Source organism: Spermophilus citellus (genome assembly GCF_964194105.1).
Source record: "Spermophilus citellus genome assembly, chromosome: 4".
Classification (NCBI taxonomy): Eukaryota; Metazoa; Chordata; class Mammalia; order Rodentia; family Sciuridae; genus Spermophilus; species Spermophilus citellus.
In genome coordinates this window covers 166,517,639-166,647,912 of record NC_138185.1, presented here as the reverse complement: position 1 = coordinate 166,647,912, position 130,274 = coordinate 166,517,639, and the positions used below count along the sequence as shown (strand labels likewise).

The following is a 130,274-nucleotide window of genomic DNA, read 5'->3' as shown; positions in this document are numbered from 1 at the left end:
TTAGAAGAAATATTAATGAAATGTGTTGCTTAAGTGCTGGCTTCTTCCCCATCAGTCTTGCCCATTTGGTTTACTCTCCTAACCTCAAGTCACTCAGTCTCCATCATACAGACACTTCTTACTTAAGGCTGACACTGATCTATATAAATTAAGGAAGCTTCTTTAAAGGCTTGGCAGGTCATGGAAGAGAAATGTCTCACAGAATAGGAAATATTTTAAAACTGGATAACAGACATCGCTTTGTCCAAAGACCACTAGACAAAAGCTGTCAGAGAGTATTCCTTAATGGCTGTCTTTCCTTAGGTTTTATTCTGCTTCCAAGTTCCTGGATTCTACCCTGTTGGGTTAGAGTGGCTTTTTCCATTTCCTCTTCCCTTGAGGCTCCAAACTAATCAGGAGGTAAAAGTCCTTTAAAATAAAAACAAACAACCCCCATGCCCAATTCCATCTGCACAAAGATGAAACACATTACTGTACAGAATAATTTAGCTTCACAGTCTCTCTATTACCCTTCTGGAACTGGGCTGGGTTTTCCTTTTGCATAATCAGGGGGTTCCATTAAAGCATTTTAACAAAAAAGGAGGGAAAAGAAGAAAAAATTAGTTTTCTCTGAGAGCAGTTTTCTAGTGTCCTTCATGTAGGAATGGCTAGAGTTCTAGAAATTATCTTTCTAGCCATTTTGCTCCTTGCTCCCTCTCTTTCAGTCTGAAAAAGGTGATTCTTTGTCCTTAAGGATCCGAGCAAAATATCCTGAGCATGGCTGACCTCTGAAGCTCTTTCCATCTCAGCCCTCCTAGGCCAGCATCACCCCTCAGCACAACATACCTGCTGTCTCCTGCTATGTCCTTACTGCAAGGGACTGAGGGATCATCCTGAATGAATGCAAAAGGAGGAGGTGGGTGTCACGAGTACTCCCTGGGCTATGTGTGGATTATGTTGCGCATAGCTGCCTAATGAGGGGATAAGTCTGGCATTGGGAACCTCCCCCGTGGCACCCCCACAGGGATTGACCACCTGCTGCAGGTGAACTTCCCTCTCAAGCTCTGCCAGAGATCCCACAGAGCACCAGAGATGGGTGTGACCTGCCAAGATGTCAATCAACCTGCTGACTAAAAGACACCAGGAAGCAAGACTCTGCCCTTGAAACCTTATCCCTGCCTTTGATGTTTCCTGATATAATAAAGCAAGCTGGAGGGCTCCGTTTTGCCAGAGTATAGAAGCTCTATTTATCTGATCAGCTTGCCTGTCTTCCCCTCGCTTTTGAAACTACTTTCTGTGGTTTTTTTCATTGTTCTATTTTTTTTTTAGCTTTTATTTCTCAGCCAGCCTATTCCACTGAGGGGAACCCCATTTCCAGAGTCTGTGCAGGACGTGGGTGAAAGGTGGGAGCCGTCTTGGCCATGGCAGAGGCTCTCACATGGCTGCCTGGGTGCCATTTTGTGCATTTCTGAGCTGGCTGCTGAAACTGGGATGATATGAGCTTCCTTCTGTCTCCTTCCCAGGTGGCTCTTCTGTCCCAGAGGGTGGAGCCTGTTTATTTCAACAAATTCTCTTCATGTCTTGACCACAATTGAGTTTCACAGTCCAGCCTCCTGAATGTCAAATTTTTTAGACACTGTCCAATGGTTAAAAGTTTCGGTAGTGTTAGAAATTCGGTCAGAGCATTTTAGGAAGTTTGAGCAGGATTTCTTAATGTGAAGTTGTAAGAAATCATATTGGAGATTATTACCCTGATTAGCAATAACCTGGACATTGAAGAGTGGGAAGTTTGGGCTGGGGATGTGGCTCAAGCGGTAGCACGCTCGCCTGGCATGCGTGTGGCCCGGGTTTGATCCTCAGTACCACATACCAACAAAGATGTTGTGTCCGCCGAGAACTAAAAAATAAATATTAAAAATTCTCTCTCTCTCTCTCTCTCTCTCCTCTCTTACTCTCTCTTAAAAAAAAAGAAGAGTGGGATGTTTGATTAATGGGGGAAATGAAAATGAGATGGAGCTAAGTGTGGCTTCAGAGTCATGGGGTAAATTGCAGCTGTTGGAAGCTTTCAGATATGGATTCTGTATTCCTGGTGGGAAGTGGTCGGCACAGAAAGGAAAAAGAGAGGGTGCCAATGTTAGAGTCTGTAAACAAGTCAGGATGGCGCCTAGCATTTTGCCAGAGGGAGTGGTTTGCGAAGTAACGCCAGCGAGCCATTAAGTGTGGAGATTCCTTATTGGTTGACTGCTGTATCTAGTTTATGTTAATTAAGATAAGCTGTGTGGAATGTATAAATACCCCTCCTGTCCTACAATAAACGGCTCCCACTCCTGCTGTATCAATGTACACAAGTTGCTCGTCACCCCCTGGATATTTTGCTGCAGCCGGACTGTGGCATGCCAAGGAGACACCTTGCTTGTTTTGGGATTTCCTGAGGCTGCCCTTGTTCTCCATCATCCAGATCATTAGGTAGAAATAAAACCCTAGAGAGGAGAGCTTCCTTACAGTGTCTCTGTGATCCTCCACAGGGCCAATGCCAGCTTGCAAGGAGACTGGGTCTCTATCAGAATTTCTCCAGATTCTGGATGGAGATCATTTAAATCTATTTTAATGGGCACATGGGAAGAGGGGCTACTTCCTTCTACTCTAGACCACTGTGTGATCCCAGTTGCTAATGTTTCCTTCATGTTATACCTGCTACCTCTATGAGTAGATTGAGCCTACAGGGCTTGGTCCATGCCTAGATTATAGATATGTGCATGGATAGTTGTAGCTGGTTTGTTCATATGTCCATGGAACAGCGTATAGGCACCAGGGGTGCATGTAACAATATTGAAGAAGACTTGGTCTCTGCTATATTAACATAAAGCACTGTTAAAACTTGAAACTTCTTTAAATCTATTTTTGAGGATTCACAAAACACACAGAATTTTAAAATTGGGAGTTTTCATTTGTTATTCCAAATCCCAAGTGCAACAGCTTTTCAGAGAGTAAAAGAGTTGTGTGGCTTACTGAGATCATGCATGGATTAGCATTTCTCTGCTATTTGGAAAGTAGAAAAGAATGCTTAAGAGTGAAGGACTCCAGAACTGACAAGTGGAGGTTCAAATCCCAGCTCTGTCATTTACCCACTTTATGAACTTGGGCAAATATATTTCCTTCATTTAAAAATGGAATATAACAATGCCAACCTCAATCTTGCCGCAGTCTGGCTGGGCCAAATAACCGGGGGGGGGGGGGGGGGGGAGGGCGAGTGACAAGGAACTTGTGAAGGTTGACACACAAGTGGGAGCCGCTTTATTGTAGGACAGCAAGGGTATATATACATAACTGAATTCACAGTTTGTTTCAATTAACATCCAGATTCATCAATCAGTCATCAAGGAATCCTCATCATCTTAATTACACACAACTTAACTCAATCAACATAAACTAGATATAGCAGTCAGTCATTAAGGAATCTCCATTATCTTTATGGCTCGCTGGTGTTACTTCACAAACCACTCCCTCTGGCAAAGTGCCAGGTGCCATCTTGACTTGTTTACGGACCCTAACACAATCTCATGATGGTGTTGCATAGATTAAATGAATTAATAAATATGAAGCACTTAAAATAGTGCCTGGCATACTATGAGCCCTAAGTTAATGGTAGCAATTATTATTACCTGACCTAGGAAGCATTGGTAAGAATGAGAATCAAGGAATATAGATCTTTTAGAGTTTTAAAAGCCAAAACCCTTTGGAAACCATTTATTTCCATCTACATCCTCACTGCAGACACATGGCAATGTACATTTAGTCAATACTGACCATTCTCCAATGCAAAGATAAACAAGGGCTTAACCAAGCAGAATCCCAGTGAGGTACTGGATTAGATGGTTAACATATTTTCTAACATAATCCTCACAAACATCGTATGGTGTAGGTATTGTTATCTCCAATTTAGTTTTAGAAACTAATGCTGGGAAGGTTAATTAACTTATTTAAGCTCATATCTTCTAAGTGGTTGACTTGGACCAGGAACTAGGTTTCTGTAACCCCAGAGTCTATGTTGACACAGATTTTCAGATCAGTAATACTCAAGAATAAAATTTATTTTGTTTTGTTTTTGTTTTACCAGTTGTGTGGTATTTATGCCATGAGAAAATATTCCTAGCTCTGAGTCAAGTAGTTTAGAGGCTGCGATATCTTGTATTTATTGCTTGGAAAAGATGTATCCAGTAAGTTGGCTGCGGCCCCAGTTTCTGCTGAGTTTTGGAAGTGCCATTTTTGAGCTAGATCATTCCTGAGCATTTGGCATTCGGAGACATAAAGTCAATACAGAAGAGAATTTTTCTTCTCACTGTTTATTCTCTGCTGAGATTGTAAATGATTCTTTGCTTTCTCTTATTTCTAAAACACTTTATTTTGAGGAAAAAAAAGAAAAATAAATGAGAACATATCCCAGAAATCAAAGGCACAGACTTAAGCAGCATTCATTCATTCAAACTCTACAAAGATGTAACCTGTCTTTTCTTTATATAAGACCCACCTTGGGCTTCCTGCTACACTTGGGATTAATCCAAATTCTTCACCATGGTGTGGGGAAACCTTGCCCGTTTTGCTGTCCAGCATCGACCCTTTTCTGGAACAGCACTCAAGACTGGATCAGTGGCTGAGATTCAGAAGTTCTGATGTGCCCCCTTTCCTCCTCCCGCAGCCAAGAGGTAGACACTGGACCCAGGCAAAATCAGTCACGTTCTTCTGACATTAAATCTTGAGCAAAGAGACTGAAAGATGAGAAAGAGCAGGAGCTTTGTGCTCCTTTGGGAGCTCCGATAAGACCAGAGGTCCTTCAGTCTCTGCTTCTACCATCCCCAGAGCTGTCCTGGGAGAGCTGCTTCCTTTCTTTTCTTTTCTTTTTCTTTCTTTCTCTTTTTTTTATTAGTTGCTCAAGACAATACAATGATCTTGACATATCATACATTTGATTCGAATAGGGTATGAATTCTCATTTTTCCACGTGTACAGATTGCAGGATCACATTGGTTATACAGCCATGTGTATACACACAGCAATCCTAGTGTCAGTTGTGGCAGGGATAGGGAGGGCAGCAGAATAGAGCTGCTTCCTTTCTGAGCCACCCCTCACCTCCTCAAACCTCTCCCCTGTGTTTTTAGGTCGCCCTACACTGGTCTGCCTGGCCTGCGGAGCCCCTCAGTCCCGCCCACGCCCTTTAACCTCACCTGGCACCGCCTTCCCTGTCACTTCTGGTCAGCCTCCCGGACTTTTCTGTAGCTCCAGGGACTTCTTCCATCCTCAAGGGCTCTAACCACGCCCCACCCCTTTTCCCTTCTGCTCCAGTATCACTTCCTCAGAGAGGCAATTGCTGATCACTTCATAACTTTCTGCCTCATTAGCTTGTTTGATTTGCATGTAGTATTTATTACTATGTAAAATTTGTTTTAATTTTAATTTATCTCCATTTTTGTTTAGCCATTTGCCATTTGCACTGTATTTTATTGGAATATCAGCTCTAAAAAGATAGAAACTTCATCTACTTTATTTACTGCCATCTCCAGTAGTTACAACAGCGTTTAGTACCTAGTACATGATTATAAAACATTTATTGACTGTCTTGTATGTAGTACACACTGTGTGCAAAAAAAAGAAAAAAACAACAATAAAACACACACACACACAATCACACACACAAACATAAACAACAAACAAAAAACCCTTCGTATAACCTAGTGATTAAAGCATGGGCCCTAGAGTTAGACTGTTTGGATTTAAATCCTGGCTTTTATATTTGCCTGCTGTGTGACCTTAGGCAAGATACTTAACCTCTTTGTGCTTCAGTTAATAATAATAAAATTCAGCTAATGATAATAAAAATATGGAGGCTGGGTATGTGTCTCAGTGGTTGTGCACTAGCCCAGTATGTGTGAGGCCCTGGGTTCAATCACCAGCAATGCCAAGGGGGTGGGAGGGGTGGGGTTGGGGGTACAGAAAGCCTAAGTAAGATGATTCAGTAAAGCCCTTAGTACATTGCCTGGAAAACAGAAATCAATATGTGTCAACTTGTTAGGGTATTCCTAAATTGTAAGAGGATTTTGTTAGAGATTGTAAGATTCACTACTGACTTAATATTAGCTTTTTTTTCTTTCTTTTTTTTTTTTTTTTTAGAAAACCAAAATCAAGTACAATATGAAATGAATGAAACTTTAAGAATCCTAACTAAGAGCTTGGATGTATCCCCCCACCCCCCCAAAAATATGAAGTACATTTTTCTTTAGGCTAACAAACATGTCAGGGGTCTGAAATGTCCATTGAGTGTGGCCTCTGGCAGTTGTATGTAATGACATAATGTGCATGTCCAGTGCACATGATCAGGACAAATAGTGCTTCTATAATGCTGCTTAATAAAGTATCCTGTTGGATTTTTTGTGTATTTCTCTTCCTTTTGGCTATTTTGTTTGTATTATTGCTGTTAATTGAACTATAAAAAAACTGGAAGTAATGCACTTTTCTGGAAAGTAGCTGGAAGCTTTTGACAGATTTGGACATCTGAATGATAGTCTTCGGAGAATCAGTTGGTGTCAACAAATTTTTCTGGATTTGAAAAATTTGTGATCTGTTCTCAACATGGTGGCAATTTTTACTGCCTTCAATTATATTTTCCAGTGTATGTTTATTCTTACATATATGATACCTTTTCTATGCTGCATTTTAATAGAATCTTAGAAAGACCTTTTACATGATAATTTTGAGGTGAATTTAAGTTTACCAGCTATCAATGCAAATGACTCAACAGTGAAAGACTGATGAAATGGTACCCCCATTTTATTATTTTTGCAAATATATAGGCAATAACAACTGTTTCTGAGTGTATGCACCACTCATTCCTTATATCTGGGCTTTCAACCCCAGATGCACTTTAGAATTACCTAGGGAACTTACAAAAATGCGGATTCTCGGCTGCATCCCAGACCAATTAAACTATTGGTCTGCATCAGTATTTTTCCTTTTCCTTTCTCTCTCTCTCTCTCTCTCTCTCTCTCTCTCTCTCTCTCTCTCTTTTGGTATTGGGAATTGAACCAGGGTGCTCAAATACTGAGCCACATTCCCATCCATTTTTGTATTTTATTCAGAGATAGGGTCTCACTGAGTTGTTTAGGGTCTTGCTAAATTTCTGAGGCTGGCTTTGAACTTGCCATCCTTCTGCCTCAGCCTCCGGAGCAGCTGGGATTACAGGCGTGTGCCACCATGCCCTGCTACATCAGTAATTTTCAAGTCCCCTAGTATGCTGCAGAAATTGAGAACTACCATGTTTCCAGTGCCTGGAGAGTTCCTTCTGACGTATGTTGTAAGATGTGTATTGCCTGGAGAGAAGTTAAATGTGAAAAAAAAGATTAAAAAAAATAAGAAGTTGTTATTACTCTAGTCCCAGAGGAATTCAGACCATGAAAAATGTCATATTGAGTTAGACAAGTTTTGTGGAAGAACTGATGTTCCTTAATTGTTCTCCTTTATAGTGTTTTTGAGAGTTTATTCTAGGAAAGTGCCCCAGGAATTATTTCATTCCTTTAGTTACTATCAGAGACCTAAAGATTTCCAAATTGGGGAAGAAAAAGAAAATTAAAAAGCTTGGGGTGAAATGCACAAGGATATGCTCCTTATTGAGTGCACTCCTATATCCTGTACCTTGTGTTCCCTGTGGTCCCTGTGGGCCCCTGATTTGGCATCTCAATTCCTCCTGAACTGGCTCTCATTTTCATTCACACAATCCATTAGGACTCTTCCTTTTTCCCATCCCAAGACATGGAAAGCAGATGCTTGAGTTCAGGGAGGAGTGTCCCCTCAGCTGGGTGATGGACAGCTCATTTCCCTGCAGTGAATGTGTTACAAGTGGAAACTACGTGGGTTTCAATTTGTGGTCAGAGTTGAAATCTAGAAGATGTGGAATTTGATTGTGGCATGGAGTTTCAGTTGGACCTCAGGAGTGTTTCAGACTGGTTTCTTTGTGATGAAGACATTTGTGGTCTTTCTGCTGTTATATCAGGTGCATAGCTATAACCTAGTTAAAGTGTATATTCTGCAAAGCCCACCATTTCTGCCAAAATGCTAACAATGAAACCAACCTCTTGAGAAGTTGCAATTAACTTTCAACTACTCTTCATTTTAACCCTGCCTAACAAGTAAAGCTGGAAATTTATTTTACATATGACAGCCCTGCTGCCCACCAGGCAATTGGGAAGATGTATTGAGATCAATATGAAGATCAGCATTGCAGTAGGAACAATCAGGGTCCTCATTTGCTGCAGACGACTTGCTCATTATGAAATCATTAGCTACTAGGTTGAAAACAGTCTAGAAACAGAATGGAAAATAATTCATATTTAATGCCTTTGTCTTTCCTTTGAATGAGTTTGTTAAATAGTGGCATAATGATGAATCAATAAATTCAATAAATCATCAGTTCCAGAAATGGGATTTAGACTGCCTGAAGATGGTACAGTTAATTAAAAAGAAAACAGATGACTATGCTATATGGAGAGGAGTAGAGAGATTGGAGAGGAGTTTGAGAAAATTGAGGAGACTATTGCATAAAGTATTTCACAGTGACTCAGCCTACTTGAGAAAGATCAGATAAATATTTGCACTCTCTTGTCGTTATTAAAGTTTTAAATATTTTATGTTTGATACTGTAGTGTCACCCCCTTCCTCCACAGAAAAGTCTTAACAGGGCTTCTCCCGAAATCTTCACCATGGCTGATTTTGGGATTGTCAACAAAAGAGTCTCTACAAAGAGTCCAATGTAGATAAACTTCCTATTTTCGTGTCGCCCCGTTTTACTTTGCCACTAGCCAGGAATAAATCAGCACTCTAGGTGCTGGACACCCCCTTTACTAGTTTTTCACAAACTTGTATCCAGTATAGTAGTTTGTAGAAATGTGCAAACAAGGCCTCTGGCCTTGAGCTGGGCTTCACAGGTAGACAGAGATGTCTACCTTCCTAAGAGAAGAGAAGATACCAATTGGGCTCCATGGTAACAGCTGGCAGGGGGAGGAAAGAAAGGGGGAGAAGAAGCTCTCCCCCTCTCAGGTGTTGTCCTTGAAGGGTTAACTTGCCCAAAATAGTGAAAGAAAAGCTGCTTTATTGTAAACTTCTGCAGACTGTGAACTTCTGAGCCGCTCCCCTTACATGCTGGGTATTGATTACAGCAGAAACTGTGCCCTCTGAACCTGGCTGCAGCCAAATAAAACTGTTTCCTGCTATCTTTGGTGCCTTGCCTCGTCTGACCCTACAACAATACCTTAATATCTGGAATATGATATGGTTAGGAACATAGTTTTGTTTCACAGTTAACCATCTTTTGGATAATATTTTCACCATTTTGAAATAATTTTCTGTCAGGTACAGCTGTGCACTGGAGCTAAGCACCCGCCCCCCAGGCCTTGAGTAATGAGGGTATTGAACTGGCATCGCATGCTGTGTGAAGCAAGTGGACCTTACCTTCATTCGGCAAGGAAGTGCCTCTGTTCTAGGTTTGGGCATCACTCAATGGGACTGGGCTAACCCCTGTTTCTTGTAACACTACCCTTTGCCTTATTTGGGTGGAATATTCTATCTAATTCTTTTCCCTGATAAATAGAGAGGTTTTAGGTGCACTCTTTCTCTTGCTCTTTGCTATCCAGTGTGGAGCTGACCCTTAGGGTCACAGAGCAGTCCCACTCTCAAAACTCATGTTTGTGTATTGTGTGGCTTCTTTGCTGTTTTCTTAGATTGTTGTTGCAGCCAGCTCCTTTGAACCCAGCTCATTTCGTCAGCCCCGCCAGCTGGTGGAAATTTTCATTTCCTCCTTTGTGATTCTCAGTAAGCTTGAAAATCTTAATTTTTTTTTGTTTTAATATAATGTCTTGGGTTAAGACACTGACATTGTTTACTGATAGGATTAGATTGGGGAAAAGAGAAAGCTGTTGGAATTGTTCCAAAATGCTGACTTAAGGAACTGTGTGGACAAAAGCATCATGTACCAAGATAGGAAAAATTGGAAAAGGAACACATTTTCAAATATACAACATCAAATATCTTAATTTTTGAGTTATCCTGCAGTTTTTCTTAGTATTACTATATCATTTCAATTACTGTTGTTTTGAAATTGTTCTCATGTGTCATACAGGTCAAGTTACTACTTTTTTTCAGACTTTCCTTGCCTACATTTTCCATTAATTTTTGCAAAATAATTTTATCAATTTGATATTCTTTGGAATACCCAATTCCAAAGAAAGACATGGTCACCCAAGAATATGATAGGAGGAATCAGTAAATGAAATTGAGTTGGGATCTTGGTAATCATTTACAGATCACACATAGATTAGTAATACCTAATACTTCATAGAACTTGTTATGTGCCGGGTACTGTTTTGAGTGTTTCATATTATATCACTTCATTCAATTCTTTAGAAGTATGGAAACTATGGATGAGTTTTCATTACTTGCTGCAGGTCACAAAGCTGGCACACCCTTAACTAGACAGTCACTGTTGGATGCTGTGCTCTATCACTGTACTTCACTACCCTTAGGGGTGTTCAAGTGTGCAGAGTGTAAAAATCTAGTGCCATCCTTCTCTGTCCAACCCTGGATCTGAATCATTCCTTTGTCCAGTGTATCCACACTGTATATGCTACTTCCATATCAGTTACTTAGTAGCCATTCTGGTTATCAGCCCACTGCCTTGAGGTATTGCAGTTCTTGCATGGAAATAACCTTTTTTTTTTTTTTTTTTTTAAAAAACAATAGCCCCAAAGTGCAGGAGTAATGATACTGGAGATTTAAATATACTAAAGAGAAGCCATAATGTGCTTTACCCTCTGAAAAAGTGAAAATTCTGCAATTAATAAGGAAAAAAAATCTGATGCAGAGGTTGCCAAGATCTACATACAGAAAGAACAAGTCTTCAATCCATGAAATTGTGAAGGAGAAATCTGTGCTAGTTTTTCTGCTGCTCTTTAAACTGCAAAATCTATGACTATGCTAGGTGCAGTAGCACATGCCGCAGTCTTGGCTGGGCACAGAATCACGAGCCACCACACAGCTTTGTAGATTCAAACAGCAATTCTTTTTTCCCGAACTCACACCGGCCTCCACACACGTTCTGGGGCAATCCCAGTTCTTCTGCCACCCAATTCACCTACTCCACGAGGCTTTTTTCCAAAAATGCTCTCTGAATCTCACGAGAACTCAACGGGAGCTCAGGCAGCAGGAACGCCCTAATTCCAGTAGCAATAATCCTCAACATCGAACTTCCCTAAAATCCAAGGTCTTAAACTGGGAACGCCCTTAACCCAAGGACCGGGATACTTCCTCAAACCTGATCAGCTCTAAACCCGGATCCGCCTTCCTTGAGCAAGGTCACCTTACATGCAATGTCAACAGCGAAATTCCAAGGCAAGTCATTTAACATGGGGTACGCTGGCAAGGAAATTTCGAATGCGTCATTCCTACTTGGTAATGGCCCTCAGCAAGCATACGCTTGTAATCCTGGCTGCTTGGGAGGCTGAAGCAGGAAGATCTTGAGTTCAAAGCAAGCCTCAGCAAAAACAAGATGCTAAGCAACTCAATGAGACCCTGCCTCTAAATAAAATACAAAATAGGGCAGGGGATGTGGCTCAGTGGCTGAGTGTCCCTGAGTTCAATCCCTGGTATTCCCCACCATCACCACCACCACCAAAAAAAAAAAAAAAAAAAAAAAAAAAAAAAAAAAAAATCTATGACTATAATGCACGCTAAGTTCTTAGTTAAGATAGAAAAGGAATTAAATTATGGGGTTTGGTATTATCTGTGGTTTCAGGCATACACTGGGGGCCTTGAAATGTGTCATTGGCTACATATAAATACATATTGAATACATTGTTCTTATGAGAGAGTTTCAGGCAGGATTGAGAGACATTAGTTTATAACTTATGTCTTCATGACTCTTTCTCTTATCAAATTGGTTTCTTTAGCTTTAGGGTTTTCTTTTTCATACAAATTTAAAACCATAGCAATAGATTAAAAGATATTAATTTGTGAGTTGTTAACAATTAGTTAAAATATACCATTTTCCATGCATCTTCAGGAAATTATAATCTACTATCTTCATCAGTTATTAGAGAATTTTTTAAAAAAGATGTTAGGTAAAAAAGGCAATAAAACTGTTTTAGTCAGTTTTGTGTTACTGTGATCAAAAGACCTGATGAGAACAACTTAGAGGAGGAAAAGTTTATTTTGGCTCACGGTTTTAGAGGTTCAGTCTATGGTGGGCAACTCCATTGAGCTGGGCCAAAGGTGAATCAGAACATCATGGTGGAAGGACATGTCAGGGTAAAGCAGCTCAGGACATGGCAACCATGAAGCAGAGAGAGTTTCACTCACCAGGGACAAAATATAAACCCCATATGCACACTCTCAGTGACGTTTTTCCTCCAGCCACACCCTGCCAGCCACCATTTACCACCTGGTTAATCCATTCAAGTGGATTAACCCACCAATTAGATTATAGCTCTCACAATCTAATCATTTCACCTTTGAACATTCTTGTATTATCTTATACATGAACTTATGGGGGACACATCATACCCAAATCATAAGTAAACACTAACCAAACTATTAACTCTTAAATTTCATGGAACGTGCTTATTTTTACTTGCTGGGAGTAAGAAAAAGATATGAGCAAGTTTTATGACTACTAAGGATGTGTGAGACCTAGTTATCTTGTTTTCTTAATATGGCCAATTCCCTATTCTCTCCACTATTGTGGTGTTAAAGGAATGGAACAGATTAAATATCCTTTTAAGAAGGCTGAAAACTAAATGTGGAGGTAATCTACACTAGATAGGAATAGGAAGTAAATGAGAGCATTTCTGGGGTTTAGTGGATTTGTAACCCCTGAATCATGCAAGAGTTTAAACCCCAAAGTCTTATGTTCATGGTATTAGGAGGGTGGAAATTTAATTTGTGGTGTTTGGAGTTGGGGCCTTTGGGAAGTGATTAGGTTAGATCTATTGGGGTGGAACCTCCATGTTGAATCCTGGTGACTTTATAAGGAGAGGGAAAGAGACCACATAGACACAGAGATATGCATGCACTCCTGCCATGATGTGATGTAGCCATGGGGTGCCCTCCCCCAAATCTGCATCATGCTCTTTGGACTTTCTGTCTCTAGAACAGTGAGATAAATGTTTATTCTCTCTATTCTCTCTATAAAATAGTCTGCCTCAGTATTTCATTATAGCAATGAAAAACTGACTAATAACCTAAGGGAATAGAGGAAGGGGAAAGGAAGGATAAGGTTGGGAGGTCAGGTCTAGGTCTAGGTCCTTGATACCTTTTCTCTGTTTTGGTTTTTGTCTCAAGGAGAGAAGCTACGGGAACATCTAGACAGATTGGGGAAACAGAAACAAACTATAAAGAGAGCACTTGTAAGACAAAGGGGCTTGCCCAACTTGGCCATGTAGTGCCAGGGGCCACCCTGTGCATGAGCTAAGCACGCCCCCTTAGCCTTTTTGTGGGTATTGAACTGGCATCACACAACACACACTATGTGAAGCAAGTGGGCCTTACCTTTGCTTGGCAAGGAAGTACTTCAGCTATGGACTTGAGTGTTACCCCCTTCTGAAATTTTATCCTCTGCCTTATTTGGGTGGAATATTCTATTGAATGTCTTTTCCCTAATAAATAGAGGGGTTCTGGGTGTACTTGCTCTCTTGCCCTCTTGCATTCCAGTGTGGAAGAAGACCCCTGAGGTTTCAGAGCCATCCCGACCCCCACTCAGTGAATAAAGTACTTCTGTGTCAGTGTGGTCTTTTCATCGTCCGCCTAAACCACACAGAGTGATCCTGATTCCATGGCCCATGGAGGATGTGGATGATAATGTAGTAGTGACCAGGTCATAGCACACCCTTGGTGGAAGGAGGCTGTAGGGTCTGATGGGCCTAAGAAGGGCCTCAGTGCCCTCATGTACTTTTTTTCTTGCTCAGGAGAACCTTTGAGTGTTGTGATGTTTGTTTGTTTGTTTTCATGTTGACTGAGATATAATTCACATGTCATATATTCACCTCTGAAAGTATCTGTTCCAATGCTTATACAAACCATTGCCAATAGCTAATTGTATTAAGTTTTGGCCCCTTTTCTCCCACATATATGGTTATGCAGTGTTTGTTAGCACAGCTATGGCAGGGTGAGTGGGGCAGTAAGAAGTTGAAAGGTCCTCACTGATGTTTCTATTTAATTGGGTGCTTTTGTTGTTCATTCACATTTAGTACTCCCAATTCCATGTTTATCTAAAAATCTGGTTCTTTAAATAAATATAGGATTTAGGTAGCCTTAGTTGTGTGTGATGTATTATGTCAGATTCATGGCTCCCTAAACACCAGGGTTGGTGGAAGTAACTAGCACATATATTTGAGAATATGTGCATGAATGTGTCTTTAGCATGTTCCTATAAATTGTGAGGTATCGTGATCTGAGAACATCTTTAATTATTATAGTTCCCGTGATTCTAACAGGAAGTCTTGATTCAATAGCAAGCCCTTCTTTCTTATCTGTGAGTCAAATTGATAGGCAAAAGATGAATGCACACTTTAGAGGCAGAAAAAATAGGAGGTCAGTTCCATAAAATTGGATTTTTCTTTTTTTTGCAAATCACTCTTTAATCATTCCTATAAGGAAATGCTGAGGGTCAGAATGTTCATTAATATTAGGACCATGATAAAACAAAAAATGGCTGATGGGTTCCATTAGGTAGTGAATGGAGGAGAAGAAAACTGGGAGGAGAGAGGACAAATAGAGGAAGAAGAAAAATCTCTTCCAGTTGGGTGTAAGGAGAGAGGGATATGCAGAAACTGGGATGGACAGAGAGTACTGTTACCAATGTGTCCTGTCTGCTGAGATTATAGTCCAGATGATGTACTTTTTTTTTAGAGAGAGAGAGAGAGAGAGAGAAAGAGAATTTTTTAATATTTATTTTTTAGTTTTCAGCGGACACAACATCTTTGTTTGTATGTGGTGCTGAGGATTGAACCCGGACCACACGCATGCCAGGCGAGCGCACTACCACTTGAGCCACATCCCCAGCCCCAGATGATGTACTTTTAAGTCATGTTTTCTTTTAATAAGAAACAGTTTATCAAAGAGGGAGACTAACAATGTAAGATAGATTGAAAAGTTATTATTTAAAAACAATTGCACCATCATTTAAAAACAATTAGCTCTTCTAGAAAATGCTCCAGGAATCAGATTTGACCAAGTTAGTAACTTGATGTTTTGCAGCACAAGCCTGTGGCTCTTTTAGAAGCACGTTTGTTAAAATAGGTCCCCAGTGCTGGGAGGCAGACCCCCAACACAGCTGAACTGTGGACCTGTCACATCCAACTAAGGTTCAGGAATGAGTGAGCCTGGGGGTGATGCAGGCTCATGAGGGAAGACAGTGGAGAGCATGTGCTTTCAAGAGCTTTGGATTTTCCAGTTACACTTTACTGAAGAAATATTGTCCCAACAAAGGTGAATTATAACCCAAATAAATAAAAACTAAGAAATTCTACAGAGACATTTTGTGCTTTCATAAAAATCATTTATTGGCACAGGAAATGATTTTTTTCTAGTACAGTAGCCATATGCATCTATCATTGCAATTCAGTGTAAACTACGTGTTATGAGCCACTAGAAATCTAATTAGCAGGATGAATTTAATAAAGAATGAGAACAACTATGAGTCTACAGCGGCCCAGCCATCGAGTCTCATTGGAGCACAAATCAAATATCAAACCAGTGTTGTCCTGCAACAGTGTTTGTGTAGCCATGGAAAACCAAGACCGATAGATAGGATAGCACCCGTTCAATAAATTAGCTTCCAATTAGAAAAACATTATAACTGATAGAAATAATCTAAGTAAAAGAAGCACAAAAGTAAATAATAGTAAAGTAGCTATTTACATATATTACCTTTTGCCAAGACTTTATTAGCTTTCCCTTCTTACCTTTTCCCCTTCTGTTTGTTATTCCTGTTTTTTTATTTTTTCATGGTGATATTCTTGGCTCGCTGGAAAATATTTAGACAACCAACTAGACCTTTTTCCTCCAGGTCCTACATTTTCTACAACTTCATGTCAAACTAAAGAATCTGAAGGGTAAGTGTCTCCCTCTATAGAAGTAATAAGCCTTATTATTCTGCCGTCAGTCCTAGTAACAACTAGTAGCAAAAATCTTATCCAAACATTATTTGAACTACCCCAGAAAGTCGGGCTGTGGATGGCAGCAGAGTGGGTGGAGTTTTCGTTTGTAATAGGCACAGGTAGCACACAGGTAGATGTTTATCCTGAGAGTGTGAATGCTGTGGACCGCAACTTAAGATCCCCCATTACCGAGCATGGGCCTTCTGCCCTCTGCTCACCATTTATTTCTTAACCGCTTTTAAGGCTTGGTATCTAAGAATGACGACGTCATTTCTACCAAAGAAGGGCTCTGTGATGAGTAGCAGCAGGACATAATTAAAAGAGGGCAGTTGAAAAGGCATTGAGTTGGTACATTTCTGGTGTGATGGCCAGAATGTGTGGGTTTTTAGCATCATCTAGGGAGCCTGAAAGACCTTCCTGATAAGGCTCTTTGACCTTTGTCTACTTCCTTTCTGGTACTTAAAACAATTTGTAATTATTTAATTTTTGCTTTGTTCTCCAACTAGAATATAAGCTCCAACGGGGCAGAGGCTATGCCTGTCTGTTCATCCCATGTTTCCACAGTGTCTAGAACATAGGGTTCTAGTGTCTGGAACAGTGCCTGGTCCATAGTAGTTTCTCAATTAAAAACTTGCATTAAATAAATGAATCAAATCATGAAATCCCCTGGTCTGCCTCTGTCTAGAGACTTTCCAGGTTCGTATAGTGGCCAGGGTTGCTGGCCTGTCCTACTGATTGGGCTATCCTAATGATCCTACCCTGGTGTGAACCTGTGTAGTTGATATTTTTGTGCTTCAATGGGTAGTAAAACTTCTCCATGATAGACTCACTCTGCCCACCTCTCAAAGGTTAGCTATGCAGACCTAGCACTGCATGAGAGGTATGAGGGCAAGAACATTCTAGGAGGTAAACTTCAAAGTTCTAAATTCAGCTCATTCTTCTCTACCTCCTTCTACAACCTCATTGTTTGACTGAAAGCTTAAGAAAAAGGTGATTAGGAGAATTTTTTTCTCGGCAGTACCAGTTCTGTAAGTCACCAATATCATGTTCAGAAAAGAAATGGAGTGAACTCACCTATATAAAAATACTAAGTTAAATAAAAGCAAAACCTGGGAGCAGAAAGGAAGTGAGGGTGGGCTGTCTAGGTCCTTTGTTGGTTAGATTGCTAGACGTGGAAGCGCACACAGGCATGGCGAGGGTGGAGAGGCTGGAGGGAAAGGGGCAGAGCTCTAGAGGACCAGCTGTTCTTTCCTCCTTCTCCCTCTTCTGCCAACTCTGAACTTGGCCGCGGCTGGCGGAGCTCCTTGCTGACTTGCTCTCTCTCTCTCTCTCTCAGGCAGAGGAAACAGGCAGCTGGTGCCTCCACAGCACATCCTTAGGCTATGGATGCTCTGCTGGAGTAGAAGTCAGGGACCGGGAGCCCAGTGTGAAGTGTGACCTGGTGGGAACGAGACTGTGAGTTCTGCAATACACTGCGGTTAACCCCTTCCCCCCCAACACAGTGCACAGTGGGTGTGCTATTAATTTAAAAAGGGGTCTATCTGTTTCTCTCCAGTCGATTCCAGTAGACAGTTAGGAGGATTCTAGCAGAATTCTAGCTGTGGCAACAGCCTGGCTATCTTGGGGGGCTCTCAAATTCTGACGATATTTAATAATCTGGTTCTCAGCCACCTTCTTCGTTTATTCTGAGAGACTGTATACCTTATGATAAAAGATACTGATTTGCAGGTAGTAAACCCACTGGCTTCTCCTCAGTGAGCACCATTGAATCCATGGATAGAGGACAGATCAGCAGAGACGACTCCTCCCTTACTGCTAGCCTACTAGTTATTCCAGGTGGGGATAAACCTCTCTGGGATTGCATGGACAATTGTTTGCCAGTTATGAAGAAACATGGCCGTAGTTTCTGTTCAGCCTCAAACCTCCATGGGCAAGACTAGAACTATTTCATGCAGTACTATCTTTTCCTCCTTTTTGTCCTTGGCTTCCCCACCCAGGAGTCTTTAATCTAAGGATACTCAGAACATCCTGGAAACCCCTGTAGAGCATGTAGTATGATCTTCTTTGGAAGGAAAATGGCTGAAAATTTGAAAACGTTGAGTGTTTTTTTTTTTCTTCTGAGATTTACTTATAGGGAAATTTGTAGTTTTCTTTCTTTCTATGTAGAAGATAAACTCTGAAAGATTAGATGATAGCCTCCCAGAAAACTCCATCTACTTGCATAAAGAAAAGAAGGGCAGGAGTCACTGGGCTCCAATCAGTTTTATTGCTCATATTGATAGACAACACTGATTTTTAAAAATATCTCAAGATAGGATTCTCAAGTCCTATCTTAAGGAGCTATTTGCTGACGGAGGTTCACGGTTGTTAATGAGAGCCCCAGCTCAGGAGGACCGTGAGATCACAAGTCCTGACAGTGGCTGGCAGTGCACAGCCTCCACCCCTGCATGGCTCTGATCCTCCTCTCCTGCTGCCTGCTGCCCCAACCCACCAGGTTCTTTGCCCTTCCCTGTCCATTTGGGCTCTTCATGCCATAGAGATTTTGCAAAGGCTGTTTCTTCTCCATGGAACTCTCCACATAGCTCACTCCACCCCTGTAAGGGTCATTTCATCTGTTATTGCAATAGGGCCAGCCTACACTGGCCATCCTCATTAAGACTGTAAACCCCTCTGCTCCCCTCCCGCCAAGTCCCAGTACTCTGTATTCCCTTTTCTCCATCACACTTTTTACTTTCTAACCACCATATAATTAATGTCATTGTGCTTATGGTTTATTGTTTGTTTTCTATAACTGGAACAGAGCTTTAGGAGGTTAAGGTTATTATCTGCTCTTTTCCCCCACTGATGTATACCAGATATGTATAATAGTGCCTGGAATGTTAAAAGCACTCCATATATTTTTACTGAATGACTGAATGAGAAGAACCTGTTGTTTTATGTCTACAATAAATCTTAAGTAACTGAGTTCCAGGCAGCCTCGATGTTTCTATTCCTACAGCACCTAGCAGAGCTGGAGTGCAGAGAAAGTGCTTGTATTTTCTGCTAAGTGTAGGAATACTTCAATCATACATCTTCACTTCTTCTCAGGCATTCATGGAGCTCTGTGTAAGTCATCTCATCTGGTTTTGTGTTAGTTGTTAAAGGCTTTCACTTCTACTTAGAGATGAAACTAGAGCAAACCATGTGTAGAACAAAACAGATTTCAGTTTCCCACACATTGTTAACTAAATTGAAAATATAAGGAAAGGATTACACTGGTATGAAATTCCACCACTAGTGGTGCTGATCCCTTCTCTCCCCCTTTCCTCCATGCCTGTGCTCTGTGCTCTAGGGGTTTGACTTGAGCCCAGGGACAGCCTTTGAAACCAGAGGGGCTTGGGGCTTACCTGCACATTCCTGTTTAGGCTGACAGCAGGGAAGAAAAGGCCCTCCACATTCTCAAATGCTATGGGACCCTGCTGTTCATTGTTGATAAAAAATGTCAAGGTCTTTCTATTTAAGTCGAGGAGGACACCAATGGTGGCCCCTTTTGTGATTCCTCCCTCCGTTCTGTGGGAAAAGAAAGAAATGGGGTTTTACTTGCTTGTTATCATTCTAAAAGCTCCCCTTTTTGTATGGTTAAGCCAATCTGTTGCCACCTGTTTATAGGTTTTGCCTCCCTCCCTCCCAGCTTTTTAAAGCAAGTTTTCCTGTAAGCACCTCCTTTCACATAAAATTTAAATATCACAGATATACTGTATACCTATCATTGTACAGTACATATATCCGTGCTGTATAAGGGGTAAGATCTTTTTGTCTCCCACCAACGTCCACTCCCTTGGGGGAGGAATCAGCTCCTGATGGGAGTATGTGAGTTGGTCTGCATTGCTGAGAGTGAACTTGTTCATCAGGGTCTCTACCATGAGCTGCAGCAGTAGAAAATAAAACACTAAGGTCTGGGAAACAATAGTCTTTCGGCTGCCGGAGCTCAGATTCTGGCTATGTTGCACACTTTGCATAAATAGTGGAAATTAAACATCATTAAATACAAAATGACTTAATGAAAGTCTAAATAAAGACGCAGTTAGGTTGAACCTAAAACATATGCATGGGAAATTGAATTTGGGGCCTTCTGCTTCCCATTAAATAGTAAAACTCTTTCCAGAAAGATGATCATTTTTTGGCAGGCTGAATTTGAATTAAGAAGTTATAGGGTCTCTGAAAAATGACAACATCTAAGAATATTCTTCCATGCAAAGTGAGGTAATTACAATACAGGAAATGCAGTGATTTTATGGAACCTGCATATCAATGTCATTTTTTACAAAGAATTGTCTTCGCTTCAATTGATGGTTTCACCAAACGCCATTAAACAGGGGTGATCAGATTTGTCTTCCCTTCCTTTTTGAAACCTAGCAATACTGAACTTCATCCTCATCTCAGCAGAGCACAGAAATTTAAAAACACAATTCATTTCCTCTTGCATGCAGAATACAGACTTACACAGCCATTAAAAGACAGGTTTACAAGCTGCATCTTGTTATTCACAGGTTTAACACAGACAGCACAAGTGACATGCAGTTTGCATGCAGGCACATGTGTTCAGAATGTGTTTCTCTGCATAGTGTGTTGGTTGTGTTTTTATTCAGTCCTTCACTTCAAAAAAAAAAAAAAAAGATGCTAATCATGGTACAGAAGTAACAGCATCAGGAATCTAGTGTTAGAGTTCCCTTAAAGGTAAACCACTGAAGACAACTGCGTACATCCGTAGGATTTGATATCAAGTTGAAATGGTATATGTGCTCACTTCAAGTGATAGTGAAAGATACACACCCAAATGGAGATATATTGAAAATATCCCAGGGAACAGGAGGCCCTAGGAAGCTACTGTCTACAATACAAGGGCCAGGGATGCACATATAGGAAAAAGCTAAAATGGTAGAGACTGGTCATCCCACCACTGCCTGACCTGGTTTTCCTTTGGTCTGACTAAATGCAACTGGATTTTTTTTTTCAGAGACACCAATGCAAATGTATCTTGAGGAATCTTTAAGACTAAGGTGAACCAGTGTTCATGAAAGACACTTCTCGCCTCAGAAATTTTTGATAAACTATATTTGAAGAGAACACAAACAAATGAAAAAAGAAACTCAGGGGTTTCTGGGTTTCTAGTTATCTATATTTTGGTAATAGAGGAAAACCTTAAGGAGCTCACTAACTTCTCCTTCTTTAGCAACTGGGTGCTCTGAATTCATACAATAATAAGAAAGTCTTAGAACAAAGCTCCCCAAATTGGCATCAAGAAGATTTTGTACAATGCATTGCTTCTATTTGGAGTAGTATTGATAATAATAAGAACAATGGCTTTTATTTTCTGGTGCCTCCATCGTTAGGCAATTTTTTATGTCTCATTTAATCTTCAGATTAAATACTCCTATATGGATTTTTTTTTTTACTAACTTGGAGCCTATGCAAACCCACATAGGGAAAAACAAATATTACTTTGTCTGGAAGCACTTTTCTGGTAAGTCATAGGCCTGGGTTTTAGAATCCTGCATTGTTTTTCTACAGTGGATCTCCCTAGGGACTCTAGTTCCTAGTCCTGGGTGTAACATAGCAATAAAGGGCTAAGAAAACTGCACATGTCTATTATTATTATTATGCAAAAAAGGTCCACCTGCAAGATGGACACAACTTAGAGTAATGGATCTCTTCTGTGACTTAATGAAAACTACCGTCCCTTTCTTAATGTCACCTATGTAACAGGTCTTTGGACCAGGGTTCTCATCAGTGACCAGAAGCCAACGTGAAGAAGGCTTGGTTTGGGGCTGCAGGGTACCTGTTGGTGTGCGAGTTGTTGTGCATGAACCAGCTCCGGTTATTGTCCACATACATTGCCCAAGCTTTGTCGTCCTTTCCTAACATCACATCCTTCATCACATCCATGCGAGCTACGCCAAAGGCAGGATCTGGGTGGTTGTCATAGCGATCTATCGTTAGCTCCCAATAGTGAACTCCCTTGGAGAAGCCAGTCTTCCCCAGGACCACCCGGTCATCATAGCTACTACAGGTCACTGTCAGGTTGTCATTGGAGAAGATGATGTCCGAGTGCGCAGAGCCAGGGTCGAAAGCAAACCAGGCCACTGAGAACAACAGGAAGGAATTGGGTTATTAAGGCAGATCCAACAGTCTGAAACACACCCCTGGGTGGGTGAGGAGCATCGTGTCAAGTTTTCATGCTGCCATGCAGGAAGGAGGTGTCCGGGGCCAGAGGGGCCATAAGTGAGCAGACAGGGGCACATCCTGGGAGTTGGTACTCTGCACCAGAAGCAGATAGAGGACACACGACCGATTCAGCAGGGGTTACCTGGCGCAGACTGCACTCCCAACTGGGTGATCCGGGAGTGAAGTAGCATCGAGTTTGGAAGGTGCAAGTCCCTTCCTCTGGTGACTGGCAGAACAGTGCACCAGAGACATAAAGGGAGAGGGGATGCACTAAGGTGCCTGTGTAACCCCTGAGGCGGGGAGGCTAGATCTAGAGTCCTGGATGGAGGAGGGATAAAACACACTAAATGAAATCAGGAAATAGCCCTTAGGCAGAAGTGCTAATGTCTAGTTGTTTTGAAAATTTTCTTGGTTTTCCTGCCCGCTCAGAAGCTGTGAGGCTATAAGCAACATAAACTAATTTCCACAGATGATTGTGACTTGAATATAGGACAGGTTTCTTCCTTCCTAACTAGAAAATGTACTACTCCTAAAACTAATATGTACTCTGTTCTGCTGGAGCAGTAGGCAGTTTGGGCATTAAGCACAGATAGAAGGACGTCTTTGTATACATTGCGTACCCCAAATTCTAAATGCTGCCTACAAATAACACACTACAGCGAGATGAAATTGCTGACTTATTGAACCTGTGAGCCACCTCACATGCATTTCAGTCTTTGCTACTGGTAATAGAACAAGGTTATTCCATACCTGCCAACAGCTTTTTAATGTCAACTGTTGTCATTCCAATGAAAGGCATGGGGGAGAGAAATAGGAAGCAAAATTGACATTGATAAGAAAACATGTCTCTTTTGATAGACTAATACCACAAAGGGATCCACTGAAAATGTTACAAATACTACAAACAGCTGGTCTGACTTGTAGCAGTACCCACATTTAATGCTCATAAAGAGTGCTTTGCACTGATGCATAAGAGAACTGGGGGGAAAGTAAGCTTTGAGATATCACATTAAAAATACAGATTTTTTTTCCATTTTGCTAAGAATTTGAAAAACTCATAAAGGGGTGAGAAGACAATTAGACAATTTTATTGACATAAAATAAGCTGCTGCCATTTATTTTGTGAAGGAATCTGAGCATACCAGTCACATAAGTCAAAGATAACAATTACAATAGGTATACTTGCCTAATTGAGAGTAAGGTGCAGACTGTGTCTCAAAATTGCATCCTATAAAGAGATACTACACATCAAAGCTATGAAACAACAGCCAGGTTGATAAAAAATATTTGTACACATTTAAAAAGCACCGACTGCATGGAGTCACCAGAGGCCTGATTCATGAAAAAACAAAGCCCTTTTTGTGTTTATTGTCTTTGCTGGGTAAAAATTGCTTCTCTGCTCTTTCAAATGAAAAGTACATCTTTTTACTCTTTAATAAAGTCTTCTCCAATTGATTCTAAATTCTGGAGCTTAAATTTTCATCATCTTTCAAGTTCAATCTTGTCCACTGAATTTTCATACTAAGAAGGTTGACTGAGAAAAATATGAGAAAAATATGCCCAATCAAAATGGAGAAATTATTGGATTTTTTTTATTATTTTATTGTTGGTTGTTCAAAACATTACATAGTTCTTAATATACCATATTTCACAGATTGATTCAAGTGGGTTCTTATCGAAGCTGTGTTCTCTTAGCATTATTGTGTGCATTTCTAACTCTGGATATGCCCCAAAGTCTTTCTTTTGACTTAGGCCCAAGTTCAATGATATGTCTATAACTAAATGTGTCATGTAATCCATATGTTAATGCATCTGATAAGTAATAATGGTGTGAACTGAATGTTTTAAAAACAAAAATCTGAAAATGTTACATACACTACAAACAGCTGGTCTGACTGGTAGCAATACCCACATTTAATGCTCTTTTTGTAGATTGTTTTGTTACATCGGTAGTTGTCCCTGAGGGAGAGGAGCAGGGAGGAAGGGAGTGGGAGTGATCTCAGACAGTGGAGTCACCTGGGGACTTTTTTCAACTGTCCCCTTCCCAAAGGTTTGCAAACCCCCACTACATGAGGAGTTGTGTGGAGACGGAGGAAGGCTGTTTAGTCTTAAAGTGTTCAAAGGTGTGTGACTTATAATTTCCAGTGGTGTTAGGGACTAATTTAGAAAATGTAGTCTTGATGAGCACTAAGGATCATGTAATTTTATTTTTCCAATTAGTAAGCTCCTTACATGCCACTTTTTAAAACAACTAAAGGATAATTCACTGACTTACAAGAATTTACAACAATTAGAAAAGCAACTTACTGAAGAAAAGGACTGAATTAAAAAACAAAATGTAAAGATTATGACCCCACTTTGGGTTAGCTAACTTCACTCAGCCTGGTTTTTATGTTTGGTTTCTACTGACTATCACTTCGATTCCTACTCCTGGGTTAGAGCACAGTGAGTGTGGAACATTCAGAGTTTTAAAATTGAATTTTATTTCCAGCTTTGGAAATAAATTTGTAGAATCTGACCAGGGCTTTACCGATTTTTAAATGAATCATGCCTTTTGCAAGTCATTTTTTGAAACGAACATTCTGAAATCTTTTTACACTACTTTAAACACATACATTCAAGATTCCACAATACAACTAGAACAATGCTGTTAAATACACCTGTCAAATATCCCCAAACCCACATTTCATTTTATTCTTGAGACAATATACATTACAAAGACTATAACAATATTTCATTACATTAGACACAAGTGAAGAGAGTTCCATAACAAAGCATGTCGGAAAGCCAGTAGTGCACAGAGAAACAATAAGAAACGCAAAAGCACAAAGAAAAACATCATTTTCAAGAGAGCTTGAAGTCCCTGCATCCTTTTTGCACTGTCATGCTGTGGCCTTCTTCATTCCAGGATGTGGGATGAGCCAAAAGAATAAAAATAAAAGCCAAAAGAAACCTTTGGAAATGTGAAATGTGCATCATGTGTATCCATGATTACAATATAGTCCTGAAGAGATCAAATAGGTCTGCATTTGTAGATATTTTAAGATTCTATTTGCTAGACGTAGCTCATTGCAAAGTAACACAAGTCTAGCTTCCCTGAAATCAACCATAAGCCCTGTGTCACAACCAGGGAAACTCCCCAGAGGCTGAACTTTTGACTTGCTTTGGGTCTTTGGGCATCGAGCATTAGGCGTTAAGGATTTCTAATTCAGCCAGTGGTGGTCCCTGCCCTTTGCTAGGAAAACAGCCATGAGCCCGCTGTCTGGCCAGTGAATACAGGCTTTTGCAGAAAAATACTTTCACTCTCTGCTCTCTGGTTTGCCTGCTTTGTACGATGCATTCTGCTGTGGGCATGTTTTCACTTTTTATTTGATTTTGTCAATAAAGATCTCTTGAGTCTATGTTTAATCAGACCACTCCAGGCTGGATGCACTGATCCAGTCTCCCAGACACAGCTGGTTTCCTGGATACAGAAGGGTTGCAAACCTCTCAGCTACTACTGCGGCCTCCACTCAGCCAGCGCCTGTGCCGTGCTATGCCACTGCATGTGATGACAGCAAGTTATCCATGGTGCTACCAGCTTGTGCAAAAAAAACAACTTCACTCATCACTTTCCAATGCCATCACACACGGATCACAGCTCCATGGTTGGTCCTTTCGCCACACAAACAAGAACGCCACAAAGCTCCATCATCCAAATGATCCTCACACTGGAAGCAGGCCACAGACACAGAGACTAGCTCATCCCCCTCACCACGCACATGAATGGCAAGAACAAAACAGGTATTTCAGAGATGCCTTCAAGGCACAGAGATCAAGAGGAAAGGTCTGACAGCTCAGCTCACCCGATGTATTGAGAGACTGTAAAGAAGAATGCAAACTCAGCTGGTGGGGTGAGGATCGGAAATCAAAGTAGGATCTCCCGGGGAAGCTGGGTTGTAGATTAAGGGTGGAGGAGAAAGGACTCATTCTACGGAGCGGCAATCTTTCCGAAGGCACTGGAAAAGGGAGGGTCTGTTCTTCTGAGTCTGTGTCTAAATGTAAGATCAATGCAAACTAGAGATCAGAAATCTGCTACCTGTGGTTCCCCAAGACCTGTCTTAACAATGCATTAATACAAGCCTCATCTGTCCTGCAGGGTGCCACATGCAGACATTAACAAAGCTGAGGTATCTGCTGGCTGGCAGGAAATTCTCAGCAGGTCAGGACCCAAGACCTAGACTCAAGGCCCTCTCACATCACTAACAATTTTTTCATTTCCCCCAATTTTTGGTGGTAGAAAAAGTCTTTTGGGAGGTTTCCTTTAAATTAAATATTTTTAGAGTTGAATTCAGAAACTTCAGAGGTCAATTTTACCCACTGTTGACCAAGAGGAGATTATTACTTTATCAGCTTCAGCTACCCCAACAAATTACTGGGTATTCAATAAAAATCTCTTAAAGTGTTTCTAACTTAGGAGACAATAAGTTTTACAAACTGTTTCGTATTTCCTCCTTTCTCTGCTAATGTGTCTTTTTCCATTTCTGGATGGATGAGATGATTTCTATAATAGCACACTGAAGGCCTGATCTTTGAATAGGAGAGGAAATGTGGGGTGACCTAAGAGAGGGCCCAACAAGTAACCTGGGAGGAGTCTTACCTTTGCTTTGGAATTCTATTCAGACCCTAGGAACATCATTGGCCTTCTCTGGTTCTCTAATTATAAATAGCCCATGGGCAGTGGGGAGGTGCATTGGTGTAAAGTGTCTCTGTTTCTTTTCAAATAGTCCTGTCTGGTGTTGAAGATCATTATACCAGAGTAAGAACTTAATCAATTGCTTGGTCTGACTTTAGAGTTGTGAGTTAGCTTCTCTACTAAGTAAAACGACTTCTTTCACTTGTCAAACAATAGCTATCTATGCAGTGATATGGTTTTGTCAGAAATGAATCATTCACCAATTGGAGCCTTCTTAACACTCAGTTTAACAGAAAAAATTCAGGACATGAAAGTTACACACTGTGTCCAAAATCCCAAGGGAAATTTCATCTTTTGAAAAAATAATTTTGTTTTGGTGGCCAGCAGGTGTTACTTTTCTGGCTTGAGTCTGTTAGCAGCCCCTCTTTGGGCACGCCCTTTTCCTGTCAAAATGCTACTCTGTGCATGTTTAGGCAAAAATAACTGCAGTGTGTGTGGGACCAACGTGATCCTATTTGAGGAGCTCAGAACAAGGGTGTTGGCAAGTTCTAATACTGCCAAGAAGCAGTTTCATTTTCATTTCTGAACTCACAATATTAAAGTTAGCTTTCTACACTTTAGAATTATCCTTAGGGCAAGTTTTTTTTTTTTTCTAAGTATAAACCAGATCTCAGAGAAAAGGAATTGCTATTTATGGAGTTAAGGCTTTATGTTTCCAAAACTTCTACCTAGACTTCATATGATTCGGATGAATTGGCATATAAAATCCTTTCTTTGTTCAGATATGATACATCAAAAATTATTATCTATAAAAATCAATTATGTTATAATCAACTTAAGGGGGAAATTACCTTCTAAGTTTAATGGGAAAGATTTGAACTATAATATAGCACCACCAATAGACATGGGCTTTTAATGAGATAGGGCCTTTTCAGCTATAATTTTATCAGTAAAAGATATATATATATATATATATATATATATATATATATATATATATATATATAGTGGATTAACTTTATTTTTATTTTATTTACTTGTATGCATTGGTGATAATCCAACCCATTGCCTTACCCATGCTAGGTAAGCTCTCTACACTGAGCCACAACCCCAGCATGTAAAAGATTTTGTATTAAAAAGAATTTCCTTGAAATGACTCTCAATTCATTATATTGAAAATACTTCTTGCTTCAAAATTAAGGGAAAATGCATACGTGGTAAGATGAATTTTGGAGCATTTTGAATCCTCAAGCAATTATCTGTAAACCCATGACGAGATGGGTACAGAATCCAGAACTGGGGAAGCATATGACCATCCTGAGTCATACTCACCTTTTCTACTTTCAGCACCAGGAAGGAGAACTTAAGGATTGGCAAGGGCACCACTTTGCGGGGTGGGGGCTGACGGTAGCTATGGCTACTCCTGGGATTAACAACTTGACACTCAAATGATTATTGTCTTATCCTTTTTTGTGGATCCATTGTTTATCAATGACCCAATTTTCCTTGACTCCTCTTACTTTTGGACTCTGCCCTCTGCTCAGGAAAACATTTAATATCCATGTTACCTAAACATTCCATTTTTATTTTTTGAGGTTTTAAAATTCTCCCCAACTAGGGCCTCCCATTCCTGACATCTTCATTCTTACCCATTTCTTCTAAGTTGCTTCTATATCACCACCACCACCACCACCACCACCATCATCATCATTCTGCCTTGCCAGGAGAACTTTCCAAATGAATTAGGAGAACACTGTCCACCTGATTCCAGCCAGACTAGACAGGCACTTCTCCCTTCACACTGCTCCTCATGGACATGGGCACATGTGCAAGTGTTTGATCAGTTGTCTTCAGGTCACCTATGCCACTTCATGTTATCTTAGATTGCAAGTCTCAGAAGGAAGACCCTTATCTCAACATTTGAGAAGGAACCATCATGCTTCCCTTGAAGTGCCCTCGGATAAGAAATGTCACCTACAGCCAGCTTTCTCTAATCTGTAGTTAGTGCTTGTATTGCGTGGATGTATTCCTTGGGAAACTCTGCCCCCCCCACAATTGTAGCACTACCATCTGGGGCCTTATGGAACAGATTAATAGTTCTTCAAGTATTTGAGGCAAGCTACCACTCCTCTTTAAATTTTTCCTTTTCTGAGCTAAAGCGTGGTCTATTTCCAACTGTTCTTCTATGTATGGATTTCAGATCCTTCACGCTCCTGGTCATACCTCTCTGAGCATGTGGAAAGGCATGAATCAAAGACAATATGATAATATTGAGAATGGTATTGCCACAACCTGGCTTAGCCAAATCACAGATAAGTCATATTTAACATATGCAGAACTACTCTGGTGTGTATTCTGTTATCTCCATGGGATGCAAGAAGAAAGTATATCTCACGTTCTCACTTCCCCTTCAAAATACAACTAGTGAGATATGGAAAAAGTTTCTTAGTCATTAATATTTTATTAGTCAAGACAAAGAAGAATGAGGTTATTTTTTGTAGAATATGAAGCTATGTTTCCGGTCACAGCTATTATCCAGGATGATGATGATGATTTTTTGGCTTATAGGATCTCCAGAGAAAGACAAGTAACTCCCTAATAGATTGCTAATATCTTATCATTACATGCAGTGATCCTGCCAGGCTGAAGAGCTACGCTGAGTGAAAGCAGTTTAGTGGGAAAGTAGAGTGGAAAACAGTATGCCAGTGACTGAATGTAGAGACTCTCAGATGGGGACTGAAAATGTGTCAAGATGTGCTTTCCTCTACTCTGACAATGACCATCATTTTTCTCTTGCTGTTCTCTGGACTTCTTTCCCTTCTCACCTGGGGTTGTCTGGATTCTGGAGCAGAGACCTAGCTAATGGCAGAGACTTCTGCTTAAAAGAAGCATTCGAGAATTATGAAAATAAAGATCAGCTGGGGGACCACGTGTACTCTTTACTGGCTTTGGTTCAAGGAGAAAAAAGAATATCTAGGTGGTGTACTCTGCTTGGCTCACTGTGTAGTTAGTTCTCCTGTTTACTTATTGGTTGATTGATTGTACTGGGAGTTGAACCCAGTGATGTTTTACCACGGAGCTGCATCCCTAGCACTTTCTATTTTTTATTTTGAGACAGGATCTTACTAAGTCACATAAGGCCTCACTAAATTGTTGAAGTTGGCCTTGAATTTGTGATTCTCTTATTTCAGCCTCCCAAATCACTGGGATTACAGTCATGTGCCACTGTGCCTGGCTTGTATAGTTCTTTGAATTGTTCATTAGCTGACACTTATTGAACACATATCATGTGCTAGACATTGTATTAGAATTGAGCAATTGGTGTACATGAAGCTGGCAGAAGAGCTGATTATAAGAATAATAATATAGAGAATCTGTGTTATTTATTATTGATTAGTTTTTATACTTCTAGGGGTGGCATTTCTAGACCAACACGTACAGAGTATGAAAGATTTCTACAGGTGTAGAATAATATAAAAATGTAAAGTACAGTCTTTAAGGTATTATTTTTGGGACTCAAAGAGGAAAAGCACACTGACAGAGGTTTCTTATGACAGTGTATGCTAATTCAGGTTTCTTTGTGTTCTAGTGGAATCCCCAAGGTGTCCTGTCTGATAGTGAACAGCTTCATAACCAAGCAGTCCTTGGGCCCTGGTTCAACATGGTGGTTGTATTTTAGAGCACAGTAAAGCAAGACATGTCACTAAGAATTGTACAAATGGTGTTAAAGATGAGTTTCAGTTCAGTTATAAGCCAGCTGTAAAATAATTTCCTTTTGTTGGGAAGATTCTAAGAGACAAAAGAAATGAATGAAGAAGGAGGTTGAGTTTTCTTCAATGACCTAATAAGCAACCAAAGTCACAATTTATGTCCAAGTGGTACATAATTTATAACAAAAGGTGGTATTTTAAGCTTTCTTAAGTGTGGCATTAATTGCAGTTGAGAAGTGAAAAACAAATCTGTTTTGAAAGCCTCCTTTTAAAAGAATAAAACAGCCTTTGCTATGCCTAGGATGGTTGTGTGCCTCATCACTCTAATTTAGAATGCCATGGCATTATTTATCAGGAACTATCATTAGGAGAACTGAAAATTCCTATATTTCAATTAGATATCCAAGATTCCAAAGGACTCAGCTGTTCCTCAGAATGTTGACTGTCAAGCATATGCCCTAGAACCAAATATAGAGTCTGGATCCAATATAGTCCTGTGGAAAAATTTCAGGAAATTTCTTGGGATATCATGTATGTTGTCAAAACTAAAAGGAACAAAGTCTCTCTCTGTGTGTGAAACCTATCATTATGACTTTCATTTTGCAAAATTTACCCAAATTTGGTCAGGTATGATTGATCTACCTTTAGGCTTTTGTTCTAGAAATTAATGTTCTTTTAACTTAATATTTTTAATATTTTGTTTTAGTTGTAGTTGGACGCCATACCTTTATTTTATTTTTATGTGATGCTGAGGATCAAACCCAGCACCTTCCACGTGCTAGGCAAGCGCTGTACCGCTGAGCCACAACCCCGTCCCTTAACTTAATTATTTTTGGAGAGGCCCAGATGCTCAGTGAGCCATTTACTTTTCCTTATATGATCCTTTATTCACTATCTGCTATAGTGTTGAACTTCTGGTGTCATAGGTAGAACTGTAAGACCCACAAAGACCCTTGGAAGTATCTAATATCTCTTCATAGTATTCTCTGGAATAGTTAACAGCTTTCCACAGCAATTTTAAAGAGACGAGCCACAAAGGTACTAATTGCAAAGAATTTAGAGGTCATCTGTTCCATGTTCCTAGTTTTACAGATGAGAAAATTGATGTCCAGAGAGGCCAAGGGAATATCCAGGTCACATTGGTAGTTGTGGTGGGATGGAATTTAGACTATAGCAGGATCGATTTATGGTAGATAAAATTTGGGTTGAAAAAACCCTGTTGTTGCTTTTCTGTGACTTGGAAGTTCACAAAAGGTAAAGTTTATGCCACAGACCATAGGGTACATTTCAGTGGTCTCAAGGTAACCAAGGTTTGTGTAGATTATCTGATAGCAGCTACACACCTGAATATATTAAGGATGAATCTTTTTTTTCTCTAAAAAGTGTTCAGTGGACCAGTGTGGTTAGGGACAAAGGACAAATGCAGCACCACCCCCCTTTAAACAAATGCATCACCCCTTCCCTTTAGAATTCTGGCCACAGGAGTAAGTGGGCTGAGGTGTTCCTTGTTGTTGATCTTCTGAGAGGCTCTTCTTCCCTTACAAGATTACAACTTCTTGGGGGAGAGGAGGCCTCAGTACATTAGGGTTTAAACGTGTGGTACTTACGTTGGATTAAAATCACTATAAAATTATACCTGCAAAGAGATACTGGTCAGATGAAGCCATTAGGCATTCCAAAAAAAAAAAAAAAAAATGGAAGCAGCAATCTATATTCTGCCTATATCATTAAGCATTTTCTGACTGGTTTCCTTTGATGGGAGAGTCTAATCAAGGAAAAAGACATTTAAAACAATCCTGGAAAATATTGGGTGATGGCTACTGTGGACATTTGACTAAGGATGCTTGGGGGCACTCTTCAGTGTCCTAGGCATGTATTTGCTGGTTAATGCTAGAGTTTATAGCCTTAGCTAAAGCATGATTCTCACTGATTTCCTTCTATCTGTTTTTCTTCCCAGTTGAGATCTGAGGGTCAGAAGCCTTCTGTGAATAAATAGCTCTGTGTTTTCAACCCGAGCAGGGCTCCAAGCCCCAGATCTCATCTGGTTGTAGCTTTCAAAGGCCTCAAAGATGTGCCTCTGACATTACCTTTAAAATAGTGACTCATCACTGCTAGCCAGGAACATCCATGGTACCACTTGGGGAGAAGAGCCTCTCTAAGGTGAACTGTTCACCTGGAGTAGAAGGGGGCTGGAGAAAGAACAGAGACATGGAAACAGGCACAGGGGCTCAGGAGGAGTCCAGATGTTATGCTGAGAATAATGGCCCCTTCCATTGTCTTTGTCTTAAATCAGGAAATGTTATTCTTTTGACAAAAGCCTAACATAACTTTTTGAAAATATTCAAGACCTATTTCTGGCTTCCTGGTTAAGTACACAAGGCAGCTACTCAGGGTGGCTTTGCTTTGACAGGATGTTTTTAGATACCTAACAGAGTTAGGGTAGTTTCCACCCCCCCTCTTTTTTTTTTTCCTTTTGGTTAAATGAAAATAGCATGTTTCTAATGTCAGCACCACAGCATGCTGAGCCAGGCATTGGAGGCTAAAAGAAGTGGGTTTGAAATGTTACCTAACCTTACCAAAGCTCAGTTTGCCCATATGGAGAGTAGGATAATAATAATCATGATACCTCCTTCATAGGGTATAGCAGACTGAATAATGGCCCACCCCAAAATGTCCACATCCTAGTCCCCAGAAACCTCTGAAAGTATTATCTTTCATAGCAAAAAATTTTTTCAGGTGTGCCTGAATTAAAGATCTTGAGATAAGGGGAGTATGCTGGGTTATCCAGGTGGGCCCAAGGAATCACAAGTTTCCTTCTATAAAGAAACCAGGTGGGTCAGAGTAAGGGAGCGACTGGAAGATGTTATGATGCTGGTTCTTAAGACAGGGAAAGGGACAAGAGCCAAGAAAGGCAATGGCTTCTAGAAGCTGCAAAAGGCAAGAAAACAAAGGCTCCCCTAGAACTTCCTGAGGAACACCATCTGGCTCACACCTCACTTTTGGCCCCATAGGAATCTGACTTCCAGATAATAAATTTGTGTTGTTTTAAAGCCATTAAGTTTGGGGGTAATTTGTTATAGCAGAAGACAATACATAGGGTAGATCTGGAATGTTGTAGTAACAGAGCAGGAGAGAGGTTCAGACATTAGCAATGCGTGTGGAAGTGTAGTCTGTAGTCTATTTAACTGCATTATGGTGGATGAAAAAAATCCCCCCCACACACACTTTTTTCTGTTGGATCTTATAGTGAAACATGGAATGAATAGTTTTTATATAGTCATTCCATTGAGTTTCAGCAAACTAAAAATATTTTCTGACTCTTACATAGCTATCATTCTTCATTGAATCTTCAGATGAACAATGAAGAAATTCTCAGCAGCTTGATGCAAAATGAAGAAGGGTTTAAGGTAATAGTTTTTTTCAGCTTATTTCATGTTGTAATTCCATAAGACCTTCTGTGATACGCCTATATCCACTACTGAGGGTTCCAGAGAACATACTAGCTTTAAAATGTTTTAGATATAAATATTTCTGACTTTCTTAATCAGAACATTTGGCACAGAATGCTCTCTTTTGATTTTTTGGGGGGTCTTTTCTAAGTTTTTTTCCAGTCACTTTCCTTGATCAATGCTGCCAAAATACTAAATTAACTTCTATAACAACTCCCTGTCTCTGTTCCAATGTGAGGCTTTTAGTTTGCTGTGGTCTTATCAAATCGGCAAATGAGCTCAGTGGAATTGTGCATAAACTAAGAATAAATAAACCTGAACTTTGTGTCCTTTTTTCTTTTCTTCCCCAATTTTGGAGACATTGTTTTTACTGTTTGATTGCAGGATAGCAACTAAATTGTAGGGTGAAGATCTTAGTTCTAAGCAAGGTGAATGGTATGGTAGTTCTGAGAACTTCCATGGAAAGAGTCTATGAAAAATTACAGGGATGTGAAAGCCCCAGATATTTTAGGGAGACTGAGATACAGTAGTGGAATTATATAAAAACTATTAATTACACGTTTCACTATCAGGTCCAACAGAAAACAACAACAACAACAACAACAACAACCACAACAACAGTGATTTCTTTTTTCTATCTACCCTAAGGCAGTTCAGTAATATGCCTACACCTCTGTGTCCATGGTTAATATCTGAATCCCTCCCCTGATCTGAGTAAGGTAAGGTGTCACAGAATTTGGAGGAGCAATAAGGCTCCTGAATTCTAAGGCACATGCCCTGCTTCATGCTTTCCTGTGATCCTGGGGCCCAGCTTATTTACCTGACATAACAGAGGTGCTCTATTAAAGTTCTAAATGACCAAATATCATCTTGTGTCAGTGCAAGGCAGATTTTTGAAGCTTTGCTTTGCATACTGGTATCCCCTCTACCTGGATATCTCTTTCTCTCTCCCTCTATCTCTACCCCACCTGCTTTCTTCCCAACTCATTCTCTGGGAACTCTCTTTCCCTTTAGATCACATTAATTTGCCCTGCAGTATGTTGTGGCTTATTTCATGTAGCTATTAGATGTCAAACAATCAGAATAGTACTTCTATGAAAATATATAGTAAAAACACTTTTGGAAACATCTTTTTTTTTATTTTTAGAGGACTTTGTTAATTGAAATTAAACCCCAATTAGTAGAATTAAGGTGATATACTAAAATGGAATGTTTCACACATTCCTAGAGTAAAACTATTTGGAAAGCAATTTGGAAATACAGATCAAGGGTTTCAAAAATGTTCAGACTCTCTGATCTAGTAATTCCACTTTCAAAGAATCTGTCCAAGGAAAATCTCTACAGAGAGGTCAGTGTTGAAGTACACATATTGCAATCCTCCATGTTTTACTTTCCTTAAAGGACTGGGGAGGGTAAATTCTTTAATTCTGGAGAGGAGGCTTCCAGAAGCAATTCCCCGGTTTTGAGGGGCTGAGTGGAGTGAAATCTCAGGGACTTAATTTTTTTTTCAGCCAGTTAATAGGCTCAGTGAGTTATTTGAGTCCCATGAATATTACCATCCCTTTATTTCTTGTCTCCAGATTAAAACAAGAAAAAGGTTCAGTCAGTCTGTTTAGATGGGCAGAAGGCAATTAGAGAAAAATAAACAGAAAGTGTCCTATTCTGCACTCAGCCTTGCCTGCTTATTTTTGGTAGGAGTGTAGTCTGTCACACCGAATGACCTCAGAACACTGTGTATCAAGAAGGCCTCGGTACACAAGGTTTTTAGCAGGCACTCTTTTGCAGATGGTTTCAAGGACTGTGACATAGCCATGATGGTATCAAATGAATTACTGTAAAATTCTACACAACCAAGTTTGTGGGCCTTATTTTAAAATTGCTTTAAAATTCTAAATTGCTTACAGTTATATTTCTTCTTAAGTCAGGGTGATTTGGTTTAGATCTGGGACTGGCCATATTTTAATGGCTGTCTTAGAAACTTCCCCAGGAATTTGCTTTCAGGAACCAGCCAAACTTGAACTCACACAAATAACACATTTTCCTTTCCTTTTATCTTATAATAGCACATTTCATTTCTACTGAATTACATTGGTTTTTGGCCAGTATAAAAATAAAAAATAAAAAAATCATGCCTTCCTTTTCTTTTTTACAATGCTCATCAAAATTTGTAAGCTTGTGACCTATTTGTGTGTTTATTTCCTTAAGGCCTGTCTCTCTTACTAGTGTGTAAGCTCCACAGAGCAGGAGTACCATCTGCTAAAGACTCTATACCACAGTGTAGCACAGAGTGGGCACTTAACAATCATGCCCAACACAGAGAGATAGAGAAATAGACAGATAGATAGGTAAATTTTCTTTTGAGGAAAAAAAAATGGCAAGAATACATAGTAATGTAGACATTTGATCTCCTCTGTGTAACGTTACCTTTAAGACAGCAGAAGGTTTTGTGACAGTTCAGGGTTTTAGAGACAAATGATTTAAACTTCAGACTAAATACATGTAATCTCAAATTATGCTTGCTATCACAAATGTAACTGTACTCTTTTCACATTCAAACTTTGTGTTTTGAACTTTGGAAAAGGGTTGATTCTTGCTAAGAAGAATGTGAAAGATTTTGTTATAGTAGAAAGCCAAAATGAACCATCACTCCCCCCCGCCCCATATAAGCAAACATGATGAATCTCTAAAGCAAACTTTCCAGGAAAAGTAGGAAATAACATAAATAAAGTACAAGTGCAATGAATGTATCAAAATTTGTTGATAGCATTTTTTCTCATTGTTTCTAGAAACAAAAATGACATAATTAACTCTATAGGGCTTTATCTATTGTAACAGATTGAACAAATTTTTTTTAAATTTAAATATCCACTATATTTTTCTTGCTTTCTAAGTCTTTTTGAATGAATTACAGAGAGGGAGAAACAAATAGAACAAACCAAAGTTATGGAGAAAGTATGTGTGTGAACTTTATTTCATCATGAGAAAGTCACTTCTGTGCAGTAACAGAGAACACTGATATCTACATGATGATAGCGTCTGCTTTGTATTCAGATACATACCTTATATTTGTATACAATATATAAAATTCATGGAGGAAATTAATTTCTACAGTACAGTTTCTTTGTTGGAAGAGAACTGGTTCCATTAGTTTCATTTAGAAATTGACCCCCGATTCTGTGACTGTGGTACCAAGGATCGAAGTTCCAAATCCTGTAATTTATTAAATTAGACACCATAATCTCATGAACATTAAAAGAAACTACGAAATTACATCCTTCTGCAGGATGAAAGAAGCACTCAGGCTGTTATGCTAATAACTGATTTTAGCAGAATAGTAGAATTCCCATGATGTATTATGAGTAGAAATAGTTTTCTTATAGGTCTGAGGACAAATACTAGCAAAACTACTACAATTTTCTCTCTGCTCTGCTGGCATGCACTTCACTGAATCTGCTGTGTGCATACATGAGAAACCAGGCCAGCACATCGAGGGCCCTTTGCATTGTACATAGGAAAAACTTTTGGAGGGTGTTAGCATTTATTATGGTATTTTGGGGGAAAAGGCAACTGCTCTCAGGTTGATAGGTTCATCCCAGAGAGGAGTTTCTAAAATGATAATCTTGGGGAAAGTTCTAGTTACCATGTCACTGTAATCCAAATAAAACAGGTCATGTGGACATTTTCCTGTCAACAAATCCTCTGTTTGAATAGCATCACTCAGACTTAAAACTGCTCCCCAAAGCACTGTTTTCATGGCTAGGGGTCGTCCACCCTTGCTATAGGATTCAAAGTTGTGCTTGTTTTTAACCATGTGAACCATTTTAGAGGGTGACTGGAACATGCTGTGATTTGTGGGAAGTGGGAAAAAAAAAAAAAAACCACCTCCACAGTTCTTTTAGTTAACATCTTGAACGTGAACAAAATCAACATAATTGGTTCTGTGAAGGGAAGTTATCGAGAATGCCAATGGGGTGGGAGGCGACTTCTATGATTAAAATGACACCCCAAGGTCTCAAAATACTTTGGCACTGGCTACAAACACCTCTAATAGGTTCAATTTCATGTGTTGCGATTGCTCTTAAAATGAAAATGTGAAAAGCCTCAGAGGTTATACCCGGTCATCACATTTAAGCCTGTCTTCTGAGGCTGATTATTTTGTCTTTGATGACCAAAATATTTACAGTATAGCCAAGAAGCAAAAGTTCTCTAGAGATTAACATTGTATAGTGGCCCTAGGCAGCTGGACCAAGACTAGAGGGACTGGCAAAGGTGAGAATGGCGAGGTAATGCAGAGAGGCTGGTCTCTTCCTATTTGGTGCCCACAGGAAGTCTCTGTCCTGGTGCCCACAGCCTGAGCTTTGAGTAGGAAATGGAAGTGATCAGAACTGGTTAAGCCAGGAGTGGCCAACAGGCCCTCTCTGGACGGCTTTAGCACCCCACGCCCATTGGAAACATGTGCAGTCATACAAATCCACAGCTGGAAAGAACCTAGGTCCCACCCTCAGGAACAAGCAAGCACTACACAGGAACTGAGAACCATCTGGGCATAACTGGCAACTGATGTGTATTGGAGGAGAATGGAGACCTGCTCTACAGCCTAGATACATTCGTCTTAGACACCAGGGGCACATTCAGGCCTTCATTTTCAGTTTCTTCAACTGCAGCTTATTTAGAGTGTTATCAAAGGAAGCCGACGGCCCAAGCCGTTGGAACTGCCGATGTGGAATCTTTGGTTTGATCACATCCACATACCATGGGCTCTCTAAAGGCAGGAGAGGAACAGCGGCTCTGTGCCAGAATGCAGAGCAAGTCATGGAAACACTTCAGGAATGTGGGCAGTGGTGGGGTTACCTCCGGGCGTGCCAGCCATTTTAGATGCCACGCAGTTCTCGCTCTGAGGGGTACTGCTGAAGGGCCTTACCCTCAGACGTCTGGAGGACCAGGGTCTTGCTGTATGGGCTGACTCCTGTTTTGTTGAAGGCCTTGACTCGGGCGTTATATGTGCTGTTGAAGTGAAGACCATCCACAGTGCACATCGTCTCTTTTCCGACATACACTTCCTGAGGGTCAACAAATAAGAGGACACCACTTAATGTGAACCCTGCCAGGAGCAAGGAAGACAAAATTGCTGAGTGGTTAGGAGTAAGAGCTCTTCTGAAAGCCTGATGTGAACTTGAATCCCCTGTGTGATATTGGGCAGTTTAATATACCCCTTTAAGCCTCAGTACTTAATCTGTGAAATGGGGTGCAAAATAATACACCCCTTCCAAAGTTGACTTGAGGACCATAGACGGTTTTATGTGCATATGGAGAACATGGATCCTTGTATTTATCATAGGCCCAGCAGCTTAATGAGTCATAGTTTTTAGCAACTAGTAGGGCTTAAGAAATTAAAATTGAATGCTTATACTTAGAACTATACTTATTAATATTAACTTGGCATTTATACAGTATATTACACCTGCGGAGCTCTTTGTTTAAAAGAAGGAGTCTTCTTTATTTATTTCTTAGAAGCATTTTTTTAAAGCATGTATGAAAACATGAGGGTGGTCTCTGTGCTGTGTTTATAACTCCACTGATAACTTTAGAAACTGTCACAAAGGCTCAAAGCTTCAGAAGTAAAGGTTTGTACCACAGTACAGAGGGAAGGGGGAGGAAGAATGACATTTCAAAGGCTTAAAATAAATCCTAGCATAATGCATCTTTAGCATAGGTTAGGCATTTGCTTCCCTCTTCAGCTATATACTTTGCAAAACTATGCGGTGTAATGAGTAAAAATAATTTGCATTCGAGGCACAGCCTTAAAATGACAGCTCTCAGGTGGGCTCCTAAGAAGATTGGGGCCTCGGATAGTCCTACAATTCATTCTACTGCAGCAGTAACACAAATTTGAATATTGTTCCTTCTCTTTCAGGCTCCTCAAATTTTATGTGCATAGGAATAACCTGTGAATCTGATTAAAATGCAGTTTCTGATCCAGCAGGTCTCTGGGGTGCGGCCTAAGATTTTTCATTTTTAACAAATGCCCAGGTGAAGCCAGTGCTGCCAGGCAAGAACTGTGTTTGAAGAGTAAGAAAGGAACAGCCTGCAGACTCGGCTGGAACCTTTGTGGAGCTTGACCAGGCCGCACCTTTTCAAGGTAGTCTGTGGAGTGAAAGGGAGGGACCCTGGTGGGAGAGCACTGGGCTGACTAGGAAGGATCTGGGGACTCAATGACTTCCTTAATGTTACTGGGTCTCAAGGAGGAAGGAGGAGCAGTTGGTGTTGAGATTCTGAATCTGATATATAAGAAGAAACAATGGGAATGAGAAAGGAACACAGCTGTTTTGAAAGAAAATTATGGGTTTGTTTTAAAGCATGCTGAGTTTAAGGGGGTTTTATGATACAGACATGGACATTTCGGCAAAAGGAGAAATCTGGGCCTGACTCTTGGAAGAGAAGTGTGAGTGAGAGATGGGTTCGGGAGGGATGAGATGAGGAAGCGGGATGAACATGAGACACTGGGACTGTAAGAGAAGGCGAGACCTGGCAGGATGCCTGAAACACTGCTGGTGGGTAGCAATTAGGTGGCAAGAGTCAGGATAAAATAAATATTTATGTAGAGAACAGGGAAAACCATGAGCATTAGTTTCTCAGTAAAAAAATAAAAGGGAAAAGAAAGGCCCTAGAAATGAAATGAGACCTGAAAGGCAAGGTCAGAGGTAAGAAACTGACCAATAGCAGGATTTTATAGACACACACACACACACACACACACACACACACACACACTCACACACATAAAGATATGGATTGGGATGCAACCCAAGACCCTTATTTTGGAAAGGTAGAAACTTGATTCTGCCATACCAGTAAACCAACACATATGTAAACAAAGGTTTTCTTATTAGAAGAGAAAGAGCCTTTGCCTTGAGGAGACATGGTTCCTGTTTGAAAGCATTCAAACCTAGGGAGGATCAAAGACATTCAGGAAAGGAGTCACTGGTAGACTTTGCTCTAGAATACTGGTGACCCAGGTTTGGCCATCAAAGGCCAGAAGAGTAGGAAAGTTTCCTCTTCAGGGACAAGGTGCCTTTTTGTCAGGGCAGGGATTGAACTCAGTACCCAGAAGGGCTGCTCCTTTAGGAGGTCCTAGGCATCAGAGCTCCCAAGAAAGAAAACTGAGTTGGAGTAGGAGGAAAGCAAGGTAGGAAAAGAGAATGAATGAGAATTAGCTTGTCTGTATATGACAGAGAAGCAGACATTTGCAGACTGGCAGTCACACATAGAATAACAACTTGTAGGCAATGTGGGTATGTCTTGCCAAAAGGCTAGCCTGTGCTACCTTCAGAGGGGACCATGAGCTTCCCACAGGTTAGAACTCCCTTGTGTTATGGTGATAATAATCTGCTGACATCAGTTCTATCTGGTGAAAGGCTCAGAAAAAACATGGAACCAGGGGAACTTTTGTTAGGAACGCTTTTGAATATAGGGAGGCCATACCTGGACAGCATGTCAAGTAAGAGGAATGCCAACCAATGACATTACAAGCTATGACTGCAGAAACACATCTTAGACAGTGGTTAATGATGTTACTAGCAATAAATAATAATGGTAATAACAATAGCTACTACTGCAGCCTCGCCATGTGCTGGGCAGCATGCTAAGACTCTTACACAATTATACAGTGAAGTCCTAGGAACAAGTCATGAGATACATGTTATTTTTATCCCCCTGGTTTACAGACAAGGACCTGAAAGTGCAGAGAGGTAAGAAACAGACCCAGTCACACAGGTCAGTGGAGGTGAGCAGATTATAACAGGTCATCTGATTCAGAGCTTGCAGCTCTGCTAGTACTGTCTTTCAGGAAGAGTAGGAAAATTCCAGAGATTTCTCTGTCTTTAATGGTATTAGGAGAAGGGAGGCCACAGCTGAAGGGCCAGTAGGCCCTGTCAGGGTGGTCCGCCTCCAGAAGAGTTGGGGAAGCCAGGCCAGAGACTCCATGGCAGGTTCTCTGAAGGAGTCACTGGTTTGAGATAAAAGTCGTAGGTTGTCTACTTACTCGGAACTGACCACCACTGCCATCATCCAGCTCCAGAATGTATCCCTCGGCGGGCACCGTGGACAGAGGTGGCTGTTTCCAGGACAGGGTAGCGCTGTTGTTGTGGGTGCAACACTCTTCCAGCTGTAGGATGGGTGTTGCTGGGACTGGAGAGGAAGCTAAACAAAAATCAGTGTACCTCTGGCTTCTGTTGAGTATCTTGGAATGATAAGCAACCCCCTGATAAACATGTGGTTAGAAGGAGCCAGCCTGGGGTGCATGGGAACCTGACCTGGATCTGCCCTGAGTCCCCAGGTGAGGCTAGTTCCTTAGCTATCTTGAGACCTTGTTCTAAGCATACGGCCTCACTTCCCACCTGCACTGTGGTGGATGGAGGGGTGGCAGTCCCAACCACTCTATAGTTCTAATATAAGATTCTCAGTATAAAATGTGGAGGAGGAGGTATTATGATTTGTTCTCATTTCTTGGGCAGGGAAGATTATCATCCTCAAGAGAAATGACTTAAAGGGGTGCAGACTTCCAGTCCAGCCCATTAAGACTTATTTAATTCATATCAGGGCTGAAGCCAATCATTTATCACAGCACTTATTGAGATTTAAACCTCAGTTTATCAGCTTCGAACTGCCTATTTCATTAAATGTCACTAAAACCTCTATGTTTCTATGTACATATATGTGATCCTGTTTTTTAAAAGTCAATGATTCTATTCCAGATCTTGTGCTCATAAATAGCTAAAGCAGTGGGCTTTTGAAACTTGGTAGCAAGTGATACAAATATAGATTTCTCAGTTTCAAAAATTCAGGGGAACCTGACATTATATCCTCAAGACAGCTGTATCTTGGAAATAGCATGAGGTCAAGTCCATTAGGAGTATTTGGGAGCAGATGGGGACATGATAGAAGGCACCAGGTATCCTCATGGCCTTGTAAGAACTATCTCAGTGTGATTAGCAATAATATCTCCTCCTCCACATTTTATACTGAGAATCTTATATTAGAACTATAGAGTGGTTGGGACTGTAGATGCACAGACTTAGAAATGTTAGTTAAGAAGTGGTCCAAGTTCCTAACAGATGAACTCAATGTATGTAGGCAGGATGGAGCAGTGTTTATGCCAAAAGCTTAATTTTTTTTAAGTATCAAAGTATTGATTTATTATTATTTTTTTCACACTTTAAAATGTGCTAAAAATTAGAAAGAACAGTTTGAATCACATTGAGTGACATTTAGATGAACAAATGTTAATTGTGGAACACCTGATATGCTGAACCAAAACTGGATTTTGTTTATCTTACACTGAATTAAATGTGCTCCCTATCAGTCACCCCAACCAAGGAGATGTTTGACTTAACAGCAGTTTAGGAAACAGGTTCCATGTTGGATAACCTAGAAAACAAAAGCAGTAACTATAACATATGAGATGTGAAGGTCAAACAGATCACTTTAGACTGTGATACATTATAATAAAATCATGTCTGAGCTACTAAATCAACAAAAGTAAATTAAATTTCATGACTCACTAATTGGAGGTGATCAGTTTAGGAAAGGAAATCATGTTTTGTGTTTCAATGATATAGGATGGAATCTTATCAGATAACTGTAGCTACTACAACCTCAGAACATGTGGATTTGGAGGAAGGGAGATAAATTCATTGTCTTGTTCAATAAATAAACTCCAGGACTAGATGGTAGGAGGAGGAGACAGAAAACATAACTCCGTCTAAGGATTCTAATGAGCATCCACATAGATATAGGCAACACCCAAGAGTTTTAACTGAGGACTGACTGTAGGTCATTGTAAGTGTTGGTGACTTACTTTTATTATTTAAAAATTGTTTCCTTTATAAGAGGAATACATTTTATCATATTTACCGTGGAAGTAAAATATGAGAAGTTTAAGCAGATCTTTCTCTAAAAGGCTTCTAGAAACATGACTGATTGTCCTTGTGATGTTTGTTCTGAAATGTTCTTATTAGTTAGACCCCACCATAAAATAATTCCCTGGACTCTATTATTTCATTAGCTCTATATTCTTCTTTTGTTTTCCCTTTGTTTATGTTTTGGACAAGTCTACCTTTCATCAATTTAAAAATCAAAGAATAAAATTACAAGGTGGTTTCAACTTGAATCCTGCAAATGCTTGCAATGTCTCTGATAAGGTACTCAAATTTCCCTGTCAGACATAGGTATAATTAGAAGATTAATTGAAATACATGATGCCATGTGTAATTAAGATGTTAGAACTTGATTTATAAGTCCTCAGTGGTTACACTTAAAAAGAATGAAAGGATAGAAATAAAACTAACCTCTTACTAATCTTCAAATCTTGATATGACTCCAGATTTAAACAAATAAGCAAATGGACAAAAATGCAAAGGGAGGGGAAAGAACTTACCCAGAGACATCTGCATGCATCTAAATTTATTTCCCCATGTGCTAAAAATTATTTTTTTCTTTTTCCTTATTTATCTATTCCTGATTTACTCCAAAATTATGGTATACATAAAAGGCAAGTGTGATAAAATCACAGCCTCATTAGCAAATACTCAGGCGGACATTTAGAAAAATAGACTTTATAGAAGATTTTTATGTTACCCTATTTCATTTTATTAGGTATAGAATAAATGGTCTATAAAAATCCAAGTATTTTCAAGTTAATCTATTTTTTATGGTTTGGAAATGCAGAACACTATAGTTCCTGGACTGATGTCTAAGAAAGAGTGTTTTGTTTTATTTAAACTCCTTGCACTGGAAATGTAGCTATCTTGATCTTTACACTTCTAAGCTCCTTTCATGCTTTTCTTTAACAACTAGTTTTTTCTTGACCTGATCAGACTTCTAGCATGTAAATTTTCTTTTAGCTTATAAAATCAAGCTTCAGGCTACAAATTTTCCTCTTGGATACCAGGGGAGCTACTCTTCCTGACTTCCTTAAGAGTCTGGAGGAGTTGTGGTTTAAAGTTATGTTCTGCAACAGGGGCTTCTTCTACCAATGTTTTAAAATGTCTTGGTGTCACATCTCACATTTTCCTTCCTTGTTTTCTTCTTAAATCCTTCAGATGTGAACAATGACAACTCTTCAGAATTCCTCTGTGAAACCAACAGGAGTGGTAAGACTGAGGGAGAAAGGAAGCTGACCTCCCACCCTCCACAAAGAACATGAATCATACATGATGCTTCCTGATCTCTCACTGACAGTCAGTGTACAGGAGGCTTATGTGTATTAACACTCCGAATTTTCACAACAACCCCACAAGGTAGGGCCTGTTATCATATCTGCTTTGCAGACTAAAAACTAAAACTAAGAACTAAAGCCCAGAGAGTTTTTCCAGCTGGGAAAGGGCAGGCTAGGATCTGAAGCCTAGGAGGCTGGCTCTGGGCTGTGTTTGGCTCAGCTGCTTCTCCAGGGAAGTGCACTAGAGCAGAGTCTCCATGCGTGATTCTGAAGGCTTCTTTCTGTTTCCTATGATGTGAATGACAAACATTCCTAAGAACTGCTGGTAGATATTAATGAGCTATTCCACCTGCAGAGCTATGATGGTTGTGAATGCCAATTTACTACATCTTCTCTGAAGGTTGGTATGTAGACTGTCATTTCTCTTTATGGTGGCTGACAAAAAAAAAAAAAAAAAATGGAGGAACTATAGGCCATTTCTAGAAAACTGTTGCTGGTACACTGTTAAGGATAAATGTGAATGCATATTCTGAGGACATGCGTTTCAGGTCCCCTTACCACTATACAGGTATAGATTACATGCACACATGGGTATGCTCACCCCCTTGCTGCCAACATGGCTGCTTCTTCTCTATGATTTGTAAGAGAGTCTGTTCAGATCACACTGTCCTTGCCCATGACCTTGGTGTGTACTCAGGGCTTTCACATTCAAGATGAATTAATGAAGATAAATATATCTTTAGAGGAGCAGAGGCACTTAAAGAAATTAACAGCCATTTGGTCTATGTGCTAAAAAGCATCAGTGGAGTTTAAGGTCATGGTTTCATCCTGGTTTATAATGAATACATTCACATTTCATTTCAGCATCATGACTTATGAATCTTGGCATATTCTGTGTACTTGCTCAATTCCAGATTAATATTTTTCTGCAGTGGAACCCTTGGCAGACTAGGAAAAGACTCTTAAAATTTCTTTGTCATATCCTAGAGAATAGTAGATGATAGCAACTTAGAATTAAGGGAAAAATGTTTTTTTTTACTATTCTCTAATAAAAGCATAAGAGAGCTTAATATATTGCTTTCAATTTTTAAAAAGTCTGAAATATCCAATACCACCCCTAATCATCTGTAAAGAGTGTAATATGATTTTCTAATCAAGATGCAACCAGAAAATATTTCAATTTAGGAATGTTTGAACAAAGAATATATCAGCTTTCTTCAGATGGATTTCAATTGCTTAGGGGTGATGTGTAATCAGAGAAAAAAGACCAGTTAAGTCTTTAGTTATTAAGAGAATAACTTCAGGCAGTGCATTATTGCTGAGCAGTAGCTGGCTGAGTAGAAATGTGTAGAAACTAACAGCAGAACTATCTTCTTTAGTATCAACAACAACAGCAAAGGCACTTGTGATGAGATTGTAAAACCAGAGAGATGGCTGCTCAAGTTTTCAGTCAAGAAGGAAACAGATATTTTCATTATCATAATTTTAAATGCATACTTTCAGTAATTTTGAAAAAAATTAACTTTCTACTTGTAATCTACTTAGTATGATTAGAAAACACATATTAAATCACATATATTGTTACTTTCACAATTATCAGATTACATTAACACTATTCCAAAAGTTATTTAATTTTTGGGCCATTTGTATATGCATTTTAGAGTATAGTTTCTTGCGATATTTTTATCAACAAGTTGCAAACAAGTTGTTCATTAAACTAAGTGTTTCTTTTAAAAACAAAGACTAGTACTATGTCAGGAACAGTTGTACATGTGCTAAGAGAAATTACGCAGTCCAGTAGGAGAATTTTTAACTACTCAATCAAGTTCTATCACATCATGACCTTTTTGGGTTTTCTTTCCATTGCAAGCATCTGACAGGTAAAAAAGTATTTAGATTCTAAAAAGGACTGGGTTTTCACTGAATTAATTAAATTAATGAGCACAAAACAAAGCATATAAAGTAACAAGGCAGAAGTAAATGAAGATGAAAAGTTAAAAGGTAAATGGAATACCTACCTCTCATACTAAATGCTGTATCATATTAACTTCATAAATGACTGTTCTGGATATTTTGTGGTCCAGATGAACTCTTGCTGCGAGGGTGTTCTACATTTTGGCCATTCTCTGCTGTGGGTACAGACTTGAACAGACTGTACATACAGCTGTGTTCACCCTTATTTCTGTGTGCAGTGCTAAGTGGCCAAGTGACAATGCTTTGGAAATGTGTTCTGTGATGTCAGGCACGTGGACCTGCAGTTCTCATAGCAGCTGAAAGGCCTGCTCAGTTCACACAATTGTTGCTATCCTGCCAACTGGCCTGGATTCCACCGTGGGCAGATGGACAGGACTCAGAAGGGCAGTGAATGGGCAAGGGGAGGGCTCTGACAACTGATTAAAACATTTCAAAGCCCTGAGGCTTCTACCCTCGAGACTCCCATCCTTTGCCCTCTCACCAAGGCTTAACTGGGTTGGCTCCTTTTTTTCCTCTTCCATCAAGCCTTTATTTCGGTCTTTGTGACATATTTTCTCTTCCAAGCTACTTGTGACATAACCTTTCAGTGATTTTTATCTCATTGAAAGAACTTGGGACAGAGAGAGGCTGATGGAAGATTTACCTCGGGTTCTATATTCATCTAGGGATAGGTTTATTTCACAGGCTACCATGTGGGTGTTAAAAGAAAAATGTTAGACAGCAAGAAAGAATTGCCGCATCACAAAAAGTTGGATTTATTAAGTGTAAGAAAGGAATACAGATATTCCATGAAGAAGCACAGAGGAACGTACCAACTTTTTAGCATAGATGGGAAGTTGTAAGAGCATTTTCTGGAGCCTTATTCCCTGGGTATGAATCCTGGCCCTGTCACTCACTAGCTGTATGACCCAGGCTTCTACTAGGGCCATGGGAATGAATGAGGTAATACATATAAAACACTTAGGAGAGTGTCTGGTTCAGTTAGCATTCAATATATACTAAATATTTTTGTTACTGTAACAAAGCATTTTGATTTATCAGGTATATACTATTTAAAAATTGATTAAGGTATCTTTCGAAAGCAATGCATATTAAGAAAAAAAAGGAGAGAACTGAATATAAAGCAAGCCTATAAAAAGATGAGAGAAATCTCAAGTACAAGGATGGGCTTAACTACAAGCCCTGATGCTTGCTTAGTTATGTGATTGATAAAAGCAAGCAGGTAGATTTTTCTTAAGAAAAAAAATTATTTTAAAGTGCCAAATTCCAAGAGTCATTTATTATGTGGAAACTTAAATCAGAAGTTGCAAAGAGAAAATCAATCTCTTCAGTTAAAAAAGAACAGGTCCAGAAAATGATAAAATGATAGAGATGGAGAATGTTCAACAGATGGGTGGTTGCCAGCGATGAGATGATGGAGAGGAGGTGACTACAAAGAGGCAACATCGTGGGGATGGAATAGTTCTGTTCATGGATCTCTGTGGTTATTATATAAGTTTACACATCATGAAATGGCATAGAACTACACATTATGCTGGGTCCTGCTTTTGGTATTATATTATAGCTATGCAAAAATGTAACCATTGAGGGCAACTAGATGAAGAATTTGAAGGACCTCTCCATACTGTGTTTGCACCTTCCTGAGAATGTATATATCTTTCAAAGCAAAAGAGTGAAAAATAAAACAGAAATATTCTTTAAATGGATATTATTTAATGTGCCATAAAGTGTTTTTGCATAGTTGGCTTGAATTGTTTATTTTTCTTTGAAAGTTCTTTTCCTTAAAATTAATTCTATATATTTGTACTTCCCTTCACACCCTACCCCAAATCTCAAAGAGAACTTGCTTTAGTAACATAAATTGATTTTAAAGTTTAGGTTGAATTTTCATTTTCCTTCTACATTTGTTATTTTCTTGCCAGTACTGTCAGGCTGACTATGATCTTCCCAAGTTCCCACTGGTCCAGGCTGAACTGTTTACTGGTTATCGCTATCCAGGTGGAAGCAGTCATTTAAATTCTGGGCTCCCTTGATTTATACCAATATTTCTGTAACAAGGCTTTAGTTATGTGCAGTGATGTTTTCTCTTTCTCCCTATCTCATTTTATGTCAGCTATTCTCTGATGCTGAGCATGTGAAATCTCTGTGACTCTCAAATAGTTTATCAGAATTTATCTGGTTTGCTCAGAGGTGAGTTACACAGCTAACAGGAGATGTTTTCATTACCCAATAAGATAGAAGACACTACAGATTTTTATAACATTCATCAGAGAGATATTGATCCTTCCCAAAGCACCAGCATCTGTTCCAGAGGTTGATCTCTGAGTCGGGAGACACAATCACGTACCTTTCACCTGCACGAAGTCGAGCTGGTGAATGGACTGCAGCAGAGGGCTGTTGTCCAGACTCAAGTCAAAGTCCGTGGTCATCCTGGGAGTGAGCGTGCCTTTTCCCCACTGATCCTCTGTCAGGTGCACTCTCCTTATGAGGGCGTCAGAAATCTAATCACATCAAAGACCACAGCCTAAGAAATACAATGCCACACTGCCCCTCGACTCCAAGAACATTACCACCAAACCGCCTTGGGACTCACACCTGTCCTGTCTCAGTGCATCTGGTGAGAAGGACCCTGTTATGACTACGATAACCTATGATTTATCAAGCAAACCTGAACATTTTGATGAATTGGAGGGAGGACACTAGAAGTAATTATCAGGTGTTAATTGATCTAATAGACATGCCTGGATATATGATCATTCTAAATTGGCCAAGAGTGAGAGAGGGAGAAGCCTGTTCCTTTCAGTTGCTGCCTCTCCCCCACAGACCCATGGGCATTTGTTCTGATTATTGCCAGTTGGGTGGGTGCTATGGGTATGGAGGGGCAAGGTGGAACTTGTGAGAGACAAGCAATACTCCATGAGACTCAAATCCAACGACTGTAAAGGATGAGATGATGTTGGTGATTAGTTAGTACTATTAGAACCAACAGATCTAAGTTTCTACTTTGAGGTGTGGGTAGTCTATAAAGACTTGGGAACTGGTTTAAAGAGGCTGCATATAGAATTTCTTATATTTTAGGCTCACCAACTTTGTGTAATTAATACCGTATTCTTAGAGAATTCTTTCATTCAGTCTCCTTTTTTTACTCTTGGCCAGTTCAGTAGAATATGAGTTGGAAACCATCAACACATCCCTTAACAAAGGGTTCCTTATCTTTGGAATCAAAACTTAAGTAAAAGTCAGATTTTATGGCAATTCACTAAAATAACACTGAAAAAATAGAAAAGGCTTTGCTATATTTGAGAAATCACTGACTTATGGCCAGTGACTGGGAGGTGGAAACCTTGCACACTCAGACATTTCCAGATAACAAAACAGTCCAAGAGACAGTAATAGAGAAGGCCCGATTCTTAGGCAAGGCAGTGACTCCACTTTGGGAGAACTTATAGGGAGTTGAGTTTTTATGATTAAATCTATAAACAAAAATAAACAAAAAATCCCAAACACTTTTCAGTCTTTTAATACATGGTGACAGAACTTCCAGTATATGTCAGTGAGTTTAGCAGGCACCCACACACTCACTGCAGTATGAAGGTAGGTTCTGTTATTGAGGGACCCATGCTCAGCTAGGGCTTCTGGACGCCCCACCTAGGCATCCTAGACTCAGCCCCATGGAATCTGATGTGGAATCTGAAGCAGAACTAGTTAACACTTACCTGCAAAAAGCCACTAGGATCATTTTCCTTAATCACCTCCAAGCAATACTCCATGAGACCTGTGGTCTGGCGTAATTTCACTGTACAGTGAGAGATCTGATCTCGAACCACCTAGAATTGATGAGAGACAGAATGGTCTAAAATGGCAGAGGAGAGAAGAGACATCAACTGGGACCTTGGAAGGTTTCTTCAGACCAGAATCCAAGAGCATCAATGGAATGAAACTAAATTTATGAGAATACTTTATGGCAACATCCACATGAACAATGACTCTGGAAGACAGGTTAGATAAGGCTCTTATAGGGAATTGGTAACCGGATCCATCAGAAAGGAACATAGGGGGCTGGGGATGTGGCTCAAGTGGTAGCGCACTCGCCTGGCATGCGTGTGGTCCGGGTTCGATCCTCAGCACCACATACAAACAAAGATGTTGTGTCCTCCGAAATCTAAAGAATAAATACTAAAAAAATTCTCTCTCTCTCTCTCTCTCTCTCTCTCTCTCTCTCTCTCCCTCTCTCTCTTAAAAAAAAAAAGAAAGAAAGGAACATAGAGGTTGGAACCCTGTGTATCTGGTGACCTTGACCATCAAATATACCTGTGAGCTACTGTGAGTATGAGGCCCTAGGAGTCTGAAGACAGCTACCCCTTCCTGATGGGTGGTTGCAGCTCTGCTTTGTGACACTGTTGCCCACTTTCCTTGCCTACTGCCTGCCTGTTCCAAAGAGCAGACATCACCATCTGAAGCCTGTGCCTTTCCCTTGCTGCCTTCCCCCACAGTCTTCTGTGCATTTGTTCTGATTATGGTCCCTTGGGTGGGTGGTAGGGGGCTGGGGGGGCCAAGGTGGAACTTATGAGAGACAATGAGATGGAGTCAACAAGTCAGTTGGAGAAAGGTGGATGTAGAATTAAGTTTTAAGAATAACCTACTTAGAATCATTGCATCAATTTGGAAAGCAGTTTTAAAGACTGCCCTATTTGCCAAGCTGTGAGTCTGCTTTAACCTAGATAGGCATCTCTCCATGCATGCCGTTTTTGCCTCTGGGAAGTTCTCTTTGCCCAGTGACAAATGCATGACAAGTTTCTTTCTTCCTTCGGAGATGTTCAACTTTGTATCCTCTGCTCAGTGACCTGAATCCTGAGTGGTATTTGAAGCAGAAAATTGAACAAGAATTTCCAGGAACCTTAATCACTCGCTTCCTTGATAGTTTCGTTATTGGCAAAAGCTTCAAAGATAGCCAGTATTTTTGATATTATAGATAACTAAAAAGGATTGTAATACTTATTTTAAGATGTTGATTTGTTACTTCTTTTTATTTTTAATTATAAATTCATTTTCCATTAAAGATTATTACATCTGTTTTCCAAAACAATTGGAAAATAAATGAAAACAAAGCAAATAATTTCACCGTCCAAATTAAAAAATTCTAAAGCACTTTGATATTTCTTTTTAGTTTTTTTTTCCCCTGGAACCAGAGTTATTTATACTTGCAATCAAATTATATGACAATCTTACCCCCCTCATATACTTAATACCCTATAGGCATTTTTCCATGTTGCCACCATTAATAAATATTGTTGGCTACATAAATATCCATTGAGTGGTAATAATAATTTATTTAATCATTCCAGTTCCCCTATTACTATACATTTAACTTCTTCCCAATTTTCAACAACTTATTCACTTATTATTTCTGTTTTTTGTTCTCACTTTTGAAATTATGATAAAATGTGCATAACATATAAATGTTTCTGGTTTAACCATTTTAAAGTATACAGTTCTGTAGCACTAACTCTATTCACACTGTTGTATAACTATCACCACCATCCGTCAAGAGAACTTTTTTTCCCTTCCCAAATTGAAATTCTATACCCATTAAATAATGACTCCACATTGCCCCCTCCTTTCAGCTCCAGGTAACCACCATTTTACCTTCTGTCTCTATGAATCTGACTATGCTAGGAACCCCATAGAAGTGGAATCATACTACAGCTTGCTCTTTCATGACAGGTTTATTTCACTTAGAATAATGTCTTCAAGGTTCATCAATGTTGAAGAATGTGTCAAAATTACTGTCTTTTGAAGACTGAATAATATTCTAATGCATAAATGTATATACTACATTTTGTTTATCCATTCAAACATCCATGGAGACTGGTCTTGTTCCCACCTTCTAACCTTGTGAATAAAAATGCTACCCAAAAAGGTGTTCAAATATGTGTTAGTCTTCCCTAAAGTGGAATTAGTGAATCATATGCTAATTCTGTGTTTAATTTTTTGAAGAATTATAATATTTTCCACAATAGCCATACCATTTTACATTCCCACCAGCAATGGAAAAGGGTTTAAATTTTTCCACAGCCTCATTAATACTTATTATTTACTGTTTTAAAAAATATCCTAATGGGTGAGAAGTATTATCATCATAATTTTGGTTTACATTTCTGTAATGACTAGGGACATTGAGCTTCTTTTCATGTGCTTATTAATTGATCTTCATTGGCGAGAAGTCTACTCAAGCCTTTCACCATTATTTTAGTTAGGGTTTTTTGTTGTTCTTGTTACAAATTTGTAAAAATATTTTATATATTCTGGATATCAATCCCTTATCAGATATATAATTTAAAAATATCTCCTCCTGTTCCTTTGATTCCTTTTATATTTTTAATTTTGATGAGGTCTAATTGACCTATTTTTCCTTTCATTATTTATGTTTTTGGCATCATATCTAAGAAGTCATTGCCAAATTTCTCTTTTGTTTCCTTCTAAGTCTTATAATTTTATTGATTCATTTTGAGAGATTTTTTTTTTTTGCACGTGGTATTAAGTAAGTGTCTAACTTTATTTTTTGGTACATGGACATTAGGTTTTCCCCACACCATTTGTTGAATAGACTGTCTTTTCTCCATTGAATGATCTAACCACATCTCTGGAAAATCACTTAATTATATATGCAAGAATTTATTTTTGGACTATTCTATCCCAGTGGTCTGTCTCTGTTAAGCCAGTCCCCACTGCTTTGAAATTGTAACTTTGAGGTTAGTTTTGAAATTCAGAAGTACCTGGATTTCAATTCCATTTGTCTTTTTCAAGATTGTTTTGTTTGGATCTCCTACTTTATGAATGATGATTTAATTTTTCTTTTTTTTTGTACCAGGGATTGAACTCAGGGATGCTTTACAACTGAGCCACATCCCCAGACCATTTATCTATCTTTCTATCTGTCTGTCAATGTATCTATCTATGTATCTATCTATCTATCTATTTATTTTTATTTTGAGACAAGTTCTCACTAAGTTTCTTAGCGCCTCACTAAGTTGCTGAGGCTGTCATTTTGCTTTTTAACTTAATAATAGTTGAAATAAAAAACAAAATATAGGTTTTAAAAATCTATCACAATTGGTGACATACAACAACTTTGATGTGAAGTTTTTTGGTGTGATTTTTTGGGGGGCTTATTTTCTTCCAACATTCAGTATGTTTCTAACAACTACTATGACACTATCTCTGTGTTGGTTGGGGCTCAAGGAATACAAATTATTCTATTTTTTATTCATAAAACAAACAGGAAGTTTAGACTTCTGTTTCTTGTGGGAGAGGGGGTCTCCAAAAAATGTTTCATGAATTAAACATTAAAAAATTAAATACTGTTGACCTAAAACTAATACTCTACTTCCCTCAGCTATATGAGGCTTAATTCAGTTGATCTCAAAAGATATTTTTATATTTTGGTAGCCAGGCCATCATTGTTGCTAGGTAGCAGAGACCTCAACAGTAGCCATTTCATTATCCGAGTGGCATCTGCCCTGTGCCTTCTGGTCCTGAATGTCCAGACAACAAGTACAGAGTGGATCAGAACACAGGAATCCAACAGGAATCTGCTTTTGAGATAAGATAGACTGAATTGTTGTGTTTACCTTCCAGAAGATTCAGCTCGATGATAATTTTATGACACACAAGTACTGAAATGAGAACATTACTCAGTCTTTATGAAATTCCATGCCTGCTTCTATAAATTTCTTTCTGGATCAAGGTTTATTTTGAGTTTCTGAGTAAGGGGCTCTCTGCCTCGCATTGAGAAGCTTAATTGTTGCACAGCCGGAGAGTCTCTGAGTTTCAACAGGCAGTTGCCCGTGGTCCCTCTATTCTATGGCTCAAGCTTCATGGGAGGATTCACTATTCTGAGTTTCTCTCTCTCAATAGCCATTGCTGCTACAAGTGGTTTGGCTCCTTTTATGTTTTAATCAACAATTCCACAATGATCACAACAGCCTGTGATAAAATCACTGCTAAAGCTTAAACTGGGTTTCTCAGAGCAGAAATTTGGGTGCACTGTAATTGACTTATAGTTTCTGAAAAAAATTGAACAAGAGTTCCCACCTTATGGAAATCAGATGAATAATTAAATCTTTTAAAAGTATAAATATTTTTTCCTCTAGCCAAGTCTTTTATCAGTTATTTCACTTGTGACCTTCTCCAACTTTTTATTCATATCACTTTTTATTACTACGTATTTTTACACTGGTGTGTTTTTATGGCAAATAATTCACAGGAAGCCAGGCCATCTCCTTTTTTCTTTTTCATTTCTATGCTTTGGCACCATGGTTGCAGTTGGCTGGACTCAAGAGTTTCTTTTCTTAGGAACTGTGCAAGTAACCAGAAAGGCATAATAAATAGGCATTAGGAAAACACTCTTTCTGCTTTTATCTGCACTACATACAGCCTAAGCTAGCTCTCACAGGACAATGAATTAATCTGTAGTCCATAATTTCAGAGAAAATTTTCAAAATTTTCTCAGGAGAGTCACCATCTGTTCTGGATGGCAGGTGTCTAGTGACCATTAGAATAGATTTACTTTGTTAAATGGCACACTTACAAAGTTCAGTTCTTGTAGCAGGATACGATGCTGGCACCCATTCAGAAAAGGAGAGTTTGAGAATGTACTGTTGTGTCCGTTGAATTTTCATACCACTTTAGTAGTGGAGCAACCCAGAGGAGCTTGTACAATACAAAGGTAGAATTGGTTCTGCCTGTCCACAGCTACATCCCCACTCACAGGCCAGTCTCCTTCCTCCAGTCAGCTCTCATGACACAACTGGCAGGAAGACTTGAGGTTAAATTTGACCTTGACAATGTGTAGCTCTTTAAAATTTTTTTCTTTATTTATTCTTTTGAATAAATATTTTTTAATCATAATATTAGATCTCAACATGGAATCAGGAGGGATGCCACTTGTAAGTTGTTAGTCTAAGTAAATGCTAACATTCTCTTTCCTGTTTCAAAAACTCCTTCCATAATATAACCTATGCCTTTGGATCACAGTTTGAAATGATTCCCTCTGAGCATAAGGTAAACCTTTGATCCTTTTTGTTTATTTGTTTCTACTTAATGCACTAACGCACACATGCTTTTAAGATGCAAGCTTGAAGGATTTGTTCTCCACATTTTGTGTGTGTGTGTGTGTGTGTGTGTGTGTATGTGTGTGGATCTGAGAGTTTCCATGTGTTCCATAATGTCTTGAGGCACTATGACCAACTGATGCTTTGAACTGACTCACGTGTGAATTCAAGGTGAAGAGCTTTGGGTCTTAGATTCATTTAGTAAAATACGGAATTGTTTTTTCCTTGAGTATAATATTACCTATTATATTATTGTAATCACTGAAACACAAAAGAATTTAAATTCAGGAAGAACATTATAAGTTTCTCATACATTATTATTCAATCAAAAGATTTAAGGCAAATATTTTTTCCCATTCTCTTGATACTGTCCTCTCTACACATGTTTTACCTACATTGGCAACCAATCATTTCAAAGGCAAGTTTGCAGCTTTGAGTTTTTATTAAGAAAAGGATTATATTAAATAAATAAAACATGCACTTGTTTCAAGGAAGGCTCAAGATTTTAACAGTAAAGCTGTGAACTTTCAATTCCAGAGGGTGAACTCTCTATTCCACCAGAGGCCTTATCAACAAAAACTTAAAGGAACTTGCAAAGAGTGATGTTAGTGTACAGAATGCTGTATCATTGTACAGAGAAGTTAATGAAGGAAGAAATAAAAGTCAGTGGGAGAGGTGAGCACATTGGTGAAGCCACCCACACACAATAGTCACCATCAGCGATGGGCTGCCATTAAGGCTATGCAGTATGTTGTTTTGTAGGATGTGAGATGCAGTAAGCCATGGTGGATTATTCCATCATCTTCAAAGTATAGTCAGGTGCCTGCTGGAAGTTAGGAGTATCACTCATATCTGGGTGCAGGCTAAGGGTATAAAAAACATTCTGAGATTATCCTTCATTGATGCTGCCATTGTGGTTTGAGGATATTGAAGGGTGTGCCCTGTAACCTGGGGGAGTCCCAGCTGTGTGTGGTGGCTTTCTGGTGATTCCATAGGAACTCTGGTTGCTTTATCCACACAGACACTGTGACTTTTGCTCCCACAGAATGGGAAGCAGAGGACAACAGAATATGCCATGTGAAACATGGAAAGGAGTTCCTCATTACTAAGGGACTCAAATCAGTCATTACTGTAGTTGAATTATTAGAGTTAGCCCCTACCAACTTTTGCTAAGCGTAGCTGGAGGTTTTGAGTTGTTCCAGGTGTCTAATTTTTCCGAATTTCTTCTTTTTAATGGACTATCTTGACTCTTTGCCATTAGTTTTATTGGGTTCAGGCTGGTGTTTGGCTTGAATAAGCTACTTTTTCTTGCTAGCAATGGCTGTAGCCAGTTAAATCATATCTAATCATTTTAAGATTTTTTTGTGAGTTTGGTCAGGATTTCTCTCCCTCTCATTCCTGAAGCAAAGAGTTATCTGCCTTATAGGAAGCAATGGCAAAATAGCTGAGGCAAACAGTTTTGCAAGACAATAGTATTCATAATAGAAATTTGTACTCTTAGTGATATGGGTATATAATTAATTATTTGCAAACATATTGGGAATGTGACAGGTGATACATGGAGAGTGGTGATAAAGATAATGATGAAAATAATTAAAATGATTCTAACAAAACCCAACAGTGTACTAGGCCTCAGAATGAAACATCCATACCTGCAGTTGGCACACAGGTAATATGGAAGCTCTGTAAATCAGTGAACTTGAGCATTATCTCTTAGCATCCGGATTGAGTAATTTTATTGGTATGTTAAATTTACCAGCCACACATAGAAATTAAAGATTAGATCTTCCCCAGAATAACTATGAATATCTATAACATCTTTTTCTTTCAGAGGATCTCAGAGTTGAAAGGCAATCAAGAAGACATATATTACCTTGTGCTCCTCAATCCATCATCAGTTTATTCTAAAATGTTGGAGAGAACACATTTATGATGACTTTAGAATTATTTTAAATTCTGAATGCAACAAGCAAAAATAATTCCCACATATTACTTGAAGCTTACAAAAAGAAAATTACATATGAAAAGTTTCTAAAAAAAATAAATGTCACTCATGACCTATTTTTAGATTGTCACAAATTCTCTGTGAGGAAATTTTGAACCTTATACAGCTAAGGAAGACCTGGGAAGATGTTAACATGGTGTTATAGATAGGATGAGAATCTGGGGATCCAGCTTACTCTACAAATCATTGAGATACTGGCCAAAATATTAATTCTGAATATAAGCTAGTTACTATTTCTTGGAAGCTCAAAAATATTCTTTCCTTCCATTTGCTTTAGTTTATCGCATCCTAGAAATAGACAATTTGCTCCCAGCAATTTTTTTTTCAAACTGCTGGATAATACTAACTATAATTTACATAGCAAAAAAGATTCCTAAAATATGGCCACATGTGCATATGTCTCAAAGCCTTTTTGCCTTTTTAAGTTTATAATAGCTCACCAAACTTTGTGAAGTCTTTCATAGAAAGATCAACTATAACTCAAGGTCATTAAAGAATTCCCCACTTTCAGAGATAATACCACCAATGTACAGGAAAATTGTATTCTGTGAACTACGGTATTATGGAAAATAAGCCCTGGAAACACTTTTTCAGTTTGTTGGATAAAACTTTGTTTCCAATTATTCTTTCTCAGTGGTAGCAACAGTAACAGTTCTTACCTATTGAATATTGTGCTGAATGCTTTACAATGACCTATGAGGTGAGAACAGTACTATTTTTAACAGTATTTTACAAACAGATAAAAGAAACAAGTGATAGAATTGCCCAGAGTTAGAGATCTAGTAAGAGTGTGTCCTGTCACCGGAGTCTCTATGCACAGACACCAGGCTCCTCCCCACTCAGCTCCATCTTGCTGGGAATCAGGACCAAGATCATTATAAACCTGTTAAAGTCAGTGCTTTCAGAGAAGGACATGAGCAGATTACAAAGACTGTGTAAATACACACTCTCTTTCCAGCATCCCTGGCCTTTTGAATTGCTCAAGGAGAGAAACTTGCCAGAAAAAGACACCCAAAACTCAGTTCTCTCTTTGTTAGCAAAAAAAGCAGCCCTCAGAGAACACAGCCAACAGGAAGCGGAAGAACATAAGATTATCCCCCAGTAAAGTGAAGGATGGGTCGGCCTGCAAAGACAGAAAGAAGTACTGTGCTCAGCAAGTGGTGTCTATAAAAGGCCAGTCTTTTCTCATGAATCTCAGTAGCAACAAAAGGGACAAGAGAGTGAAAAGGCAGGAGGACAAAGAAGAGGAAGGGAGACGTAGAGGCCCATATCAGTCTTCATGACGGCAGCAGCATTGATGGCTGTTTCTAGACCCAGTGACAGATACAATCAGCTGAAAACAGCCCTGAAACAAATCGCTCCAGACAGAAGACAGAACCGCTTTGCTGCCCTGGGGAAAACCAGCCACCTGTCTCTCATTTCTGCAGTCGTTTTAGGTCTGGGGCAGGGAACTCCAGAAGGGGTAGGGTGGAATGAGGGCAGGCAGCTGCCTCTGCGCATGCACATTGATGTGCCCTGCCAGGGCAGCCCACCCAGCACAGGTGGACTATCAGGGGAGGGAAAGAGGACAGTTACAGGACATGGAGTCCCAGTGATGAGTTAAAGCCATTCTGGTGCCATCTACATCTGTACACACAGCACAGTTCATAACTGATATTCTCACAGTGTTGTCCTGCACAGGTGGCACCAAACGGGGGTTACTGGGAGTTTTTCATATCCCTCTGCCATTCTTTGACATGGATAAACTTTGCTTTTTCAATCTTTGACTTCCTCTTTCATTCACATTGCTGCCCTTCTGTCTGTGTCTCCTATATAGAAAACCTGGAGCTGCCACTAGAGTTGCCACATGACTTATCACAATCCATTCACCATCTTCTGTGTAATGGAGCTAGAAAGCATTTGCTATGTTTTATAAAAGATATTTCCATTGAGGAGAAGTTAAAATTATATGGATGGAGACTGGTTGCTTTGCTACTTAGCAGTGAAATCTCTAGCTGTCCAGTTCAATTCCCAAAGACATTTATAGTTTTATTTTACACAGTGCTATGTGATTCCAACAATATTTTGAGAATTGTTATTACAGTAAAATTCTGCTTTTCAGAAGGAGGCCAAAATGAAGGACTATCTTGACAATTTTTAATCATGTTGAAACATGTAATGGAAATGGAAAATGACCATCGGTCCTCAAATCCAACTGGATGGAGCAAGACCACAGGACACACTGTGCTACTCACTCTCTCTTTCTCTGGAAGCTTTGTAGCTCTGCAGGCAAGAATGCAGTGGTTGGTCATAAACCTACTCCTCCTGCAACTCAGACTGCTCCGGTGCCAGCATTTCCATGAGCTGCTCTGTGACCCTTTTAGCTCCAACTTTTTTGCTCACAACTTCTATGGCACTAGCCACCTCTCCCGGAAGCTTGCTCACTACCTGTGCAGGAGTCCTTTGTGACTTATCTCTTCCACTGAACTGTAACCTCTGTAAGGGCAGAATTCATCCATAGTCAGTCACCTGGGTCCCTCCCCCTACCTGTGTTTCTATACAGCATCTGTCTCCTTGCATATGTGCATTAGGTCCTGGCTGACTGATGGAAAGTCTGCTCTCTGTTTTGTACTTCTACCAGAGACTTTGGCCAGGAGCCATAGAATGCTGTGGTTATGATTCTGGCTCTGTAGTACCAGCAATCAAATTCTGGACCTGTTTTTAATATCATGGTGTTGTTGTTTCTCTAGAATGGAGACAATGGTAATAATGACCTCATAGAGCTATTGTGGGAATGACTGAATTGATCCCTATTGCACAATTTATATAGCGTTGCCTCAAAGAAAGTGTTTAGCTATTGCTATTATTAAAGCCAAGACTTGGTTATGGAGAATGTCTATTCTGTGTTACTGTTTGGGAAACTGCAGAATCACATGTCATAACATTTCCAGATTTTAATTCAGACTTTTAAAATGGTGATTATGGAAAAAACAATTTTGTTCAGACCTAATCTGACTATCTTGAATGAAAAAGTTTATGGAATAGAACCATTTTCCAGATTGTTCCAGATAAATCTATAAGATTGAGATCTACATGATAAAACTTTCAGGAACTCTTTGGGTAAAAAAGCATTTGTATCTTTAATATTGCCTTTAATTCCCCCCACATTTTAGGAATAAGTACACATATTGTCATGAATCACAGTTTGGTGGGCCTTTAAGGAATTCAAAAGCAAATAACTTAATCATAGACATTGGGAGCTGAGACTGGAAACTGAGGCACCAAGAACCATCTAAGTAAAACTCCTCATTGCTAGACACTTTATGGATTAGGCATGTACAGGCCATGAGGAGGATTCCTCCCTAGGAAATCCAACCCCTTCTTGTGACTTTCAGTCCTTGGTGAAGTCTCCATGAAAGTGGGGTGAGTGTGGTTCCCTTCAGAAACTTGAGTTCATTTTAAAATGAACCTAAGAAGGTCTTCTAGTTAGACCCACAATCAGGAAACATTAATGGTCACTCGGAAGCAGTGTTTTGCTGCCCAAACCAAAAGGCCAGGGCTCTTTGAACATTAGAGCCCTGGACATTTTCTTTCTAAACTTAAGGTTCAGATTCTAATTCCATGGTATGCAATTTCCTTTATCCAGCAACCCATTGTTGCCTCTCCTTGACAAAAGTGTGCAGTTGTAATCAGCACTCAAGGACGCACTAGCTGGAGGTGAGGCTGGCAAAATTCATCAGGAAGCTTATCCTCCTGCCTGCCTTAATTCCACAGGCCCCTCACCCCCAGAGTGTGAGCCAGACAACTCTCAAAGGCAGGGAAGAAAGATTTGTGTTCCCACCACATTACTTCCTGACAATGGGGAAGGAAGAAACAGGTGTGTGGCTCTAAATGCATCTTGAGAAAATGCAGATGGGAAGTAGAAGAGGGATCCTTAGAGGAGGAAGCTGGAGTTTGGGTTTGTTCACCTTTGTTCACCTTTGTAATGAATTGTGAAGCTTCCTCAGGGAAACATTTTTCTTTATTATGCTATGTGGCTCTCTGACTTCAAAACAGAGCTCTCTGGGGCTCAGGGTCCTGGTACGGGGGTGGGGCACACATTAATGATTAGCAGTTCTCCTGCTCAGGGCTTGGCACTGCCAGTCTTGTTGCAGGCTTTGCCCAGGTCTCATGCTCCAGATAGCAACTGGTTTCTTGCCTTGTTTCTAGTAATTACCAATGGGGTACTGTCCTGCTCAAAGATTCCCTGCCACCAAGCTTCAACCCCAGATCTTGTAAGCTGTGGTCACTTGTTTCTTCACTCTTGAAACTCTTCCTTGATTTACTGTGGGAGATCAACCATGCACGTGACTGAGTTACTCCCCGGCTAGGTGTTTTGAGGTGTCCAGTAGCAGATGTGGCAGGACTTCCCCTCCCTTCTTGGGTTCCAGAGCGGTGTCCATGCAGAGGTGTGTCTCTCTACTACCCCAGGGACCCAATCACCTCACCTGACCTTGCAACACTACCCGCCCCCCGACCTTCACTGGACAGGATTTTCCCCAGAATTTAGAGTTCCCCAATAAAAGCCCACTCCCAAGCGTGCTAGCTCTCTCTCGCTATTCTCTCTCATAGAACCTCGCTTCCTCCCTGGGGAGCTTGAGGCAGTGAGCATGAGGAGCCATCCTGGAGCTTGGTTTAAAGGTAAAATCTGTAACTCCCTGAGAATTTCCCCGCATGACTAAACAATTAACCATTTGCTCTGGCCGCAGACAAAAATTTACCTCTTGGAACCTCATTCTTTAGAAACGGGTCTTCTCTTGTTCTCCAGGGACTAGCACCTGTTCCAGACTTCTAGGTGATACCTGCCCCTTACTGGGTCATTGACCCATCATTAGCCCTCCTGAGGCTGTGTCCACTCACTGTTGTCCATGATTGAACCTCCTGATGCCTGGCTTCAATAGAGAAACTTTGGTCAGACTTTATTTTTCTTTCTACCCTAATCCCAAGGCAATATCTTACACCACCTGCCTGCCACTCATTCTCTGAGAAACACCCTGAGTTTGCTGACCACATGTGAGGTCCTCAACTGACTGCCCACTGCTGGATTCCCTTCTGCTTCACTCTTGCCATTTAACTCTTGCTCTCACATCTTGTTGTTTTGCTCCAGTGGGGCAATCGATAGACCATAAGTTGTCTCCAGGAGGACCAAACCTGCCGTTAGGGTTCCAGACTTGTCATCAATCAAGTTCACTGTGTGGTGATACAAGTCTGCACTCATGCCCAATTGCAAAGTTCACTTTAGAAATCCAGACAAGTTTTGTTTGTTTTCTAGAAAGTACAGATTCAATTTCCCTATTCAAAAACACATTTTTGCTTCTGTACGACCACATTGACCACCTTATCTAAAGTTTCAACCCCCATCCCTAATACCCACCACCTCTTTTTCCTGCCTTTTATCCCCTCTTAGCACTTTTTACTTATATAATGCATATCTTACTTATGTTGCTTACTGTTTACCCTTCCTGGTAGAATTCAAGCTCCATGAAGGTAGGGATTTTAACTAATTTTATTATTTCTGTACCCGCAGCTGTCATTCAACAAACACTGATTAGGAAAATGAAGGAGTTAGTAGTGAATGGCAGGATTGCTTGCTATCTGGCCAGGCCACAGGGCTGTGGGTATCATGCCCTCCTCACCAGGGCAGGGAGTTCTCCCAGCTTGTCCATCACGGCCCCTGGAAGCCTGGCTCCTGGGCTTTCCGCTCTCGCCACAGCGCAATGCTCACCTTCAGTTTGTGCTCGTGCTCCTTGTTGACGCGGGCCAGCAGCTGAGCTTTCCTTCTGTTGAGGGCATCAATGAGGGCATCACACTGGGCCACCAGACAGGCCTCAAACTCCACACTGTTCTCCTGTGTGAGAAAGCACATTTCTCAGGACTTGAGCTGCCAGAGAAAACACAGCTCCCTCATTCACATGTGGACAGGGCATCTCTGACAAAGGGAGTGGAAATGGACTCTGTTCACAGAGCACATTTGGTATTTTTAAAATAACTGGATGAACTTCATTCTATAGCGTTAAATTTAGATCAAAAAAGTTTTTATTGCTTACATTTTTATCAAAAGGAAACCATTTCCACAAGTTGGATTATAGTCAGTAAAATAAATCTTTAAGCCAGTGGCACACACCTGTAAGCCCAACAGTTTGGGAGGCTGAGGCAGGAGAACTGTGAATTCAAAGCCAGTCTCAGAGAAAAACGAGGCACTAAGTGACTCAGTGAGACCCTGTCTCTAAATAAAATGAAAAATAGGGCTGGGAATGTGGTTCAGTGGTCAAGAGCCCCTGGGTTCAATCCCTGGTATCAAAAAAAAAAAAAAAACCAAAAAACTTTTAACTTGTAGAGTGGCACATGAGTCCCACAGTGAGTCACATGTGTTCAGTTCTGTGTGGTGGAGGGTGGCAACCAAGTGGAGTGGGAGATGGTCAGTGCAGGAGACAAAATCATTAAATTCAACATAAGGAAGAAGACAGGGTTACAGTGGTCTTCAACATTAAACAATACTCTAATGACAACAGAAGTTTATAAGAAATAAGAATGATCAGCAAAAGATCTTGTCCCTTTCATTAGGGAAAGCAATAGTGAATAATAATCAATGTTTGTAACAGGGTCATTGCTGTAAACATCAGGTATAAAGCAACATATGTGGAAAGGTAACTATGTGCTAAATGAATTAGAGCTTTCTTATGATGTTTAAGTTAAACGTAGGATATCAAATTTTTACTTCATTTAAATCTATACATGTCTTTCATTTAAGCAATTCACTGAATAATAGGCATTTAGGCCAAATAATCTTTCAATAAGTTACATATGCAATTTTGATTCTTAAACCATAATCTGAACAAAATTAGAATTTATAGTAAATGAAAGCTAAATACTCACATATGTATTAATAGCTCTTAAAAATAGCACCCAGTTGAGGGCTGGGGGTGTGGCTCAGTGGTAGAGCACTTGCCTAGCATGCATGAGGCACTGGGTTTGAGCCTCAGCACTTAAAAACAAATAAATAAAATAAAGGTATTGTGTACATCTACAACTAAACATTTTTTTTAAAAAATAGCACAGTGTTGAGTAAATTGTAAATGTTTTGGGAATAGCAAGGAAGAAACAGTTTAACATAACACACTTTATTCCCAAAGCCATGAAGAACTATGTCTATATAATAATCCACTGATAGGTATTTGGTAACTTTTTTTCAAACACAAGATCTTCATATAAGGTATGCTTTAGTAATTGCTCGAGTAATGCATCTATAAATGCTAATACTGGCTTTCATGGCAATCTTTTTTTTTTTTTTTGAGTTTTCAGGGAACACCCATTGAAAACATAATTTAAGAGCTCTCTATGCCCCATGCAGGGAAATGGTGGAAGGAGCTTGGGAGGGAGGGAGCTTTCCCCTGGAAGTCTCTGTTACTTTTTTCTTGTAGAAAGAAAGCTTTGCTCTGATGAAGAGGCAAGAAAGAGGCAAGCCTGGGTCTGCACATTTTATGCCAGCAAAAGCAAAGAAAGGACTGATTGATAAGCTCCATAGCTTTGAAAAACAGAAGGAAGTGTACAAAACCGTTGGGTTGTTAGGGGAATCAAACGTTTTAACATAGTCATGCATGCCAAAAAAGGGCAAAATCAGTGTCTAATGCTTTGAAAGGGTGGCTTATGTTGTTAAAAAAAATCCATTTCTGCCTTGATATGGGTTCAATGTTAACTCAGAAAGCCAATAGCCAGAGTTTAGGTTATTTCTATGAGGCAAACCTCAAAACATAAGAATGGCCAACAGTGAAAAGGTTCATTATTTTAGTGTCTCATGCCTTTTATAGGTTATCCCTTTTACTACTGTAGATAATTTATGAGTTCTCAAGTGATGAATGACCTGCTTGCTGGTCATTGTGTCCAGATAAAGATATCTGAAATTATAGTCACCAAGAGATCATGGCTGGAAAATATCCAAGTACCTAACTAGAGGAGAAGCATTTCTATGGGAAAGGAAGAAATGAAAGAAAGAAGAAAAAGAACAGAAAGAAGGAAGGTAAATAAGTAAAAAAAAAAAAGGAAGGAAAGGAAGAAAAAACTAGAGAAAATGTGCCTTGTTAATATTAAATAAGATGTATTTACTATAGGTGTTTTGGGAACGAATAGGGCTTTAAAACTCAGTAATGAACAACTAGAATTTACAAAGAAATAGTCCTCTTTCTACACACATGCTAGTAGGGAGTTAGGACTTCAGTGTGAAAGACAGGAACCACTTGGAAACCCAGGCTGTCTCTTGCTTGTGGGCAAAAGGCAAGCACCTCAAAAAGGGGCAGGTTGGAAGCTGCTCTCTGTGTGTTTGTATGTATAAAAGAGACAGGGCAGGAAACAAAAAATATTAATTTTATTAATTTTCCCACAACACAAAAATAAAGGAGAAGACACAAACATCCCCACAATTTCACATTAACCCTTGGGGTTTGCTTTCCGTCCCAGGTGACTCTGCTACCTGGATCTGCTGGACCATGTTTCGGAGCTGCACCAGAAACTCCTTGGCTTCTTTGGCCCGGTCTGACAATCCATTCAGTGCCTGGGAGAGCTGGCTCTGAGGAGAGAAAGGGGGGAAAACATGGAGTTCTAATCACACAAGGCCACACAGAGTTGTTTCAGAGAAGAAGACCCCGGGACCAGGAGTTGTCAACCTGCTTGTCTGAGTCAGGTCATTGAGCTGACATTGGTTCATACAGATTCCATCAACAATGGTGTCCACACTCCTTTCCAGGGGCTCCTGAGGAGTTTCTCCTCAAAAGCAGTGAAAACTTCTGGCCTTTGCCTCATGAACTGATATATATCTAGACTTTCCTCATCTCCAATTAAGTGATTATTTATGTAATAGCTATTATTTGCTAAGGATAAACAAACAAAACAGTGAATCGGATGATCTGATTATTATTGACATTATTTAGTTCAAAGAGCTATTATCTGAGATTGGGTCAGAAAGAATGAAGAGAGACGAGAACAGAATAAAGAAGAAAGGTTCAGGTTCTGGTGCAATGCTCTGGGGGCCACTTACATGTGGTGACAAAGGTAAACAGCAGGATGTCATTCCCCCTTTCACCCAATCAATGTCCCCCTCCTCTTCCCATGATGGCCCTGTTTCCCTACCACCTCTCCACACCAGCCTCCTAACCAAGTCTTGCTCCCTTTCTGACTTTCTTCACCACCCTGTCCCTACAGGGGTGCTGTTCCCTTGAAAAGGCAATGTATCCAGGTAAACACTTGCTCTCCCAGCCTCACTGTCTGCTGGGTGGCCATGACACACATTGCTGATCAATGGAAGTGGAAGTCTACTGGGGGCTGGAATGGTCTGAGAGAGCTTTTTGGCTGACATGGACTGGTGTGGCTGGTGCAGCCTCTTCCCTTGGCTCCTGGTTTTACGATGGCTGTGATGTCTTCTGACTGGCATGTGGAGCAGTGATGAATGGGAAGACAATGAAAAAATCCTGGAAGGCTCTTCATTACTAGAAAATGTCCTTGTTGGTAAAGATTTGTGTGCATTTCTTTTATAGGATAGTCTTTCAATCATATTTATAAATATCTGGTGGAAGGATGGGGAAAACAGGAGCCTGGATCCAATGGCATCTTGGAGCAGTGGAGCCTCCCACCACTAACTAGATTTCTTGTAAAATTCCAGTCCCCTCTATAGGAGTTTTCCTCACTTCCAGCCATGAGCATTGTATTTGATACAAAATTCCATCTCCAAGTAGCCTGGTCATATCCTTCTGTCTCTCACATTGTGACAGACTCCATTTCCCAAAATGCCTCCTTGGATAAACTAAACTCTGTTCTCCTCCTTGCCAATGTAATGTATTATCTACCCATTTTTTTTTCTTTAATAAAAGTACAGAATCTTAAAATTGAATCTCTTGGTCCTGTGAATGTTCTCTTATATTTGCCTTATTAAATACAAACAGGCTATTGATTCTTTTTTTAATAACTGTAAAACAGAATGGGTACTGACTATTAAAAATATGTATGCCAAATGCTGAGAGGAAGCAATGTGGGATGGTAAAAAGAACAGATTTTGAAAGAGTTAAAATTCTGGCTTTGTCCTTTACTAAGTGTGCCTTGATAAAGTTAGCTTTGCCTGAATTACTCCAATGGAAAAAATGGGAATAGTAATAATACTTTGTCAGTGGGTTTGTGAGGGTTGAATGTATTCATCTGTTTGAAACCTTCTGCTAATAGAGGGTAGTGATTAAGGCAACTATTCAGATCTCATAAATGCTGCCAGTTACTGGCTATTCAACCTTTTATACATAGTTTTACCTCCTCCATAAAATGAGAAGAATAATACTACTATTCTTGGGTGATGTGGACATTGTATGAGATACTATGTCTAAAGCCCAGAACCCTGCTGGTGCACAGCCACAGGGTACATGCTTAATAAATGTTGGCTGCTATTAATTCTTATTTGCTTTCTTTATTACTGCTTACACAAACACCTGCTGACTGGAGGGATCCAAAGCACAGATTCCTGGAACAGGATCTGTTGGAGAATATTCTCCATCACTTACACTGCCAGAAGGGTAGACCAATACAACTGAGCAAGAAAAATCACACATTGAGCCTAGAGTTGCAAAAAGCCTACTCAATTCTTTACTGGGCGCTTTAGTCAGCTTTTTTCTGCTGCACTGAAAGACCTGACAAAAACAGCTGGAGAGGAGGAAAGGTTTATTTAAGGGCTCATAGTTTCAGAGGTCTCAATCCACAGACAGCAGGCTCCATTCCTTGGGGTTCAGGGTGAGGCAGAACATCATGGCAGAAGAGTGTGGCAGAGGAAGACAGCTCACATGATAATCAGAAAGCAGAGAGAGAGACCATGCTCTCCAGATACAAAATAAATACCCCATAGCCACGCCCCTAATTAACTATTTCCTTTAGCCATACCCTATCTGCCTCCAGTTACCACTCAGTTAATTCCATTAGGGATTAATCCACTGATTAGTTTAAGGCTATAACCCAATAATTTCTCCTTGGAACCTTCTTGCATTGCCTCACATGTGAGCTTTTTGGGGACACCTTACATATAAACCACAACACTGGGTCTTAGTTACACCATCATAAGAGGTTAAATGTCTCCTTAAGAACTATTTCCAGGAACCCAATAGATAAAGGAGGAAAAAAGTGTCTCATTTAGGAGGAAATGTTTCTTTTAGAACTCATGTTTCTTTATTTTTTTTTTTCTGAATGGCTAAAGGTTTGTTGAGCAATCACAGCTTTATTCCCTTTTTATTATAACCTATGAATTAGTAACCACCCTTGGAAGTGTGAGTACAGAAGGTAAATTCATTTGGCTACACAGAAGTGGAGCTATCTGATTTCTTACATTCCAAATTTGCGATTAATTTTGTCTGTGTATCTACATCAGAGCTGACACCCATGAAATTTTGTTAACCAAGAATTGCATATCCTTAGAAAAAAAACATTTAGTAGTAGACAAAGAGTGCTGGTTTCATCAAGGATTTTATATGGCAAAGCAATAAGTGAACTGCAAAAGACAATTTTTCCCAGGTTTCCTTTCTTTGTGTCTATGCTCAGTCCTAGTGCCCTCACCTGGCTAATGATTGTTCTGGTATTTGATAAAACAACTGCATTATAAGATAAAGGTCTAGAAACCTTTCTTCTAAGCTTTGTCTACTTGTAGAAATTGAGCAGGAGACAATGAGAAATCCTGGAAAGCTATTTATCACTAGAAAATGCCCTTTGTGGTAAGGGCTTATATGTGCATTGTTTTTATAGTGTAGTCCTTTGAGAACATTTGTAAGCTATATCTGATATAGAAGAACCTTATTATTCATTGATCTGGTTTCCTAGAAACCTTTAAATTCCTGATCTGTGCTAGCAGAGATGTTCTGTATTCAGGACCACAGAGCAGCATTGTAGATTTACCACCAGAGCACTGAAAATGCAAATATGCAGTGTGTGTTTTTATTGCAATATCTTTGGCTGTCATATAGTCATTAGAGGGAGGAAGGTTCTACAGGCTGTTTATAATGCCTATGCAGTGGCTTTCAGAGTTCTTGGAGATTCATTTTCTAATGAAGTTGTCTGAAAGTGAATGAGAGTGGAAAAATGATACACCCACAGAAGCACAGACAGTTTTCTGGTTAAATTGTTCTTGGCTCAGAGCATGATCAGAATAACCAAGGTCTACAGAAAGATGGCAAGCTGCTGAAGAAGAGAAACAAAGAACTCCAACTCTTCCTCCCCTTCATGCATGCCTCTCCCTTTAACTCCACACCTAGAATCCTTTTGGAGGCTTTCCTTGCCTCCAAAAGGAGTATTTCTAGGAGAAATTTCAAGAGTTCAACCTTAGAGCAACCGCAGAGGATGTTTCAGAACCCATTTCTTAGGCTCAGCAAAGGGGAAAGGAATTCAATCTATCCTGACCAATTTCTTACTTTATGTGAATGCAGCCATGCTGCTGAGTACACCCCCGAAAGAAGACTGGCTCTTCCCCTTACTCACTGTAAATATCATACACTTGTCATTTTCCCCTCAATTTACTACTAATATTGGGTGAAACTTCCTGGTTGTCTAAGATTTGAAGATACAAGTAAAGGGCAGGTCAAAAAGGATCAACGAAAGAGTTGGTATGAAACAGGTGAGGCAGCAAATACACAACAGCTGCTCAGTGGCCCAGAAGGTGTGGGGCACCTTCTCCATCACAGTGCACGCTGTTCAGGTACTGCAGGTGAGTCACAGCCCACTCTGCCTCCTTTGCAGGTACCAAGGTAAACACCAAACACAGGAATAAAGTGGCCACTGGTGCAATGAGATTCTGAAAAATGGTGCCCAAGAGAATAACTTTTTTTTTTCCTGAAGAAATGCTGATTTTTTTTTTTTTTGGCTCTCACGACATTACCAATATTATACAAGTAAAAAGTAAAAGCAAGAAACTATAATAGTTATAATGGTCATTTGTTATGACCTGGGAACTCTGACGGGTGCTTTAAATGTACATTCTACTTAATCCCAATCACCAATCTGTCAATTGTGGAGGCTTGGAGAAGATATGCCTGAGTTAAGGCATTTCTACTCACATGGAACACAATGAACCTTAGTGGGATCCCCAAATCATGCCTTTTGCTCCACAACCCCAAAGAAATGGGGGGGGGAGCAACCCATGGTATAAGCATGTAAAAGCAGAGAAGGTGAGCTGATGAGGGCTCATTAATGATTATAAAAGGACCTGGTCATGCTCAATCGTCAGTTAATATATAAGCCATAGCATGACTAGCTACCCTGTGAAATGTTCAGCTTCCTTTCCTGCATGAAGTTTTTGGTTTTGTTTTTGTTTTGGTGAATTTGAAAAAGAATCCTATCAAAGAGAAGGGTATCATGGCAATAAGGAAGAAGCTTGGGATTGGGGTCCAGAGCTGGCTTTATCACCTACTGGCCTGAGAACTTGAACCGAGACTGGGGTGAGTGGGGAGTGAGGTAAAAGAATAAGAACCAAGTGGCTAATGTTTGGGAACATTCCAGATGAACTGTCCATGGGATCTGATTCTCCTTCTAGCTAAAATTTTCATTCTTTCTGCTTGTACGTTTCCTGCCCATGAAGGGATCTACTCCAACCCCCGCTCACTGAGTAGAGGATGGACAGGAATTCCCAGAGATCAGTTGCTTGGAGGATACTAAACTGTCTCTAAGCCCAGCAGCAGCAGGATTGTGATCAGAAGACTGAGAAGCTGGGCCTGGGAATTGAAGTACATAATCTAGGGACGTGGTGTGTGTGTGTGTGTGTGTTAGTTTGTGTATGTATGAGTATGTAAGTGTATATATGCATGTGGGCATATGTATGTGAGAAAGTGGTTGTATGAATGTATGTAAATGTGGATGTGTATGAGTGCACAGGAATGTGAGTTTAAGAATATAGATGTGTGCATATGTGTGAGGTCTCACTGGTGGAGTACAGGGAGGCTCTTGGCTTTGTGTTAGAATGGTGTTAAAGGGGTCTTATGAGTAGGGATTTTGTCCATTAAACTGCTACCTACTGCTAGTTGATTATAACAAAGATTCTCTTCTTGCCCCAAAACTAGCCAGGCTCCTTGGAGCCCTCTTCTAGACTAAGCCTCAACCTTGATCTATAAAGACATGAATAAACACTAACATAGTTTCTAATAGCTCAAGGCTACATTCCAAGGCTGAACCCAGCTCCACTTAAAGTGCCTGTCTGAGAAAACTAGAGGTTGTCAAAAAAGTTTACTGTTTGGTCCAACCAACACCTGAAGATAGGGAGGGTGGGAACCTTTTCAATAAGCATCAGTCAGCAAATGCAGATGAGCTTTACATGGACCAACCTCCACTTTCCTACTTCTTGTAATTTTTCACCTCCCTAACTCTACTGAGCCCCTGCTCACCCCACTTCATACTCCCGCATTCTCCCTTTAAAATGCCCAGTCAGCCTGGCGAGCACACCTATAATCCCAGTGACTTTGGAGGCTGAGACAGGAGTGTTGCAAGTTCAAAGTCAGCCTCAGCAACTTAGCTAGACCCTAGGAAACTTGGCAAGACTGTGTCTATATACACAATGGAATATGACTCAGCATTAAAAGAGAATAAAATTATGGCCTTTGCAGGTAAATGGATGGAGTTGGAGAACATCATGCTAAGCAAAGTAAGCCAATCCCCAAAAACCCAAGGCTGAGTGTTCTCTCTGATAAGTGAATGCTGATCCATAATGTAGGGGAAGGGCATGGGAAAAATGGAGGAAGTTTGACTGGGCAAAGAAGAGGGAGGGGTGCAGAGGAGGCATGGGGGCAGGAAAGATGGTGGAATGAGATGGACATCATTACCCTAGCTACGTGTATGACTACACATATGGTGTGACGCTACGTTACTGCATCGTGTACAACCAGAGAAATGAAAAGTTGTGCTGCAATTGTGTACAATGAATCAAAATGCATTCTGCTGTTGTTTATACCTAATTAAAATAAATAAATAATAAATAAATAAATAAATAAAATTTTTAAAAAGGGCTGGAGGTGTGGCTCAGTGGTTAAATGCCCTGGGTTCAATCCCTGATGACAAAGCACAAACATAAACAACAAACAACAAAAACATAAAAACGCACAACAAACAAAATTCTGAGTTATCTCTGTATAAATGAAAGTTGGGTTCAGTTCATGCTGGACTCTTTTCTCTATTGCAACAGTATATTTTTTATTAAGATCTTCTGTTACTCCTTCACTAAGGTCTGGCTTGTTTTGATTGGACAGTTGCTAACCCTGGCTCTGACCCAGGGAGAACTGGGGCAATCTTGGGCAATGAGCTAGCCTCCACAGTTGTTAATTTGAAGGACAAGTGAGGGAGTACTTCTAGGGATGCCAAGTCCCCTGCTTAAGCTGGCACATCTCTCATTTAGCAAACGAATCTCGCCACATTGATTGTAAGCTTGGCTCTGAGCCATTTGGAAGGAGAAAGGAGGATTTTTACTAACACGCTGTTATATATAATCCCCTTTCCCACACTTCACTGCTAGACCTGTATACACAAGCACACAAACATTCACAGCAAAAGCTAATGCATAGCGCCATTTGCTTACTTTTTCACAACAATTTCAACTGAAATAAGCTGTTTTACTCATTTTTAAACCATAAAAATGTATTATAAATGTCATTATTCTGTCAGATACTAGCAACTAGATCAGATAGATAGGGCAATGGGGATGAATATAGCATCAAAATTAAGAGGACAGGCTAAAGTCAGACAGACTTGGGTTTAAATCTCAGCATTTTACTAGTTGTGTGATCATGGGCACATTACCTAATTGTTCTAGATACTGTGGTGTTCTGCCCAGAATCCTCTCCTAAGGGTTATTCATCCTTCTCCCAGCTGCTGGGAATATCAACTGCTGCTAGAGCACACTAGGAATTGTTCTTGGCCATTGGGAATTGTCTTGCTGAAGGCTATACCCATGTATAGGGGTATCCCATGGCCCTCTCCTTGATTGCAGGGGCAGTGTTGAAGGACCATCCTAGTTGCAGAACTCCCTGTAGATTGGCTCAGGAAACTACATGTCAGCTTTACCCTCTACTTAATCTTGGTTTCTTTCCATTCTTACAGGTGTGTCTACCAAGAGCACTAAACAATTACTCATTCTTATGCAACTTATCTAATACACTAAGCTTCAGTTGCCTCATTTGCAACATATGGATGATAACAGTACCTGCATCATAGGATGATCAGGATTATATAAAATCATATAGAAACTTCTACAGAATGTGGGGCCTGTTGTAGAAACTCAAAATGTGGGATATTTCTGTAAGAATAATATTAAAATATACTCACATAAATCATTGAAATGCTTTGTCATACCATATGTCCTGATTTGGGGTTTAGTTAATTATAATTATTCAAACATTGAGGTAGGTTGTGGTATTGTTCACAACTACTTGCTCCTCCACTTCTGTCAGTTCCTGCTGTGCCTCCTGAAGATGGACCATGTGTTCTGCCTTACCGTCATCTTTGGCCACATGACTTTTATTAACCTTAAGGGAAATTGTGATTTTTTGGCGGCTCTTTTTCTCTTCCTATTTTTTCATACAAGTCAGTGGTGTACTGACAAACTCTCCAAACAATCAAACAAATAAACAAACAAAAAACCAAACCAAGCCAAACAAAATGAAACAAAAACCACCTAATTTTGGTTTGTAGTATTTGCCAATTTTTATGACATGAGTTGATTTTAGCATACCAACATGACATTACTGAACTTGCACTTAGTAAGAGATATCAGCTCTTTTGAGGTAAGCCAACTCAGCATATCATTGAGCACATCCCAAAGAGCAGCTGTGGGCCTCAGAATCAAAAGATACATGGAACAAAACCTCAGAATGCCTCTAATCATACTTCATGAGGAAGAAATGAACTTTAGTTTGATAAACCACTGAGATGTTGGGGATTGTTTATTACTGCAGCAAAACTGACTAATACAGACAAAAACTATGATTTGTCTCATGATTTATCAGTTTAACCAATATTTATGGATTATGACCATGAGACACAGTGATTCATGCTTGGAAAACAATGGTAAAGCAAAAAGACACAATCCCCAAGGAACCATAATATCTATGAAACGGCCACCATTCTGAGCTTGATAATGTCTATTTAAAAGTTCTCTCTCTCAACCCAACTATTATGTATAACTATAAAGCTCTAATAAAAAAAAGTTCTCTCTCTCTCGAACAAAGCACAAATTTAGGATATTCTAATATTTGAATACAGAAATGCAGCTTTTCTACCTCTCAGGGAAAAAAGAAAAGTAGCTCCTTTCCAGCAAGACAATGCTAATTCTGGTCAGAATTTAAACTTCACAGCCAGATACTCTGCACAGACATGATCCACCAAACATAATATATTTCTATGCCTTAGACAGTAATCTCTCAAGCTGGAGACACACATCAACATGGTAGTTTTTTCCTGCAATGAGATGGAGGGAGCTATTTCTGGCCTCCTGGCACAGCAAAAAGAAACTGTCATCTCACCCAGTGTCCTGGGTGAAAATTGATTGGCTGTGTCTGTGGCTATCACTTAGCTGAAAACAGCTAAAGAATTCACGCAGTGATTGTTGTGATTGAAGGCATGAAACTTTAATAAAGCAGCAGGGGTGCAGACTGTGAGGTCACCACCTCTCTGCCCAAGGCTCTGCAGAGAGCATGCCTTTTTATGGATATTCTAAACCCTGATATGTATGTTGTTAGGCAGTTACTAAGTATGTAACAAATGGGGATCAAAACAATGCCTTCCTTGGACTAAGCCTTTGGTAAATATTGGATTTTACACACTGGAGATGGGCTACAGAATAGACTGTTTCTTTACATATGCTATCTTCTCTTTTGGAGGGTCCTAACAAACAGGCTCTGAGTCCTTTCCCAGAAAACAGTTTTCTCTGCAGTCCCCTTTGGCTGCCTTCATGTCACAGTGGGCCACTATGTTCTTCCAGGTGGTACAGCATTCTGCTCTGTTTCATACTGCCAGGGAACAGTTCTGGGATAAACAAAACAGATTTGAGATCCATGACTTTTCAGTTCCCCAGATAGAAAATTTCAGTTACACAAATAAAGGCTTTTTGCTAAATAATTTAAAACATATTATTAGAAATATATGTGATGAAGTAAAAAGATCACAGAAATATATTTCATATAGCAATGCTTTGTGCTCTTCTGAAGACTCGAGTATTAAATGTTAAAACATAATAGACTTATCATTTACCCTGCAAATGTCCAATGAGATCTAAATAGCTAACTGGGGCAAGATTTTTATTTAGGAAATAACTTATTCTTTATTTCAAAAGTAGAACTGCTTGTTTCAGGAAAATCAGATAATCAAAAAGACTTAGAAGAAGAAAAAAAACACTCAATTTCACCAGAGACACACTATGAATAGTTTTGATAATAAACCCTATTTTCTATCTTTTTGAAAAATCAAAACTTTGTATATATTTATATACAGATATTCAGTCTCTGTACATCAACAAAATTGGGCTTATGTTGTTTGTTGGTTGTTTTCTTGAAAACTACCCTTTTCATCTTGTAGGCTATAAATATTTTCCATCTATCTAAATATGCTACTATCCCCCACCTTTTTTACAACCACCTTTTAATAGCTATAACATGTTTTGATTACATTTACTATGTACCAGGAACTGCTTGCAATGCTTTAAACATATTATCTCATTTTTTTGTCAAAATAATTTTTACAGGTGATAGGATAGGATATGAAAATTTAAGCAGTCCCAAAGTCACAAAGATGTTAAAGAGCAGAGAAATGATACAAAACAAGCAGTCTAGATCCATAACTCATGCTATTAACTGATAAAATAGAAAATTAATTAAATAAACCAATGGTGCACTATATAGGACATCATGATTTATTTAATTGAGCTCTATTTTAGAATATTAATTTGTTTTAATTTTGTTGAAAAGAGTTGAAATTTATGTTGTAAAGTATTTGAATATATTCTTGATTATTCATGTTTCTGGAAGTGAAACTGTTTGTTCAACAAACTTTATATTCAGAGGGTTTTAAAAATCACATTACCAAAATGTCCTTCTGAAGAGTCATCCAGTTTACATGCCCGATGAGGCTGGTAAGAATAAATCTTTCCTGTGTACCTCACTTCAAATATTATCAATGATACACATTTATATTTGTTTTTTTGGTAACTGGATGGGCAAAGAATGGAATCTCATTTTTAATAACTTACATTTAAAATTTACCAGGGTTGGGGGAGGAGCCAAATTTTTTCAAAAGCATCTTAATGATCTTTTCCTAGCAAAGGTATAAATTCACATTGGTGTTGTACGTAAAGCCCTTGGAAAAGGTCCTGGCACACAGAGTGTAGTCTGACTTTTTTTAAAAAATATATATTCTTCATATTTATTTTTAGATGTTGATGGGCTTTATTTTATTCATTTACTTATATGTTATGGTGAGAATCGAACCCAGTGCCTCACATATGCTGGGCAAGCACCTTAACACTGAGCCACAACCTCAGCCACCAGTCTGAGTTTTTGTTAAATGAGTTAGTTTTTTCCTATTGCTAATGACTATTGTCAAGGCTTTTGTCACCACCAAGAATGACCTTGGGGTCAAACTGGAAAATTCAGTGATTTCATGGAGAAGAAGTAAAAATTCATGGTTTCTGGTTTTGGTGGTCAGAATGTCTAGGTCACAGAATCTCTATTCTTTAAAATTTACAACCATCATTTTGTGGATAGATGCATGTTTATGATAGTGTCTGGTAAACATTCCACGGGCATAGAAGAGAATATATATAAAATGAGAATATATGTAATGTAAAGTTGTAATATATTCTTAAACACAATTGAACTTGTTAGTTGGTTACTCAGATAACCTTAATATTTCTAAATGGATCTCTTAATTTAAATAGATATCCACAAACCCCTCAAGCCACTTAAAATGAACCAATAGAAATATTTCACTCAATTATCTTTAATACTGGATATTAGGAGTCCTCTCCCTGGAGGTCCCTGCTGCCTTTGATGAAAGCTTCCCCACATCATGCTGCCAGCTCTTCTTCTGCTACAGATACCCAGAAACATGTAAAATCTAATGACATAGCAACTGCTAACTCTGTGGGGTCTGTGTGCCCTCCCACATGACATGATTTTATTTGTGCCTAATATGAAAAGCGGCAATTATCCAGGGAAACAGGAGTAATTGAAGCCATGGAGTATAGCATTGGATGACACATACCACCTCCGTTCTTACCTTCACCCTTCAGGGTCTCATCTTTAGAGAGGCACAAACACCACAAGGCTTGTCATATGCAGGCAGGTGCCCTTTGCAGCCAACTCAGAAAGGCTCTATTTGTAACAAGCAAAATCTGAGTGCAGATGTGCTTTGTTCCTTCTATTTGACTATGGGTTTGAGAGGCATGCAGTCCTTTCATAATGATGATGAACAACAAATTCCTTCCCTGATAGTCTTAACATTACATTTACAAAGTCTGAGTACAAGGAAAATAATTACCCTTAACATAACTCACCCTCTTACTGCCTCTGCTTCAATTATTCCAAGAACTAATTAAAAAAGAATTTTAGTCTAATAATTGACCATATTTGTTGGCAAAAGGAAATTCTTTGGCATATCTTAAATAGTACCTACATTAGATTAAGGTTTTTCCTTAGTAGTATTGAAAGGTTTGTTAGGATCCAGTATTTATAGACTAATTTTCATTTGCAATACAATTAGAAATGATCACCAATGTTATTCAAAAGAGTGAATTTAAGCTCTGTCTGATATTTTTCATCCTTTCCCTGAGCATCTTTGTCAATTCATTTCCATGTAAGTGAACTATAGCTCCAGCCTGGTGAAAATAGGAATGGTTTCCATGGCAACAGTTTTCTTTCTGCTGGTTAGAGTCTAAGATTTGACTCCCACAGAAATAAATCTCACCGTGGGAATTGGCTGATTTTGTAAATGACCGAATAACTCTTCAGTCATTTTGAAGAAAATCTTGTGGTAAGCTTGCACAAGCAAGGCATGTTACTCTAGGTGACCACAGAACCTGCCACTGAAGTCACACATGGAACAATGTTCAGGATACTGTTGTGAGCTGTAGTTGTGGGTCTGCTCAGCGCTGCCCTCTCTTGAACTGCAGTGACGTTTTAATCCAAGGTGGGGGGAATAGATTTGAAAGAACCTTAGAGCAAATTTCCCTCTTATTTCCAGCAACTTCTAGTTCTTTGATAAGATCAGATTCCTAGAGCAGTTCTTAAGGCATCCAGTCAGGTAGGAATTTATTTTCTTAGATCTATTTCTTGGTTAAAGATTACAAGATGCTATTGTATAAGAGTAATGCTCTTCACTACATTTCTACTTCTTTGAAATCTCTTACTACCTTAAAACCTATTATTTTTTATTTTAAAATCTAACATTTGAAAATCTAGCATTTCAAATAACATAAATGTTTTCCTAATGACAACTATACAAATCATAACATTAATTTGTACAAGAAAGAAAACAGTTCTAATAATCTAGCAATATAATTAACAAACTGAATTCAAAGTGACCCTGTATCCCTGAATCTCTTAAGCCTGGGGTTTCTTCTGAATGTTGGTATTCTTGCTGGAGCAGCAAGTTCTATTGGGGACAGGTGGTGTCCTCAGCACAGGTCTGAGGAGGGGATGAATGTACAGCTTTGAATAAAGATGAAAACACTCAAAACTGTGATGAGTGCACTTTGCTAAGTGAGCATTATGCTAAGTGAGCTGGCTTTTTTAAGTCAATGCAAGTATGTGACAGAAATCCCTCACTACCCAGACTGTCATCATTCCCACCCAGTAGAAGACAATGTGGGCAAAGTATGCATTTCTGTGTTCTGTACTCTCCTTGATTCCTGGGCTCATTCTCTGGTGACAACTCCCCTCCTTAACCCTTATCTCAATGCTAGAAAGAACCAGAAACCCATTATCCTTCTATTGAAATTCACTCAAATTAAATTTTTATGTAAACCAAAGATTTCCCTTTTAAATCTTTTATTCCTCATTGTCAAATGATAGACTGTAGCTAAAAGAATTTTTGGTAATGTTGAGAAGAGTGGGAACAATTTGGGGAAGGAAAGAAGACCTTGAAATCACATTAATTTTACTTGCTGGCCTCGAAGGCAAACCTGACCTTATCAGGACAGGATGAAGTTTCTCTCCTCCCATTTATCAGGCATCTTCTTTCAAGGGGCGAGAACTCACCCTAGGAGGTGACCAAGGGCCCAGTTTTATTGGTAGTGGGGGTGGAGGGATTGGTGCACCTTCCACATGGGCTTTTCCCAGGACCCTGAGACTAATCTGTGCAGACCTGCTGCTGCAGGCTCTTCTTACTCCAGAACTGTTTCCAACCTTTTTTGAGTGATCACAAAGCTGGCCTCCTCCTCTTCCTCTCTTAATCTTAGTTGTCCTCAGTTCCAAGAATGCTCATCTCTATCTCTGCTCTCTATTTTCCATAAAACTTCATCCAGTAGTCAATAATGTTAATTAATGGCATATCTTGCCGATATGAGGTTCTATACTATATCTTCTTCCTATGACTTTTCTAAGAACATTGCTACTGGGTGCATCATTTTTTATGAGTTGGAGGCTTTGCAATTGTCAAGGTAGGCAGAAATGTATTCCCCAGAACTTGTCTTTCCAAATGTCTTACATTTAGAATTATTGTCTTCTGCCAATTTCTAACTGTTGATTTAAAAGATAAGGGCTGAGTCTGGGAAAAGAGATTAATTGCTGTGTGGGAGAATGCATATAGAAGCAAGTTATCTGCAGTGCCCTGGTTCTTGGGTTGAATGGTGGGCTAAAGGGTGTTCATTACATTACATGATAGAGATGAACAAATACACACAAAGGAACAATATATAGACCCTCATGATGTAAGGTGAATCAAAACTATGCTGATGCCAGGTATGTGTGTCTGAGCACAGTAAAAAAAAAAATCAGACAGAAAGAAAACCTTATCTTAGTTGAGCTGTCACTTATCAAGAATCTCAGGGGGCTGGAGTTATAGCTCAGTGGTAGGGTGCCTGCCTCGCATGTGTGAGGCACTAGGTTAGATCCTCAGCACCACATAAAAATAAATAAAGATAGATATGTGTCCATCTACAACTTAAAAAAAATTTAAAAAAAAAGAATCTTAGGAGCAAATGATGCACTGTTTATAAAGCTTGCAATTGGCCTCAACTTTAAAATATATCTTCCAAGGTTGATAGCTACTCTTGATTCTAGGGGCATATTGTGAAAATTTTTAAAAGTCTCTTTCTTCACCCCTCAAATGATAGGGGCTGGGTATGTAGCTCAGTGGTAGAGCACTTGCCTAGCAGGCACAAGGTCTTGGATTCCATCCCCAGCACCTCAAAAAAAAAAAAAAAAAAAAAAGAACTTTTACATGCTAACGGCTAATTGATGAGTTAAGTATGGAAGAAGGAGAGACGAGGGGGAAGAAATAAGCCAGAGTGTGTAGAATACTTGGTCTTGTGAGTAGAGAGCAGCTGAGACACTGAGCTAGGAGGAAACATCCAAAGGAGGAAGGCAGGAATAGTGGGAACAATGGAGAAAAGAGATTGTGGAGATGGAGAACAAATTAGAATCAAAGTTAGATCATCTGGGGTGGCACTGAAGTGCTTATTGATCTGATAAGAGCACTTAACCAGTTCTATAGGACATGCACACAGACTTCATACAACCAGGTGGCTCACTAATTACGTGGGTGCATTTCAGTTCTTGGCAGTAGAATGGAACTGAGAAGAGTTGGTGGCTTTGAAATTGTCAGGGTAGGCAAAACTGTATTCCCCAGAACTCCTTGTCCTGTATGTCCAGTTTGAGTGGGACACAAGAAAGATTCTTGTGGGAGACCGGGAGGTGGGAAATGAATTATCAGCCACTTTGTGGTTGATACTTGATGTCACATCTGCTGCTGGCTCAAGTAGGTACCAAGAGGCAGCAACTGCACCTGCAACTGTCCCACATTCCCTTGGATTTTCCTTCAGCTTCTCCAGTTTCCCTAGCCAGGCATATGTGTGTGTGTTTAGTTACATGACAAAACACCCCAGACTCTGCAAAACAGTTTCATCATATTACCAAGGGCAGAAGCCAGAACTGATATGGGTTTCTGTTCATCCTCATGGACTCCAGCTTGTGCTTGCAGGGTTTAGCCTCCTCTCGCTCTTCTCCCTTCCATCCATCTTCCCAGCCTGTGTGGCTGCCTGCTCTGTGTACTTCATTCACCCTCCAGAATCAGATGTGAAGTCAGTAGTCTTATCGAGACTGCTTAATCAGTTCCTCCCACAATCATGTAAGGTCAAATTCTGGTAATAAAAATACCTATATATCCACCCATCCATCCATCCATACATCTATTCACCCATTATATCCCCTAATGGTTTTACTTCTTTGGTTGAACTCTGCCTAATACAGAAGAGAAAGAAGGGTGTGAAAAAATATCAATTCTAGAATAAGCAAATTAAGTCTTCCTTAATGACCATAGAGTATGCCAGTGAGAAAATGCAACACATCTTAAAAGAAAAAGGACAAAGCTTTCAATTGGGTGATGATATGTAGCTTTTAACACAAAGTTCTGTTTCATTCACATTAAAGAACAACCTATTTTAAGTATGTAAATCTTTATGTAATTTATTCTTTAAAAAAAATCCTTGTAGCTGGGTGCGGTAGTGCATGCCTGTAATCCCAGTGACTAGGGAGGGTGAGGAGGAGGATCTCAAGTTTGATACCCTAAGCAACTTGGCAAGACCCAGTCTCAAAATGAAAAATTTTAAAAAAGGGCTGGGGACGTGGCTCAGTGGAAAAGTGCCTCTGAGTTCAATCTTCAGTACCTGAAAACAAAACAAAACAAAACAAAACCAAAAAAACACCCTGTAACATATCTTTAACTGTATCTAGGACATGCCTTCATTTAGGTGCCCCAAGGTGATATTTTCTTTCCTCAATAGTACCTTCTTCAAGATGCCTTTTCCTAAATTTTACTCATATAAGAGTGTCTTTTTAATGTTAGAACCATGCGTGTAGAGCTATACCAAACTGAATTCCCACTTGTTTTACAGTGTAGAAATTTTCAGGTTAAATGATTTTTTAGCAGCTTAGGGAAATCATTGCACTGCATGGGCAATATCGGCCTTTTGGATATTTATCTACACATGTCATACAGGCTGTGCAGAATATCATGCAATTCTGTCCCCAAACATCAGTCCTGAGAATTCGCATCTAACAAACCTTTCAGACAGGAACCATATTCACTGTGACAGTCTAATAAGAGAGGCATCAATCCTTTCTTCAGTGAGCACAGTAGCAGGATGCTGAGTAAATGTCCTCACATGCTTTCTTTTTGATGAAGCACAGTTAAGAAAGTTCATACATTTATCTTCTTGCCCGTTCATTCATCAGACCCTTCCCTTTTGTGTGTCCCAGGTGAAAATCATTGATTGGTTACTAGGGACATAAAGTTCAACATGATGCAGACTTGGCTATTAAGAAGTTGGTGTTTCATGATGGGACTGAAAACATAAATAAACACAAAAAAATCGTTATGGTGTATGTATAAGGTCTATGTGCGCACAGAATACTGTGGAGTCACCAGAAGGAAACACAGGTTCAAATTTGAGTAGTGGGGTTTGAAAGAGGCCTCGGAGAGAGCTGAAGCTCAAGAGTAGAAGCATTCCCAGAAGAGGAAAACCACAAGCAGAGAGGCACAGACTGTCAGACTGCCATGGATCCAGAGGTGTCTCGATGTTCCTGTTTCCTGTGGTATTATCATTACTGACCAACTTGTTGCTAAATTTTTAAAATTAGGAACCATAGACATTGTGCTTGGTTTTATTCTGTTAGCTTTCAGGAAAGGTCTAAACTATCTTCTCATCAGCAGAACAATTTGTCTTGTGATTAGTGATCCATAAGGCAAGCTTGCCTTTAAAATACTGAATGTTTAATTTTTTGATATATTGATATTAAAGATACCACCCCAGCATTTCAAAAGCCTCAAAGAATTTTGAGTTTGGCCTGAATAATCAGCAGATTTGTAAGCAAATAGCTGACTTAGATTCGGAGTTCACAAATTCTACACCATGACTTGGAGTAACAGGCAGTGGAGTCCAGTCCTTCCTAACCCTCCAGGGCACATTTGTGACAGTGCTGCCACAATGGGTCAGGGCAACTTAGGAATGGCCTTAGAGTTACTATCCATTTGTTTTTTCATTTATTCAAACTACAAGTGTGTGTGTGTGTGTGTGTGTGTGTGTGTGTGTGTAACACTACAAAATATAAACATACATACTTATATTATCACACATAATAATACAGGCAGAGGGAATGAGCTTGGTAGAGTGCCTGGAGTAGAGAGATGGGTGAAGGTATGAAAGTGGGTAAAAGAGGAGTTCAAAGTGAAGTGCTATCTGAGGTTAGGTCATGAAGGGCTGAAAGGCTTCTGCAGGGCCCTCTTTTTCTCTCCCCATTTCTTTCTTTGTCTCTCTAGCTTTGTTTCTATTTACCCTTCTTTATTTTCCCCTTCCTTTCTTGCATTTATTCTTTATTCCCTCCCTCCTTGGCCTGCACAAGGGCCCTCAGGGGACCTGTGATTTTCTTAGCCAAAAGTGGGGAAAGGACTGAAGGGCAAATTTGGGCCAGGTCGGGTGAGGGCAGGCAAGTCTTACTTGGCAAGCATCTGCAGCACATTGACGATGGGAGGTTTTTACAAAACACCCAGGAAGAGATGTATTTATGTAACTTGCTAGTGTGGGTGTAATTAGCAGAGGAGTGTAACACAAATAGCTAAATTTTCCGAATCTGAACTTGTTAATGAGTTATAAAAGGCTTCCCAAAGAAAAAGATGGAATAGCCAAACCATCCATATTTAAGGTCTCTGATATAAAAGGCACAATATTGCAGCTACTTACTTCCATTAATATTCTTATTTGGCTTGGCATTTGATTACTTTTCTCAAAATATATTTTCCCCAAATCATTAATATTTTAAAGACAGAACAAAACAAAACCCAAACCTGTAGCTATTCAAATGTAAACTACAAACTCCCCAATAAGGAAACCCCTTAAAAATGACAAGAACCAAGGTCTGTGAACATAATTAAGAGTTAACTTCTTAGTTAATAACACCTCTTCAAAACCTTTTTACCTCCTATTGTGTGTCTGCTGGAACTCCTCCTTTCCTGGGAATTGAATTTGATGATTAACAGCCCCAGCCCTTATTTATTTTTGGCCTTTGTTGCTATTAGCAACATTAAATTTACATTTAATCCCTATGGATTTGATTTTGAAAGAAAAGCAGAAAATGATTCTGATAGCCTAAAGCTACACAGCCTCTGTGACATATCTCTTCGGTGATACATGTCCTTCATTTCAAAGTAGGAGTTTTGACATAGGTACAAAAGTTGCCAAGACTTCCTAACATTCGTTTTAGTTGCTGCCATTGTGTAGTCAAACTCCATTAGCTAAGCAGGTTCCTCCTTAGCTCCTGTTTTGATTCCATATTCAGACATCATGGCCCATAAATCACTAAGAGTTACAGTTCAGTGGGTCATATAATTTAATTGGAGCACCATATCTCATGTGGCTGGTACTCATGGAACAAACTTGTCAGTTTAATATCTGTAAACAAACAAACAAACAAAACAACAAAAAACCTCTCCAAAACCTCAGAAACAAAAAAGTATCTTGAAAAATGCCTGGCACAGAGCACTTTTATTTCATATTTATGAAATGTTTTATTAATGGCAACATAATGAGCTTTATTTTAGGCCTTCTAACAGCACTTATCAGATCCTCAAGAGTCCTGAAAGGAGTTAGCTTTTCAAATGCCCGTGTCCTCCCAGTGTGCTGAGGGATAGCCTTCCTGGTACAGACATGCATCACTTAATGATGGAGGTGCATTCTGAAAATTGTGTCATTGTATGAGCATCATAGAGTGTGTACTTATGCAAGCTAAGATGGCTCCAGCATCACTAGGCAATACAATTTTATAGGACCACTGTCATGCATTAGGTCCACTGTTGACTGAAACATCAATATGCAGTACATGACTGCATCTTCTTTTAAAGAACTGAGTCTTATTAGAGAAGAGGAAGGAGAAAGGAGGAGGGTGAGGGAGAGTACTGGAGGGTGAATATGATCAGAGTATAAATATGCCACAATGAAACCCATTATTCTGTATAATTAATATGCACTAATAAAAAAAAATAAATATCTGGATCTTCATGGAGGTCTATGCACAGTGCACACTGACCATTAGGGATGCTTCAATTCAAATGCAGGAAAGTTCATTCTGTCCTCGGTTTGCAGTTCACACTTTACTGAATATGTCTCAGACACACAGGCTCAGCTTTAAAATTGACCAGAACAGTGGTCTTATAGATGGGAAATATTACAGATTATTATCCAAAGGTAAAGACTAATTGAGTATAAAATATAAAGGAAGCATGTTATGGATAAGAGTAAATTTACAAGGGATCTGCTGTCTTAAAGTTCTTTAATGAAATACATTATCAACTTAATCAGCTACCATCTTGAAAAAAAGATGAGTGATAACCTAAACTTTAAAAACTGATTATCTTAAAATTTAGTAACTGAAGTTCAGAGACTATCACAAAAATAATCCATCTGTGAAAATAATTCTGACATCATTTTGAAAGCATGTTTTATGATTCACGTAGAAGAGAAAGAATTGGATCTTATTTATACTTACTTGGCTTATTATTTTGAAGTTATGATATTATTTCATTAAATTTAAAAGCTGTCAATTGTAAAAATATACCCTGTTTAATGTTCCAATAAGGAAGAAGAGCACTGTCAATTAAACCATGAAACAATGATTTCTTATCACATTGACTATAAACCTTGTTTGCAGAGATTAAGAAATGTGAGGGCTGGGGATGTGGCTCAAGCGGTAGCGTGCTCGCCTGGCACTGGCATGCGTGCGCCCCGGGTTCGATCCTCAGCACCACATACAAACAAAGATGTTGTGTCCGCCGATAACTAAAAAATAAATATTTAAAAAATTCTCTCTCTCTCTCTCTCTCTCTCTCTCCCCCTCTCTCACTAAAAAAAAAAAATGTGAAAAAAAAGTATGTGTACTATTCAGAATAATGACTCCCCAAACATGTCCACATCCTAATCCCTAGATCCAAGAATGTATGGGGCCACATGGCAAAAGGAAATTAAAGTTTCAGGTGGAAAATTTAGGTTGCTAATGAGAAATTGGGGAGGTTATTCAGGCTTCTAACCACAGTGTACTCTTCTCATGGGCCTTGAAAGTGGAAGAGAGAGAAGACATTCAGAGGGAGAATGGTCAGAGGAAAACAGGCTGGGTTTGAAGATGGAAGAGGGGATCTTAGAGCTGAGCATGAGGTGGCCTCTAGAAGCTGGAAAGGTGAGGAAATGAACTATTACCTGGAGTTACTGGAAGGAAAAATATCCCTGATGACACCTCTATTTCAGCCCAGAACATATTGAATTTCTAACCTACAGGTTTATGAAAGAACCAATTTGTGTTTGTTCAAGCCACTTTGTTTCTGTGATTTGTTAATACAACGTAGATCTTAGAACCCATAAATGCAACTTAACTTGCACAAATTTGAAGTTACAATATTTGTATTTTACATGACACTTAAATTCATGAGATTTATTCAACAAACATTTTAGATAACCCTGGAAAGTTTCATAATGCACTCCTCTGCCATGAGGGACAACCTTCATTAAGATCTATAAATTCAGATAAGTATGATCAGTATTCAACACTCTCCTCGAGTCTGTTTATTACAGACATGGCAAAGTAAACCTTCACAGGGGACCACAATTATACTTGGGGTTTAAAAACCTTTGATCCATACAAGAAATCAGAGCATTGCAGAAGCTTAAAAATCTCTCTAACCAGACATAAATTAATTGGCAACCAATAATTCTTTATCCCACAAGGGAATGAAAAATATTATAGTAATTTTTTTTCAAATTAAAAATAGCCAAATTCATAGCCCTGGCTCCAGCACATTCAACATTAATTTTATACCAATGTGTAATTTGCAACTGTAATAATTTTATATCCAAAGCTGAATTCCCAAAAATAAAACAAGGAAACTCATCACGAAACAATGCCCCATGCCAGATACGCTATTTTCTCGATCCCAGATCTCATAATCTCCCATGTAAAACCTGACATTCAACAAATGAGTCCAACATTTTCCAAGCGGTTTGGAAATGTCACTTCACATATGCACAGTGAGCTATCCATCAGAGAGCACCCACTCTGAATACAAAATAAATGACCCAGACAGTTGGTTTACATCAACAGCTCAGCAAACTAGGAGAATTCTTATTTTGCTATTCTTTTTTTTTTCCTTTTATGGTGATGGGGTTCAAACCCAGGGCCTCATGCATGCTAGGAAAGTGCTCTATCAATCACTGAACCACAACCCAGCCATTATTTTGGTATTCTCATGCCATTCTATGGCTATGCCATCCTTCATCACTGTTTCACAATTTCGTTATCTTAACTGCAGCTAGTCCAAGATTTTGATTTTTCTATCACTCCTTCCTCCCTCCCTTTCTTTGTTTTCTCTATCATTGCTGTCTTCTCATACATAATGCAGTTTGCTGAAGCTTTGCTCTTTTCTCCCTTCAAATCAAAGGTCATTTTTTTCAGCTTTTGGTATCAAGGAGCAAATATTTATAAAGGTGAAATAGGGATTTAAGGCCACATCTTGTACCTGTTAATATTCATCTGACTTGGCTTAGTTTCTGCCCATCAGACAAAAGAATGAATAAATGAACCTACCTCCCATTCATTAACAAAATCATTTTGAAGCCTTTGTTTTTTGAGGTTTCATTAATATAACTTTTTGAGTAGCTAGCACAGGGACTCAGAAATATTGTCTGCATGCCCACTGATGCTTTGCTTCAAGCCTCCACCACCCCACAGCACTTTGGTAGAAATCGCTGCCCCTAGTTTCACTGAAAAGCAAATTTACTCAAGTGGCCGCACAGCAAATGACTGAGCAAATGAATTGTTCTACTATCACTATTAGCCTGATTATTAGCAGTGTGGCTCTTTTTACAAAATTAAAATGTTGTTTTTTTTTCTTCTAAAATAATCTAAAGTAATTATAGATATTCCCTGAATTCTCTTCAAGGGTATAGGTAATATGATTTCCTCTTAAAGATGAAGAAATCTGTTTTTCTGTAAATCACCATAATTAGTATTATTAAAACTTAAGTCTTCTATCTTTTATAATAATATTCTTTCTGGCTGTGCATGGTGGCTCACTCATAACCCCAGTGGCTCAGGAGGCCAAGATAGGAGGATTGCAAATTAAAGGACAGCCTCAGCAACTCAGCAAGGCCCTGTGCAACTTAGTGGGATCCTGCCTCAAAATATAGAATTTAAAAAGGGATAGGGATTTGGCTCAGTGGTTAAGTGCCCCTGGGTTCAGTCTCTGGTACTACTATTACTACTACTACTACTACTACTACTTCTACTACTGCTACTACTATTAATAATGATAATAATCTATCTGCAAAAATAAAATAAACTTTAAAATTTATTCATTTTTAAGTTTAAAATTTAAAGTACTGATTTGTAATATTTGAAAAATCACTCTTGAATTTTTTAAACTTTAAAATCTATTCACCATTTATGAGACATTCAAAATATAATACACATAGACAGAAATAACACTACACATTAGAAATTTCAGAAGGCAAGAATATCATGTTTTATTTTCCTCTATTTTTGTTGTGAAATAATCACTTAATCTGTTATTCATATTCTTCTAGTAATGTATCCTCCTGACTAAAAAAATGAGCCACACTTACAAAATCCATATGTTTTAAAAATATTTTAATACTAAAACATTTGTATAAGAAACAGGAGATAACTAGGAGGGATGTCTGCCCTAAATCAAAACCAATTTACCCTGGTTTTAAATTAAATTCTAACAACCTTGATTTATTTAGTTTCTAAGTCTATAATTGATTGATAGTAGTGCAAGAAGAGATAGCTGATAGCCTATCAGAAAAGAGATTGAAAAACAAGTGAAAAATGGGGGAAAAGAGTCCCCTGACAATCTAGGAGCCTAGGCTAGAACAGGGCAACCTCCTACCATGGCCAGAAGGCATCCCTGCACTATATCACCCTTGATCATACACTAGAACTCAGAGCCAAAACTGAAGTCTAGCCCGGACACACCACTTAGTATCTTAATGCCCTTGAGCTAGTTACTTGGGTGTTGTGAGCCTCACATTCACAGAATGGGAAGTTATTTCTGCCAGTATCAATGTTATTGGTTGGGGAAACCAAATGAGAATTCATATACATATTAATCAGGCTATTGGTTCAGCTTCATGTGAATTCTCTTCACCCAGAATAAAGACTTCATTTCGTGGCCTCTCTTCAGCTAGGTGTGGCCTTAGAATTAATTTCTGACTAAAAAGATATAAGGAAAAAGAGGTAGGTGCATGCTCCAGGACATACACTCCCTTCCCCTTTTCCCATTGTGCTTGTGAGAATGCAGGTGTTACGGTGAGCCACCTTTGGCCATGCAGATGACTGCAAGACCAAATGTGCCTAGACCCCACTGATGGATGGATACATGCAGGGACAGACTTCAGCCAATTGCAGATACATTGATTTTTACAAGAAATAAATTTCTATTTTGTATAAGCTCTTTTAAGCCACATATTGTGTATCTCTATCACACTAATTCAAAATGACAAATGTCCTGAAGATGATGGAAGGCATTTGTTATGAGATATTTGAAGAATAAGAAAAAATATATGGCCAATTCTTAAGCATAATAGGTTATATTCTTAGCTCTCTACATGTAAGTAAGAATGCTCATGCAATGTTTTGCATTTTCTTCAGAAACAAGGATCGTGGAACCTCTGAACCAGCTCCATGGTATTCTGACTTGTCCAGGGCAGGCTAGAATCTGTTTGTAAAGAAAGATCTGATGAAATGGAGGCTGAGTCTTCCAGGCCATGACTAGCCCCAATATCACCTCCTTTCTGCCAGCACAACCAACCCTTGCAGTTGTCCTGGGAAATCAGCTCTTTCCTACAGGGACGGGAGAGCAGAATACAGAGGATCAGAGAGCAGAGAAGTGGCAGAGGTTTTTCATCTCCCCTAAACGCCACTTTTACAACTTGCCCTCATGTTACTATGGTTACCACATGACTTCTGAATTGGTTTCTACAGAAGCAGCAATTGTGGAAGCTGATAAGCATAGCATTTACTCAGGTGCCTTCGTTAATAATGAGAATTTCAGGCCATCTGTTAAAAATGCACACAATGAGGTAGCGTTTTCTTTCAACATTTACTTTTTTCCCCATTTGTTCACCAGTATTCAAACTGAAGGCACAGGATTGGGAGTGCAGTGAAGAGAATGTAAAAAAAACAACAAAAATACTGCCCAATTCTTCTAACGGGGATATCTAACCATAGGGGAAGCTTTAGAATACTGCTCACTAGCCAGATCACAAGTTCCAAATGAAGTATTCAGTGGAAAATATGGAGCAAATACTTTGAGTGTTTTATCCTCATTTTAAGATTTTTGAACGGCTTTCATTTAAACAAGCAGAATTCCTTCAAACCAGAAAACACAGATAAATCACCGTCTGCCTGGAACACTTGAAAATTTGTAATGGATTTTCCAGCTTTCTGTTTCCCCCTTTCACAAATCAAACTGTACTTGAATTTTAGGATAAAATCCATTTTCACCATATTATTTACTTGTGGAGAATTTATTGTCATTTTGTGTCTGGTCAATTCCCACCCCTTTTGCCAGGCCTTCAAAGCCTTTCATCAGCCCATCTTCCTGTTGCCATCTTGCCAACCTCTTTAATACCTCAGTATTTCTTACATCAGCAGCCTCACATTCTCAGCATATATTATGCTTTTCTTATTTTTACAGAACTACATGACAGGTATATAGAGTCTGTTGCTTTCACTCAACATATTTTTTGCAACTCTATCATATTATTGCATGTACCTTGAGTTCATCCTTTGAACTGCAGAGTAGTATCTACCATGTGATCATTTCACAATTTGTTTATTCATGCTCCTACCCAGAGACACTTGGGTTTTTTCCAGTGTTAGGCTATTATTAATATAACTGCAGTGGACATTCCAGCATGGTCTTCCATGGGCGTATATTTTCATTTCTGTTGGGTAAATTCCTAACAGTGATATTGTTGATTCATAGTGTAAGTATATGTTAACTTTATAAGAAATTATCAATTTTCCAAGAATTGTTGTTCTCTCATCAGTAACAGTAGAAAGAACTAGTTTTTCCATATCCTAACATTTAGTATTGCCAGTCTTTGTAATTTTAATAAGTAATATAAAATGGTCTTCTTGTGGTTCTAATTCACATTAACTTGATGAATGACATTGGGTGCCTGTTCATGTGCTTAATGACCATTCCTACACTGTTTTTGTTAAAGTGTCTGCTCAATTCTTTTGTCATTATTTAATTGGATTGTTTATTTTCATTACAGGAATAAATTCAAGTCTGTTGACACATGTCATCTTGTCTAGTCTGTGTCTTCATGCCTTTTTTATCTGTAGATTTTGGTACAATCAATGTATATATTCTTCTTCTGTGGTTGTCTTCTGTATGAAGTTTTTGGTTATTGCAAACTGAAAATATATTTGCCTATGTTTCCTTCTAGAAAAAATACAGTATTATTGTTTTAAGATCATTTATTCCATGTGGGGCTCTATTAGCTTTTTGGATCTGTGGGTTAAAATTATGATTCAACTTTGGAAAAATTCATAGGCCTCGTGTCTTCAAATAGTTATTCTGTTCCATCCCCATCTCCACCATTCTGGACTTCATTGATATATATGTTAGGTCACATAATATCATCCTGCAAGTTTCAGATCCTCTGTTCTGTGTTTTTGTTTTCATGTTATTCCTCTTAATATTTTGGTTTAGAGGATTTCTTATTTGGGGTTCCTTCCTTCCTTCTATTCCTTTCTCCTTCCCTCCTCTCTTGTCTCCTTTCCTCTCCTCTCCTCTTCTATTTCTTACTGTAGGTGGGAAGTATCCAGGACTGGTGAAGAAAACCAGTCAGAGATTCAGAAAGCAGACTACCATGTAAGACAATGTGAATAATCTTGGGAATGCGAAGGGAATGTATTTATCCTCTGGGGCTTTGGTACACTGATACGGAAGACTGAATAAAAAGCACATTACCTAAGAAATGATGGAAAATTAAGACTTTAACTCCAATAGATTGGTATTGGTCACTCAGTGTGCTGTGTGAGGGATTCCAAGCTGCATTCAGATTGCCCCTGGACTTGGTGGAGAAAGTGTCATGACTGACAGTGACGGTTGCCTTGGCGCAGAAGAGAGGAGCAGCAAGGTGCTATAGACTTACCAGTCCTGGTCTCAGCACCATGAAGCGGTGGCACAATGACAAGAGAGGTAGAATGCACAGGAGGGGAACGTCCCCTTCTTCCCTGATTTGCCCTGGGCTGTCCATGTTGTGCAACAGAAAGCATGCTTGACAGGGATGGGCAGGCCTGGCTTTGGGAAATATGTCTGGGCCTTCAGGAGGTTCTGGGAGTATCCTTGGTTCTCTCTGGAACACTTCAGGAAATTTCTTTCTTCTTCATAGGAAAAATTAATCTTTTCCTGAAATCATAGTACTAATACTTCACCTTTTTCTTTCATTTAGGATAAAAAAACTCTGGAGAAAAATCAAGCAGGAATGCTACTTGGTATGTTTGACACTTCCAGCCCTCCACGGAGTTTCCTGCCCACTGAAATGGTGAACTATTTAAAAATTGTCTAGATCATTGCCATACAATAAGTTGTGAATTAATATATTGCACCCAGGTATTTAAACATAGATTAAAAAAAATAAGATATTCCATACAATGCATAGAAGGAATTCAGTTGGAGTAAAGTTTTTCTAAAAAAGACTTACAGATCAGAAACAAAGTACTTCTTTGGAATTATAGAAAGAAAAAAGTAGACTCACCCTGGAAACTTCCTACAATTCATATTTAATATGAAATCAGAATGACTTTTTCAAGGTTATTGAGGTTTTACTTCCTTACTTTTTAAGCAACTATTTGATACAGTTTTTACTTTCAATTAAAAAAGAATTGTTCTTTTAAATGTATTTGCATTTTCACTGTTTGCTCTTAAGAACTCCTCTTCCGGGCCTGGGGATGTGGCTCAAGCGGTAGCGCGCTCGCCTTGCATGCGTGCGGCCCGGGTTCGATCCTCAGCACCACATACCAACAAAGATGTTGTGTCTGCCGAGAACTAAAAAATAAATATTAAAAATTCTCTCTCTCTCTCTCTCTCTCTCTCTCTCTCCTCTCTCACTCTAAAAAAAAAAAAAAAGAACTCCTCTCCCTAAATTGCTTTATGATATTTCTAAGTGAAGCTAAGAATATGTACAAAATCCACTATCAGTTTGATTAGAGCCACAATTGGTGTTGGAAATGATCTGCATCATGAGAAAGGCCATAGGAGGGGCTGGGGATGTGGCTCAAGCGGTAGCGCGCTCGCCTGGCATGCGTGCAGCCCAGGTTCGATCCTCAGCACCACATACAGACAAAGATGTTGTGTCCACTGAAAACTAAAAAATAAATATTAACAACAACAACAAAAAAGCCATAAGAGAAGGCAGAGGTGGTAAGGTTTTTCCGATTGGTACTTTGGCTCACAAGTCAAAATTACAAGAAAAAAAGAAGTGTATTTCAGAATCAGGTTTTGTTTCATTTTTATTTTTTAAAGTATTTGTGGTTTAAAAACATATTAAGGAGAGGGGCTGGGGCTGTGGCTCAGCAGTAGAGCACTCGCCTGGCATGTGCGAGACGCTGGGTTCAAACCTCAGCACCACACAAAAATAAATAAATAAATAAAATAAAGGTATCGTGCTCAACTACAACTAAAAAATATTTTTTTAAAAAGATATTAAGGAGAATAATGAAAAGGCAGACAACCAATAAAAAGGTGACAAATGTAGCAGATACAAAACAAAAGAGGATACCCAAATGACCAGAAAACATGAAAATATGCTTAATTCCATTGGTTGTTATAAATTTTGATACAATTCCACAAGAATGGCTGAAATGAAAGACAAATAATAGCTAGTATTGGTGAGAATGAAGAGGACTGCTGGTGGGCGTGTATGAGGGCACCATTGCATATTAACAAAGTTTTGCAATGTGTGCTAATGCAGAGCATGTGCGTACCTCATCACCCAGCAATTCCTATTCTAGGGATATGCCAACTAGAAATGCTTACATTTGTGCACAAAAGATAGGTACTATAATGTTTATAGCTTACTCGACTCAGAATAGCCCAGACCTTAAACTATTCAAAGGTAGAATGGATAAATTGTGGAATATTTTTCAATGGACTATTTGTAAAGTGGAATACTATACAATTATGAGAATGAATGATCTAAAACTACATGCAAAATATGAATGAATCCAACAAAGATAAAGTTAAGCAAAAGAATCCATGTATAAGAATGCATGCTGTATGACTACATTTATATAACGTACACAAAACAAAGTTATGGTCCACTAGAAAGCAAGATACTAGTTAGCCTTGGTTAGGGGGTGGGGGGACACTGTTGACTGGAAGGGAGAATGAAGAGGGCTTCCAGGGCCTGGTGATTCTGTTTCTTGATTTAGTGCTAATTACACAACGGTGGTCAATTTGTGAAAATTCTTGGAGCTATACATTCATAATTTCTACACTGAACATTTCTGTAACATATCCGTTCCCCTTTATTTTTGCAGCTACAAGCTTAAATAATCTTAGAAACAATTTTAGAATTAATTGTAGAAAACTTGCAATCTGGCAGTTCCTCCTATCTGGTATAAAGCTAAAAACGAACCAGCTGTGTTATGCTAGAGCTGGCTGGTGGAGTCTTCCAAATCCAAGGTCAGTAATCTCAGGTAGCTAGCCTGAAGGCAGCCACAGCAGATGCTCTAAATCAGGGCTTTCCAGCACACTGCTGATATCAGCAATGAAAACTACAAAACCCAAACATCTGTTTCTCCTGCATGAAAAGGAATGTAATGGAATAGAAGGAACTGGCATTTAAAATGAGCAAGACATTACTTCCCTTAGAAATTCGGCACCAAACTGTGGCTCTTACCCTGAGTTTAAGAACTCCAGGATGGGTTCAAATCCAATCTCGGTCCTCAAAATCTCCCTGATGAGAAGTAAAGAGGCATAAGCATATTTATCCATTTTGTTTTCATTTTTACTTCTCTCAGTCAAATCTTACTTCTCATTTTAGGAAGTGATAGTCAAATACTGTTTTGTGTTCCCTTTGACTCCCTAGGGCACTCTTTCCCTCCAAGAAACAACAGTGGGTGTGGTCCATAGAAAAGGTTTCTTAACAGATTATCCAGTGGGTTGTTTCCCCAGAATAGGGAAGCGGAGTTCAAACCTGGTCAGCATGTGATCTCCTCTCTGCACTCAGCTGTCATTCTGTCTGTACTATTCTGCCTCTATCCTACAGGGATCTAACAGGGCTGTGGATTCCCCTGGGCACTTCCAAGGCCCAGATAAAATGAGAGGAATGGAACATGCTGCAGCTACCTAGCCCATCATCCTTTGATTCCAAAATGTTGAAGCTCCAACTGAGAAACTTAAAACAGGAGGAAATATAAAGTGCTTCTTCATAAAAGCACATGCAGCAGACAGCAGACAGTTTTATCCAAGAGTCTCTTGTCAGGAACTGAGTCATAGAAACATCAATCAATCTAGGTCCCAATTAAATTTGCCACTAACTGAGACCTAACTCTCATCCGATTCTGCATCTGTATTTTATGCGCGAGAAGCTGGAGTCCGAGGAGTTAAGTGAGTTTTTCAAGGAGGTAGAATCAGGATCCCAATAGTGGCTTCCAATTCTGAGTCTCCTTTTTTTTTGTTCTCTACTTGGCCACCACAAATCTACATTCCTTGATAAACCTCCCCACTAACCTCGACTCCTACTCCATATTAATGTTTCTAAAATTGGGATGTGCCTTATAATTCTTATTGTAATTTTCTTTTCTTATTTATTGTTTTTTTCCTAGGAAAAACATTAAAGGCCTGTTATTAACTTGTTGGTGTCTTGAAATCTAGCCAATGTAGTTTTACATGTATTGACATTTGAAAATATACACCAAAGATTCATTATTATTGAAAATGTCTTGGGTTCATTTAAAATCTGACTTAGTTTACACAGAATTTTCAGAAACAGATATCCATGTGGACCTGCATTTTGGAAGAACTCTTTAGCAGCTTATGGCTTATGCTGAGAGCCATAGCCAAGTAGGAATGATGCATGGCAATTTCCTTGTCAGCCTACCCAATGTTGCTTAGAGGGAGGACTCTCCATTGTGGAAATGGGCTTGCCTTGGACCCAGGTCATTTGCAGTGACATTGCATGAAAGGTGACCTTGCTCAGGGATTAGGGCAGATGGGGGGGGTTTAGGGCGGATCCTGGTTTAAGGTGGATCCTGCTGGGAATTGGGCGTATCCTGCTGCCTCAGGCGCCTGCTCCTTGAGTTCCCGTTGAGTTCTCGTGGGATTCAGAGGGTATTTGGTATGTAGAGCCTGGTGGAGGTAGTGTATTTTCCCAGAACGTGCGTGTAGAGTGCCGGTGAGAGTTCGAGAATAAAGAGTTGCTGTTGGAATCTACAAGGCTTTTGTGGTGGCTCGGTTATTTTGTGCCCAGCCAGACTGCGGCAAGTTTGCACAGAATTTTCAGAAACAGATATCCATGTGGACCTGCATTTTGGAAGCACTCTTTAGCAGCTTATGGCCTGTTCATCCTTTATTCCATTTTGTTGCTCTTCTTAGTGTCATAGACTAAATTCTTTGCAAATATCCATTGGTTAGTGTGAGTTAGGGAGCCTTAAAACAGACCCTGAGGAGGGAAATTGGCAATGGGGTTGGCTGAGCTGCCGTAACTCTCAAGAATTATGGAGCTGGGAAGTGGGTCTGACCTCACTGTTCTCAGCCAACCTCTGACTAACACACCTTTACCTTTATTTGGTGCGGAAGTCATTGAATAAAAAAAAATCATCAGCTGTCTTGTTAGAGAACATACAACCTAGAAGGGGATTATGGCAGGTATTCAAAATATGTTCTATTAAATAGAGCCTATTATTTGGTGGGCAAGCATTTTTTAAGTTTCCTTTTATTTTCTGACTGCTACAATCTCAATACATACAAGAAGAGCACCCTAGCACAGATGTAGTTGTTGAATGATCTTTGAATAATAAAAGCTACTATTTCTTAAAGACATGTTAATGTCCTGAACTTGTCAAAGACAAGGTCATTGAGCCTGTCCTACAACTCTAGGAGGTGGTGTGTTGTCTGTTTCACAGATGAGGAAATTGTGGCATAGATGATTTAAATGATATACCAGATAGTTAAGTAAATAAAGATAGGCTTTCTGACTCCAAAGTCCATCTTTCTTATCAGGATGTACTAGTTCCCCTTTTCCAAGGAATGATATGCTCTATGAGGGTCAGCAGTGACCCTCAAGGACTGATATAGTCCCCTGCTAGAGATTTTGTCTCCTGATTTCTTCACCCTCCTTTTCTTCATCTTGTGCCTGCTCTGTGAGTTTGGCTGCTTGACTTTCCTTCAGTCCCAGGGTAGGGACCCATCTGTGCAGGAAGCATTGTGACCACTCCCTCCATATTTTGTGTAACCCCCATCTGTATAGATACACAGCCACAATGACATGTTGGATTTATTACAACAGGCTCTCTCATCTTTCATCCTCTCATCTGGTCCTCATCTCCATGGGTCCAGGCGGAAATAAACAGTTCCACTTAACAGGTAACAATAGCTCCCATTAATCAGAACTTATTCTGGTTAGGTTCAGTTCATTCCAGGGGCTTTGTGTCTTCTTTTCATCCCCCCCAAAATCCCAGGAGGTAGGTGCTTTTTATCAATCTCTATTTCACAGATGAGAAAACTGAAGCATAGAGAGATCAAGTAACTTATTCAAGTTCATGCACAGTTAAACACCATCCCTGCCCACAAACTACAAGGCCATATTTTTTTTTAAGAATTTAACATTTATTTATTATTTATTTTTATTTTTTATGTGGTGCTGAGGATTAAACTTAGGGCCTCATCTGTGCTAGGCAAGGGCTCTACCACTGAGCCACAACCCCAGCCCCAAGGCCATATTCTTAACCCCTCCATTGTGCTTCCTGAATAGCAGCAGACCCAGGAACAGAACCTAGTATCTGGCTGTATACTATTTAACTGACTGATATCCCATGGGCAGTCCCCACTTTTCAGTTGGGCTAAGTACCTTTGGCCTTAACTCTAATTTTAGCACTTTCCATAAAAGAGATTAACCAGGGCTTAATTTTTGCATTTCTTCCATGCTCATCCTATTTTCCACTTCTCTTATTTTCTTATCTGTTAGCCTGAATTCCTCCTGCATCTCAGATTCTCCTAGCTTATGTATAGAATCAAAATGTTTGTTGTAATTTGTGCTCTATCAATAGAGCATGGATTTGGCTACTACACAATAGTGTAAATGACCAACTGCAGTTAGGAATTAGAGGATGGAATCTCATGTTTCCTGTAATTGATACAGTGCCCAATATTAGATGTTTTAAGGTTTGAGGTAAGGTGGTTATAACCTGTTTAACTTCAGTTCTGGCCCTCAGTCTTAGCTTTAACATGCGCAAAGCCCTCTTAATCCAATTCTAATGAGTTGCCCTGTAAATGAAAGAAAAGCTCATGGTGGAAAAGACACTGAGATGAAATCACATCACACAGCATAGTTCACCTAGCAAATCTTATTCCAGCAATAACTCTTCCATGACAGTTGTTTGGTTTTGACACATTGTAAGAATCAGTTCTTCTTAGAGACTTTCGGGAAGGCAGTGGTCACATACCATCTGTATAAGCATTATCCATTCCTCCTTCTGGACATAAAAAAGTGCTTGGCCTTTGGAATCAAACTTGAAATCTCCTTCACTGTATGAACTTCTCAACGAACAACCAAATAAATCCAGAGCTCAATACCTACTAAACAACCAGTGGTCTTATCATCAGTACCCTGAAACTGAATCACAATATAAAAGCCTTACTCAGACTACATGGGGTCTTGAGATATTTATGAGGATGGAGCCTGAATGCAGGTTTATCTAAATTCCTTATCATAGCTTGAAAGGATGGAGTGAGTATAGTGTACCACTGATAAATATGACTTAGTTTTGAAGAATATCACGAGATGTGAACAAATACTAGAGGGAGTTAACTTTCAAATCCAGAATTCTTGCAAAATGTTATACCAATTAAAGGAATTTCTCTAAAAACACTCTGGGATTCATAATAGCCAACATATGGAAACATTTGTATCTATCAATGGATGAACAGATAAGTAAAATGTGATACACAAAGAGGGGGAGAGAGAGAGAGAAAGAGAGATTATTTGGCCTTAAAAAAAATAAGACTATATTCTGCCATTTGGTGTGACATAGATGGACATGGAGGGCATTGTGTGAAATGAAATAAGCTAGATACAGAAGGAAGAATAAGTGGAATCAAAACAAAAAGTCAAATACACCATGCAGGAGAATGAAATAGTGGTTACCATGGTGAGGGAAATGAGAAGCTATATGTCAAATGACCCAAAGTAGCAGATATATAGGATGAACAAGTCTAGAGATCTAAAGTAAAATGTGATGGCTATGGGTAATAAAATTGTATTGCTTTAGGTTATTGTTGTTCAATAAGTACATTTCAGTTGCTCTTGTCACCAAAACTATAACTATCTGAGATGATAGGTCTACTAGTCTGTTGCACTATACTAACCATTTGACCATCTCTATATCCCATAGCATCATGCTGGAGACCTCAAATATACACAAGAAAACTTGAAAACAGAATACTCTCGGTTAATTTTTCAATGGCTATTTCACAATAATCTTTTGTACATACAGAGTTTTAGAAAACTTAATAATCAACAACCCAAACCAGCATAATATGCTATTTAAATTTTAAATAATATATTTATGACTTTGTTCTTGTAAAAGTAAACAGAGCTTTTAATGGTACAAGATTATAATATCTTTGAACTGTTTGGCTTCATTCAAAAGCGTAATTGACCAGTTTTTCTAGCCTTAAAATTTAGGTAATAATCTTCTTCCTACCAATCTCTTCATTTCCATTTTGCAGATGAACTTGATAAATTATTCTTTATTTCCTGTCTTTAATGTAAGCAGAACATCCAGGTGTTACTAAATATCTGTCTTATTTCATTGCAGAGGTGGTTATATGTTAATGGATTCTGTGCTGCATTTAGTTAAATCATTTCATATGTCATCTTTCAAAAAGAAGAGAGTTACATGAGTTTATTTTTATATGACCCAGATGTATATGTTGTAATCTTATATTAACCTTACAGGTAATTGGCCAAGTACATTACAATAATCTATTGTTGGGATCAGTGCCAGTCCTAAAGCTGTCACACACAAGGAAAGATTTCAGGAGCTCTTGACTTCAGGACCTTTAGTGGGAATGAAGCCAGGGCTTAAAAAAACAGTGTAAGGCTGAAGGAAGAGTGTTCATAAGCTGAACTGGCTGGGCAGAGACTTCCCAAAGTTCCTGGTCAAGAATCAGGAGCTGGCTGAGATCACACACACTGATGAAAGCAAGTCATGGAGATAACTGAGGAAGGTACACGAGGTTGGGGGTAGAGGCCAGTGGTAGAGCACATGTGCAAAGCCCTGGGTTGGATCCTAAGCACAGAAAATAAAAGTACCTAGGAAAGAAGGCACATGATTTGGAAGCAAGCTGGGCTTCTAGACAGGTATGCAGAAATCAAAAGACTCACAGGGGACCACAGAGGAAACAAGGGAGAGTGGAGAATGGTGGCTCGTAAGATGCCAAGAAAGGTAACCAGTAATGCAAAAAATGGGGAGGGGAGTGAGGGAACACCCTTTTGCTTCATCCAGAAACTTCTTTTGTGCTTTTTTACTAGGGCAGGAACCAACTGAACTAGTCAATTGAAGGCCTCAGTCATTAGTCAGAATTAGTCAGCAACTGCATAATTCTGTGTGAGAGGCACAGCAAAACTTAAAGCCTATGAATATTTTCTGTTCCAGCTTCGTGTGGAATCTTCTACCACTAGATTGAACCTTTGGGAAAAGTACTGTATTATTGAAAGCCAATGTTAACAACAACAACAAAAAGAATATATTACTTATAATGAAGAAACATCAATTTAATTATACAGACACACATCATTTCCCCTTAAAGAGAGAAAACATATAAGGTAAACTTTGATAGTCATGTCATGGTATATAGGGAAGAAAAAGAACACCTTTGATTATGGGTGTGGGGGGGCATAAGAAAGCCCCCCAAGGGTAGCATAGGTGTTTCAGTGAGCTACACCAGACAGATACGTACATAACATGTACATGCATACCCACAGAGAAGCAATAAAAAATAAACGCTTCTATGTTCTGAATTCTTAGTATAAATTCTACAAAAATTTACAAATTCTTATTTGTACTGAATGACTTTAGTAACTTAATGAAATGCTCAACTTTTTTTTCCACCTTGGAAGAGGGATAGGCAAATGATCTCTAAGATTCCGTATTCCAATTCTATCCACTTTTAACTCTCAAATGTAGGGGAGAAAACGACTATTTTGACATCACAAAGTAACTTTGTGAATATCATAATGGTAAACTTATGTAACAGACACCAGAGTACCACTGGAACTTTATGATATTATGAAGAAGTGAACTCCGTTACCAAAGTCAGGAGTGCAACTTGGAGTAAAAGGCAGAACGGCTGCAATATCTAGTGTCTTGATAATTAAAATGTTTCCTCTTCCTGCTTCTGGGCTTTTCCATGTCTCCTATTTGTCAGAGCTAATCCTGATAGAGCTTATCCAAGCTCTGTCTCAGAATTGATTTATTAGGGTTTATTGGACAAGGAATTTGCAGTAGATTCTAATGGGCCAGACTTAACAAGTTCTCTCTGACCAAGACTCAGCTCTAAGTCTATGCTTTTCCTCCTGTGTCTCTGAGAGATGAGAGGCTGACATCTCTGACATTCCAAGTTATTAAGCAGTCAGCATATATAGAAAAAAATCCCTCTTATTATTCAACAATAAAAGACAAATAACCCAATTTAAAATGGTCAAACGATTTGAATAGACATCTCTCTTAAAAATAAAAAAGACGTAGCCCATAAGCATATGAAAAGATTTTCAACATTAACAGTCATCAGAGAAAAGCAAATCAAAACCACAGTGAGACACTACTTCATAGTTTTCTAGGATAACTAATCAAAGTTTGACAACAAGTGTCTGAGGATGCAGGGAATGGGTCCCTCACATACTGCTCGTGGGAATGTAAATGGTGCAGCATCTTTGAAAAACAGTTTGATAGTTTCTTAAATGTTAAACATAGAGTTATCATATGGCCCAACAATTACACTCCTAGGTGTACACTTTTGTGACTTCCCAGTTCTCTGACACCAATGCGTGTCCTATAATTCAATCCCGTTCTGAGACTGTACTCACTGCAAATTACAGTCACAAGTTCTGGGTCCCTAGGCTGCATGCCCTTCTGTCTGACTTGATTTCAAATTTGGGGCACCCCATTTCAGGTTCTGTATCTCCAGAATGACTCAGAACTCTAGAAAACACCTCACTTATATTTGCTGGTATATTATAGGGGACCCTATTCAGGAATAGCCAAATGGAAGAGATGCATAGGGAAAAGTAAGGAAAAGAGTAGACCTTGGCACTCCCTCTCAGAGTGTGCCACTCTCATTGCCTCTGTGTTCTCACTCACTAAACTGAGAGCTCCAAATTTTTCCATTCCACCATTTTTATAGAACTCAATATCCACCATTTTTATAGAACTCAATATCCAGCTCCTTCTTCTCCCTAGGGGTCAGAGGTCAGAAGCTAAGAAGGCTGAAAGTTTCACATTTGGTCTTTCTGAACTCCCATTCTGAAGTTATGTGGGGGTCCCAACCAGTCACCTTAGTAGCATAAAATCAGGCATTTCTAATATTCAAGAAATCTCAAAGGTTTTTGAAAGCTCTGGGATAGGAACTAAGGACAAAACCAAATATGTCTGTTATACCACAATACTAAAAATAATTGAAAAAAATCTCTACACAAAAACTTGTACATGAATATTCTAGCAACATTACTCATAACAGCCAGAGTGGAAGCAACAAAGTCTTTCAACTGCTGTGTAACAATGGAATATTACTTTATCATAAAGAGGAATGAAGTCCTGATACATGCTATAAGGTTAGATGAGGTTTGAAAACATCATGCTAAGTGAAAGAAACCAGACACACAAGATACATATTGTATAATTCAATTTATATGAAACATCCAGATTAGGAAAATCCACAGAGGTAGAAAGTATGTTGGTAATTGCAGGGAGTTGAGGAGAGGATGTGTGGTGAGTGACTGTTAATGGGTATGAGGTTTCTTTTTGGGTGATGAAAATGTTCTAGAATTTGTGGTGCTGATTATATAATTCTGTGAGTAAATATATGAAACACTAATGAATTATATACTTTAAAAGAATGAAGTTTATGGAACGTGAGTTATATCTCAAAACAAAAACAAAAAACCAATGAGTGACCTGCTGTATCCACATAAGAGCCAGAAACCTTATACAGCTGTCAAGATGAGAGTGAGCATTTGTAGGATCTCTTGTGCACAAAGCTGGTAGTTATCCTGCTGAAAATACAGAATCTAGAATCGGACTCTTTAAAAGAAAAACTTGGATCTGGCTCTTATTAGCTGTGACTTTGGGTGCCTTGGTTTCTTAACCTCAGTTTTCTCATCTGTAACATGAGGATAATAATAGTACTTGCTTTATATAGTTGTAGGAATTCTATCTAGTAATGCATAGAAAGTCATTGGATTCATGCCCAGAATATTGTCATATTTTGAGTATAATAAATGGTGAAAGATTATTAAAGAAAACTTTGATAAATTCCTTATAAGACTTACTTCCTTCTATAATATTCTCAAACTTAATGCTTTCCTCCATTAAGTGAATTTTTGTTTAGTTTTCCAATGCTGATGTTCTGAAATATCTGTGGGTCTCAAGTATTTAATTTAAGATTTCTAGTTTTGAAATACTTTGAATGAATACTGTTCACTTGACTCCACTATAGAATTAAGATACCTGCATTCTTTGGTTCCTGTTCAAAAAGTAAGAGAAAGAAATCTATGAGTTGCAAATTGGAAAGAGAGAATGAATTCAGCTCTGCGTGTGCTAAGTGTGAGATTTGTGGAACATCCAAGTGGGGATACCACTGAGCTTTAGGTCTGGGGTTTAATGCAAAATGTTTAATAGCCAAATATGAGATCAGCTACAAAAAATGTGAAATCTTGACAATCTGAAATACATTTAAACCACATTCATAGTTAGTGAGGTTCAATAGAGAAGAGTGTGGGCTTGAGAATTAAATAGGCCTAGGATCAAGCTCTGTCTTCATCAGTAGTGTGATTCTAGGTAATCTCTCAGTAACTCTGAAATAATAATAGCAATCTCAATATATTATGCTAGAATCAAGTCAAATAATGAATGCAACACAAACAAGAATTGGGAATATTCTCAGTTCCATTTTCTCTATGAATAAGCTTTAAAAATTCACATGAAAGATTTGTATGCCAATTTGCCAATTAATACTAATACTAATACTAATCACCCCAAAGGAAACGTCATAGCCCTTAACAATTAATACCAACAGTTTAAGTAATATGTTTTATATCATAGCAGAAGCTTACTATTCATTTTAAACTTTTCCATACTTTAAAATATATAGTGATCAGAACAATCCAAAATCCATGTCTTAGACGAGGTGCAAATGTGCCATTTTTGAACTTTAAGGGAATGGTAGCCACATTCTGGGACCCTGGCTTATTGAGCTTATTGAAGTCAGCCTAAAAATTCAGTGTCTTATGTTCCATATAAGCTTCAACATTTCATATTTCTTGGTCCTTGAAATAGAAAGTGGAGAAATTTTTATTTAATACCAAATAATGTTTTAGTTTCACCAGTGGTAGATTCACTTCTGTAATGGCAAAAGGTAGCCAATGAACACACTTCTTCATACTGCGTTGATTAGTGGCTGAAAGCTGTTTAGTATATTTTCTTGCTAAGTCTTGGCTGGATGATTGATGGTCAATAAAATCAACAATAAGTGCTTGTTAAAAGCACCATGAATTTATCTATGCCATGTAAGATTTATTAGACTGGAAAGAAGTCCAATTATACATTTGATTTTATGTGACTAATGCTCTTGGAATAACACTTGAAGGTGTGAAAGGGAGGATGGCAAAGCATAAGCAAAGTTGTTTTATTGGTTTCATGAATTGCTCTGTGAAAACTGCATAAATGTCATCAGTAGTACCAAGTAACAGACTGTGTGTATTTGTGGTAAAATCAGTTGCTGGTTATTTGTACTGATAAAAGAAACTAAAACACAGATAATCAAAGAATATAGATTATATTATAGAGTCATTTCTATTTGTTTTTGAGACAGTTATACTTGAAGTTGAGCCTCTGTATGCTTGACTTTGCAAAATATTCCTCCCTACAAAATCATGAAGGTTATTATGAAGACCTGCTTTTAGTAGAAACTGCTTAATTCCCCATATTCACATTTATTCCTGTCTGCAAGCTGTTTTCTTCAGAGAACAGATAATCTCTTAGACTGATACACATGACAGGTCAGAACAGGGTTATCCTCTCTCAGGCTTTTCCTGAAGCATGGAATGATGAATATTTGGTGTCAAACTGTTAATTCTTTAAATGTAGGCTGCAAGCGAAGTAATACTAGAGGGATGAACAAAAAATCTCAATAAAGCTGGATTATTGCTATCAGGCTACAAAGTTAGCTTCACCTGAATAAGTAAACGGTAGAGGAGAATTAACGATCTATATGTACTGGCTACTGGCAGAAGTTGGCTCTGCCAAACCAAAGAACCAAAGAACAATGTTTAACATTGTATTTCTAAAGCTAATTCCTTAAGGAACAGTTTCTTCCTTGATCAGAGCTGTTAGTGAAAAACAGGCAGTTCTTGAAAACAGGCAGTCCATTTTTTTTGTGCTAAAAAAGAATACCACAGACTGAGTAATTTAAAACAAACAGAAATTTGTTCAGCTAACAGTTCTGGAGCCTGGGAAGTCCAAGGTTTGGGGCTGCATCTGGTGAGGACCTTCTGCTGCATCATAACATGATAGAAAGCACCAATGGGTGAGAGGGAGTGAGAAAAGGGGCCAAACTCATCCTTTTATCAGGAACCTAGACCTTCAATAACTGGCCCATTCCATCTATAATGGCATTAATCCATTCATGAGGGCAGAGTCATCATGACCTAATCTGCTTTTAAAGGTCCCACCTCTCAACACAATTGCACTGGGGATTAATTTTCCAACACAAGAACTTTAGGGGACACATTCAAACCACAGCAGCCAGGCTTATAAAAAAATTATTTGGCACATTTTTGAATCCATTCCTAAACAATACCTTTCCTAGTTCACAAATTTCTTTTTTATATTTATGGTGAAAAGTGAGTCAGGTATTTATTCATGAACTGGATTATGCATGTTTTCTTCAAGCCACATAAGCAAAGGTACAAGCAAACAACTGGCAGTAAACATTGAAGAAATATGTACTTACAGGTTAAAACATATTTTTGTATTTTAAAAAATGAGCTTATAAATGTTCTAGGTGTGCTGAAATGAAGACTTACAATGTTTATGTGCTACGTTTATTTCAAAAGTCCAGTGATTCTATTATGCTGTTTTTTTCTGTAAGTTTTAAGATGCATTGTTTGTTAAAAGAGCACAGTGACTCGATTGCTGTGCTGATAGACCCTTGTGCCTCTGTGTGACTTAGATCTTTCAGGGAGTTAGGCTGGATCCCTCACAAGCTAATCCTGCTGAGGAGGATTAGCAGGAAACTTTGGAGAAAAATGACTTAATTTCTCAGCAATTTTTATACCTGAGAACTAAAGGACCCCAGCTATTTATGTCACTGTAATTTATAAGACCATCAAACAATGCCTTATGGGTCAGATATTTCCAGGGATCATCAGGAAGTAGGGCAGAATAGTTAAATGCCTGAGCCCTGAAGTCATACAGCCTGGATTCAAACTTTGGCTCTGCTACTTATAACTGACATGACTTTATAATCTTTTTGTGCCACAATTTTCTCATAGGAGAACTTATAACTTAGGGAGATTAAATGAGAAAATGTTGCTAAAGGCTTAGAACACATTGTCTGGCATGTAATAAATGCCCAATACATTTTAACAAAAAGTATAAAATTAAAGTTTTCTAATTATTTAATGATTATTGTCAGGTTAATATATGAAACTTAAACTATTGGGTTATATTACTAATTTAATACTCTCTTTCTGATGCTTTTCTTCATTAAATCAATCTTTACCTAACATCTACTAAGTGCAGAAATGGGGAGAACAAAGAAACAGTCCAACACACCGAGTGGTCCATTGGAAGATTTTATCATAAACATTTACCCTACAGTAGAGGACATTCAGTGTTAGAACACAGATATAGCAGTTGTGGGAAACAGAAGGATAGAAGATAGGGCTGTAAAGATAGTCTGGGACCACATTGTGAAAAGGAATGGTACTGAGATAAATAGGTCTGTTTTAGAAATTCAGTTACAGCAGGAGTTGAAACCATGGAGATGAGTCTCTAAAGTCAGGCATGATAAAGGAGGGAAAGTCAATGATGTTCATTTACTCAAGACTCGAAATTCAAGAAGAGTTATCTTGCTTTTTTCAGGTTAAAATGAATCAATCAAAATGAAAAAAAAGTCCCTCTCTACAGTTAAAAAAATGTCTGCAATTATATCCAGCTGAGGATGGGGAGGCTGCAGGTGTAACCCTGATAGGGTCAGGGTAGCACCAGGTTCCTGGTTGGCAGGCTGGTCTGCTAGAAGTCTGTCAGTGCTGGCTTATCTGATCTGATCTTGGCAAAGTTAGATCTGAGAAAGATGGAGGGCAAGCCTGGAAGACAGGACAGCAGCACCCAGTGGGGAGGCTGGAAGGCCAGATGGTATCTGGAGGGAGGAGGCAATTTAGGCAGAAGGGACTGTGACTAGACCAACATACTCCACTTTAACACAATGGCAAAACCAAGGGCAAACAACAGTGAGATGATGTGATGACTTCTCTGAGGCAGATGCAGAGAAAACGGAAAGACAACCAGCAATTGAATACTTCTTGAGCCTTCCTGAGTCCTTCGGGTTGAGGATGAAACTTCTGTGAGCACTGTCTCAGGAAGTGTTTTTGGGTTTGGGACAAATCACATATGATGGAGACAACCCTAAAATTGAGCATCTAGGTACACTGCTGGTGGCCATTTTATAGCTAACTCTTTTTCTAAGTTTAGAAATTGACACCAACTGTCAAAATGAAAATATTAGTAAAGCCTGGAATATAATAGGCGATGTGCTATTTGTTTAGCTTTTATAAATTGCTGTGCTATGTTGTCCTGGAGTCAACATTAGGAGTTTTAACTTTTTAATATCTTTTTATCAAATATATTTTTAAAATAACATTATTAACACAGTTTAATAAAAACTCAATTAAACCAGTTATTTGGAATCATGTATACAAAGCCTAAAAGTAGTAAAAAAAAAATAGAACAGTTACTTTTTATTATATTACATTTATACTCCTGAAATCTAAAATCATTTTTAAAGAGTAAATTATTTATAATAGAAAGGGAGGCAATTTGTATTCAGGTCCTTATATATAAATGCCATAAAATGAGGCTGTCTTATCTTCTACTTTTAATATTTAAAGAATAACAAATTTAACTTTAATATATGTCTTAGGAATTAACATAAGATTTAAGGACAGGCTTACTGTGGACATGTGTACGTAGTTTTAGGGTATTCTATTCTGCCTAGACAGAAATGATAACAATTACCTCCTTACTAGCTTATTGACTAATCATTGCCTAGACTAGTGTTTCTCAAACATGTGTGCCACTCAAAAGGTGTTTCCAAAGTTAAATAAGTTTTGAAAATGCTAGGTTGAATCAAGTAGCTGGTTTGCTGCAAAATATATTGACATATGTTCTCTCTTATCCTCAGAGGATATATTCTAAGACCCCACCCCCCACACAGTGGATACCTAAAACTGGATAGTACCAAAATCTGGATGTGTAAAATGCTTTATCATACATATATGCCTATATATATAATAATAATATATATTATTGACATGATTGACATTGTGTAACTAAAAACACAGAAAAAAAGCATATTATTATGTATATGCCTATATATATGATAAAGCTGAATTTATAAATTAGGCACTATTAAAGATTAATAAAAATAAATAATAGAATAGTTACACTGTAATAAAAGTTATATGAATGCATGTGTCTCTCAAAACATTGTACTGTACTTACCCTTTTCTTCCCAATGAGACGAATTTAGGTGAATGATGTTGACATTGTGACACAGTATTGGGCAATTACATAAGGTTTCCTTGAACATAAGCGCTGTGGTACCACAACATTAGATTTGTTAACTGAGATAGCTACTCAGTAATTAACAAGTAGGAGGCATATACAATGTGGAGAAAAGCAGGATGATAGCAAGATTTTGTAAGTTTTAAATATGCAAGCAATTTAAAACTTAAAAATCAGTTATTTCTAGAAAATTCCATTTAATATTTTTGGAACATGATTGACATTGTGTAACTAAAAACACAGAAAATAAAATGATAGTTAAAGAGGACTACCATATACTATTATTATGATGTAAAAATGCACAAAGTGAACTAACAGGAATGTATTTAGAAAGTCTCAAATTTATTCAACTATGGAAAATTTGTAATAATAGTTTGAAAAATCTAATTTGTAGAGTATAGGTTAAAACAAAATGAATATGAGAGGTTTCATTCACATATTCAGAGATTTCTTGACTTTGAAAACAAACAGAATTGATTATAGTCAGCAATTTGACTCCAGAACCTCCCTGTAAAGTCTATTTCCCTTAAACGTACCATCACTACATTCATTGTGTAATTCAGAGTTAGTTTAAATAAATATTCCCTTAGGACTCTTTTTAGATAACTTCACAATAAAAATAGTTGAAGAAATCAGCCAATAGGCCAGTTAAGGCTACCAGTGGTAAGTGGGCAGACAGCATTAAATACTATATGATTTCATTGAACCAAACTGCCTTTCCATTTATATTTACAGCATCAGAATAACAATATCTAGAATTAATAGTAATTAGAATATTCATATACAAATGGTTACATGAGATCACTCATTGCTCGAAAGTCTGAACTTCTCAGTTGAGAGTGATAGAAAACTAACACAAACTAGTTAAAGCAAAAAAGCGGGGACAGGGGTATGGACTCAGTTATAGGAGTACAAAATTAGATGCTACTGTTATGATTCACTGAGATTTGAAGATTATTTGTTACTGCAGCATCACTTTGTCCAAGCTGACTGATACAGAGTATAAACTAAGATTCTGGTTTTCAAATTCTACTCTCCTGATACATATATTTTGGTTCATTTCTCACAAAAGCCTCTGTCATCACCCAAGTGAATTTCTGTTCCTTAGAACCAATAGTACTTGATAAAATTGATTTTAAAATGATATTATTTAGAACCATTTTGTTCTTAAACATTTATCATGTAATAGCTTCTACTCTCCTCCAGATTCCAAAGTTAAGTTTCAGGTTGAAAATCTCTAATCTGAAAATTAAAAACCTCAAATACTTCAAAATACAAATTTTTTTTGAAAGTGGAAAATTCCACACCTGACCTTGTATTATGAGTCTCAGTCAAAACACCAGCAGCGCACTCAAAATATTGTATAAAATTCCCTTATTCACCCATGTGAATAAGGTATATATGAAACATAAATGAATTTCATGTTTAGATTTGGGTTCTATCCCTAAGATATCTTATTATGTATATGAGAATATTCCAAAGTTTAAAAAAAAACCTTAAGTATTTTTGGTACTAAACATTTCAGATAAGGTATACTGAAACACAGATATGCATACATACTGAAAAGCCCATTAACTTATTTCATGGAGGAAAGTACAATTTATTTACTGATGGGTAAGTATAATTTCTGCCTGTCCTTAATTCTTAGTATTTTAATAATAGATGACTGTGTAATTTTCTCTTATTTATGCAAAATGTGATTTGATATGATGTTCCAATTAATAGCATCTTTTCATATCATACGCAGGAAAAAATTCAGCTACTTCAAACTGGATACAATATTTTTATTGGAGAATCTGAAAACAATGGAGTCATCAGTTATCATTTTAGCTTTGTTATGGAAAAACAAAATACCTTTGGGTAATATATCTTTGTGTAATATTCATATTCCTTGAGTTTAATCAAATGAGAATTTTTCTCTGGACCCAGGAAGATAAGACTAACCCTTTTAGGCCACCTTCAGAGCAGTTTTGGATTATACCTTGTGCTCTGAAAGAAGCAAGCAAACCCCAATTAGGGATGAGATTTCTATGCAGTCCTTGTTGACCAGTGAAACACTGACTTCTGTTTTGCACTACAGTTCACAGTTGTACTAAACTGAAATTATAAATTATAAATATTTAAACTATTTTTTTCCAAAATACTTTCACAAATACAGTTTTAACTCCTTTATATCCTTGTGGATGGGAGGTATGAGACTTGCTTAAAGTCTGGAGGAGTAAGTAGCAGTGTCACCTGTGGAATAATGTCAGGATTTAGAAAGGTGAACTACTTGAAATTAAAAAGTAATAACAGATGTCCCATTTACCTGTTTTTAAATGTTTACAAAGTCATTTTTTTAAACTTTTTTTAAAAATATTTTATTTTTTAGTTCTCGGCGGACACAACATCTTTGTTGGTACGTGGTGCTGAGAATTGAACCCGGGCCGCACGCATGCCAGGCGAGGGCGCTACCGCTTGAGCCACATCCCCAGCCCCAAAGTCATTTTTTGTATTGCAGTTTTTTATGTCAGCCTGAATTGAATAAAGGGCTACAGCAAGTAAAATAAGTAAAAGGACTACTAAAAATTGCTACCAGATATAGCTTATCAGTCTACTTCTTGTATTAATATTTTTTAATGGATTTTGAAGGTCATAAATGTATGATATATATTTAATTTGGTTATCTGACAACTAATACATTTTAACTAGTTGTTTTTGAAACTAATTAAAAATAAACTTCATTCATTTTATCTTTAATATGTAAGATGATGACTTATACTTGAGGAAATACATATTCACAACATTTTCTTTATCAGTAGAAATGGATGGCTAATATATTTGAATATTAATGAAAACTTTCAGGTCTCATAATAACCTCTACTGATAACTAATTCCCCAACTTTGAGAGAACTAAGTATAATTCTTTGCTTTTGTATGTTTTGTAGGGCATAGAAATTCTGACCCATAAGGTTTTGTGGGGACAGAGGTATTATATTAACTAGAACATAGAATATATGAGAAAAGTGAGTATTAACACATTAACTACCTTTTAAGGAAATAAGGTTGGAGTAGGTATGCTGTTCATCTAGTAGATGACAACTGAAAGTTAAAACCTGTCCTCCTTCTGCCTTATTTTCTCTAGGTAGTTTAATCATCTTGACAGTGACTGAATAAAAATGATACCTACTTACTATGTTGAAATACATGTGTAAAAGATCAAAGAACAAATGGTTTTTTAGCCCTTGTCTCAAGGGTTTTAACATTTTTTTTAAAATCCTGTATCCAAATTTTAATCCAGTCAGGATCACAGTGTCTACTCACAACTTCCATTATCAATAAAACAAATAGTTTATTTAGGCTTGACATTAGGCTTGATAAAGATTTCAAGGTTCTTTTTGGTCTTAATGCATAAAGTATAGACTCTTCTTCATAGAAAATTAATACAGTGGGTTGACCATCCTAATTAGCATATGGATTAACTCTTTGACAAGACAGGGTGATTAATTTCTTAGACCCTCTGTAGGGCATTTCAACATAGAATATAGTTAGCAGTTGAACAGTGAAATTGTAATATGAAGAACAAATTGGCTGTGAATTAAAATTTTGAAAACTTTCTAAATTAAATGTCATTAAGAAATATAATTGAAGTGTTTTAAAAACAGTGGCATGTGCCAGTGGGGATCAAATCTGTGCTAAAATAAATTTTATCAGTGCTAATATGATTCAATAGGTTACATGTGAGAATACGAATGATTGTAAACATGGATTACATTCAGTTGGGATACAGGGTTAAGAAACCTCCAATGATGGCTGGAAATGGTGATATTTGCTCCCAGCTTTTTGCTATGATCACTGTTCCAGCTCAGAGTTGGCATCTCTCAAAGGCTATCTTTTCTAATTTCCAAGAATGTGGGGAACTCTGCATGGGGCTACAGTGGAGGCCTGCACATCATCTTCACTGTCCTGCTTCTTCCTTGGTCATGCAACTTGGTGACTGATGTAAAGAAAACTCCCCTCTAATAATCCTGAGTCTCTGCCCTGTCCTCCACTAAGTAGGTTATTTAAAAAGAAAAAGCCAATATAAGCACATCTTAGCAAAGTGGTTGCTTTCCTTCTAAGTGGTATGGGCATATTATTATAATCACCTCTTTTCTATGAAGCTTATTTTCCTGTATATGTGTGTGTGTGAATACAAAACTAATACAATCGTTAACATAAATAGCATGATTAGCACACCAGAGAGTAACAAGTACTACCAAGAAAAATAAGGCAGAAAGGGAATTATGGGGTTCTTGAGGAGGTGGCAAGCACTGTCATAGGAAGATCTCACTCTAATGGTTACTTGTGAGCAAAGATGAAAAGAAGGCAAATGAGTGAACCATTCAGACCTAGGTATCGGACACTTTCAAGGCTGGTGGAACACTGAATGTAAGGGCTCTAGGTTGGTAGGGCACCTGGCAATAGCTGAGGAACATAAAAAGGCACAGTGTGGCTGATGAGTGTGAGGGACAACGAAGTTGAGACTGAGACTGAAGATCAGGGTCTGCGGGTCCTGACAGACCATTCTAAGGACGGCCTGAGAAAAGCGGGGAGCCATCTGAGGATTGTGATTAGAGGAATGGTGTGACCTAGTATGTTGTTAAAGGCAGTCTTATTGTCTAGCCATGGTAACGGCACCATCAAAAGAGTCCAGAGATAGAAATCTGTTAGGAGGTACCCCAAAGTTTGTACATACAACTACTGGAAGAGAAAAAGGTTTGAACCCTGGAGAAACGAAGTGTGGTGTTGGGAGGTGGGGGTTTCGCTAGGAGATGCACCTGCCTGGCTTTCAGGCCACAACCGCAACTCTGGTCCTGTCACTCTAGCTTCAGGTCCCCCTCCCAGAGCATCAGAGGCCTGGACCTGGGCACCACGTTGCCATAGCGACCACAGTATTTCCTTTCCTGTCTCCAGCACTAGGCACTAGCTACCTCTCCCGGCTGGTGCACTCGGTCTGGCTCTGGGCGGCTCATCAATATTCCGCGGGCGACTTCTACCCGGCCCGCGCTGCGCTTCAAGGCAGCGAATCCAGCAACTACAGCCCCCAGGGTCCCCACCACCCCACTGCCTCAACCTGCCTCCTCCCCCAAGGCTCTCAGCTCAACCTGAGCTGGAGCTTGCCTGGAGGCTTTCAGCACTGGAGCGGCTCTGTCTAGCTACGCAGCACTTTGCACATTCTGGCCGCGGCCACAGGCTGCAGGCCCGCGACGGAGAGGGGGCGCCCTGCAGGTCCAGCTCACAAGCAGCGCGCCTCTGGAGACCCACTCTAAGGCATCCCCGCAACAACTCTCTGGGGATATTCAACTTCCCTGTGTGCTGTATGATGTCCCCCGAGTCTCCTGCAATGCACCAGACCGGGAAGGCAGACATCGAAGGCACCTGCATTGCGCCCCCACTGGGACGCGCTGTGAGCAATAGAGGGAACGGTCTGCAGCAAAACTGGAGGATCCGAGGAGCGGGGAACTAGGGGGTGGGTTCTCCTAGGGCTCACCTTGTGCAGTTTCCACATGGCCCCGAGAGCCTTGACTTCGTGGCTGGAGTGTTTGCCCTCTTCCAAGCACTGGTAGCACACGGGCATCTTGCACTGCACGCAGTACATGCTGTGGTTCTCTAGCTCATGGTCTGTGCAGGTGGAGACCTTTCGAGGGCTCAGTCGCCGACTCACGCGGCCCTGGGCCGGGGGTACCAGGCGGTGCTTGGCTAGCGGCCCCCGGGGCGGGTGGCAGCGCAGACGGCACGGATCGCAGTAGAAGACGTCGCACTGTTCGCACATGACGGTGGCCTCCTTGGGCACCTTCTCACAGAGCTGGCACTTGAGGGCCGCAGCTTTGCTCTGTTGGTAGCGGTCAATTACCCCTTCCAAGACGCGGTTCTTGGGGAAGCCGCGTAGACCCCGGTCATCCAGGATGAGGCTGCGGTGACACTGCGGGCAGGTGATACAGGAGTTGCGGGGCACCGGGGCCAGGGCCGGTGACAGGTGGGTGGGTGGTGGCGGCATAGCCGGGGGAAACACACGGACGCCGTTGGGGGACTTCTGACACGGGGTAGTCGGGGCGCTAGCGAAACCTCCGTAGGAGCCATAGCCGCTGTCCGCCTCGCTATACAGGCTCATCTTGTCCAGGTCCAGGTAGTCATAGTCGGAGACCCCAGAGCCGGAGGCCCGACGGCTCTGGGGGGACTCAGACTCCGGGGTCTGCACCAGGATATTGCGGGCGCACGCCTGACACAGATTGTGAGAGCAGGGCAGGATGATGGGCTCCCGGTAGAAGGAGCCACACACGGGGCATTTTAACTCTTCTTCCATCTCTTCCATGGGGACCTGGCTGGAAACGAGGCAGCAGCAGCTGCAGTAACAGGTTCCTTAGCTGGTGCGATGGCCGACGGGCCTGTCGTGTCCAGCACCTTGGCCAGCGGCGACAGCGGCGGCGACCGCGGTGGTGGTGGCGCCTTCCCGCGGTGGTGGTGGCGCCTTCCCGCGTCGCCTTGGCGCCGACTCCCTGCGATGCTCTAGCTCTGTGAGCTGCGGAACCACTGTGCCGCGCGCCAGCCCAGGACCGCCCCCAGCTGCCCTCCTAGTCCCGCCCCGCCTGAGAGTCAAGGCTCATTGGACAGTGGGCGAGAGAGCGGGGCTATCATTGGCCAAATGCCCTGTCTATCTCCTCTCCTCCGCAGGCCCCTGGGGGTTTGGTGGTGAACTGTGAGGGTGAGGGGAGTGTTCGCTCGCGGCTGCATGATCTCAGGAGGGGGCCGGAGTGCGGAGGCTAGGGACCGGGAAGGAGAAATTAGGCGGGATGACTCATCCCTCGCCCTGCTTCCTTCAGACCTCCGGTGCAGTCGCCCAGGAGCAGGGGGGCGTGAGAAACCCCTCCCGCCGCGAGTGAGCCGGCGGAGGGGGCTGGTGCCTCTTGCCAACAGGCGTTTGGCTTCCAGCTCAGATCCCGGCGCGGACCCACCAGGGGCAAGTGCTGCGCAGAGCGGAGGACACCCCTTTTCCCGCTGCTGGCAGCCTGAGTGGGCGCCTCTCCAGGCCTGGGTTTCCACAGGGCTTTTTGGTTTTAAGCCCGCTCCGAGAAGCCACAGAACCCCTCATTCCGGGAGCCTGGTAGCGCAGCTGTGAGCCATGGCAGGAGTCTCCTAGCTTCTTTCTCCCTCAATCCCTAATCTCCATAAAGCGAGGTTTAACTAGGTACCCAGTGTTCTTGGGGGAACATCAGCATCAGTTTAGATCTATGCCCACCTTCATTTCTCGTTTTAAATTCTGTCTCTGCTGGAGGCCGCCGTGCTTTGATGTGAACGTGCCTCCATCGCTTGTCACCCTCCCTGCATCCCAAAGCCATGGCTTCATCTCGCTCAGCATCTGGCTTGAGCTTTCACAAGACCAGCAGGAACGTTGGTTCAGTTGAGGCAGGAATAGTTTGTCTATTTCTGAGTGCCTATGGTTTAGTAACTAGCTCTGTGAATGAATCACAGTGTGACAGAGGAGTCTGAATGTTTGACTCCAAACAACATTCAATGTCACATGCCATGAGCATCTACCACCGCTTCCAGCACGGGGGTTTCTTTTTGTTCTGTAAGGTGATGGTGATAGTGACATGAGTGGGATGGAGTGGGATGGAGTCGGGTGGGTGGGGTGGGGACAAGAGAGTGATTCTAATGTTAGTTCTTAAATATTTTTTTTAATTATTTTATTGTTGGTTGTTCATAACATTACATAGTTCTTAACATACCATATTTCACAGATTGATTCAAGTGGGTTATGAACTCCCATTTTTACCCCGTATACAGATTGCTGTGTCACATCAGTTACATTTCCATTGATTTACAAATTGCCTTTCTAGTGACTGATGTATTCTGCTGTCTATCCCATTCTCCACTGTCCCCTCACCCCTCCCCTCCCCTCCCCTCCCCTACTCTCTCTCCATCCCCTCTACTATAAATCGTTTCTTCCACTTATATAATTTTCCTCCTACTCCTCCTTTCCTCTTATATGTAATTGTGTATAACCCTGAGGCTCACCTTCCAGTTCCATGCAATTTCCCTTAACTCTCACTTTCCCTCCCGCCTATCATCCCTGTTTAATGTTAATCTTCCTCAAGCTCTTCGTCTCTACCCTGTCCTTGGTTACTCCCCTTATATCAAAGAAGACATTTGACATTTGTTTTTTAAGGATTGGCTAGCTTCACTTAGCATAATCTGCTCTAATGCCATCCATTTCCCTCCAAATTCTATGATTTTGTCATTTCTTATTGCAGAGTAATACTCCATTGTGTATAAATGCCACATTTTTTTAATCCATTCATCTATTGAAGGGCTTCTACGTTGGTTCCACAGTCTTGCTATCGTGAATTGTGCTGCTATGAACATCCATATAGCAGTGTCCCTGTAGCATGCTCTTGTTAGGTCTTTAGGGAATAGACCGAGGAGGGGAATAGCTGGGTCAAATGGTGGTTCCATTCCCAACTTTCCAAGAAATCTCCATACTGCTTTCCAAATTGGCTGCACCATTTTGCAGTCCCACCAACAATGAACAAGTGTACCCATTTCCCCACATCCTCGCCAGCACTTGTTGTTGTTGGATTTTTTAATGGCTGCCAATCTTACTGGAGTGAGATGGTATCTTAGGGTGGTTTTGATTTGCATTTCTCTGACTGCTAGCGATGTTGAGCATTTTTTCATGTACTTGTTGATTGATTGTATGTCCTCCTCTGAGAAGTGTCTGTTCAGGTCCTTGGCCCATTTGTTGATTGGGTTATTTGTTATCTTATTATCTAATTTTTTGAGTTCTTTGTATACTCTGGATATTAGGGCTCTATCTGAAGTGTGTGGGGTAAAGATTTGTTCCCAGGATGTAGGCTCCCTGTTTATCTCTCTTATTGTTTCTTTTGTTGAGAGAAAACTTCTTAGTTTGAGTAAGTCCCATTTGTTGATTCTGGTTGTTAACTCTTGTGCTATGGGTGTCCTATTGAGGAATTTGGGGCCTGACCCCACAGTATGTAGATCATAGCCGACTTTTTCTTCTATCAGACGCCGTGTCTCTGATTTAATATCGAGCTCCTTGATCCATTTTGAGTTAACTTTTGTGCATGGCGAGAGAAAGGGATTCAGTTTCATTTTCATGCAAATGGATTTCCAGTTTTCCCAGCACCATTTGTTGAAGATGCTATCCTTCCTCCATTGCATGCTTTTAGCCCCTTTATCAAATATAAGATAGTTGTAGTTTTGCGGATTGGTTACTGTGTCTTCTATTCTGTACCATTGGTCCGCTCGCCTGTTTTGGTACCAGTACCATGCTGTTTTTGTTACTATTGCTCTGTAGTATAGTTTGAAGTCTGGTATCGCTATACCGCCTGATTCACACTTCCTGCTTAGCATTGTTTTTGCTATTCTGGGTCTTTTATTATTCCATATGAATTTCCTGATTGTTTTATCTATTTCTACAAGAAATGCCGTTGGGATTTTGATTGGGATAGCATTGAACTTATAGAGAACTTTTGGTAATATCGCCATTTTGATGATGTTAGTTCTGCCTATCCATGAGCAGGGTATATTTTTCCATCTTCTGAGGTCTTCTTCTATGTCTCTTTTTAGGGTTCTGTAGTTTTCATTGTATAGGTCTTTCACCTCTTTTGTTAGATTGATTCCCAGGTATTTTATTTTTTTGGGGGATATTGTGAATGGAGTAGTTGTCCTCATTTCTGTTTCAGAGGATTTGTCGCTGATATACAGGAATGCATTTGATTTATGCGTGTTGATTTTATATCCCGCCACTTTGCTGAATTCATTTATTAACTCTAATAGTTTCTTTGTAGACCCTTTTGGGTCTGTTAGGTATAGAATCATATCGTCTGCAAATAGTGATAATTTAAGTTCTTCTTTTCCTATTTTTATGCCTTTAATTTCTTTCGTCTGTCTAATTGCTCTGGCCAGTGTTTCGAGGACTATGTTGAACAGAAGTGGTGAGAGAGGGCATCCCTGTCTTGTACCAGATCTTAGAGGGAATGCCTTCAATTTTTAGTTCTTAAATATTAAGCAGCCTTCTCTTTCTTCTCCCCAAACATTTCTGGAGATAATGGTTCCTGCCCCATGCCTGCAGAACTGTTGTTTTGGTGATTTAAAAGGCAAAAGAGAGAGAGCAAAAACATGAGACGGAGAGAAAAGAAAATCTTTGAATCAAGTGACATTCCCAGGTAATAACTAACTTGAAATAGCACATGGGTGATTTTTGCTGAGTGACTCATGAAAGAAATGAAAAAGTTCTTTTCAGTTTCTAAGAAATCTTTCATATTCCCACCTTCCAGAAAATATAACTTGATTATAATGCTGCTACATTTATAATTTAAAATCAATTCATTGTCTATAGCAGTTTTGTTTATATACCTTACTTGGCTCACTCTCTGTAATAAGAATTAGTTACAATTATCTCTATTTTACAGATTAATAAACTGAAGATAAGAAGACGCTTGAGGCCTGGCTCTGTGGCCCATGCCTATAATCAAAGCAACTTCTGAGGCTAAGTCAGGAGGATACCAATTTCAAGGCCAGCCTCAGGAATTTAGCTTGACCCTGTGTCAAAAATAACAAAGGGCTAAAGATGTAAATCAGTGGTAAAGTGGCCCTGGTTTCAATCCCCAGTACAAAAAACAAAAAGACACATGAGTTAGTAACTCAAGGCCAAATACTAGTAAGACTAAGACTGGTATATTTGAACCCAGCCAGGCATGTGAAAATTTGTTCCTTTGTTCATTCATTTGTTTAATAAATGCTGAGTTTTACTTTGTGTTAGATGTTATATTCTGTGTGATAAATACCCAAAATGGTGGATCATTGTTAACTAATATAATACTCTGCTTACCTTCTGTGAGAGTTTCTTTTTTTTTTCTTGAGTTCATTTCTCTAAAATATATTTTCATAACCTTTAAAGAGTTTCCTCTCAGGTTACACTATTTGGCCATGGTGTACTTTAAAGCCTCCCAATGAATTATGTTTAAAGGGGAATAAAAATCTGAATGTAATTGATGATATTGCAGAAATATTATACCATTGGGGGAATATCTTCTTTCTTCCAGCTAGTGATTAGTCCATTCCCTGAAGCATGAGGATTGATAACCCTGTAATTTCATCAGTCCTGGGGTGACTGAAGATGTTCTAATTTGTGTAAAGTGCTGATTATCTTCTGAAACTTACTATTCACCCTAATGGTGTTGTTTAGCAGTTATTTGAACAGCTTTTCTATTTTTAAAAATATATAAATGTTTCCAATGAAAAATAGGGTTGATTTCCTGTTTGTTTTGACTACAATGCTTGATTATTAACACAATAGTCTCTTTGAGTCTAAAGAATGAATGTAGAGAAGAAAGGATTTTCTTTCCACATTTCCTCCTAGACCTATCTGTGCTTAGTTGTAGGGGCTGTGGGGAAGGGTGAGGGGATCAGTGTAAGAAGCTGGTCATATCCTCTGATACTTTTAATATTCTTTGACACACATATAAAAATATTTTGTATTGGTGGTTCAGGGCATTTGCCAAATTGGTTTCAAATTTTGTTTCAATTTTTTTTCTTTAAAAGAAATTCTGAGAAATCTACTTTTTATGAAAAACATAATCCATTAGTGTTTAATTTTATATTTGTAATGTTTTGTCCCATTTTTAATAACATTTATTGTTGATGTTCTTTGGTATTTTAAATCACATGATTATTATGGTGAAATATGAGATTTTTGCTGTTTAGTACTACTACTAGAAGATGACTTTTTTCAAATTCTATAGCATTGGTAATTGTAACAAATGTATTATTGATGCTTTGGGATCAGTAGCTGGAGGATCTGAGAAAATGGAGATTTAAGGAATTCTATGCTAAACTAAGAATTAGAGGATTGTCGCGACCCCCTTGCCCGCAAGGAAGACGCAACACCGGGAATCTTCTTACAGCTGTTTATTCAAGCTCTCGAGAGTTCTTCTAATCTCCCAGAAGCCCCTCCCAGCCTTAATAAAGTATCCAAACACCCAATGCGAAGCTGCCACGTGGAGCTTTCTCGTAGGGTGTCAAAGAACCATGTGCCAACTCTCCCAAAGAAGGAGTTGTTTATCACAGACCACCACAAGGCCAGCGCCATCTTGTAATGGCGACCACAGTCCGCAGAAGCGGCTCGCCACAGTTCCCCCTTTCGTTTACTAAAAACAAAACAGGCAAGAGTAGAGGTGAATCGCCATTACTCATACGAAGCCTTCAACCAGGAACCTCATCAGACCCAAGCAGGTCAGGACGTTCCCACATGACCGTTATTGGCTGAATATGAAAACAGACACCACAAAGCTGTTAAGGCCCTGTGAGCTGGCCTCCTTGACGTGCATACAAATCAGGGCTGGATCCAAGCCCTGGGGGCCGGGGGGAATCCACTGCCAGCAGTTTTTTCCTTCTGTTTATAGCACGTCAAAGGGAATCAAGTAGCCCCTGTCTTAGGTCGTTCACTGCCTTTACATTGCTTACCCGTCTTTGGGGAGGCCCCATTCCCCTGTCTTAGGTTGCAGTGCAAGCGTGAAAGTTGCCCGTCTCTGGGTACTACAAGATCAGCTCGTTGTTGCCAAGGCGTTTAATGGTATCTACTCAGCCAGTCATGATTAGGTCTCTGAGGCTGAACTGTGGCTGTATAGAAATACAACGACAAACAAGTTGGCAACACCCTAAAAGAAAGGCACGGGTCATAGAGCGATAGAAAAGTACTAGCGTGGAAACCCATCTGTGTGCAATGGCAGTAAAGCCGGCAGAGTGCAAGGGCTTTCCAACACTAGGAGAATAACAAGGAAGGACATGTCGTTCCCAGTGCAATGTCCGTAAAACTTGGGGTGCAACGACCATGTCAAAGGTTTACTGTTTAATTTGTGCAAGCCAAACTTGAGGTGAGTTGCCAGTTTCCAAAGCTGCAAGTGCTTGTATAATCATAGCTTTATCGTGAGCATTGCGGGCCTTAAGGCGGCAGAGAAACCACAAGCAGAGAACCATACCGAAGCAACACATTGCGCCAAAAATGCCTACCCCCACCCACTCTTTAAAAAAGGAAAAGGCAGAAGATATCCAATCAGTGAATTGACCCAACGTTATGGGATCAACGTGGGTACTATTCAAGACAGCTATCTGGGTTAGTTGAGACTGGATCATGTCTTCCGCTGCCATGGACCAATTTCCGGCCAAGTATTCTCCGATGATACGGGAGGCATTCCTGGAATCATTAAATCTGACAGAGGTTATGCATAAATGTGCACGTTGATCAACACAGCCCAAAAGCACCAAATCAGCCAATTCTTCTACCTGAGCTTGGAGTAAATCTATTCTTTGGTTGGCAGCTAAGATCCCTGACAAAATATGTTGATTAATTGCATTTTGGGACTCAAGTATCATGGAAGTTTGTTGAACAACTTGATTAACGGAGGCAGCAGTCTGCACTTGATTGGCCATGGCCACTCCGGCCGCGACCGCTGCAGCAGCAGATACCGCCACGGCTGTCACTATAGCAGCTGTGATTCCAAAATCCCTGCGGACTCTAAGTAGCTCAACAATGGGGAATTTATCAGGGTCCGCAATAACTGGGATTGGAACAAAGGTTGGAATTTTCATAACCACTGCTACAGCCGAAGAACCATCCCAACATTCAGATAAGAAACAATTAACATTAAAACAATCCAGCATTTCTGACGAGGTGTCATTAGCCAAAAGGAGTAAGAACGGAGATTGAACACAAACCGCTGCAGGGGGCAATGTGGCATTATCCAACAGAGAGTTGAACGAAACAGATGTGAGTCTACTACCTCGCTCACTCTCGTAAACAGTGCCAGAAACATTAGCCAACCAACTTTTGGCTCCCAGCAATTGAGCCAGTGCAGAAATATCAGCTGAAGCCCCCTTTGTGTTGGAAATCAGCCATTGAAACCAGGACCAACCCACTCCTGTAGAGGAGTTGGCACTGTTGCTAAAGTCATAAACATACCTCTTAAGAGAGGGGGAAAGGGAGAAACCTTTAGCAACTTGACGTTTCTCCCAAGAATAATCCTGACAAGGCGTGAATGTTGGGGGGAAACCAAGATTAGGGGTACAGTAAGGAGAAGCCTTAAAATGAGTGGCATAAGGAAGTCCACTAGAATATGGGGGCATTGGAATTAGTACCTCGGAGATACTAGCCAAGGTAGTTATGGTTAAAGCAGAGCTATTTACGGAGGTTTCTGAGCCTGATTGTTTCCCTGAGACTACTTGGCCCAATACAGTACTGAGAATGCTCCCTGAGACTTGACTGGACTGCAATGGATTGTCCCAGTTAGTCAAATTCTTGGTCTTAAGACGGATACAATGAGCGTTCCCAAGGCTAAAACAAAACACTCCTGTGAGATTAACTTGAGATTGATTGTAAATGCGTTCCACGTCCCCTCTAGGAGAGGCACAGGGCGCAGACATCTCACACGAGGTAGAGAAAAGAGTGGGAAGGACACTGGAATTACCGTGAACCGGCATCGGCATTGGCCAAGCCCGTGCCACCGCCCACCATTGCATTGGTGTCGTCTGTGTCATCGGCATCAGCACCAGAGCCAGAGCACTCAGCAGAATGAAGATCCTCATCACGGGATTGCTGTGGTAATTCTTGTTGCTGAGTAGCTGGCGTCAGGACTCTTCTTGTCAGGCGTTCAGGGACCCACAATGGTTCCGTGCGATCCTGGGGAAAAACACATACGGATCCTCGTGCCCATGTCAGCACGGGGTCGGGGCCGTTCCATTGGCCCGTAAGAACATCTTTCCACTTAACATAGCCAATCACAGAGGGCTGAGGGAACACATGTCTATCGGCCGCAGAGCGACCATGAATATCCAAATTCAAAAAATTAATAGTAAAGAGAGCTAAGGACAAGCATTCTTTAGGAGTATGTCCAGCTCCTATTCCCCCTTTTTGTTTTTGTAAAGTTTCCTTTAAGGTGCGATGAGCACGCTCAACAATGCCTTGTCCTTGAGGATTGTAAGGCAGACCATGAGTAAGTTGCACTCCCATAGTAGAACAAAAGGACGTGAATTGTCTGCCAGTATAAGCAGGTCCATTGTCAGTCTTAAGGGACGTGGGCGCACCCCACGCCGCCCAGGCTTCCAGGCAATGAGTGATGACATTACGTGCCTTTTCTCCTGATAACGCAGAAGCATGAATAACTCCAGAGTACGTATCAACAGAAACATGGACATACTTGAGGTTACCAAAGTCAGGTATATGTGTCACATCCATTTGCCAGACAACCAGTGGCTTCAACCCCCGTGGGTTCACTCCATAAGTAGGGGGATGAAGAAATGTGACACAATGGGGACAGTGCAATACTATCTGCCGAGCATCTGCTCTAGAAATGGAAAAACGCCTGCGCAGTGTTAAAGCATTAACATGGAAATTTTGGTGAAACAATTTAGCCTCCTCTAAGGAGGAAGCCAAACAGATCAACTGACCTCGAGTGGCTGAGTCCGCACAGGCATTACCCTGTGATAATGGACCAGGGAGAGAGGTGTGAGCCCGGATGTGCATTGGATAAAAGGGAGCAGTGCGGCTACAGATAAGCTGTCGAAGCTGATTAAAGTAAGCAGATACATTACGGGCATCACTAATAGTTCCCACAGCCTCTAGGATTTTTAGTGCTTGCACCACATAGATGGAGTCCGAAATGAGATTAAAAGGAAAAGAACACTGTTTAAACACCTCAATAACAATTTGCAGTTCTACCCATTGTGGATTTTCAGGAGCAAATTGATGCTGGACAGGGGGAGAATCATTAATGACATAAGCTCCCATTCCAGACTTGGAACCATCAGTAAAAATATTAACAGCCCCCGGAATTGGACTGGATGAAGTTACTTTAGGGAAAATAATAGGATGTTCCTTAACAAAATGGAGTAACGGATGAGAAGGGTAATGATTATCAATATCCCCTTGAAACGAACAACATAGAATAGCCCAGTTATCTAGAGTAGCACACAAAACATTAAGTTGAGCTTTAGTATAGGGTATAATAAGAGAAGAAGGTGATTGTCCGAAAAATTGAATGCTTTGTTGAATCCCTTTAAGTGTTAATGCTGCAACAGCATCAGGATAATATTCTAAGGATTTTCCTGGGGATACATGTGGGTGTATCCATAGCAAAGGTCCATCTTGCCATAGTACTCCAGTAGGCTGCCGCATAGTGGCAAGCACACATAATTGAAAAGGTTTATCACTCTGGAGCCTGCATAAAGTGGCATGTTGTATAGCTTTTTCTACTGTCATAAGGGCCGCTCTAGCCTCTTTGGTGAGGCTACGAGGGGAAGTAAGATCTGGATCACCTTTAAGAGTAGCATACAAAGGCTGTAGTACAACATTAGAAATATGTAAATATCCTCGTATCCAATTAATATCTCCCAGCAGTTTCTGAAAATCATTTAGAGTTTGAAGATCCTGAGTTCGTATGGTGATTTTTTGTGGTTGTAATTTGTCATACCCAATTGTTGCTCCCAAATACTTAATAGAATCTCCTGTTTGAACCTTTTCAGGTGCTATATGCAGCCCACATTGTGCTAACAACTTCACGAGGTCGTCATAGGCCTCATGAACTGTTTGTTCTGATTTAGCAGCCAATAATACATCATCCATATAATGAATGATCTTGATGGAGGAGTACTTTTGTCTGAGGGGCACAAGTGTCTTCCCTACATACATCTGACACATTGTGGGACTATTAGCCATTCCCTGCGGCAACACTATCCACTCAAACCTTTGATCTGGTTCCTCGTGGTTACACGAGGGAAGGGTAAAGGCAAAACGCTGCGAGTCTTTAGGATGTAAAGGAATAGAAAAGAAACAGTCTTTAATGTCAATAACAATAATGTGCCAGCCTTGAGGAACAGAAGAGAGCAGAGGCAGCCCTCTCTGAATGGGCCCCATAGGTTGCATTTGAGCATTAACCGCTCGTAGATCATGCAGTAGGCGCCACTTCCCTGATTTTTTCCTAATGACAAATATGGGAGTATTCCATGGAGAAGTAGAGGGTTGGATGTGACCCAAGTCAAGTTGTTCTTTAACTAGAGCATGGGCTGCTGCCAGTTTAACCGAGGGAAGAGGCCACTGAGGCACCCAAACAGGCTCCTCGGTGAGCCATGTTATGGGTATTTGAGCCTCAGCGGCCCCTAGGAAAAACCCAGACCAAATCTGTCAAGCTTTTGATGACCTTGTACAGGATGCTTACGTCCCTGTAAATGTTTTCCTAGTCCTAAACCTGGCCTATACCCCATATTGTGCATAATTTGTTGGGACACTGGGGAATAGTCATTACTAAGAGTGAACCCCATGTCTTTCATCAGGTCACGGCCCCATAAAGAGATAGGTAAATTAAGTACATAAGGCTGAAAAGTACCATGATGTCCTTCCGGGTCCTTCCAGGAAAGATGTCTACAGCTAACCTGAGGAGCCTGGGCATATCCAAGTCCTCTCAGAGATTGATCAGAAGTCTGCACTGGCCATCCCTTAGACCAGTCCTTAAGTGCAATGATGCTACGATCTGCACCTGTATCAAGTAAGCCCACAATTGATTTACCTTCTATGCTTAATTCCAAAGTAGGGCGATTACTCATATCTAGTGACAAATAAGCACAATTCCCTCCGGTGGTACCAATCTCATTCCCTGTCCGTGACTTTGAGTCTGCAGGGAAATGATCATGTAAACTAGGCAAAACCAGTAATTGAGCAATCCGATCTCCTGGGGAGATGGACACAATGCCTTTTGGAGCTTCCACCATAACCTTTACTATCCCTACAGTATCAGGACTTATGACTCCAGGGAAAACATGAAGACCTTGTAAAATGGAAGATGCACGTCCAATTAGCAAACCTACAGTGCCAGGTGGTAGAGGCCCTTTGAACTCAGTTTCCACCAATTGGACTCCCATCTTAGGTGTTAACACGAGTCTGGAGGTGGAACAGAGGTCCAATCCCGCGGCACCTGTAGTGGCTCTCCGCGTTTCATGGGATGGCGTAGAGATGGCCATGTCTCGGGTTCGGGTGTGACATTCTCCACTGCCCCATATATTTGCGGGCCCTGGGGTCGGGGGCCCCGTCGGCCGTTTTTTGGCCCAGCTGAAATAAGCTGTCCATGGATGTCCCTCACTGATGTACACTCTTTTGCCCAATGCTTCCCCCTTTTGCACCTTGGACACAATCCCGGTGATCGAAGGCCAGTGGAAGGGCCACCGTGAGGAGGTCCAGTAAAATTGACATTTTTGGGACACTCACGTCTGATATGACCGGGTTGACCACAATGGAAGCATGTTCTGGCGGCAGGATTGCCCCCTTTTGCAATCCGAAGGACAGCAGCTGCAAGACCTGCATTAGTTAAAGGCCCTCCAATCTCTCTACACACTTTCATCCATACTTCTATGCCTTTGTTCTTATAAGGAGCGATTGCTGCTTTACATTCCTTGGTGCATTGCTCAAAGACCAATTGCTTAACAAGGGGCATGGCTCTATCAGGATCCCCAAAAATCTTTCCAGCAGCATCCACCATCCTTGCTACGAAATCTGAAAAGGGTTCTGTAGGGCCTTGTAAAATCTTGGTCAAATTACCAGACACTTCTCCTCTATTTGGAAGTGACTTCCATGCCCGAATGCAAATGTTATTAATTTGATCATATACCTCAGGAGGGAATCCTGTTTGTTGATTAGCAAATCTACCTTGCCCCAAAAGCATGTCCTTATCCCAATGAGGATGTCCTGCTGCATGGTTTTGGGCGGCCTGCTCTATTGCGCCCTCTAGCATAAATGCTCTCCAGTCCAAATACTTGCCCGGAGAAACACAAGCCCGAACAAGGCTAGCCCAATCAGAGGGAGTCATACAGAATCTAGACAGACTCTCCACCTGAGTTAATGTGAAGGCGGCATCCACCCCATAAGTGCGTACAGACTCTGCCAGGGTCTTCACAATTTTGAAATCTAAAGGCTCCGAAAATCTTCCCCTATTCTCATCCTGAAAAACTGGATAAGCAAGACCCATCTCAGCGTTAACAGCCCTCCATGTTTGAGCATGGAAAGCCCTCCCCGAAACACCCCCACCATACGGCGGTGGGTCCGGAGGATCACATTTCTTGAGCCCCGGTCTATCTTCGTTCCCTTCTC

General features: G+C 39.7%; 1 protein-coding gene across 3 annotated transcripts; it reads right to left on the bottom strand.

Annotated features, from left to right (window-relative positions):
- Positions 1-15,626: 15,626 nt before the first annotated feature.
- TRIM9 (tripartite motif containing 9) lies at positions 15,627-117,571 on the bottom strand. Of its 3 annotated transcripts, none has more exons than XM_081292327.1 (10): positions 116,613-117,571; positions 67,003-67,098; positions 64,261-64,383; positions 51,116-51,226; positions 49,747-49,900; positions 42,252-42,409; positions 39,132-39,270; positions 21,991-22,294; positions 19,559-19,721; positions 15,627-17,610 (listed from the first exon to the last, which is right to left on the bottom strand). In XM_081292327.1, exons 1-10 carry the CDS (start codon positions 117,432-117,434, stop codon positions 17,548-17,550), a joined length of 2,133 nt encoding a protein of 710 aa, XP_081148453.1. In that variant the 5' UTR covers positions 117,435-117,571; the 3' UTR covers positions 15,627-17,547. The 3 variants fall into 3 exon arrangements, with proteins under 3 accessions (XP_081148453.1, XP_081148455.1, XP_081148454.1); XM_081292329.1 differs by having other exon boundaries at positions 22,045-22,294; XM_081292328.1 differs by having other exon boundaries at positions 42,252-42,397.
- Positions 117,572-130,274: the final 12,703 nt, after the last annotated feature.

Bases quoted from the DNA above. Each gene is read 5' to 3' on its own strand.
- TRIM9 (XM_081292327.1), bottom strand. From the start codon at position 117,434: ATGGAAGAGATGGAAGAAGAGTTAAAATGCCCCGTGTGTGGCTCCTTC. The intron at 49,901-51,115 runs GTAAGTGTTAAC...TGATGTGATTAG, and splicing joins ATCCTAGTGGCTTTTTGCAG to ATTTCTGACGCCCTCATAAG. The intron at 39,271-42,251 runs GTAAGTAGACAA...GTTGACCCTCAG, and splicing joins GCAGTGGTGGTCAGTTCCGA to GAAGTGTATGTCGGAAAAGA.